Source organism: Fringilla coelebs, assembly GCF_963513975.1.
Source record: "Fringilla coelebs genome assembly, chromosome: 8".
NCBI classification, from domain to species: Eukaryota; Metazoa; Chordata; class Aves; order Passeriformes; family Fringillidae; genus Fringilla; species Fringilla coelebs.
In genome coordinates this window covers 19549946-19694124 of record NC_140066.1, presented here as the reverse complement: position 1 = coordinate 19694124, position 144179 = coordinate 19549946, and positions in this window count along the sequence as shown.

The window sequence follows — 144179 nt, the reverse complement described above, 5'->3', positions numbered from 1 at the left end:
GGAATAAGTCCTATTATGCACAATATCTCCTAATCTTTACCCTAGAAGTTGCCTTGAAAAGCCAAATCTTGCATTGCAATAATTAAAGGAAAACATAAGTGAAACAAGATGCTTATTTCTTGTCCGGGCTTTCATCAGCCCATCCAGTATAAAACGTCCCTGTGTCTCCAGTCAGCCCAGATCAACTTCCCTCTGCACACCCCCAGGTGGAAAATGGCTTTGAGCATTTCATAGACACAGGATTTCCATGGCACTTAATTTTGGTTGTGCAACCTGGTCTCGCCCTTCAGTATTCATTCACTTATGCATTTAACCTACTTGGTATGGAGTCCCACTAACTTCTCTGAGAGACTCTGTTCAAGCTGTTCCCAAAGTGGTTGAACCATATTTCTTGGCATGTTATTTTTTAACAGAGCCCAAAAGTTTTGAAAAATGGTAACCAAAGAATGAGTTCTCTAGTTCCTGACTTGGAACCTTATTAAATCAAGACTGGGTGTGTAATACATTTGGACATTATGCTGCTAATATAATGTGTCCACCTCGTCATCAAAGCTAAATTAGCTTTGAAAAATTATTAATAAGTATAAATGGTAAAAAACCCCAAACCCAAACAACTTGTTGCACTACATTTATGTCTTTCCGGGGTAAAAGTTTGCCATACCCTGGGTAATTTCTGTTTGACATTAATAAACATTTTATTGCAACACACTTAAGTCATGTTGTATATCCCTGCTCAGCAATATTGACACCCAGAGGTCAGGACTGTGTGAAATGGCCCAGATCCTGTGAAAATACAAATCAGATTTGTGGTCAACCCAGGCTGGAGTTTCAGACTGACACAGACCTAGCTGGCCATTGGAGTTTCCCAAGCATTTTCTTCCCGATGTATTCTTTGCTGCGCTGCTGCTGGTTGCAAAACTTTGTCCTTTGCAGGATGGAAATTGGTTATAGTGAGGTCACAAATGCCCAGTGTGTGACAGGTAAGGCTGTGCTGGTCACAGCCTCAGCAGGACAGGCTCTGGCTGGGCACAGCCCCACTGGCAGCAGCCAGCACAGGGTCACCTGTGCCACCTCCATCGGCCAGAGCAGGGAGTCAGCTCCCCAGAAAACTCACCCTGCTCCTCTTGCCCAAGCTGAAAACGCCATAAAAAGAAACTGAAGGTCAGAACCATTTCCAATCGTGGCCCAACACCTTCCTGAGGGGATTTCAAACCACAGGAAAGGGCTGAATGACACAGGTTGAAACAGAGGCAGAGCTGGGGAAGTTCTGAGTTCAGCTGGCAGCTCTTTGGACAGAGGCCCTTTCTGTTTATGCTCAGATATCTCCTCATCACAGCTGACATTTTGATCTGCAAAGGCAGGTTTCATTAAAGGGTGGGAACTATGCTGAAATTAACACTCAGACAGGCTCACTCTTTTAATAATTATTTTTTTCAAAATACTGTAAAATCACTAAGCTTGTATGGATAGTCTGGATAACTGTTAGATCTTACACAGAGAAGAATTTTATTCCAAAACCAGAACTATTTTGGAAAATATTAGTGAGATATGTACCTAACTTCATGCTTCAAACTGTGCACCATGCTTCAAACTGTGATGTGATATTGAGACATTTTGGTTCATATTCTTTTTAGTTCACCTCAGTTCCTCAAAAGGTAAGGCTGTATTTCCAAAGTTACTCAGGATGAAGGTTGAAATTTAAAAATAGATCAGTCCCCAAAAGGGAATGGGAAGTGTTCAGCAGAGCCACACTTGCTCTCTAAGGCAGGGTGTTTGCAGGCAGTCTGTGTCAGGAGAAAAGGGTTGCATCCAGATGCTGTGCCATAACTACTGACCCTGAATCATCCCTCAGTCCCTTGCTAAAAATGTGTACTGTGTGTATTTATTGCTCTCCAACTGCTTTCCTTTGAGTATCCTTAGAGCAGTCTGGCCCTGGAGCAAAGCTTTAATTGCTTGTGGTTTTAAGTGCTCTAAATCCACCTGTGTATTTCACAAATATGTTCAGAGGAAAACCAAAAGTAGTTAAATGGTTTTAACACATTTGAAACCACTGAAGAAATAAGGGATAGACAGAAAGATGGGTAAATGTAGCTATGGAATAATGTACTCAGGGCAAGAACTGTAACAACCACTTCTTTTTTCTTCACAAGTGAGAACTTTAATATAAAAGTAATATAAAAAATTCCTTATTTTGTTGAATTCACTGTGTGTCATTTGAAATGTTCCCTGAAATCAAGTTTAAATTCAAGGTTCTGTTTCCCCCATTTTCAATGGAAACAAACTATAGTGCTCTTGAAAAAAAATTTAGTATTTTATGGAAAATTATAAAATAAAGCTGCTGGATCTTATAAATTTTTTCCCTATTTTTATTTTTTGATTGAATTTGGCAGATAATTTTATTTTATGAAAATCACAACACTGGTGGAGATTTAGCCAGGGAGGCACTAATGTTCCTCATACCATTGTTGCTCCACCTTAGCCCCAATGACATCCTTAGTCCTGCTTCCTGGGGTTGTTTGCTCAGGAGGTTCCTCAGGCCTCTCTTATAGCAAGAAGCTGATTTTAATAATCAGACTTCTCTCTAGGCATGTGGCTGGGGAAATTGTCTTCAAAGTTGGTAGGGCCTGGGGCAGACCTGGGAATGGAAACTGAGGATAATGTGATTAAGGGCTTGCAGGGATACAACAATCCCTCAAACAAACTGAGGTTTCATGTTAAAAAAAGAGCTAAAATTCTTTGGCCTAAGTAGGCTGCTTCAAAAGCAATTATGCTGGGAAATGAGCTAGAATAAATCTTGCAGAAGTACAGGCCCACAGCCACTGTGTGAACCATATTTCAAGGCAGAGCCTCTTTCTTGCTCAGCACAAGGAAAGACAGCTCGTGTGATTACTTACCTCCACTGATCATCCTGACAGGGCTGAGCATCATTTCCCTTTCCCTGCTCTGTGAACTATCAGGGAGTACAGTCAGAGAAAACCTTCCACAGTCACTGCTCACGCACCTGGAGTCCAGCAGAGGCTGAGGATGCCCAGCAAAGTGGCTGAGTCAATATCCCTGGAGGTGCTGGGAAGATGTGTAGATGTGGCACTTGAGGACATGGTTCAGTGGTGAACTTAGCAGTGTTAGGTCGATGATCTCGAAAGTCTTTTTCAGCCTAAACAATTTCATGATGCTATGACGATAGGAGAGCTACACTTTGCTCAATTCCTATCTGACTTACATCCAATCAAATTCTCTATCCTGCCAAAACATCCCTCAACCCTGTTGATGTTGGTCAAAAATAGATACCTGGAAAAGTTTAATCTGTTCTAATATTTGCAGGAAAGATGCTGACCAAATGTGCTTTGTCTTTTTATTATTTTTTTGAAACTCTTGCAGGTGCCAGAGTTTCAATTGACAGGAGCAGCAAAAAATGTATCTGTTCAACTAATGTGTTGGTGCAAGAAAAACCTCCAAGCCTCCAGCAGACAAAATCTCCTAGGAGCAATCCTGCTCTGTACTGTGGAGGGTGCTGAGCTCCTTGCACTCCCACAGGATAATTTGAACTTCAAGTACCTCCCAAGAAGAGGCAAGGAAATGGTGCTGCAGCCCTGAAACCCAATGCATTCTGCTTATGTTCCCCTCTATTTAGTTAGAAAAGTGGTAAACATTGCAGAGATTAACCTTGTAACCCCAGTCAATTCACATTAAGTTAGTAAAATGGAGCAGAATCTAGAAACAATCAGCATTTGTGGCTTTCTAGGCCTTTTAAGCTCATTTCTCTGCAATGCAAACCTCCCTCTCCAATGATTTGTTCAGCTTTAAGTCCTCTGAATTCCAAGCTTTTATGTTATTACAAGCTTCCTTTTACTGGCTGTGTCTGTGCCAGCAGGTGCATGAACTGGGAGGCCCGTGGCAATGTGCATTTTATTACTTCCAAACAGACCATATTTTCTGATTCTTACAAGTTCTGGAGCTATTACTCAATATTTGGCTATTAGGGTTACAAGAGCAGAGACGCCTCACTTCTGAGCCTGTAGCTGCGACTATCAAAAATGCTACTGTGTAATTGCTGTTTGAAATGTGTGTGCCAGCTGGGAAACCTGCACATGTGGAAAAACACCAGAATCAGGAATAAAGAGACATCATAAATTCTGCTAAGAAGCAGCAAGACACTTCAGCCAGGATTTCTGATTGTGTCAGAAGGAAACCATTCTACTGTAATAAAGTTGCAGGGTGGTGCTCCTACCAGACCCTGCTTGGGAGGGCTCCTGGGGAGCTCCAGAACAGGGGTGAGGAAGCTGGAGGCAGCATCCTGGGGCTGTCATTCAGGAGGGAGCACACTTCTCTCCATCACTTCCAAACGAGCATCCTGCCCTGCTTACAAGCTGTTTGCTGCCTGTGATGCTGCCTGCTGTTTCTGCCTGGTTCTGGTTACATGCTCTGATTTTTCTCTGGTAGGAAATGTAAAAGAGTATATATACTGTAACAACTCAGCAAAGGTCTTTGAGAGGAAAAAATCAGCTCTGGTAACTTCACGAAAAAAAGATGATTTTGGTGGGTTGCCATTAAACTGTGTGTATGCAGCTCTGCTCAGAGCTATTTCTGGTTTCTATTTAAACGTTCCAACAGCAGTGGAAGCCCATGTACAGGAAATCAAATAGCAGACAATAGGGAAATACCTCAGCAGGAAAAAGCATAGGCTTTTATTTACAAGAAATGAATTCTTCCAAGCAGGGGAGAGCAGCAGACACAGTGTCAGACTCCCTTTCCCTTCCCAAGTGACTGCTAAAAGGGACAGACACTGCATTTTGATAAAGTGTTTACATGTGGCCTCCCCAACAGCCAAACTGAGTGTTGCTGAGAGCCAGGAGTGAGCAATAAATAATGCCACTGATTTTCACCTTGCTGCAAAATTTTTCATCTTGACAGACAGTAAACCCTTTTGGACTCTCTTCACACCATGAAAAAAAGAGGCTTTAGTACAGGAAAATTGAAATGACCTTCAAGAAAGGTGTGATGCACAATGGAACCTAGGCTATTGATCATTTATTTGCACCCTTGCTCTGTTCAAGAGACTTGAGGAACATGTTCCTGTATTACAGGCAAAAAGCAAAGCTTTTGCTTTTGTCTTTTGCAAAAGGAGACTCTCAGGAAGAGGGTTGTGATTCATTTTGTGCCTGCTTTGAAGAGACTGTTTTGGGGAAAAATGCATTTCTATTTTTCTGCAACTTGTTAAAATGGGGCAATTGTAAGTGATGGCCTTGCTGACAGTCATGTGGATTTTGTAGCCTGTCAGTGCTCTTAGCTGGCTGAGAGATTCCTGGTTATTTTCTGCAGGCACTTGTCCTTGACCAAACCTTTAAATAAAAGCATTCCTACACCCACTTGTTCTTTGGAGTCCCTTTTCAACAGCTCTTGCCTGCAGGCTTTTATAGACTGTGGTCTGTTTATGGGTTTAACTTTATAGCCAGTCTAATTAGTTGCTGTGATAAGGATAATTAGGTAATTAGGATAATTTGGATAGCACACTGTGAAGCTTTTCAAACCTCTTTTCTGGAGAGCTTTGTCTGCCAGAGTGTAGTCAGTGACACTTGTCTGATCTAATGGAAAACAAAAAACCCAAATATCTCTGAACATGATTGATGGCAGAGAGTTAACATCCAAGCCAGAAGGCTGGGAATGAGTAACTTGGAGCCACGCTCTGGGGGCTGAACTCACACAGCCACAGCTGAAAGACACACGACATGACAGCTCTGGGTATCTTGTAGGTTCCAAAATGAGCACTCAGATCCCTCTGTTCCTCACCTGCCAAGTTTTGATAGAGACAATGGTAAAGCACTCTAAAAAATGGTAAAGAAAGCAGGGAATTCCCTCTCCCTTAATATCCTCAAAGCTAAATGGAAGGATTTCCTGAATGATGTGCTCCAGCCAAACACAGGTATAAGCCAACTAGTAGGAATGATTAGAGACTTTGGTGTTTCTCAGAGGGTGAGACTGCAAGCTCCTGAGCCTCTCTTCTCTGAGTGCCTGTGACTCGACGGATTTCCTCCTGTAACCCCTTTTTCTCATTCCCTTTTTTCTTTAGTTCCTAATTTATCTGTTTTGACCATGGAAGTAGGAATGCCAGTGGGATCATACTTGCAAAGAGAGAGCCTTAGGTAGAAAGGTTTGGAAGCATTTCCCTGTTCCTAATTGCTACTGGTGATCAGTTTGCAATATCCCAAATTGTTTCAAGAGCTGAAGTGTTGTCCAAAGATCATGGAGGACTGAAATTTGCAGTGAACAAAGCAGGGGAGAATGGACATTAAACACCCAGTTTAATTTCCAGCATTTATAGGAACGAAACCACTGATCAACCATTGCAATCTAAGCTGAGGAGGAAGAAGATACAGTATCTATTAAACATTCTGCAAGTTCACGGAGAAAGAAATGTGAAGGCTGATAACTTATGAAATTCCTAGCTCATGACAACAAATTATTCAGCATAGAGAAGAGCTTCCCTGAGTTCTCCCAGAAGCTTCCCCCTCTGTGTCCATGCTGGAAACAAGGAAAAGCCGACCAAGGGGAGCTGAAGGGAATCCGAGGCACAGCACCACATGGGCACTCCACTCCCAGGGACAGGTACAGATGCAGGACACTTCCCTTCTCAGCACTGGGATGTTCAGGTGACATCTGGAGACAAAGCAGTGTCAAAGAGATCACAGCTGGCAGCTAAGACTGTGCAGCTCCTCCAGCAGCTGGCCAGAGATCAGTCCCAAGAGCTGAGCTAGAGAAAAGATCTGAGGTGAAGCTGAAACACCAGGAAGTGTCATGAGAGCAGGCTATTCGTGTAATCCCAGGGCACAGAGAGAAACAGATTTGCTGAGAAATTGGTTTAGCAAAGTTTTAAACTGGAGACAGGCAAGGGTCCAATCTATACAGGGAAAACATGCACGATTCCTGCCAAGCACAAGCTGAATTACAAGAAACTGTGGGCTGGAGCTCCTCTAACCTGCAAGGCATTAGACTGCTGTGGTTCAGGCAACACTGGGGGGATAGAAGTCTCCTGACTTGTGCATGAGGGCTGCTCTTACACAAGGATCATTCCTGGTGGAGAAAAGCCTGCATTCCCCCTCACGTCTGCAAAGCAGATGAACCAGGGATTTCCTGGTCAGGGAAGACCAGGCACTCTTGAATACAAACAGAAATCTTAGAGCAAGGCTAAAAGCCAAATTGGTTCTTAACTTCTTCCAGTAGTCTCCTGGGTTCTTCAGAGTTATTAGTCTTTGTAAATATATGCTACAATTAGCTGGATTGATTGCCCAAACATATATTGACCAGAGCTGCTCAGGACATTTTTGCTGAGGCGATTGAGTAAATATTTTTTCCACAATAATCTGTAGTGATGATGACTCCTCATCAATATTTATAACTTTTTTTAACATTTAAAAAATGTTTATTTACTTTTTGCTGTTTTAGCTATTTGTTGACATTTCTGTGTCATTCAGTCTTCCAACTAGCATACCATAAGCTATTGTAGAGGAGTTGTGGGCACTTATATTTTGGGATGAAAAAGAAGGATGTGTGTAGCAAAGGGGAAAGTGGCCACAGGCACACCGTGTGTTTACCAAGTGAGATGATATATGACATAAGAGACAGCACAGGATGTGATAGTTACATTATAATACCTGCTGTAATAATCATTATTAATTTTTTTTCTCTAATAAATACAGGCAGCTGCTGCTTTACAATGACAGAAACATCCTGTCTTTTCTGGATTGTATCTCCTACCAGTGTTAGTGTATCCTAGCACTCAGAACAAAGAAGAGTTCATAAATTGGATGAGCAGCTATTGTTTAAAATACTTTAACATGATTCCCAGCGAAGACTGGAATGGCTATGTCTCAAGAAATGATGTAAAACTAAAAAAAGTAACAGAAGAATAAATACATATGAGATCTTTTCCCCAAAAAGGACTTTTTTTCTGACTGTTTGGAATAAAATATTCAGTGGGTTTTTTTTGTTCTGGCTCAGAATGAAAGGAGATTTTCAATTTTTGCAGTAATAGCAGTACCCATACATAGAAATGCCATGTTCATAGAGAAGTGCAATCTTTTGTTGCTGCTGTTTGACTGTTGTCCTCTTTATGCATCCAGGGGTATTGCAGCTCCCTGACTGAAGCAGACCTGTTGTACTCAAGCTTTGTGTCCCCAGCAACAGCCAGGACCTACTTCTCCTGCTTCTCCTTAGCAGTTAGGGTTATTTAACCATTTTTCTTTCAGGCTGGATGTTCCTTTCAAAAAATATGTTATCAATACTCATGATGGATTTAAGTATTAGTGTTATCTCTATAAATGTCCATTCTGTTTCTGAGTTCTCTCCCTCAGTGACATTGTCTGGCAGCAAATTACACTATGAAAAATGCAATTAAATTGAGTAATATTTCCTTTTGCTGGCTTTGAATTTGTTTCACTGAATTGTCATTTTTTTGGTTGAGGGTTTTTATGTTATGAGCCAAGGAGAGCTATATTTCCCTATCTCTGTTCCCTGACACTTTTATCGTTCATACAGTTTATGATGTATATTCTATTTCTCTCCTGCTTGAAAAAAATGACATTTAGCAATCTCTTCTCAGAGATTTCTCTTCTAGGTTCTTTGTTATGTTCATTGCCATTCTCCAAAGTATGTGTAGAGAGGATGCATTTTGAGACAAGTAATTGGAAATGCATACTAGAACTGGCTGGAAATTTGCTGTGTATTCATCAGAACAAGAAAAAGTATTTATGCTTGAACAACTTTTGGTGAAAGACAGACATACATTGTGTGTCTTCTGTTAAAGATAAATTTGTAACACCTGAAAAAATCAATAGAGCAAAATTTTTTCCCTTGAAAAAAAAAGTTGAAAAAGACTTTTTTTTCATGTATTAACTACATTATATCCATGTTTGAAAAAAAATTTAAATATTCGGGATGACCAAAAATACTTTTGGGAATTTGCATGCAGAGGTTTCTGGACAATACTTTTGGGATAAAGGTTATACACTAAAATTGCTTGTCCATATCACATTCATCTCAGCAAGTCCTGCAAACACCATGGTATTGAGATAGTCCACCTTACAGCAACTAAATGCTATTAACTTATAGGGGAAAAAATGAGAGATCTTGGTCTGTCAGACATTTCAGACAATGCAACTGATGTGTGGATAAAGGTATCAGGAAATACATCAAAAAATCAAGGCCCTAAAGCTGTGAAGCATCTTGTATTCGAAGCTCCTATGACTTTTTGAAGGAGGTAGTTTTGTCCGGAGCACAGCAAAATTTGACCAAAATGGGCTATTTTAGGAGGTCAGACAGCCTTTGCCAAGCTGTTCCCCTTGAGCTGTCAGACCAGTGGGGTTCTCCAGGTGTTATTAATGCTGAAAGCTTTTTGCTTGGACTAGCATGGAGAGATAGGGCTGTCTCCTGGGAAGTTAAAAGGCTGCTTTGCACATAATAAAAGATGCTTTAATACCATCCCATGGAGATTCATCTTGTTTCTAATCTATCAAAACTAACTTGTGCCTCAGGGGCCTTTGGACTATTGCCCAATTTGCCTTGCCCATTTCTCATAAAAAAACCCAGGAAAGTTTGGCAGCATCATCATTTCATGAATGAAGCAGATTTATGTAAACAACGCTGTGATTTTAATGGGGTCTATACTTACAAGCATTAGTCCCACTCTGACCCCATACTCTAGACTCCTGCTGACCTGGGGGTGAGGCTCGTCTGAAGATAACATGAGCTTCTACACCAGTCCCCAGATTTATTCAAGCTTGTGTTGACTTTCAGCCTGTCTGCCTAAAATATACATGGGGAAGGACAGATTGCTCTCTGCACCAAGTGCTGTCTAAGGGAAGTGTCTGCTGAGTTTTTGGTTCTGGGCCAAGTTTCCTGCTGTCTAGCATTAGGGCTTTGGCAAGGCAGTCTAGGCCCTGTCACAAAGAGAATCTATAAAAAAGGTTTTTCTCTGTCATCACACATAATTAAGGACAACGTTTTAATCAGGCTGCTCCCACTTAATTACGGTGTTTTGCGTAGCTACCCCGGACCTGCTGTTTTAAATAGATCTAGTGCATTTGTCAGACTGGGTCAGGCTGGGAAGATGAAACCTCATCGGAGGTACAGAGAAGTCAATTATTTTATAAGGAAGGAATGTGCTCATGTCATGGTGTGTTACAAAATACCCATGGCCGTGGGAATTGATTGCTGTGGTACTCTGAGCAGTCAGCTCTCAACTCTGTAGCTTGCTGTGGTTTAAGAGACCAGATGGAGAGTTGAATCCTTCAGAATCAAACCTCGGGGCTGGACAGGCAATTTTGATTGACTGATAATTTTCCTTTTATTTAAATAATAGACCGAAAAATTAGAAGAATTATTAAGTGCCTTGCACATGGAAAAATATTCCTAAAAGCTCAAAACCTGTTTTTATTTTTAAAAGAAACCAAAGAAGAACTCAACCAGGAAGCCTTGACTGGTAACATTTTGACCATTCACAGCCCAATTGCTCCAAAACCTCTTTGCCAAAAGTTGTTTTTATTCTGCAGCATGCCTAGGAAGTCACCATTTTAGACCCTATCAACTCAAAGTATAGGAGAGAAGAACATGTGCCAGACTTGTGGAGGCTTAAAAACTGTTTGGTACATAGCCAGAAGCATCCCACAGGAGCACTCAAGGAAAGGAAACTCATGAAAGGAGACAATTCTTTCATTGCTGGGCCCTGATGATCTCTTGTTGGAAGTGCTGCAGAGAAGGCAACAGGCAGACCTCATATCCTGACTTCACAGTGCCATGATCCACCCAATCCTTCATGCATTTTGCTCCAGGTTCAGCTTGTGAACTGCAGCTCAGTATGGGCAAAACAAAGCCAATGTTGCCTTGTTTTCAAAGGAGGACACAGGGAACTATAAGCCAGTCAGCTTCAGGTCAGTCTCTGAAAAGATGATGGAGTACCTTGTACTGTAAAAGATCTCCATCCAAATGGATGACAAGAAGGTGATCAGGAACACAGCATGAATGAACTGAAGGAAAATCATGCTTGCCTTCTGCAACCTGATTGCCTTCTGCAATGAAACCTGCGCTCCAGCATGAGTGCATGTGCTGTAAGATTTATGGAGCAGCTCCTGAAGACAGCTGGAGCCACAGCTCCAGGTTTGACCCCAGCACTCCCAGAGAATCTGATGCACAGATGGGTTGAAGGCACTGCTAGAGGTAGAGCACAGACATCCTAAGAGTCTGGACCATCAGCTTTACATCCTAATGATAATCAACTGGATTTTCTACTGTGTGAATGAATGGCTGCCCCAAAGGCTCTGTGACAGTCCCCACAGGTCCCATGCAGGACCATAGGATCTGCTGCTGCTGCTGGCATGTCTGTGTGAACACGTACAGCTGCAAAGTCTGGGCCAAACCCAACACACAGGTAACTTAATTTAACAAATCAGCATCAGTAAACAGGAGGCAAGAGATAAGTCCTTTCACCTACAGCTGTTGTTTTGTCTCCCTTCCTATAAAATGGGATGGGCTGTGCTCTGCACATGTACAGGTCTCCAGCAAAGGACTGGCCCTAGCAGTGATCTTTCCCATATGACCTATTCAGGCCTCAGCAACTTTTTGAGAGTCAGAGAGCTGGTGAGGAAGAGAAGCTAAGCTGGCCTCTGTGCTGCCTGGCTTGGCTGATGGTCCCCAGTGCAGTTCCAGGCCACAGACCTGTGTGTCTCATAAGAGCTTATCCAGAAGAGGCATACAGTGTCCAACATGATGGGACCTGCAGGAGTTTCAGAAATGCCCTGTCCTGGGATTCTTCATTCTCCCCTTTGTGGTCAGTTTAGGTTACCAAAAAGTCAGCCCTGCCAGCATTGTAGGTTTCCTGTCGATGATTTTAGCCATCACCCACTAAAAATCTCTTTCCTAATTCCTACTCCAACCACAGATATTCACAGCAGGGGAATAAATAACTGGATTGACCAGAAATAGGAGATTGGGAAGTCAGAGGTGGAAATCCCCTTTTGGCAACTGCTCCATCTGTGGATAAATGCTGAAGGAGAATTGTGCAAAGGGGACATCACTGTTGCCAGCACTGGCCTCCCCTGAACAGTCTGTACTGGATCATATTTCAAGGACATCTGTAAACATCATCCTCTTTCCATCATGTCAGGTGCTTTACAGGACTAGAGAGGATTTACAGCTAGGCAGCATGGGAAGGATCAGCTGAGGAGATGGTCCTCTTATTCCAGGATGGCTTTCCAGCAGGTTAGCAGTCTTACAGCCCTAGCCTTCACAATCCCACATTTTCCTAATCTTTTACAGCACAAAATCACCTCATGCACACATTTGTCTTTGCAATGGGACACAATGGAAACACTTGCAAGAGCTGTTATGGTATCTCAACAGCCATGAAAACATCTCCCTGTAGTATTTCCTTGGTGGAAAGAAGGAACAGGTGGGCCAGCAACTTCATCTGCCATGCCAGCTGTATCCTCAGAAGGACCTGACTTGGCTAAAAGTTTTGGATCTCAGCAGAAGCAGCCTGCAAAAAATGCAGATGAACATCCAGAATCCCAGGCATCAAAATCACAATTACAAAGGACATTTGACTGTCTCACTGATCACTGAACATATCTTGTTGCCATGGAGTTTTTGAGCTCAGCTGACAATCAGCTGTTCTGAAAGTAAACATCTGACTGCAGTGAGGGAAGGGCAGTGACAAGATCAGAGAGCAGCAGGCTTCAGGTGTTGGCAATCTGGTAATTTAAATTAGTCACCAGAACATGGGGTGGAACTCCCAAGGTCTGTATTCTCTTTCTGCCTTTACTTTTACGTGCTCTATAATCTATGGCAAGCCACTTATTTGTTCATATCTCAGTTTCCTTTCATCTTCCCTAAGATTTTAAATTTTCCCAGCCACGGACCTGTAGCTTATTCAGGGCCTTTAGGTGCTACTAAAATACAAAAATACAGCAATAATAATAAAACTCCTTTGAGACCTTGTTCTTACTCCATTAGCAGGCAGTCACACCTCATCATAGCCATGTGGATAAAGTTTGGATAATGTGACACATCTTACATACTTCCTTTTGAGCAGGGTGTTTAAGAGGCCCAGTATATTTATTTAATGAGATGCTAATTTACTGTACACAAGGTTTATGGCCCTGGATAAAAGTGTCTTTTGCATTTCCTAACTTCTTAAATAAGGAAAGCTTCCTCAGGGCTGCCTCAGTTCCAGCCCCTGGTAGGAGATGACCATAGACACAAGTGGTGCAATGAGTCATGTTCTAGTGAGGAACAGCTGCTCCATCAGATCCCCCCCTCTTGTGTACAAAATTCACAGAATTCACAGAATGACCAGGTTGGAAGAGACCTTAAAGACCATTGAGTCCAACTTGTGACCTAACACCTCAACTAAACCATGGCACTGAATGCCATACCCAGTCCCTTTTTAAACACATCCAGGGATGGTGACTCCACCACCTCCCTGGGCAGGCTGTTTGAGAACTTCATCACTCTTTCTGTAAAAATCTTCTTCCTAATATCCAACCTATATTTCCCTTGATGCAGTTTGAGACTGTCCTCTGGTTCTGTCAGCTGCTGCCTGGTGATAGAGACCACCCCCACCTGGCTACAACCACCTTTCAGGAAGTTGCAGAGAGTGATAGAATGAATTTACCACCACTTCTTCCTGGTTGGGTGGACAATAACAGACTCCCAGTAGGGTCTCAGCCTTTTTGGCCTTCCCCCTAATCTTTTACCCACAGGCATTCAACTTTGTCATCATTAGTTTCAATACCTACGGCATCCAAAGCCATGTGAGTCATCCCACCACGTTTCCTTGATGTCAATTACATCATAGCTCTGCTGCTGCACCATGGCCTCCAGCTCTTCTGGCTTGTTACCCATGCTGAGTGCATCGGTATCCATGCACCTCAGCTGGGCTACTGACCTCTCTCCTAACTCAGGCTTATCAGCCTTGAGCCTTCTTCCAGAGAGCACAGCTACATCCCCTTCCCCCTTCAAACCTAGTGTAAAGCCCTCTCAACAAGATCTGCCTGTTCCTGAGCTAAAAACCTTCTGCCCTTAACAGAGAGACGCAGCCCATCCAGTCCCACCAGGCCAGGTGCCGTAATAGTAGCCCCATGATCAAAGAATCCAAAATTCTGCCGATGACACCAAACCTTGAGCCATTTATTGACAATGTGACCTCTCCTATTCCTTTCACTCTTTTCCTCAGCCACCAAAGGGACTGAGGAAGAAACAACCTGTACCCCTGTCCTATCAGCTACTTGTCCCAGTGCCCTAAAGTCCCTTTTAATTGCCCTGACACTCCTCTTTTCAATCTCATCCCTACCAGCCTGGAGTATCAGCAGTGGGTAATAATCAGAGGGCAGCCCAGAAAGTCTTTCAGTAATATCCCACAGCCAGGCCCCAGGGAGGCAGCAAACCTGCCTGTGGGGAAGGTCTGGTTGGCATATGGGGCTCTCTGTTCTCCTGAGAAGGGCAGCACCCACCACGATTACCCTTCTTTCCTTTTTGATGTTAGAGGTGGTATTCCTTCTCACAGATGAGTCATAATTGGGAGGCTTTCTGTGCAGATAATTACACTGCAGATAGAACTGCAGTGTGCCTGCAGCTCTGGGCTTTGTGGTTTTCAGAACCCTAACCCTAGGCCTAACCCTAACCCTAGGGAGACCAGGAAAAGCAGCCTTGGGCTAAGGCTGGTTCAAAGGAGAAAGCTGTGGAGGAAGCCATGTGTAAGGGTTAGTGTTCCTGTTAGGGCCATTAGGGTTAGGGTAAGGGTTACCTTTAGGCTTGGGGTTTGGGTTAGACCATTAGGATTGGGCTGTTAGGGTTAAAGTTGGGGTTAGGGTTCAGGTTAGGGTTAGGGTTAGTCTGTTAGGCTTAGGGTTATGATTAGGGTTAGGCTTAGGCTTAGGTTTACCCTTAGGGCCATTCAGATTAGGGTTAGTGTTAGGGTTAGGATTACATCCTTGGCATTGTGCTCAGAATTAGTTTTTGCCTACCCCTGAACTATAAACAGAAATTACATCCTTGGAGAGAAGCACACAGCTCACACCATCAGTTTTGCTCCTGGTTACGCTAAAATGTGTACACCACAGGTCCATGCTTATCTGCTGCTCCTATGCCACCAGTCTCCTGCCACTATTTGAAGGCTTGCCTGTGTGTCACTTGGACTGTGCTGTCAACATTTCCTGGGAATTCTACTTTTGTTTGACAAAAACTTTTGAGGATATATTAGTAGTTTTATACCTGCTGGTCCCAAGAGGTCTTCAGTGGTAGTTATGGAGAGCACACACAACATGAATGTGCTGCTAAGCCACAGAACACCAAGGATTTGGCTTGGGTCAGCATGTTTCACGTTGCCATCCAACTCTTCAAGCCAGCAGCTGATTTCTTGGCTCTGAAAACTCTAAGGTTATTCAATGTATAACTATCTCTTCAGATTTGTTTTTCTAGCTAGGAGTCAAAATATGGTTTCAATTTCATCAAAAAAGTGCTGTTTATACAAGTGTTTGCAGTGGAGTTTTATGGTCTTTTCCCAGTTGGATCAGACCGTTACATCGCTCTCAGCCGAAGTTCATGCTGGGTGTGCTGCAGCCAATGCTGATGGGGGTGAATGCACCTTACATTCTGCACATCACTCTTCCTTTTTCTTCTTCATTATCACTGAGGGAAATAATTGAGGAAAAGCCAGGAAGACTCCTTAAGGCATGTTTCCAAGTCAGGACCTGGGATGTGGCCAGGTGGTTTTCAATAACATAACAGGGCGCCAGTTTCCCACAAAGCATTTCAAGAACGCACCCTCCATCTTCACAGTCCAGTTTCATCATAAATACTGAGGATTCACACACAAAGAACAAAGCAGAAGAACACATGGCAAAGCAATCAAATATAAAATACTGGCATTCTTGAATTTCATTTTACCTCAGTGTTTTGGGCTCTTCCCTTTGGAGAATTCACTTGGTCAGATGCATACAGTTGTTGAGTTACTATCCTGGACAGACTCAGCCTGTGATCAACACATTGCTGTCTGCCTCTTCTTTCTCTTTTTCCTCCTTTCTTTTTTTTTTTTTTTTTCCCTTTTTGCCTTTTCCCACCACTCACTAGGATGGGTTTTTATTTACCTACCAGCTTGTGAGATGGGAATTTGCACTGGAGCTCATCAATTACTCCCTTCACTTCTCCAATTCCCTTATCAGCAAACAAAAACAATTCCGTGGAATTAAGCACAGTGAGAGAGTCACTGATTGTGCAAACACTATTTTTGCTCCCAGACTTGTGCACAGGACATTAAAAACAACATTTCTACAAATGGAAAAACCTTTCATCAAAGCAGTCTCCGTAACTTCAGCACTACTCTGGTGCCCAGGTAAATAGCTGCTGGATGAAAATGCACAGCTCCAAGAAAATCAAAGAAAATATTTCAAATTGATATTGAAAAATGCATTATGAGTGTTTATTTGATTAGGAAATAGTCTCCAAAAATGGACCAAAATTCCCTTCACAGTCTAGTCACAAATGGTAAATTGCCCATCTCTCCTTCTCAGCAGAATGTCAACACAAACTGCACAGAAGACTGTAAAACTGATCCAAAATTCAACAGGTTAGTTCCTTGGCACACACTCCAATCCAAATGGTGCTTTAAATCCTTTCAGCATGCCCCTTATGAAAATAAGAATGTCAGTTTCTTAGTTGGCTGGCCAAAGAGAAACAATATGTTTTCAAATCACATTGAAGTGCTTATGATTATTTTTAGCTTTTCCACTATAAGATGTAAAATAATTTATCTTCTTTCTCTTTTTCCCCTGAATTTTTATTTTATAATAGTTTATAATAATTTATTAAAAATCATTAACCAATTTTATTGGTTAGGGACCAGTAACAATTTTTAAAAGTAAATATTTTTATTTTAGACTATGTTACTGAAAAATTTTATTCTTTCTCAAGTTTTTTTTCCTTAAAATTTAGTTAATATATAAATTTGTACAGTTTTTGTCATCTCAAGCACAGATTTTTCAGTAGAAATTGGTTTGCCTGAGATGACATACATTGCTCAGCATCCATGATACAGAGGAAGCAGAGAGAATATTTTGAGCACTTAAAGATTTTCATATCAAAAATACTGTTTCATTTAAAGTTTTTCTAATAGTGTATTTTTGCTCCTCAAATTAATTTCAGGAGTCAGTTCAGGGCAGCTATCAAAGATGAGTTTAACCATGATTTAATAATGACTCTACTCACAAATCCAATCCATTGCTGTGCCAAAATAGACACAAAGCTCAGCAGCACAACTTTGGTATTCACATTTCTCTGAGCCACAGCCCTCACTAGAATATATTACTCCCAACATAAATGGTAACTGTTAGAATTTTTTAACCTCAGTTATAAAGCAAAAACAAAGCAGGAATGCCTTTTCCAGTCCTTACCCTGTTAGATTTATGATCAAAAATACGATGTGTCCCTCAACAGGGGAAGGTCACAGAATGGTTTCAGCTAATATTGGAGCCTGTGAAAAAAAGCATTGTTGTTTGGTTAACCAGTGTCAGACAATTAGGCAATGCTCAAAAATCAATTAGTTTTACACTATAGCCAAAATGACATGTTTTCCTAACTGTGGTATATTTTATTTCCTCTTGAAGCCCTGATAACAGCTCTAACCAAGAAATTTTTAAGTTCTGTATCACTTGAAAATGATGATTTCTTAGAAAAAAAAGTTTTTTAAATCTGGAAATTATAGAGTTCCAAAAACATCCAGAACAGCTTTAGAACAATTACTTTTGTCTGCCCTGGTGTGCATTTTCAAAAGCTTTTAGGTCAGTTTGTCTTTCTTCTTTTTTGTCTTTTTTTTTTTTTTCTTTTTAATTTAACTAAGATGCAGCTGTGAAAACTGGATTCTTCTTTTGAACTCCTGTATTTACGTTTGCTTCTGGCAGCCCTGAGGAAATGTGATTGTTTTAAAGCTTGCTGCAGAGTTTAAAAGGTTTTAATATGGGAGGCCAAAAGCGACGTGTTCCGCGGTTCAGTGGATTTAGAGGTTCACACTGCCTCAGCCTCTCTCTGTGGTGATCAGGTGAAGCTGGGGCAAAACTGCAGCATAGGTATGCTGGTGACTTCTAGTGATTAAGGCAGCTAATAAAAAGATTAAGGAGTGAAATGGCTCTGAGCTTGACCAGACTTTCCCCAAGGTCAGGACCATTTGTGCACAAGGCAATGCGTCTGATCTGTCTCAAAGGAAAACATGCAAGGGTCTGGTAGGTATTGCCTCTACATAATTAGCTGACATTTGAAGAAAAATGGAAACCAAGACTGTTTTGCTCAAGATACACCAACTAATACCACTGGTCAGCACAGTGCACAGAATGGGATTCCTGACACAGATAATCCTTTCTGCAGAGCTGTCATTGCCACAAAGCAAACTGGTCACACTTGTGGCATTAAATCCAGCAGCTGCTGGTCCCAGGTAAGTGTGTGTCACCCCAGGAACAGTGACTGCCAGCCTGCCAGCTGGTTTCCTCTGGGGACTGGAGTGACCCTGTGGGTTTTTGTGTGTATCATGCATGGTGGTGGAGCTAAAAGTCAAACCTTAAATCTCTGAGCAAAAATTAGACTCATACATGATCTCAATCCTAATTAAAGAAATGTTTAAATTGAGTTTTAGCCTGCTAGTTAATGAGAGTTGCCATTGATTCATTTAAACACTATCACCATATCAAAATGAGAAGAACTAAAGGCCTTCAGTTTGCTTCAGAGAAATACTTAGGCAGACCTCTTTATATACATGTGTAAGCAGTCCTGCTAAAATCAGTGGGACTGCTCATCCAGCAGGAATGTCCCTTTGGTACACTGCTGGATCAAGATAACGAGTGATGTATGGCTGGTGATAAGCTTTATGTTTCAGCCAACACAGATGGTGTCACAGGCAAACTCCTATTGTATTTTGATCACCTAAGCTTTGATCCTGCTTCAACTGCATCTGGAAATCAGCATTACTTGGCTTCACGTGTGTGAGTGCAGGGGCTGCTCTGCTGGGAGGTGGTGGGAAACTTTGCTGCAGAATCTACAGCTGCTGCCTCCAGAAGAGGACCCTGGGACCAACCAACGTTCAAAAAGCACTAGGCTGGTAATACCAGCGAAGAAGGGCAGGAAAATGTTATAAACATCTCTTCTGTAACATTCAATTAATTAAATTACCGTCTGTATCCAGATCAGTTTTCTCAAACACTTTGCTTTAATTCTAATGGGAAGAGATTGCATGACAAGCTCTCTTTTTTAATTCTTTAGCTTGGGGGTACAAACAAAATCTGATGGCCAAAACAAAATTGTGTTGGCCATTGTGTTGCAGACCAGGCAAGGGACTACTCTAAATAGGCTTCTTTAATACTACTTACAAGTGGTCCCCAAAGCATGGAAAGTCATGAGGAGGAGCTCTGTCCTAATTAATCCCAACATTATGTCCTCAGGTTCAACTCCATGTGCTAGAAAGTAATAAGGACCATGTCACCAATCAGGGTAAGATGCTATCACTTAAATACAGTTTCTTCTATATATTGATGTAAATTATGTAAATCAACTATATCCAGTGGAGACTTCCCAGCCTCTTCAGAAGCTGTGTAAATTGTACACAGAAGAGTTTCTCTGGTGAAATATCCATGCAATAATTTTCTTTTTACTTAGAGTTAAAATGGCTTCTTTGCCTAAATTTTGATGCTGGGAGTGGGAAAAGTGCCCAGTTATGTCAGGATCCATGTTAAGTCTCCTCAGTACAGTATGTGCCTGGCTCTGCTGCCTTGAGTGTCACTGAAGAGGAATGTGTGTGGGCCATGGACTGCTTTCATCAGCAATATTTGCTGATCACTGCAGTGCTTACAGTGGCAGGAGATCACAGCCCTGTTGCTTCTGGGGATATGTCAAGGAGAATTTGGGAGGTAACTGTCCAGAACGACCTGCTCTGGTGTGTGGAAGGTCAGGGGAGGAAGCTGAGTTACTACCAGCCCCCTTTTGTAAAAGCAAAATCAGGTTTTCATAAAAAATACAGTAGTTGTCCCAGGGAGGAAAGCATGATGAGAAGCCATGGTCTCTTTCTGAGGAGGACCATTCTACTGAGATGGTTGTGCCAAACAGTAAGCATCGCCCTGGCACCATGAGATCTTGATCTGGAAGGACTCAGGCCGCGTATTTCAGAGGTTAAAATGAAATTTCTTAATCCAGTGATGGTTGAGAAAGGGCTGAGAAAAATCTCTGTAACATTCAATAGAAAATGGGCAGAGCAATATCATGCATGAAGTATGATAGAACTGAGTCCACAGTCGGCATTCATGCTTGAGAACTTGAGAATATGAAATAGAAATATTAGGTTTATTTTCAAAATATTTGTTCTTCAGAGACCTTTGTTTGTTTAAAATTTCCTAAACCTAAAAGGAACTAAGGACACTAATCAGATGGGACACCACCTCCACCCCACAACTCCACTGTGTATCCCTCTCTACCCGCAAGGAGATCTGTAATCACACAGCAATGACAAGGAGCCCACACCTGGGGCAGAGAAGTTCTGGCTCAGACAGCTGCCTGGAGATGTACATTTTCCTCACAAAGGGTGGCTGTGCAGAGGTCATTGATATCCCAATCCTCCTCCAAAAGTGGGGTTACTAAACCTTTGCCTTCTGGCCAGTATGCAAGAGGCCTGTTTGATCTCTTGTTTGTACATGATTTCTACTCATCCCCTTCCAGAGGAACTCGCTGTCCTGTTGAAGAAAGCCCTCCCTCCTGAGACACAGCACAGACCCTTGGTGGGTGATCCTCTGCACACATGTTTCCAGATAGCAAGTTTGCCAAAGAGAAGTGCATGTCCCTTCCCACTGTGTGCTGTGCTGGAGGCTTTGACAGCTGCGCTGCAAGTTTCTGTCATTGGTGGGGAGGAGGGATTGACAGAGAACAGAAGTCCCCATCTTGGATGTATAATTTCTCTTCCCTTTAAAAAATGCAAAACAGTCACCTTAAACTAGACATGAGTCAGAGATGGATGCTTAAGATCCTGATTTTGGCTGTCCTCTGGAGTTTGGACCATTAGTTCAGGCTGGTTTGAGAGCAAGGCTTGACCTGGAGTCAGGACACCCAAGGAGTATGCAGCCCAGCCCTGGCCAAACTCTCCTGTCTCTGGGTCAGTGGCTGGGACACAACTTGTGGGTCTCTTCCAAATCACTCATCACTTTTCATCACCTCCCTACTGGTTCTTGATTCCCTTTCCTTTCTACAGTGAAGGATCTCTTGAGTCCTCCAGAGGACATTCAGAGACTCTGGGACATTATTCATTGTCAATCTCTCCTTATTTCTCTTAATTTCTCCTTTTCTCCTCATTAGCCTTTAATGTTTTACCCACTACTTATTTTCAGTCTTGTGAGATATATTTTCACCAGCTGATCTCAGGGAGATAACAAAGAATCAAGACTTCCTTGATTTTCTGCCTGAACTGCCAGTTCCTTGACTCTTTCTAATGATCCTAACTTGACAGCCTAAGAGAACTCCAAATAATTTACTTTCCTCCTGCACTATCTCCTCTCCAGACACCCAGTGATGCTCTTATGACTCCACAGATCATCCTTTCTCCTTTGCATTTTGGCCAAAACAGAGCTCACAATTCTTTTGATATAACCCCACATAAATCAGTCTCTCTAGCCACTCCATCATTTTGCTGTGCTTCTCTGAATTCCTTCCAATTTGTTCTCACTACTGTTACTGAGCTGTTCAGAACTGAATGCAATATTAATATTCCACAGAATGTATATAGTGCCTGTCAGGCAAAGATTAGGAGTTTTATGAAGATTGATTATTTAAACCTTCCAATACCACCAGTGATCATGGAGTCACTGACTATTATTACCCCAAACCTGAAAAATTCCATTCATCCACTTATCAAGGTCAATTCATGTTTCTGATGGTTGAGTGAAATGTTAGCTTTTCTTATCCTCACTCCAGCGAGGGGTAAGCCAGTAGAATTTGGCATCCAGCCACAAAAAGCCTCATATCATAACAACTTTATGGTGTTTGCAGGCTGGAGCTGGCAGCCCCAGGTTCAGTGAGAGCTCTGCCTGTTCACTGCATGGGAGGGTTCAGTGCTTCAGGAGTCAGCCTCAGGCCAGCATGCCGGGGGAAGAGGAACTCAATGAGCACACAAAAAATGCTGAGGGGAAAGATGGGCTTCAAATCCAATAGACTGGAATCTGTGTCCACTCTTTACTCCCTGGAACAGAAATGGGACAGGGGGAAAAGGGCATTTCACACAACCTTTCTGAGGTCAGCAATCATTTTTTTGTCCTCATCAAACATCTTAAGACATCTTTTCTGCCTTTCCAGGCCAATGCTCGGGTTTAAGGACCTGCAGTACTTCTGTTTCCAGATTGTTGATTTACATTGAGTAAAGTACTCTGTAAGGAGGGAAACTAAAATGTTTCAAATTTGGATGTCAAAACCTGTGTATAAAACTGATTGCATTAAGATCAGCATTTTATTGTTGAACATGCTGCATTAGTAGAGATGAAAAGTTTTTCATAGATCCTGCAAACATGTAGAGGAGAGAGATACGTTTCAGGTTTTGTTTATATGAAACCTTGAAACATTCCGGAATAAAAGAGCATACATATGTGTGGTGTGTGTTGCTAAGATTTCCAGGAGCCATAGTTATGTTATCTCCTTTTTCCAAATGCCTTCCAAGTACTGGGCTTCTGAGGGCTATGTCCCTTGGCCATGGCCTCAGGAGGGGGCTCCCATGAAGGACCAGCCAGCCCTTTGTGCAGTAACACAGGAATGCATCATCATCTTGACACAGAAAATGCTGGATGTGTGTCCTATTCCATACACCCTTGTCTTCTGCATGACTGCAGCAGAGATGGGATGGGAATTGGCAGTGTTCTGTTTCCATAAAAGTAAATTACCAAAAAATAACTAAACATACCACTTTTGTAGAGAGAATTTTAAGAAAAACATGTGTTTCTTCAGTTTTGCAGAAAGTGCAGTTTATATTTTAATGAAAAAACCTGTCCTACCTGTAGGTTTGCTTGGACAAAAGTCTGATTCCACCACACACTCTGTAATAGTTCCCCAGACATTTTCAATAAGGGGTCAGCAGTATCTAAAGCTGTTTTTTTCCTTGTCATTGGCAGATGAATGAGACTTTTTGGACATGGCTATGCTTGGGATCTTTTCCTGCTGCTCTCTGCCTTAGACTTAGGCACCATCCCAAACTGCCAGATAACATTGCCGCACAGTCTGATGAGCTGGTGAATCCCACTGTGGAATCAGTCAGATATATTTAAGTCTGACCCAGTACTTGAGCTTATCAGACGCTGTAGTGTAGAAGGGGGAATGACCAAAAAAAAATGTAGATGATTTTCTGGAAATTAACAGAAAAATGTAGATTTGCCATGACAGCAAAAAGCAAAAAGCAGCTTAACCATTTCCCAGTTTTCCTCAGCATCTTTGTGGTGATGGGTAAAAGTAATGAGAGACCAAGTAGTGTGAAGCCATTTCCTTCATTACTAATGTCCACTTGCTGATACTCAAGACAGCAACTTGTAATACTTAAATGTTTGCACTTGGATGTGGAGTCACTCATGGCTGTGGCAGGAGGCTGTAAATTAGGATGGTGGCTCAAGAGTGTCTGCTCTGAGGTTCTAGTGGTGCTGGAGGATGTGTGCTACACTGGGGGGAACAGGACTTTTCTGAAGAAAGTCCAAGTTCAAAATCAAGTCTCTGTTCTGAAGGAAGTAATAAGTGATAAGTGTGAGATATGAGACTGAAATTATGGGCTGCTAATAACTCTCAAAGGCTTCTAGATTGAGTTCCTGGAGCTATCCTGGGCCAGAGTTTCATGCCAACAAGTTTCCTGAGGAAAATATATCTGTTCTACTCACACTGATGAGAGAGCACTGCAGAGTTGCCATGGAAAGCCAATCCATACAGGGTCCTTCCCAATAGTTTTTGAAGTTAGTGGAATGGGTCCAGTGGTTTAATTGTGCACAGTACATCACCCCTCTCTGAAAGGTTGTCTGCTCTGCTAAGCTCATGAAAAGGACTAAATCAAATTCTCCTAAACTTCCAATTCTTAATGTGGAACAGGAAATTCCCAGTTAACCTCTGGTCTATTTCCAGCTGCTTTTAATCACAATTCTATCACTAATTTGCTGATCTAATGACTTCTTCAGAACATCTTTTAGCATGTTGCTGTGCATGCTGGAAGGTAACATTGGCTTTGTGCAGCCTGTGTAGGCTGTTTTAGATGTGAACAGTGGTACCAACTTACTTCAGATTCACAAATTGCAGAAAGAGAAATTGTTGACAGAACTTCTTCATCACTAACATTTTAGAGACATATCAACACTAATTTGATTTTTCCTACATTTCTCATGGTATGAGGGCTAAGTAACTTTTTCCCATAGGAACAATTTTTGAGACTACCCGAGGGAAAGTTTGGGACTTCATTTTTAACCAAATTGCCTCACAGTTACACCGATGGCAGTAGTCCATTCTTGTGTGCAATTTTGGCATTTTTAGAGGATTTAATCTGTACACTATCTGTACCAGCTAAGGATTTTGGCATTTTCACACAGCTGCTGCCAAAATGCAGCTGCCTGCATATGATATTTTGCAGGCACAACAGAATTTACATGCATTGGCCTTTAAGCATCAGCTGGGATATTAAAGAGCAATAGTGGCTAGAAAAGGTAACAACAGCAGTGTGAAGAGATCTGCCTTCAGGATATTATTTCTGTACACAGAGCATTAGTGTTTGGAGCACTATGCAATCCATGACTGAGGAACTCTCACCTCACTGGTTAGTTTTTGATGCCTCAATGAGGCATGAAGACAGCAAATCCCTTGGTGGTTGGCAGGAGACATTGATTCATTTCACGGGTCTCAAGAGGGCAAAGACCAAACTTAATAACCTGAGAAGTGAACGTTTTGAGAAGTCTGATGTGGAGTCAGGCCTCCTATTTGAGCTCCTGACGCTTACTCAGCTGAAAGTTGTTCTCTGTGGAAATTTCTGAGAAGGCCAAAAATAACAGCATTCTGTTCCTCTTAGGGATTCCCCACCCCTGTCCTTCCATTCAGGAGTTCAAGGTGCTAAATGAAGGGCTCAACTTCTGCTCCTTCCCTTCCCCCCTTGACTGCTTGCAAGGATGCCAGGGGAGGGGAATCACAGGCACAGCAGGGAGCTAGCCTGTGTTTCCTCACGGGAAAGGGTCACTCCATGAACCAGGTGCACTGTGGCATCTCCTTGTTTAGCTCCTGCTCCTGGCAAAGGCCACTGGCTCTCCCTTCCCCACGGCCAGTGGCACACAACTTTCGGGATGTTGAGGACTACTGCTCCCATCAGGTCATCCTCCCTTTTCCAGGGAAAGCAGTAAACAGAAAGAGAAAGCAGGATCAGAGTTTTTATGGCAACCTTCAATAAATTAACCTGAAGTTTTGGTAGAAAATAGCAATTATTTTTCAAAAAGAACTGCAAGTATCTTCCAAACAGGAGTAGGGTGTTTCAGATTTCTAGCTTAGCAGGAGGAATCAGAAAGAAAGAAAACAGAGGAAAGTAGATATTCTAAAGAAATCTTTAATAAAAGATTTCTCTCCAAATTCCACCCAAGCTTTTCAGCCTGCAGGTTTCTATATACAAGAAGGACCAGAGAAAGCTGGTAGGAAAACCACTAAAACCTGAGAAATCAGATGGAATACGGGCCATGTGAATCTGAGCTATAGCAGCTTAAAGTAAGACTGTCAAAGTGAGCAGAGATTTTCTGCTTGCAAAGCTCTTAAAGGTAGCCCTAGAAGTCAGGAAATGGTCATTCTTTGATGTCTAAACTTTCCCTCACTTCCCATACTTTTTAAATTGGTGACTTCAGTTTGTATTTGTCCAACTGAACCAGCTTATTTTGGTTTGATACGCACTTTTGTGGTGCAGGTAGGAATGCAACAGATGTGTAGAAAAAGTAAGTGCACTAAAAGAGAAAAAAAGAGCATTTTGAATAGAGGTTTAAGAAGGTGTTTAAAGCTATGCTTGGGGTGGTTCAATGAAATTTACGGCCGTGGAGTGACTGACAGTAAAGGGTACAGAAAAATATAATGTCCTTCCCATGGGAAAAATGTAATTTCATCACTAAGGACAAACAAACATTTGGGACAAGCAGTTGAAATAAAATTTAACTGCGTTTATTTTTTAAAGAAAACCATGGGTTTAGAAATGCTGAAAAGCTGCCTTCAGCTTTTGGTTTGACCTTACTCTTGGCATGCCCTTTTCCCACAAGTGCCTGCGGTGCCCCAGGCCACCCTGTGCCACCCCGTGCCACCACGGGTCACCATGCAGGGCAGGACTGCACAGCCCTGTGGCCAGTGCAGGCACCAGGCATCGTGTCAGCTCTGCACAGAGTCCTGAGGGTCCTCTGCTCCTCCTTTAGTGACTTCTGTGGAAAATTCCACTGGAAGAGATCCATTCAAATGGAAAATGTTTATAATATTGAAACAGACCCATTTTTGATAAGAGAAAGTGTGGGGGTGGAGGGATGCTCTGCTCAAAATACTTCAACTAACTTTGCTTAACAGAATAACTACTCATCTGTTTGTCTAAAAAAACCAGATTTACTATATTTGTTGTTAAATAGAGTTCCAGGGAAATATACCCAATAATGAAGCAGGAACAAAACTCAGCTTGCTTTTGTGTTTCATCCAAAAATAGCAAGTAAGTTTTAAAACAATGAGCTATACTGCTGGAAAGCTCTAATTTTTCTTTATTTTGTCTCAAAATCGTATGTTGCCAGGTAGTAAAAGGACCTGCATCAGAAGAACTCAACACAGCTTCTTAAATGCTTCAAGGTGATCAAAGTGTTTAAGGTTAATCCACAGTAATTCTTTCACTATGTCTTGCTTTTCTGAAAAATCCAGAAATGTTTTTTGGCAAAGCCCTGTTAATATAGCTCTAATGATTGTAATTTATTGCAATTTGTAATGTACTTAAGAAAACAGAGCTTATCAGTTTTATTGAGACTTCACACTCTGTGGAATGAAATATCCAAAGTCATACCTGGAAACATGATTCCCAAATCTCTTGGATAGCTCCAAAAATCTTACATTTCTAAATATATTTCCTGCAAAGCAGGCTGAGGATTGTGCACACCCTGTTAGCACGATCAGAGCCACACAGCTCAGCAATGGCCTATTGACTTCTCCTGGAAGACCAAATGAGATCTGCTATTCCTGATCACATCAGGCCACGGTGTGTGGGTCGTTCATACTCACCCAGTGACTGACTGAGCAAATGATGTGAAATGATCCATTCCCGCAGCTCTGACCTCACGGCGCTGTGAGGGGCCCAAAAGAAGACAGAGCTCATTGAGACATCTTTTCAAAGTTTATTTCAGATTTGGTGGAGCATGAGTTCTTCTGTTTAGAATGTTATTATCTAATCTGGTCTCTAACATGTTGTGTTATAAACAACAACTCGTCTTCTGTTTCCAGACACAGAAATGTCCTCTATTCCCTCCACCTTTGTACAATGCATTCCAGGCACAAACATTGTTTTTTCACTATCCCTGACATCCTGTTTGGAATGAAGAATGACTCTGTTTGGCCAGGGTATGGTTTTTTACAAGTGTTTGTAAAATGTCTAGGACCTAGAAGGAAAGGGGATAGAAAAGGCCAAAGGGACTGAAAGCGGGGAAGGACCATTAGCAATTGTTTGTTTTATTAAAACTGAAAGTTCATAATGGTGCTGTTTAAAAAATAAACCCACACATTTTATTGCGTGTGCTTGGGCCCTGCACAGGCTGTTTTAGCCGGAGGGCTGCAGTGAAAGGTGGGATATCATGCCGGGTCCAATTGAGCGAGTGATGTTTATAGGATTCATCACAGCTCAGCAATACATGGGCTGGCATTAACCTGTCATGTTTCATTTGTCTTTCTTTCAGTGAAATCTGAAAACGATGGAGTTTGTGCATTTGCCCGCCCCAGTTATTCCTGTGCCAGAGATTTTGATCTGGACAGTGAGACTTGGGCAGCAGAGCCAGGCTGAAAGTCTGTGTCCTTCCCTCACTGCTCCCCATTAACATCCTGAGCAAAAATCCCCTCTTGAAGTACTCCATCTTTCAAATTTCTTCAGCTTTCTCACAGAAATGTGAACTTGTTTTTCACTTTAGAAGGTGGTCTGAAAATAAACAACTTCTAGGTCCTCTTAATCAAGTCCATGGCGTTTATTTATTTACCCAATTTTGTGATCAGACCATTCATGAAATTCTCTTTTTTTCTGTGACTTTAGGGGCCTCTAGCCTTTCTATAACATTTCAGCTGCTTAGGTGTCTCTGCTTGCTGTCTAGTACTGCTAATTGTTCAGACACTTCCCCGTCTTCTGAGTCTCTCATTCCAGGAAACAGCAGGTATATTTACTCATGAATTTTTCCCATCTTCACTCTTTCGTGCTCTTTGTCCTCTTTGGGTGGCAGAGAAGGCAGGGAAGAGACCAAAAGTGTGGGGAAGGAGGAAAAGTGAGACTCTTCCTGCTCTAAACTTTTGCTCCAGTTAAAGCTCAAGTTCCAGATATGGGGCCAGAAGCACATATGTCTCAGTCAAAAATTAGCACTAACCTGGTTTTTCAACATACAGTTTCTCTTCTCAGTTTCCATCTGGAAAATTTAACTTTCCTAACATTTGATATCTTCAGAAAGCTTCTGGTTTTGATAAGGCTGTGTTTTCTGTCAGGAGAATTTTTCAGTTTCACACTTTTGATCAGATGCAGCATTGCACATTCTCCATTCTGCTCCTACACCTCAGGCAGCTTACATCCTTACATCTTACAAAAAGAGTCTTTTGTAGCTTTCAGCTAATTGAAAGGTAATTTTTTTTTTTTTTTGACAGGAGGAGGATACCAGAACACAGTGACCCTTTCCTTGTTTTTGTTAGGCTTTTTTTACTGAGTGCTGGTATCTTCTAATGAGTCAAGAAAATATTTCTGTTCATGGTACAGTCCTGCACAGCCACTCTCAGTCTTATCTTGCAGCCTCATCCCACTGTTGCCTACAAATGTGTGTGTGTGTGTGTGTGTGTGTGTGGTATTTCTGCTTCATTATTCCTGTTATTCCTTTGAGGCAGAGGATCCATGATCAAAGTACCAAATGGGATTTATTGAGTAAAAAGCAGAACTAATGCTACTACAGAAAGCCATATCAGTTATTTAAGAAGGACAAGCTATGGAATTTACTGAGCCATACCTGTTATAAATGTGCTGCAGTCTGACCATGGAGATTGCTGGTAGGCTTCCAGATATTATATAGGCCAAATGCACTTAATTTGCAAGACAAAATGAAAAAGCCAAGAGTTTTGTGTGTGTGGTCTGATTGAGAAGCACTGTTTTCCGTGTTATTTAATTTGGAGAGAGGAAAGCATATTATGGGTCAGTTTATTTTATTTTATAATTTACTACTCAGCAGAGAAAAAAAATGCCTTCAGGGCCCTGTTTGTGTGTAGCAGCATCACTTGGAGACTACAATGTGCAGGACAGAAGCAAAAACTTTCCACTCTAGCAATAAGAAGTTTCCATCAGAGAGGAGCACCTGAGCTGGGGCTACCAAATATCACCCCAGGAGCTATGCAGGGCCTTGGTTTAATTATTCACTAGGTGGTGTTCAGAGAGTCTTAGTTTAGGCTCATAACGCTGCATGTTGAATCAACAAACAACGCTTGATAAGTGAGAAGAAGATTGATAGTATTGACATATTGTTTGGGACAAATCCACTTCCACTGACTTCCTGCAGTCCTGTGGGTCTGTGTAGAACATATGTCTCCTGCAGTGGGCTACAGATGTCTTTGGCCAAAAAAAAAAAAAGAAAAAAAGAGAATTGGAATTGTTCATCACCTGCTTAGCAGTTTCCCCAGACACACAGGGGTACATGGGTCACATAAATGACCAGGGTACTGAATTTAACATTGACCTTTCCCTTGCCTGGAGCTGATGCACAGAGGGCATTAATCCTGGTTTTGTTGTTACTTGTCAGTGAACTGGGTTTTCACTGAACCAATATTTTGCATCTGGTCCTCTAAATTCTTTTATGATATTTTGTTTCCAAAATTGCTCTTGGAGGTCTTATGGTATTGCTTCCTTATTGCGCCACAGCCCCAGTGTGAATGCGGTGAGAGGACAGAAAGAACCAGTAATAAAGGATAAAGGGAGGCAAAGGAAATGTCACTTGGGTTCTTGGAGTTCCTCATGGATTACAGAGTCCCCAGGAGAGCTGGAGGCAGCTCGGTCACTCTCTGTGGGGCAGCCACAGCCAGTCCTGTCCCTTGGGTCTGCCCAAGGCAACTTCAGCCACAGGCATCAAGCCACAGCTGGCAGTAAGTCTGGGATGAGAATTCTTTGAATATAAGCAAGCAGGGTTGTTGCCAAGGCTGAAAAACCTCATCTGTTTGACTCAGAAACAAGAGGAACCACAAACATTTATAGACATTTTGTACAAACACTTGTAGACACTCAAACAGTACATGGCACCCTGGTGTTAGCTCAGACACCACTCAAGAGAAGAGTTACTCAACATGGGCATAAAATTACTCTTGCTTCTGCAGCAGAAAGATTTAATCAAACCTAACATCCAGCAAAATCCTTGTGCTCGCAGTGGGGACTTTTTGGTGGCTGAGTTTCCCAGCAGATGTAGAGTGCTGGGAGGGGACAGTGGCCCAGCAGTGTGATGGCCAGGTAGGGAGCAGGTGATGGACCTGCCTGAGACAGCTCTGCTCTCAGCCCCTGCTAGTGAACTCTACTGTTTGCTTTATTGTTGCACATGGTACTGCAGGCTCAGGCCAGCAAGTGTGTGCTACTTTCATGCCATGCTTTCAGGGCTTAAAACCACCTGAGGGAAGATGCAGTTGGCATAGGAGGGGTTCCCATCCAAGGGGGGACACTTCTCTGGAATGCCTCATTCTTTATGGGGTTTTGGGCTCTCTGGACTCAGGCACCTACAGAGAGAAAGGGAATACAAGTGATCCTTGCAAAGGGCTGCACTGACTTCCTATGGTCTGGTAAAGCCTGGCTTTGCAGGGCCCCTAGGGTCCTGAGCATGGCTGGGGCTTGATGTGCAGCCTCAGGAGCACTGCTGGAGGGGAGAGGTGCTACTGAGAGCAGGAGAGTGAAGGAGCAGGGAGGGTGAAGTGCTGTAAGCTGGAATCTGGCCACGGTGTTACAATGAGCATTTCTGCACTTGCAGAAGTTGCCATGGTATTTTAATAACTGCAGGTGATTTAATGGCTCATCTAGAAGACAGCAGCACTGGTACAGCTGGGTTTGTGCCACACATCACTGCTCACAGTTTTGTAGTGATGTAGTTTTATTTCAGAAACCAAGGGGAGCCTGTTTCATGCCTCCTTGTATATCAGCATGTTCACATGTGTTGCCAGGTCTGTCCTTTTGTGTTCCCTGGTTACAGATGTGCTGTGTCTCCAGCTTGCAATGATCTTCTCTTCACCTATAGCAGTGGACCAGGGCAGATGTAGAGAGAAAGCTAATTGAGTACACTTGCAGAACATGGACAAATCCTTTTCTGCCCTTCTGTTTGTCATTCAGCTCAGAGGGAGCCAGAGGCATTGACTTCCATTCAGCAAAAGCATCTGTTCTGCTCAGCTTTCTGTGAACAGTGCAGAAAATAAGTGCTGTTCCCACTCTTCACTTTGTAATGGCTTATAGGAGTCTTCAAAAAGTTCTGTCTGATGCCCAAAGTCCACTGCCCGATGCCTCTTGGTGAATGTGGTTTTTCTGGTATATTTCAAAACTTTTCCACTTCAGGCTGGTACGGACTGTACTGAACAGTCCGGTTTCAAAATGCTGCCCTTGCAACTGCTATGCAGTTATTTTCTAGTCCTTTTCTCCAATTCTTCTTGTCTTTTGATAGGGACTATCAAGAGACTCAGGAAACAATAAATAGAAATGTTTAAGTTTATCTTAGGAGAATATGGGATATTGGCTCAAGGAACTTTGCTGATTATCTTGGCTAGCCTCGGACATTTCCTTTGGCATGTCTATAATTGCTTTAAGAAACATGTTCATGCTGAGCCAACTTCTAATACTGTAGATCCAACTACTTGATTTTAGATATATGGCCAAGTTCTGCCCCCTGCCTTACTGGGATTGCCCCAGCATAACAAAAGCCTAATTTGTTCCATGGGTCTCAGGTATGTGATTTCTTCATTGTTACTCACTTATTGCTTTCAGGATATTTGTGTCTTGAATGAAATTTTAAACTTCTGGGAGAGGTAGTTAATAGCTGGGAGAGGGAGAAAAGCAAACTACACAATATATCTAACAAATATGTGACATCTAATTTAAAAATCTGTTGTTTTCTTTCAACAGAAGGGGAAGAAAGCAATGCAGCCATATTCCCTCTTTCCCCAGGATATTGGCACAAGTCCTGGATCCACTGACATTTATAGGGAGATGTAATTAATTAACTTCAAATACCAGATTAGCTCATGGATTCAATATATCTCCATTCTTATGTGGACATAAAAAAGCTTTTGATTAATGATCACAGCCTTTCTCAGGAATTTGAGGGCTTTTACTTACTAGTGACAGCTTTTTCTGGGGTTCTATATCACCAGTGCACAAAGCAGCCTCAAAGTCAGTGCCTGGTATTCATTACTGGTACTGCAAATGAAGCCTACAGGCTGCAGCCTGGCCCTGTCAAGTCACCTGCAGTTTAACCACTGACTTCAGTTGCACCCAGATCTCATTGTGATGCTTCTCTTGATAAACTTTTTCACAAATAAACCAGAAAACCCTACGTGGCCAAAGGCTATTGCCTGCTCGAAGGGCAAGTGAAGTGAGGCAGTGTCGAGTCTGAAACATCAATACAAGCCCAAAGCTTAAGGAAAGGAGCAGGTGAGGCTGGACACAGAGAGAGGGCAGATGTGGATGCAGGAGATTGTCACCATGCATAAACTATCACTGCCACTCTCCAGGCTTCAGGTAGTAGGTATAGAACTTTGCTGTCTTTCAAATAAAGTTTATTTCAGGATGTTCCTACAGTTTCAAATACACCTGTGGTCCTACTTTCACAGACATTGCAGTGGAACAGGTGTGGAGTCCATTTATGCTGCTGTGAATCCAGTGTTTCTGCAATTAAATACCCTGCAGATGCAGATGCAGTTCTTCAAAATCACACCTCCAAGATGAGGGGCACGTTCTAGCCCTAAGACCAGAAGCACAGCTTCTCCATCTATTTACAGGCATGGCAGAGCGCAGTCCTGCCCAGCCTAGTCAGTCACAAGGCCTGAGCTAGGACTGCCCACAGATGCCCTGACTCTGCTTTCTGCCCAGGGTCACAGGCCATTTGAAGATAAGCCATTTTCTGTGCAACTGGATCACACTGTCTTGCCCAGTTAGAAGTCCTCCTTCATCTGCAGGCCAGGGAATGTCCAGCAGGAGATCAGAGCCTCCTCTGAGGCCAGATGCACAGACTTCCCTGATTTGTGCTCTTCAGGAATGAGGTGTTAATGTTTTGTCTGCTGGCAAAATGTGCCTGAGGAGCTCCTGGTTCAGGCAGACCTGCTTCATTCCCCTGCCACTGCACATGGGCAGGTTTGGCTGCAGCCCAAGTGACACCTGATTTATTTTGGCAGCTTGGGCCATTTCACTGAGACCAGCTGTGAGGTGGCCCTAGCTGAGCACCCCTGGGAAAGAGACAAGGCTCAGAACCCCTTTACCTCGGTTTTGCAGTCATACCATCAGAAAGGCAGACCTCACGTACAGCAGATGTGGTTCAGTAAAATGACACAGCTTTGGCAGTCAGTAGCTTAGACATGTACAAAAATCTTGTGCTGGTTTCCCTCCTGACCCGAGTTTCATTCACAGAATAAAATTCGCTGCTTGTGTTCCTGGCTTGTTTTGGCCACAGTGATGTTTTTCATGGGGTTTCCACTGATTAAACCTAATTAATTTCCATTGCCATCAGTTGAGTCCAGACAGGCTCTTCCAGGCTGGTGGGAATGAGTTAGGGAGCAGTGCATATAGAATCTTGCATGTTGGCAAAGACATATTTAAATTAACCCTGTGGTGCTGATTCCCTGCCCACCGAACATGGCATTAATTGTGAGATATCCTATAGAAATAACAGCGTTTCTGTAAAACAGAGAAGGGAGGTGCCTGCTTAGATTTCTCTTTAAATATTGCATCAGGCTTCCAATGCAATATACATTTTTACATATGTTAGAAAGGAGAACGGACACTTCCTTAGGAAGCCCTTTATTTGGCTAATTGTATCTGAAATAATGCATTCCTTATGGAAAAACCACAGTCTGATCCACTGTAAAGCATGAGGGACAGGTTCCCATTCTGGGTCCGAATGAAATAGATTAATAGGCTGTTATAGACAGACAGGTGAAAGTGTGTGGGGTTTTCACTTCAGGCTGCAGTACTTGGGAGAACCATGACTCAAAATGAGGACTATTGCAAAAGGAGGACAATTGCATAATCCCAGGCCTGAGTTTTCTTGCACTGATGCTGGTTTTTAGCTTTGTAATTGCTCCATTCACTTCTGCCAGGATTTTAAGTAAGCCAAGCTTTAGGGCCGAAGATGGTGTCAGGTATCCTGCCTGCTCTGAGGAAGGAGCTGTGTGATCTTTTTGTGGGTGTAAATCAGTGGAGTGTTGTGGGAGAGGACCCATCAGCAAAATGTGAAGTCTTTTTATGTCACCATGTCCTGTCCTGCCCTGATGAATTCCCCCGCTTCAAAGCCTGACAGCACCATAGGGTTTTACAAAGCTTTTGGCAAAGGTCAGGGACAGGTCCTTGCATCCTTCCAGGTGAGAACCTGGTTCTGTAAACATATTTTGGGGAACACTTGCAGGAACATTTGTTCTGAAATTTGGAGTAACTTGGCGCTTAAACCCATTCTTAAATTGTTTCCATCTTCCAGTCCCCTTGCACCAATCACTTAGATCTACTTAATTTTTAAGGATGATTCAATTTTAAAAATAAAATATAGCATATGAGTAGCTTCCAGCATGTGTCAGGAAGAGATAAGTCACCCAAAGCTGTGATGGGCCACCAGGGTGCCTTCAAGGGACTCAGACTACTGTCTGCACAGTCCTTATTAGGATCTTTCTCTCCCTCTCCCTCTCTCTCTCACTTCCTTTTGGCACTTGCTCTGTAAACTGAACAGCACCTGAGCCGGCATCATGAACCTCACCAGGCTTTGTGGAGTTCAAACTGAGTTCAAATGTTTTAATTAAAATGTCCCCTTCCTCTCTATCATTAGATAGCAGCAAACAGATGACTGAAGCTTCCTGACTGGAAAGGGTTGGTCAATGGCCTTATATCCGAGGGGTGAAACCTCTCTACTGGGAAAAAATCGTGACTTAAATGGTCTGTGTAAGGACATTTATTAAGTCAGAACAGTGGCAGCTGGGTTAAGACTTGAAATCTTCTCACCATGGTCATGTGGGAAAGAGTTTTGTCCTCAAAAGTTTGGTATATGGGTTTCTGACTCTGTGTTCAGAGCTGCTATGTGTGATTGGCTCTTTGCCTCCAGGCACCCAGGATGTTGAGCACACATTAACTGTGGTCTTTTCTTGGAGTCAGATTTGGTCTGTCCATTGGAATAGCACTGGGAGCTGAAGGCAAAGAAGAAGGAAGACGGTCTTTGTGAATAACTGACTTTCTGCTACAGCTGCTAAAGGACTTGGTGTCACCCCAAATTGAATAATATGCCTTCTGTTTATAAATGTGCTGACCTCCAGTCATATTGCACTTTCTCTGCCCAGAAGAGATGATTCATTAAATTTCTAGAACTTTTCTTTCCTTAAAGAAATGAAACACTATTCTCCACGGTCCAAAGTTTACTTTAGAATGGAGAATGAAAACATATTTGCCCTTAATATTTTGAAACCTTCTCAGTTCATTTCTTTAAGCCAAACCCAATACAGCCCTGCCACTCACAGTGCTTGCCCTAGCACAGCATTTTCCAGGAAATGATGGTTGCAGCTGAACCTTTGAGACATTCAGAATCTACTTCAGCTTGAGTTTGTGCTGTTTGTATTTCCTAATTACTTCCTTTATCAGGGGAAAGATGGATTCAAACTTGCCCCATGGATGGGCAAATTCTGGCTCAGGCCCTTTTCCAACTTTAAACTAGCAAAGAAAGTGCTGTGGTGTCAGTAGAAAGCACAGAGGAGTTGTGCCCCATCTAACTCCAGAGGTGTTTGAAAGGCTCTGATGTTAGGCCTGGAGCTCCTGTTGGCTGCTTAAACCACACAACACGATCCCCATCACAGCTAACCTGCCAAGGCTGGTCAGAGCTCCAAACCTGTGCAGGTACAAGTTGGGCCACCAGCTACAGCTGTAATGGCCTCTTCTGACTGAGGGGAAGGACAACTCCCCAGGGTGCCCAGCAGCAAGCCACTGAGGATGTCCCCTTCCCAAGGGTTGCTGTACCCTTTGCAGAACCCTGTCATTCCCTGACAGTCCATGCTCAGACACCTGGTTGGGCTGTGCCTCCGTGAGCAGCCCCCGTACAGACCCAGCAGGCAGGGGATGGGGCTAACACTGAAAGTTCCCCGAGCTCCCCTCTGCCCCTCAGCTCCTTCTTCCTTTCTTATGACCCCACAAGAGGTGCAACAGCAGGAAGCAGAACCACAACATCACTAACGTTGCTTCACTAACCCAGCGTACAGCAGACTGGCTGTGTTTCCTTTGGGAATAGGGCTGCCTGAAAGGGCTGTGGAAGAATATTTCCCTGGGGAGGTTTGCCTTCCAGTTGCTGATGCAACCCCTTACTAAAGAATCAGAGGCACTTTTTTGCCTGCAAATATTTTTATTGCAGTAGTAACATTGTTGAAGCCGTGATGAAAGGATATAGGCCAGTCAAGGTTTGTGGGGAGAGATAACATCTTTTATTAGAGTAGCTAATACTGTAGGAAAAACCAGACACACTTTTGGAAGCAATATTATCCTTTATTATCTCACTGCTCCCCCTCCCCTGTGACCCCCTACCATCCTTCATCTGAAACAATAAATACTTATGAAGTGGAAGGAAACTTGACCCTCTGGGGCAGGTAAGAGACAAAGGCTTGTGTCTGACTCCTGATCCCTGTACCTCTCCCACTGGTATGGGTAAGGAATCGCCCAATGCTCAAGGGCATTGCATGGCCCCCGCCTGCCCTGCTGCTCTGTGCCAGAAACAACAACAAAGAGAAAACCCTCTCACAGTGGCGTCAGTAATGAGCCTTTCTGATTAGGGTCCCTAGCCTGGCCTCTTTGTGCCCCTCTGTCAGCACCTTGTGGGTCAGCAAGGGCCCACGGCGGCCCAAAGTTAGAGGATTGTAATGTTCTTAGCATGCAGCAAAGGGATTTTAGGTTTGCTATTTGGAAATCTTTGGGGGGCATGGTTACTGGCACAGCAAGAAGGATTTGTCTGGGGTCATTGCAGGATCTCCTTTGCTGAAGAGTCTCAAGAGTTTAGAGGAATATTTGTAAAAAAATGACATTACATTAAAGTACCTTGTGCTGCCTGAGGGCAGGGAGAGAGACCAGGTGAAGGTAATGTTGGCACCTTTCCTGAGAGCCCATTTTCATTTTGGGGTTTTCCCTTTCCCTCCCACATCTTTGGAGGCCAGTCTCAGCTCTGCAGTCTTGGTCTGTTGATCTGGCACAGGGACCATGGGGCAGATTACAGCGCTCTGTGAATTTGGGGCTGCATGGATGTCCTGTAGGGAAAATCATCACTGAGAAGGACAGCCACGTGTACCATGGCCAGAGCTTTTTTTTTGCCTTCCTATGGCTGTCACCCAGGGAGGCATGTCTAGCTGAAGGTTATGTAGGCACCAAGCCTTTTCTCTGACAAGTACAGAAGGAGATTTCTCCATAGACCATGGTCCCCTCACTCTCCATGAATGGCCAAGAGATTTTCAGAAGCAGGTCCCAGAGCAGCACCTTGTCAGAGGCAGCAATTGGCAGAGGAGGAAGGAGAGAATCATAATGTGGGTCTCAATAACACTTTTCAACACAACAGAAGAGTAAAATAAAGACCAGGCCTTGAGTAATTTGCTTAGACTAGGAATAGCATCTACAGGGGATGTTGCAGAATCTGGAGCGACAGTTGGATGTCAATGGGAATACATCTGGTTTAAATTACATTTATACAAGGATTTTGAGAATGGGGAGGACTTTTGTCTTGTGCTGATGGGAACAGAGGGGCAGCCAAACCTATTCAGATTGGATTCTCAGCTGCTTGAATGACCACATGCCATGTTATCTCCATGTTATTTCATACCATAGTAATCACCTACACACTCTGCTGCCCAGGGCAGAAATGACCTGGGAAGGCTGCTCAAATTAGGGAATATCGCCTTATTTCAGGAGCCAGGGACAGAAAATGTACATGAGGACAGGCTACCCAGCTCTTGTTTGTAAATGAAGCTGGCTGCCACTAAAACATTTTCCTTCTCTAGAGAATATGACTGTCTTCAAAATGCTTAGCAGAAAAATTTCTGGTTGGTTCAGAGAAAGGAGGAAGGGGAGGAAGAAGGGAGGCAGTGATGGAGGGGTTGTGAAAACATGTCAATTTAAACAGAAACTTGTTTGCAATGGTGTCAGAGTTTCTTTTAGCTCTTGTTCTGATTCGTATCAGCTTTTTTATTACATTACAATTCTAGATTAATTTCATATTAGTGTTTTAGTTTAAGTTGGTGTTATTTAATCTGTGCAATGTTTTAAAAGAATAAAAACCCAACAGCTACTTACCCTCTCTTGGGATGTTATTGTTACCCTAAATATTTGCAGTTACTGGTTTCAATTCCTTTCAGGTTAACTAAAATGTTCAACTTTCCAGGACAATGAGTATAGAACAGCTTGTTTTCCTGCCAGTTCCCTCTTACAGACTCTGTAAAAGTCATTCCTATCTGATCCTTCACTTGTGAATTTTCACAGCGCTTTTCACAAAGAAGATGGTTTTCACTAGGGCCTGTCATCTTGTCCTGCAGGCCCCTGGGGTTGAGCAGATGTTGCTTGTGAAAGGATTTTGAAAGGCTTTTGAATAAGAAGCTAATCCATAAGATAAAATAAGGAAATAAAAATTCTAAATGGATCAGAGGAAACACTTTTTTAGACAATGTGTGATCAAGCTACAAAACTAATTTCCCATAATATTGTTAGACATAAATAATAAGAAGAAACTTGGCAAGATCCTAAAAGGAATGTATTTCTCTATAGATAACAAGCTTATCCAATGTTGTAAATAATGAGATATTTAAGAGTTTATTAAAACCTCTGTTTCAACATTGAGATTAATCTTTAATAGAACATGTAAGGAGACCTTAGAGCAGATTCTTTCATTGTCTCCTGCTTTGGAGTCTTTCCCAAAAGGACTGGTGCTTATTGTCAGAAAATGAGGAGCCACATTATATGAACTTTCTTCTTGTGCTGCCTTGTTCATGCTCTCTAAAACCAAATAGACATTGAGATAAAACATTTGGCAGTATTTAAGAAGCAGTGGAAATCTGTAGATAACAAAAATATCTTGAACCTCACTGAGGGTAAAGCTAAGACCTCTCTTCTCAGGGCTGTGATTCTGCACTAGATAAACTAAGATCTCTGTGTGTCTATATATATTTATTTATTTTTCCCTAGAGAACAAGACTCCTTAAGAAGCTCAAGGATGGTCTGTGAGCTTGCAGAGCCATGTGAAAGTCTATCTTTCCAGCATATATGAAAAGCAATTGCAGCAAGAACAGTTTGAGATTAAGATGTAAGCCTGAAAGAGGATTTAATTTTTTGCACAATGTATCCCAAACATCAGAAAAACTGAAAGAAAGACCGATTTCTTTTCATGGGTTTTGACCCAGTAAAATCTAGGGATCAAAATGACCTGCAGGATGTTCCAGCCCATTCTTCCGAATGCTGCATGTCTCCTCTGGCAGAGCTGCTATTCTGAGAGGCCTTATATTATTTTATGTTATCTCTAATGTCATCTAACTGGTGTAATTGGAGCTGACTGGGTCTCTGATCTATTGAACCTACACATCTCTGTCTTCACACCTCTCTTGGCCACAGTAGCTGCTAAAAAGAGCCCTGGGGACAACTGACATTCTTGACTGCCAGCCCAAATGTGTCAGCTGGAAGGAAGACTATTTCCCAAATGACATCCCCTCTCCCACGGAGTTTTGGCAGTCACCCCAGTGCCATCTCCAGTCAGGAATATCTGGCTGTCAGACCACAGAGCAGAGGCAGAGCTCTCTGTGGCCCCTTATCCTGGCTGCCCTGTCCCTACCCCTAAAGGGGAGCTGCCATTGTCTGCCAAGGTGGTCAGTGCCTCAGGCTGGTTCCCATGACTGTCCTTCCACTTGGTGCTGCCCTCTGAGAGGGCCACAGAGCCACCCATGGGGCAGCATCTCCTCCAGGATTCTCTCTGTCCCCATCCCTGTTTGTTGGTGGGAGCTGTACCCAGCCGATGCAGCAGCCAGCTGGTCCCAGGGGATCTTGTCCTGGCTGAAACCTCAGTGGCCACTTAGCACCTTACAGGGGAAACTGGGTTAAACTGGGCTGGTGGTGGTGCTGGCAAAAAGCCAGAGCGACTGCACTGAGGGCACAGGAGTCCGTTCCTGTATGACTGAGAAGCAGGGTTTATATGCCTGGACTTATGTTCATATCACTGAGAAATTTTTGGCTTTGCTTTCCCACCCAGGAATATAAGAGACAAAGGAATTAATGTCACTTTCCAGGTGGCTAACAGAAAGCAAAAACCCCAAGTACATCCCAGCTTGCAGCCAGGCTGCACTTAAGCAGTTATGCAACAGCAAAAAGAAGTCTGCTTAGAGTCCACAGCCACAAAGATTCCCTCAGAGCCCTTTCCATTGTGTGTTGGGAGCTCTACACCTCCCCCATCTCCTTGCCTTCATTGAAACTGGAGTTCATCCTGCTGCAGCTTGGGGAATTCCACGTCACTCCTGTCTCAGCTAGTGAAGAGCCTGAGCTACACATTTTTGGATGAAAATGCCTGTGCTTGTTCCAATTGTAGATTTATGGGAAAAGTGAGGGTAGTGTTCTCAACCTTTCCCTAGTTCCTCAAAAACAAAAAGCTAGTAGGATAGCCAGCTGTGCTTGAGGATTGGGCACCATCCTGGCTCTCTGTGGCCGTGGGCAGCTGTGTCACTCCCAGGGAGCTGTGACATTGCAATAGGTAAATGGGGAATGAGGCTTTCCTCACAAAACGTCAGCTCACAGTGGAGGCATCAGCTCTCCTCAATTTCAGTCCTTCTGCTGCCTCTCCTGCCTGCAGTACCTGGCGCTGAGGAGACCAGGAGAGAGCCAGCTGCCCTAGCCAACACCCAGAAAAGCCAGGGTGAGAATGGATGGGTGGATGGATGGATGGATGGATGGATGGATGGATGGATGGATGGATGGATGGATGGATGACTCAAGATCCCATCACAAAGGTTGGAGACAGGCCAGGGAGTCAGTGCCCTCCTTAGTTCCACCAGAAATGGGATGCCTGGGGTTCCCTCCAGACCCCTGTTTCTGATAGTGAACCTTCTGCTCACTCCCCTGGCCCCTGTCTTCAGAAGGGCATAAAACAGAGGGCAAAAGCATTCCAAAGAGTGAATCAGTCCAAGAAACTGCTGCAAAGTAGATGTCTGGGAATCATTAGGAGAACACTCTCAATCTTCCCAGAGCAGCTGAAAGCTTTACTGCCAACAGCACTTGGCTGCCAGTCTCCCATTGCTGTATAAATGATGATAATGGTCTTTGCTACTTCTTCTCCACACATTCTACTCCTCTCTCGGGGGGGTGGGCTCTCCTTGGCAACCACAAAGCTCTTGTTATATGCAAGGAGCTGTTGGCAGGGAGGACTGGAATTGAACAGGAGGGAGAGGGGGTAAGGTCCCTCCTCAAGTTAATAAACACCAGCAATGGGCCCCTGCTGTAGCACTTGGTGCACATTCCATGGCTACTCTGGTCACCTTTGATAGACAGCACTTGCCTATTAACAGGCACTGAATTTTGATAGGGACTGAAGAGTCAGAAGCCTCCAGGACTTACAGGAGAAAAGAAAAGCACTCTTTCCTTGTGGTAGCACTGACAAAATCCACGTACTCACCTAGCATGGTCCAGCGCTTACCTTTCAAGGACCACATCCCTACAGTCCTCTGGTTACTCAAGACCTGTCTCAACTTTTGCAATGGGTCCCTGCCCCTGGACTTAAATCCATCACTTTCCTCATTTTGGTGGTAAATACTTAGCTGAAGCTCAAGTATTTACTCTGAACAGCTCCAAAGAGCCCTTTCCATGTGGTACTGTGCTGATGAAGGGCTGTCTGCCCAGTGCTGAGATCCCTGCAGCACACTGAGCTGTATTAACACCAACCTACCAAGTCAAGCCTTTGCTGCCTACAAAACAATAAAGCAGAGCTCCTTGTCCTTCAGTGCCTCATTCTCTGAGAGTGTGTAGAATTAAAAAGACACACCAAGCTTCCTAGGGGTGAATCTCTCCCTGCAGCAATAGTGTTCCCATACTTGCCTGATGTATGACAACACATCAGTGACAATAGACAGCTTTTCCACCTACAGGATTTCATGCTGCAATGCTTCTATTTCCGACCTGAAGATTGACAAATAATACCGAGAAATAAAAGCAATATATAATCGAATGCACAGAGATTTGTGAGCATGTTTATACTGTGTGCCTGGAAGACCTGGACCAGTCCAGAGGAACCCATATGACATCTCTTAAGTTGAGTTTTCTGTGTCTAGAGACTGTATAGACACGCAGTTACCTTCCTTTGAAGTGGATAGGGTAATTTTCCGACGTCCAGATACAAACTCGAAAAATGGATGTGCCATTTTCTTGGAATAAAAAATTCCAGGCTTCTCCAGAAACTTTCAATGCTCATACACGTCTGTTGAGCACATGTGATAGCTCTAGCATCAGCCCTACTGAATATATAGAAATTAGTATCAGAGCTGCTGAACAGAAACCTGGCAGATCCAGTCAACTCACTGGCAAATCACAAGATAGGGACAAACCAGCAAGCCCTAAAACATCTTTCACAGTAGCCCTCTCCCTGGTTTGCTGGTGGGGCTTTCTGCATGAGGTTTCCTCTATCAGCTACCTAGGCTTGAACACTGGTCCCTGGCTCCCTGTGGGATGCAGGAATGTTGGATTTCAGTAGACTATGACGTGAATAAAAGAGAAGTGATCCCCCCTTTGACTTACTCAGAAATGAGAAGCAGGCACATGTAGGTTTGCACCGGCCAAGAAACATTTCTCTGTAAATCTCTGTGCCTTTTTGTTGGGATTACTGACAGCACAGAACTGTTTTGCAACACAAGTGCTCGTGAACTTGTGTTGGCCTCTTCCAAACACCAAAAATGTGCAGGCGGCTCTGTGAGCTGCAGAGAAAAACAGATTTTATACATTTACTGGTCTTCTTTAGGATCAAAACGGTGCAGTGCAGCAAACAGATCAACTTCATGCCAAAGCATTTCCTAAAGAAAGCTTTACTATAGCAAGACTCCATTCTCAGAGGCCTTTCTTGTTATTTATATTACAAAGTCTTGGGCTGACTTACCCAAAATGACTTGCATTCTAAAACTGCACTGCTTCTCTTTTGCTCTTTCATTCCAAAAATTTGAGTTTCCTAAATCTCTTTAATGAGAATTGCAAAGGAGTTGACTGGAGAGGATGGGAGAAGCCAACCAAAGGCAGCATTCCAGGACCAGCTCTCCATGCAGGGAAAGACTTGGAAACTGAAGTCAGTGGTCTGACTTGGATCAGTTAGAGAGCTGTATGACCAAAGGTCTGCTACACCTCGTGCTCCTGTCTCCTCACACCCTCTGCTCAACCCCCATACCAAGTCCATCCTTAGTAAGTGCTGATTTGGTTCTGAGCTGAGCATCTTTTCTCTAAAGGCCAAAAAAATGTAGTTTTTACTGAAGCCATGGGAGGAACTCATTAATTCAGCTTGCATGGGAAATTTTTCTTTAATGATAAACAGGTAAATTAATTACCCAAAAGCAAGACCACTGCTCATCTGAGAAGCTATCATTCATCCTCTTAGGAACAGCTGGTAAAATGCTTCAGCTGCTCCTCTCCTCTTCTTCATGGACTAAGACACGTGGGTAGGTCACATCCCTGAGGGTCCAAGGTACATGAGCTCCCAACCTCACTGGGGAAGCTGCACAACCAAACATGAGCAGTGGCACTTGGGCTAATTTCTGAAGACTGAAAGGTCAATAAAATGCAGGGGTGTCAAAGGAAAGGCAGGTGGGTCACAAGCAGTGGTGATGCTACACCCGTCGTTTTGGCTTTGCTTGAAACTCCACAACTTTTGCTGGAACCTGGAATGGCACAGTCCAGCCCAGGAGTAGGAAATAATCTGTTTTTAGATGTCTATGTTTTTCTATTGTTTATCGAGCCTCATTTCCCTTCTCTGGCTGCCTGGACCTAAATAAAGCACATTAAACTCCAGACAATGCATGTTGCACATGTTGAGGCTGTATTAGATCATCCCATGTGGCTTCACTACAGAAGAAATGAGGCTGCCTGTCCTGGGGGGTCAGCCCTCCCCTCCACTGCCTCTCCTCACACCAGCAGTGATGCAGCCTCACTGCACAGTCCTGTGGGTGCCCAGAAAGGCAGATAAATGCACACAAAGAACAGGAAAGGAGAAAGAAAGCCAGGGGAATATGTTGGAACACAGAGCTGCCTGACAATCCTTCTGGGGGCTTTAAGTCTTTTGTTTCAAATAGAGGCTTCCTTTGAACGACAATGTCTAAGCCAGTTATCTAATACACAGGTGTAAAAACCTCAGCAGGAACATATAAGGTATGAAAAACAAGTCCTGGGTCCCTCAGGACTGTGAGTAAGCCTATGACCATGTAAGTCTAAGGCTTTTGTGCTTAGAAACACTAGGGAAAGTCTCCTGTTTTGTTCAGTGAGGGGAATGCTGGAGGGATGGTTTCCTCACACATCCAACACACTTTCAGATTTAAGGTGGAGCTCACTGACTGGTCTCACCTGCCATGTGAAAAATGCAGCCCCAGAAGTGGAGCCCTGAGCTGAAAGGTGACAACCAGAGGGACAGCAAAGGGAGAGGGAGAAGTTTGGCCATGCACATGTGCACATGGTATGGCTCCTGATATTGCAGGGTAGCACTGCTTTACAGCACTCGTGGGAGCAGCAGGGGTGTGGGAGGGTGCAGTGGGATGCTGGCTTTCCATTTGAGGTTTTAGAGGTTTGCATGCTTTAACTTTTCTGGTGGTGGTGAGTAGTCAGTTTTGGCCTGATCTTTAATGAAACAGTGTCCAAAATATTTAACAAACTGAAGAATGAAGCCTGTTTTAAAGGATACTTTCAATCACTTTTTAAAAGGAATCAGGGCTGTTTCAACATGAAAAATCCTTACAGATTATTTCCTGTTTTGAAAATGAAAACAATTACTGGCATCTTTATGAGTCACCTTTTAGAACTGACCAATTCTGTAAAAATTTTCTTGAAATATTTTGGTACTTCTGAGCATATGTGTTTTGCCTCATGCAGAAATGAGCCAAAAACATTCCCACTACATGGCTAATCTGTGCATATTTCATAAACAGATCATTCATTTGCTGAAAGTACTGAGAAAACTGAGCAGTCTCCACATAGACTTAAATGGATATTGCAGAAAACATAAGGTGTTCCAGGATTGACAGCTCTCACATTAGAACAGCCACTCCAGCCCTCAAGTGTTCAATAGCAGCACCTCACTGCACCATAACAGAAAACAATTGTGCTCTTTTCCACACATTGCCCATAGCTTTTTTCAAACTAGAACAGCATTTGTTGCACTCAAGACATGAACATTTTGATTCATTGCTTCATATTTATATCTCATTTAACCCTGTTTTTCCCAGCTGACTCCCACACTCAGGTGCTGCAATAGAGGCACTATTAAAAATTCATAGCCAGAGAAGGCTGTCAACAAGTCTCAATTCTTTGTGTCCTCAGAAAGCAGCATCCTGCTCCCTGCACTGGCCTCTTACTAGCCTTTATCACTGTTTCAGCACTCCTATATGGTATCTACACTTACCTCCACTTCCAATATTTCTGATCTGATCCCAAATTTTTTACTGCAATCAATTGATCTGCCAAGCTCATTCTGAAGTGCTGAGAATCTTTAAAATGTTTCTAGGCCAAAAAGGCCTGCATTGTCTCTCATTTAAGTTATCAATGTTCTGTTGTTAAGAGTTTTCATTTGGGGGTCTTTTGACCCTTTTTTTGGTTTTATTTATCCTTAGTGCAATTTTTGGTTTCCGGTGAGATTTTAAAGTTTTCTTGGCAGTGATAGCTAGAAATTTTTCAGTTACCCGCCCACACTAAAACTCTTGTGACCCAGACACTGATTGGATAGACAATGGCTTTTATTTTGTATTTCAGTGCTCCATTTGTGTAGTGTCAAGAAAACCAATTCTCTGGCTGATGGAGAATAATCTGAAAAGCATATTAAGTGTATATAGCCCTAGGTCTGCTTTCTTGTACACACACTCTGTCCTCCCAATTTACATGTGGTCTCATTAACAACCTTTGCTCAAAATCATACTGTGTGATATTTTCTTGAGCTGGATCCGGGCCAGATTCATGCTGAACTCAAAGTGTGTTAAGTCCAGCCCTGTTTTTCCTCTTGCCTTGTTCCTCTGCTGCAGGTTTTGCAGGTCAGGCTTTTACTCAAGTGTTTCACTGTGCAGTGCTCACGCCTGGGTCACTAATGCATCATTAGCACAGACGTCTTGCTGCCTAATGACAGATCTAATGCTGGAGCACTTGGCATGAGAAGCATTGTCTGGGGAAGGGGACCACACTGGGACTAGGAAAAACTGCATTCAATTCCTTATGGAGCAGTCACAAACTTCCTTCCTTCAGCTAAATCACTTCAACTGGCGCGTGCTTCAGTTCCCCATCTGCGCAGGGTGGATAATGTTTCCTCCTGCCTCCAAAGAATAGAATCATCAAAAACTTTGCAAACCAGAGGTATTTTGATATCAGAAGAATGAGGACAAGGACCAGGGGCCTACAGACCCACACTGTTTTCAATGACATGCCCTAGTAACCTGTAAAATACAGAGCTGATAAATAGCACAAAAGGAAGATGCAGCTGAGAACTTGGTGCATATGACCACTGTGCACAAGACAGTATTTCTTAAGTGTGAGAAATTACTAAATATTGCAAAGGGGAGGAATCTCTTCATCAGAAAGCATGGTCTTTATTGAATTTCATATCTTCGCTTTCCTGGGGAAACATTTAGCTTAAACAATTGGGTCTGGAGGCATGCAAAAGCAAGAAAAAACCCACATTAATGCTTGGGACTTAATTTTCATAGTTACTTCTCCCCCTTCTAGGGACACCCAGCCCTTCTGGTTTGTATACATCATAAACACACCTGTACTCATCACAGCACTCAGTGCTGTGACTGTTTCTCTGGAGGGCCTGTTTCAGTGCTCAACCAGGCCCTAGATGAAAAACCTTTTCCCCATTTCTAACCTAAACCTCCCCGACATTGCTTCCTGTCATTCTCTCAGGTCCTGCCACTGGTCCCTGGAGAGAAGGGATCAGTGCCTGACCCCTATGCCAGTCTAGGATTTTGATGATTCCTGTGGGTCACTTCCATCTTAGGAAGTTAAGTTCTATTCTATTCTATTCTATTCTATTCTATTCTATTCTATTCTATTCTATTCTATAATTATCATTCTATCACCATTAATTACCACATGCTGTTGAATTTCCAGTGCTGTGTGAAATATGGAATTTTCTAAGAATGAGACCTGCTGTAGATCCCACTGGGATCAGGAGGATTCAGCTGTTACCTTACACTGTGGGGGATAATTTACTGGGAAGAGATGGTGACATGCTCAGTAGATGGAAGATGGGGGCCCTAGGAGCTCCCTTCCTAACGAACACGATCATGTAATCTCTAAATTATTGTTAGGGCTAGTTTTCCCTCGTTTCACATCAATAAATATCTCACAACTTCAGACTTTTTCCATAAAGTATAGCAAATCCTTCACAGCTTCCTTTGGAGTGATTTGTGATTTTCCTCATAGTGAAATTTCTCCCTTTATTGTGCCTGTCATGGCTTTGCCTGAACTGGCTGTCAATTAACCATGGTGCCTGCAAAGAAGGAGTTTTATACATGGGGTTAAAACAGAGCCATCAGGATTGGGTTATTGAATCTCTTCTTGGGTTTCTGTGCAAGCAACATGAGGTGAAAGTGGAAGGAAAGGATGCCCTCATGACAGGGGGGGTGGGGTGGGCAGCCAAGAGAAAAGCCTTCATTTAACACCATTTAAATGTAAATTGTAGTAAAACCTGTTAGTGACAGAAGGGAGGTTATGACTGATCAGATAGGAGGCTTTGAATCTTTGCCAAACAAAACTTCTAGGTATTTTGCTTCTTTCTTTCTTGCATCCTTCTCCTCTCACCACTTTTGATCAGTGACATATACAGAGATGGCTGCTGTCAGGGAGTCAAGTAACGAGACTGTCCAGAGCAGGAGCAGGAATATGGCATTCAAAAGGAAACTTCGGCATATCAAAGATAGCCAAGGACAGGGAGAACATCAAGGGTTTCCTTCCAGAGATAATGAGCAGACTAATGCAAAGTGAAACTGAAGATGAGGAAAGAACATGAGAAAGAGATCTGAGAATATTTTGGCAGGGGAGGAAAAGAGTTTTGTTGAATGAAAAAAGGATCAAATAACAAAACTCTCACAGCAGAAAGACTAAACCCAGGATATAATGCCATTTTCTTCTATTCACTTCTGATGTAGGCTTGGAGCTTGGATGAGATTTTGAGTTAAATTCTGACAGAAAGACATCCAGGGGGTTCATGCAGTAGAGAAGTTCTGTTCCACAAAATGAGCTGATGTGCTGATGACAGCACAGTGAGTAAAATCATTCAGATTCAGAATGAAAAACTCAGAAAATGGGGTTAGAAATGTCAAGTTCTGAAGAACCTATGGATTCTTTTTTCTTTGCTGTGCCATCATAAATCCTATCGATGTTAGTAATTCCTTTTGAGATTCCAGAACCTGCCCTTGTTTAAAATAGAGGATTTTTCAAAATGAAAAGTTTGAAGGGCTTTACACATAACAAGTGAGATCACCTTCCAAATTTGCACAAGTCACCCTGTCACTGTCCTGGTGTGGAGAGCAAGGACTAAGCTAAAATCATCTGTATGTAAGTAATGTTTTTCATGTCATTCACATAAGACAGATAATCTGAAGAAAAAATGTCAGCTTAGGAGGTACATATAGATACAAGGTTAAAGAGGAGGCTTGGATCTGTATGAATGTAAACACTACTTTGTAAAGTTTTTATTCCTTTATTTACTTGCATAATGGAAAAGAGATCTAGGACTTTCCCATCATCTAGTCTGAAAAAGAGAAGTTAAAGAAAACCTAAATGGCAGCTCTAATTCGGTGTTCTGGTGAACTGGGTGAAGGGCTGTCCAGATCATTTTGTCAGCAGAAAACTGAAATCTCTCTTACAAAATGGAATCATCCTGTAGACACAACTGATCTGAAAGTGAAGTCTCCGAGGTGTGTCCATCTGTCTGTCCTGTTGAGCTACCTGGGGCTCAGGTGGTACCTCATGGGGTGTCCATGAATTTTCAAAGCCAGGACGTAAATTCAGGCCCCCAGATGACTCCCTGGAGAACCTGGCTTATTTCATCGTTAACAAAAGATTCAGGATCTAGAAGTCCTGAATAATAAGCATTCACTTGCTGCTTCCTTGAACAGAGATACCTCTGTGGGAGGTGTCAGGACACTGATCTGATGTTATGCACAGATTGATCTGAAAGGCATTTGCTTTTCTCACTCAGTAAATAATAAATTCCAGCAACAAAATCCAAGAGTCATGGGGTGAATGAGGAGTCACTAAAATCCATGGAATTTTTCCATATTTGTGTGTGTACATAAGATCAGGTCTTACATCTTGAGTGCTCTTGGCTATGCCCTTAAAGTTACTGGCACATTTATCTGCCACAAGTTCAATTCAGTTGCCCAGCTGCTGATTCATTGCCAGGTTCCTAAATCTCACAGTCACATACTTTTCTGATGGTTTCAAATTACAAAGCCACCAGACTCCTGTTACTGAACTGTGCCTTGTGCTCAAATCATGGCTCTAAATCATTTAAAAATTCTAATTGTGATCACACATAAGCTTTTGGGATATTCAGTTAAATGGAACTGTCCCTGAAGAAAACTGATTCTCAACTACATTTGTTATTTCTGAGTTGTGAAAATTTTCAAACTGCCATTGATCAGTTGTAATAAAATTCAGTATAAGGCAATGTTTTGCAGTCAAAACATGGAACCTGGCACAGAACAATGTAAACCCTACCTATCCCATGAAATAATGCTAAAAACACCTTATCAAATTTTGACCCAGAAACACACATGTAGCAAGATAACAAATACCTTGTTCTTGGAGGAAGGCCAGTACTGATTTATATCTTGCAACCCAAATAAATATAAAAAGCCTGCCAGAGCTGACCATGTAAATTTTAACCACCTCATATGGTTTCATTCTATGAAGTGAAAAATATGAGGAAGAAGGTGTTTTTGCACTGTGAATGAGCTATTCAGGAAAAGTGTTATTTATTGAACTCTATGGGAGGGAAGTTAATTTCAGAAGTTATAAATGTGATGAGTTATAGGCAATATCTTGGAGGAATTAAATGGAAATGAAAGGAAAGAAAATCTCTATTTTCATTTAAATAACAATTGGGACTGGGTAATGTTAAATATAGGCTTTCACCTGCCAGCAACTGGCTGACTAAAAATCTCTGAAGCCATCCCTGACTAATCAGAGTGGATACTGTCCCACAAAACAGTGGCACTCGTGTTTGTGTGCTCAGTCCTCATGGTGATCCATGGGACAGTGCTGGGTAACAATTTCAGCCTAGAGTTGGCTTGTGACTTATTTGCTTTCACTCCTTGCTATTCCTACAGTGTCGAGGATTGCCTAGAAACCCAGCAGAGTCCTTGCTCCCACAGTGAATACTTTCAGGCTGGGAGCTGGAGGGAGCTGGGAGAGGAGAACCATGGTTGCTGTCAGCCTCAGAGCAGTGCAGTTTGGTGCCCTGAATTTGCAAACACAGGTCCCAAGGCCATTAGCTTGGGCCACCCCATTTCTGAAATTCCCCTCAGCTTTGGGGACTGCTTTCAAGGGGACTGAGTACTTGTAAGTCCCCACACACATCATTCTCACAGATTGAGGAGGGCAAATGGAGAGATTGACTATCGTGAGTAAGGACTTCACATTAGGAAAAAGAGACATGGAAAAGCAAAGGAAAAGAACTAGAGGAGGAAGGTAGGGTAGTAGGGGCTGTGCAGCAGGACAAGGTAAAAGACATGGAGGATGGTGATGTGTGGGGGTAAAACACTGCAGCAGAAAGGTACAGGATAGCTTGGTGTTGAAAAGTCACTGAAAACCCACCCACTCACTGCTTTTGTGAGCTGCTGGTCTTGTATTCAGGCTGGACAGTGTTAGCGTCTCAAATTTAACTTCCTTTGTCCTTTCAAATCACCTCATCCGTGCCCACCACTGGGCACATGCACAGGTACCTCCCTATTCGGGCATCCCACACGCACCCTGCCCACATCACCCATGATTCCATCAGCAGGCACCACTGTGCAGGTGTTCGTTGTAACTTTATAGCCTTAAACATCAGCTTTCTGTGGCTCCTGACACACAAAGATGTCTCAGCCTCACATAACCTTGATGTTGTGAGCCTGTGCTAATAAATCTGAATAAGTAATAGACAGATACAAATCTGGGTAATAGAGTTAAATATCCCTTCTTAACTCAAACACAAACCAGATGTTTTCCATCTACCAGCAGGCCTCCACAATTATGCACACTGCCCATGCTGTCCCCACGGCTCCCTGCTGGCCCCTTTCTCCTGGGTGGTGAATAAGATGCATCACCACAGCTAACTCAGGCATCGGGTTGCTTTAATTCAACAGTACTTTATCAGGCAGGTTTGTTGTGTGTCTTTATTCAGCTGCTTTCAAGCAGCCCCTGTTTTGCTCAGCTCTGTTTTATTTTGCTGCCCACAATCACAACCTCTGCCTGGAGTCAGGGCTTTGCTGGGGAGCTCAGCCCAGTCACAGGCACAGAGGCTGATAAAATATTCTTTCCCAGGGCAGGGAGTGATGCTTGAGCGTGGTGTAGGAGCAGTAATTAACACTTGGCCCGTGCTGTGAGGGAGGGCTGGGCCAGCAGGATGCAGGCTGGGGCGGCTGTGGGCAGAGGGGGGATCTGGCCCTGTGCTCCCTCGCACAGCCCTTCCTGCCATGCCAGCAGCTCAGAGAGCTGCCCAGCAGGTGAAAACTGACAGGCAGGGGCTTGCATGTAGGGCAGGATCAAAGGCCCCCTGTTTTTACTGTATAACTGGGTTATAATCAACAGTGGGTTCTCATAGTGCTCTATAAGCTCCTGTGCCGAGACCCAGCGCCGAGCAGCAGCAAGCAGCACTCAGGGAGCTTTGGAGCTTTGGCTGCCCACGGGGGCTGGTGGGAGTCTTTCCAGTCAGCTCATGCCTGAGGCTCACTGTACCTGCTGAAGAGGAGGAAATGTATTGATCTACCTACCCAGGATTACCAAGATGCAGATGAAAAGGTAATGCTGAGCTAAGCAATAATCAGGATGCTCCTCAAATTCGTCTGACTTATTTGTTTTTAATTAAAAAAACACTTTTTCTCCTTCTTTTTCCTTATATGGAGCAAAAAATTGAGAGCAGTCCAATCTTGTAATTGCATTTCCACCACGGTGTGCCATGGCAATCAGAACTGTCAGGACTAAGCTGTCTTCTTTAAGAGTTAAATTTTATTAACAAGCTTGCCTGCAAGTCAGCTACATGAACTCCAGTTTGTCCCTTGGATCTGCACAGCAGAGCCCCAGCATGAACCTCTTAGTTTTTCTATAGAGAGCCCTCCCAGCAGTCTGATTAGAATAATGTGTGCAAAGACAGCACCAAAATTCAATTAAAAACGGCAATTTTTGTTGGAAACAGACTAGGGAGAGCATTTCACATCTCAAAAGCCAGCTTGTATCACTGAGCCAGAAAGTATGGGTTTACAGGAAAGGCCTGTTAAGGGGATTGCATGACTTGGACATTTGACACTGGCAGATATGGGCTCTAAAATCTGGTATACACAGAACATTTGCTACCAAACTAGTTTTTGACTTTCCAATGCTGTCATTGCCTTCTTCCCCACTTCCCCCCTGAAATTCTTTGGAACTAAAGGAGTAATCTGAATTGACCTTTAAGCATGAAATGTTGGCTGGCAGTACAGCCAATGCCTTCACAAGGTCAAAGTTGGTTGGATACAAACCAGATCCTAGAGCTCTGACCTCGTCATACTTAACAATCTCTAACGGGAGTCCAAGAAAAAGTGAAGAGTGAACATGCTCTTCTCCAAATAGAAATTCACTCCAGGGCAGGATTAGGAGAAAATTTTCCATTGCTGCAGCCTGAGTTGGACTTGATCAGTGAATATTTAAGAATTCAAGGAAGCTTTCTGACTTCAGTTTGACTGAAGTTTGATCAAGGTTTCTATCCTGGGGATTTCGGAGATATCTTTCCTAGCACCAAGTCCAAAGAAATGGATAGCACTCACATTAAAAAAAGAAAGAAAAACAAACAAAATAACATGAACATCTGGAAATCAGACCTCAAAAATGGCTGTGTATAATCAAGATTAAGCCATTACATGTCTTGCTTCTTAAATGATGGAAAATTGAATTGTTCTGAATTACAGTTCTCTCTGCTAAGAACCTGTTACAGGCAGAAAAGAAAAGCAACCATTGCTTAATAGCAGCAGCAGAATTCCAGCTTCAGGCTTCCCCTTCACAAACCATTCCAACACTGGAATGTAAAGTAGTGATGAAAAATGAAAACCATGTCAGCCCAGTAAGCGATATATTAAAAGCAAAGTGTTTGGGAGTCAAAGGCCCTTAAATAAATCCAAAATACATACTTTATTTTAAGCCCTAAATCTGCTGCTGCTAATCCTCATATTTAAAGCCAGAAATCTATTTTCCTGGAAAGCAGCTGAAGCGAGATGGAATTTGACGTGGCTAGCACCACACTGCTATTGTCTTCAATATTTGTTGTGTCCATCATTACCAGCAATATCTCTCTGTTGTATTTCAAAATTACTCTTGCACTTAATGTACTCCAATGAGTAGAAAATAGCCAAAACTCAAAAGCCCAATTCCCTGTTCTCTGCTGCAATAAATACAGAAGTTGTAGGTGGTATCCTAACCTGCTAAACCGCCCCATTTCCTTCGCTGACAGCAGCCAGCATTCACACCTTGTCTTTTCATCAAGCTGTGCACACGTTTAATCCTGAGCCAACTGTGGGGCTGGCAAGAATTTTTGTCACCCTTTTAGAGTGCAAGGAACTGGAAAAGGGAGGTTCAAAGAGCTGCCATGGGGCCTAGAGGTTTGTGATGCTATAATAAGAGTTAGAAACTGGAGGTGATGTGGTCCCATGGCTATGGCACGTGCTGCTGGGAGCCAGGAAATCTGCACTTGGTGCTCTCTGCAGCAGAGAGGTGGAAGGGACCCTCTGTGATCTCTTCTCCCTCTGAACATCAGTGTTCACATTGGCACCTGCTTCTTGCAAGAGTCCTTGGACAGTAGGGGTCATAGCACAATGACACTTTTCTCCACGTGCTTCTGGGTATTTCTGTGTGCAAAGATGGATGGATGGAGAAGTGACAATAGATGCAGTGAGAAAGATTTATAAATTATTACTATAATTTAATAATGTTTTAAACAAACTATTACTCAAAGATTTATAAATTATCTTCTCTAATGTGTGAGAAGCAAGCAGAAAAAAACTGACATGTTGCTGTGAGATTCTCGTACCTGAATTTTGGGCTCTTCTGTGCCAATGGATAAGAGCATTAGCCTTGGGCAGAGTTGCCCATGGCTCTGTGGAGCCCATGGCCAGTGAGGGCAGTGAGAACCCCTCCAGTCCTCAGTGCAAAATAAATACTTGTCTGCCACGTGAACCTCTGAATAGCATCCAGCAAGCAAAATCAATAATAATGAATAGCTTGCTCCCAGCAGAGAGGGAGCTTCTAAATTTCTGCTGGCAGGAGCTTTGTGAGGAAGAAGAGCTCAGTCCTTCTGCAAGCACTGCAGGCACTCCTCCTGCCAGGGCTAATGCCTCTAGCTCCAGACCACAGGCTTCAGCCTTGCCAGATCTTTCAACCCCTGTTTCTCCCTTTTTAAAATATAAAATCCTATAGTTTTCGGTTAAAATCAGAAAACCCCAAGAGGTTCAGTGGGATGGGACTAATTAGGCAGCATGGACATAATCTGGCCTACACAAGCAGTGACTAACTCCTAACATACTGCTAATGAACAGACCTGACAAATAAATGAAACAGGGCAGAGTTTTCTCCTGCCAAGTAACACATTTTTCTGCCAGATATATTAGAAACAAAAAAATCCAAGTAATTCTGTTGATTTTTAATCCAAGGTTTTGATTGTCACTTTGTTTTTAAACTTCTCTGATCTTTGTGAAGGGGAGGTGGAGGGACAAAGGCTCATATTTCTATACTTTTTTTCCACAGACAAAGGAAATGGAGAGGAGATGAATGGGAGAAAAATGTTAGTGTTCAGTCTCTCTCCATATCTCCTCAGATGTTTTTATTTCTCCCACTTTTCTGGCTGGGGACTACAGTAAGAGAAAAAGAGGAGGCAACATATGAAATCAAGAAGGAGCAAAGGTTTATTTCTTTTATTTCTTCTTGTTTGTTTTTTTCTCTCTTTTTTTATGAGAAGTTAAGAGATTGATGAAATTGTACTAAAAATTCACCAATTCAAATACTGAAAAGTTAAATCCAGTCAAAGACTGTTGAGCAACACTGAATTAAAAACCTGAATTTTGATTTACTGAAAATTTTTACTGGAATTAAATACTTATAAAAAGTTGCTTCATAATAAAGTTCATATTTCAATGGTAGGAGAATATAACTGATAAAGGAAGGGTACAAATAGAAAATAAATAGGGAAACATAAAATGAAGAAACAAATTATTTCAGGTCATGATTCTGGAATCTGTGATATTTCCCATAATACAGAGGACATTCTAGGAATACCACTCAGCCTTAACCTTTAAGGCACTGAGTTTTCTCAGCACCTTGTCATTTCCACTGAAGTGTAACATCTTCAGTATCTCACAGTATCTGCCCGCCACTCCCATATGTCTGGTGTGAAATTTCCCCAGACTGCCTCCATATGGGACTGCTCTGGCCATGGAAAAGCTGCTCCCTGTCTCCAGCCTTGCTGTGTCACTTGCTGTAATCATGACTTATGGATGAGTGTTATCACTGCATGAGAAACCCAGCCATCCCCAGCCAAGTAGTGAAAACCACAACCCTTGGAATAAAATAAACCAACATACAGTTATTGCCACTGTTGCTTTTGCTATAGTCAAGGGAGCCTTCAAAATATGTTTCCAAGTACATTTCCCAACATCTCACCTCCAGAGCTTTGTTTCACAGGCCTCAGCTACGAATCACAGCCCCCCACCCAGGGATGCTGATGGTCTGTTCTATACTGAGCCTTCATCACTGTGTGACTGAGTCTCCGTCACACACGCTCTGCCAGCAATGCTCTACAGAGTTGGAGAAGTCTGGGCTGTCCTTTCATATGACCTTGGTCTGATAAAAATGACTCCTTTGTGCTTGAGCCATCCAGATGATATTCTTCATGCTGAGGAGATAAATGTAAGATCAGGATGGGTTTTTTCCTGGTGTTTTTTTTTTTTTTTTAATAATAGAGGAGTCTGAAATCTGTCAATATCTAATTATTAAAATGTGAGGAAAGGGGAAGAAATGGATGGTTTAGACACTCCTCCTGGAAGACAACTTTGTCACACAGCATCACCCTATTTGGAGGCAAGGTCTTGAAACTGCTTACTTCACATACTGGGAAGGATCTTTTGGTGCTCTCAGGAAGCTTTTTCCTATATTGGGCAAGCTAACTTTAACTTCCTAACATTACATCCTTTCCCCAGAGGTTTTGCCTGCACTGAGCACCTGTCAGTCCTTCTGGGGCAAGAGGAGAGGAGCCAGACTTTCTTCACACTCACTCCCCAGCTCCCCACCATTCCCTCCCTCATGTTGGACCAAGCACAGAGGCTTTCTGTCCACTTCCCAAAGGAGTCTTTTACTGCCAGTTTGGACTGAGCTGTTTCTTTTTGGGAGGTCTTCATAATCAAGCACCACTAGACGACTTGAAACAAACCAGGGAGATTCCATGGTCTCCTTTCAAAGGACTCCTGTGCCAGGACTCAGCTGCTGTTTTCACAGGGGACTGGGGAAGCCAAGCCCAGGGTGGCAGCCTGGGGACGTGATGTGAGTTTTGTGGACTCTCAGTGGGTATCTGTGCTGCATGCAAAGTGCCACTGAGTAAAGGACATACCTTCCTGTGTGCTGCCAGCAGCAGGAGATGCTGTGTGATGTACAGACAGCTTCTCTATCCCAGGGCTGCATGGCTTGCAGCCTGAGAGGTACCTCTCCAGCACTCCCCATTTCTGCTGATCTATCACCTGGGATGCTCCCACGGGGGCCAAGGTTCTGTAATGCCAACACAGAAACTATGGAAGAAGTATCCCCCAGTGCTCTGTGCACCAAGGAGAGGGGCTGCCTCCCTGTAGCTCTCCTGGCAGCGGTGCCAGCTCCTGTGAGCAGAAATCACCCTCTGTTCTCTGCTTATACAGCTGCTGAGCTGCCGAGGTGATGCAAGGACTAGCAACTGAGGCACACTAATGTGCTTTACCACCCCATTTAGCTTCCCCAAAATTCAGTTTCCAAAAGATGCTGCTATCTTCTTCACTTGCCTAGAAGGCCATTTCAGAGACCAGCAGGCCTGTGCCAGCCTCCCTCCATCAGGAGCCTCTCAGGAGAGCCTCTATGGCAGTGCTTGTCACACTCAATCTACAGGGGACAAAAGGGAGGGAGGCCTACTTAGATTTTGTGGGGTTTTTAACAGTAGAAACAGGAAAAAATACATATTCTTGGTGAAAACAATGGGAGAAATAAAATGAATGCATATTACTTCATCCCCTTTCCTACCTCCATGCATTCCTGGTCTGAGCCAGGGTACTGAGAGAACATGAACTTAAAGTCCCCCATTTAATTTTACTACTTTTAGATATTTTTGGAGGGAGATGTTGCAGGTGGCCTTCTCAAATACCTGTACTGACTGTAAGGGGGAAAAGTGGGAAAAGCCATGACTAGACTTTCAGCAAGAAATCAGTAATGCTCTGGAGGCCTGTGAATGCTGCAGGGCTCCAATCAAGGCAGAAACAGCCGTGTGTGGCTCAGACACCTCCATCCTCAGCAGCCGAGGAGGACCTCATGAGGTGTGCAGCACAGCCCCATGAGAAATGCAGGGTGCTGGCAGCCAGCAGGGTCAGCTCACAAACAGCAAAGGGGCAGGGAAGAAATGGTGACATTGAGGCCTCAGACTGTGCTGTCACTTCCACCTGCCCTTGTGGCCATGCACCCGGTGATACAAACACCATGGGTGCCAGTGCTCTCCCTGAGCAGCGTGGCCATTTCAGGCAGCCCTGCACAGCCCAGAGCGTATGCTGAAGGTGTGTAACACTGCACAACTGCTGAAGGTGTGTATCACTGCACGACTGCTGAAGGTGTGCAACACTGCACGACTGCTGAAGGTGTGTAACACTGCACAACTGCTGAAAGTGTGCAACACTGCACAACTGCTGAAGGTGTGCAGCACTGCACAACTGCTGAAGGTGTGTAACACTGCACAACTGCTGAAGGTGCGCAACACTGCACAACTGCTGGTGTGCAACACTGCACGACTGCTGAAGGTGTGCAGCACTGCTCAACTGCTGAAGGTGTGCAACACTGCACAACTGCTGAAGGTGTGTAACACTGCACAACTGCTGAAGGTGTGCAGCACTGCACAACTGCTGAAGGTGTGTAACACTGCACAACTGCTGAAGGTGTGCAACACTGCACAACTGCTGAAGGTGTGCAACACTGCACGACTGCTGAAGGTGTGCAGCACTGCTCAACTGCTGAAGGTGTGCAACACTGCACGACTGCTGAAGGTGTGCAGCACTGCTCAACTGCTGAAGGTGTGTAACACTGCACGACTGCTGAAGGTGTGTAGCTGCACAACTGCTGAAGGTGTGCAACACTGCACGACCGCTGAAGGTGTGCAACACTGCACAACTGCTCAGCACTGGCAGGCAGAGCCAGGAACATCATGTCTTTTCCAGCTGCAGCTCTTGCAATCCATGGGAAACTTTTCCTCTCAAATATCTCCTTTAGTTTGCTATATTCATTCTTGTTGTCTGGCTTGTGTTCCTGGGTGCAGATAATTCCAATGCAGTTGCATAAAGCTAGCCTCCATTTTGGTAGCAAGCCACATATTTTCAAACCTATAATATTTGTCATTAATATAAGTATATATTTACATGTGTTAAATGCCAAATTGGCACATGATCTCTTGGCTAAGCCAGGGCCTGGAGACTTCTCCACATGGCATCCCTCCAGGCTGCAGGGATTGCTTCCACTTCAAATAACAACTTTTCCTTGAAAGCTTCTGTGGCACCTGTGTTAACAGCAGCAAGAGACCCTCAGGACCATGTCAAAGCACACTTGGCAGCTGCATAGCAGGGAGGGAGCACTGACTTTTGTCCCCTTGTCCCTGTAACCTCCCTGTGCTGTGAAAGCAGAGCCATGTGTGCAGCCCATTGGCAAAGCCTTCCTGTGCCACAGGCTCCTTTTCAGCACAGCTGAGCCCCCAAACCCCCATCACCTCCCATCTGCAAGGTACTCTCACTTCCAGACCCAGAAAAGCTCTGCCTGTGCTGGGATACTGCTTCAGTACTCAAAACAGACTCATCTTTTCTATCTCCCTCTCTTTCTTTATCAGCCCTGCTCTGGCTTCCCCAGTCAAGCTGCCCAAGCAGCTCTCAAACCAAAAACTGCCTGAAAAGTCTCCTCCTTGGGACTGCCTTGGCTGCTGTGGGTCCACTTTCTCATTCTGTATTGCTTCTCACACATCATCTCATAGTAGCAGGCTCTCTGAATCCAGCACTGCAGCAGTAAGTGACAAAGAAGTTGATTGCAAACAGATATTTTTGGTATGTGTACATGTGAATGCATACTTATGTTCAAGACTGGAAATATTAAAGTTGTTTTATTTCCTTGTATTTTTCCCCGCTCATTTCATGTTCCATTTTTAGCTGTGCTTGCAATTTACTTGGAACCTGCCCTCTTAAGTCAGATGGATGAATTATTGCTTTGCTTTCTCTGGGAAAATAATACTATAGAACGGCCACTCCAGCATACACAAGTTTTACTGGCAAGGAATATGTAGGTAGTTTAGATTTATATGGCTGTAAGTGAAAGCAGAACTTGGCTCTGTTCTGCCTGACTGTCATGAAAAGAGATAGTCACCATGGGCTTTAGTATGAACCTGGCTCCTAGAAATTACAGCAATAAAAATAGCAATGCCATCATTTGTTAATTCTAATTATTCCAAAGCTCAGACATTCAATCCTGTTCTTAAAGGGATGTGCTGAACAGAAATTCCTAAAAAGAAAGTAGTAATTCTTTAACCAGAACAATACAGACAACATAGAGCTCTCCAGGAATTTATACCATGACCATCAGCAGATGGTTTGAATACTACAGGTTCTTCTAGACAGAAAAAAAGATCTTTTCCATCATTTGCAACATCCTTTTTTTCCCCATATTTGCAGTTTCTGAAGCAAGTTTCTGTTACTGAGGTGAATTGTATGCAAATGTGGAGAGAAAATATGGTAGCTGACCCAAGCTTTGAACACCTGCATGCAGAAATGCCACCACTGTGATCTTCATATCTTAGCAAAAGATGGTCAGGAGACCACAACCAACAGGAGTCAGAAGCAAGAAAGCAGTTATATATATTTTTTTTTAATTTAGAATTTTCCACAAGGTTTTGGGACTACTCTCAAAGCTCTGATGATTGCCCAAGCCTTGCCCATCTTCTGTTCTTATTGTCTTACAGATGGTAATGGTACTGATTTACCTTTTTGTGTCTGTCAATGTCCAATTAACATGTTTGGGTAGTATTTTTCTGAAGATGTGAAATTTTGCAGCCAGTTGTGCTGCACAGCTGTCACACTGCATATGCTGTTAGTTCCTTCCTCCCTCACTTGCGAACTTCCCTACAGTTTCTGAATCCACTGGCCACTTTCAGTCACACTGGATAAAATGGAAGAGATATCAAAGATAAGAAGTTCCTGTAAAGCAGTGAAAACCAGGACTTGGATAGAGCATGGAGACTGCAGTGAGCATTCTGAGTGAGGGAAGGATTGCATGGTGAAAGAAGTTTGAACCTATCCTGTTTGATTGCCAGCTGGCAAGGAACAAACATATCTGAGAACCAGGCAGTAAGTGCCTCAAAACAGGCAGTGGCACATGCTGCTTTTGGTTTCCCTGGAGTCAGAGGATCTCTGGAGCAGGGATGAGAGTCTGTGACGTATTTCAGGTAGTGCATGGAAAAGTGAGGTCATGGGAAATGCTTGCATTGGTTGTCATTATGCTGATGATATCCAGAAATCCCATAGAAAAACAGGCTGCATCAATTTGCACGATTGGGAAATAACTTGTTTTAATATTTGCCTGCTCATTGTTCCCTGCAGAAGAGATGGGTTATGCCAAATGCCTGGCACTGTGACACAGAAAATTCTGAGCTGCAGGATGTCCCCAGAGGCTGGTGGAGAACAGTTTGTCCTCTGTGCCAATGGGTTTCCACGTGCAGAGCTGTCACAAACCTCAGATTCCCCTGCAGATACAGGCAACTGAAATTAGTTTAGCACCTAAGACAGAAAACTTGCTCAAATTACATGTGCAAACAGAGCACATGTCCACAAGCTGCAGGCAAAGTTTTGTTAACCTGCAGTCAGTGAGTTACTCTAACTTCACTGTGATGCTGCAAGACAGAGATGAGATTAATTAGAATGGAAGTTTAGCAAAAAGCACACATCTGCAGGACCATTAGTAACAATACCATTGCATTTTTTCTTCTTGTTTTGTACAAAATTAGCTATTCCCAGGAATGACACATCCTTTTCCTGATGTGCTTAGCTTGTTTTTCCTTACATTTCCCCATGCAAAGAGTGGCAGTTGCAATGAAATGGAGAATCAGAAGAGGAGGATGAGGGTACCAATAGACACCATAGATAGATATGTACTGTGACAGTATGCGTTTCATCAAATCAAAAAAAGCTTGCCCTTAAGCAATCTTGCTGTGCTCAGGAACACATGGTGCCCCATCATGGAGTCCTTCTGACTGATCATTTGTCAAAATCAGAGCTCTTTCCTTCCCTGCCCGTGCTTCTACACAGAGCAGACGTGTTGGTAATGAAGATGACTGCCTGCATGGGTTCTGCCTGTGACCTTTCTCCAAAAGCAATTCTTTCACATCAGTTTTCCATCAAAATCCTCCTGTCCAGCTAATTCCTATGAGGCATCCTTAGGCCTCCCAGCTGGATGGACCTACTCCCTGACCTTGGCATACATTTTATAATTAAACAAGCAATTTTTCAGACCGCCAGTCCAGGCAAGAAAGCCGGGTTCTAAGCAGCCACACACTATGCACATGTTTTGTTTTACTGAGATCACTGGATTTGGCCAGCTGGTGACTCCTGGATTAATGACCAATACCTCCTCCCCTCAGGTGTCCCACTTAGGTTTTCCCTGGAGAAATGGGGCATCCATCAGACCTGCTGGGATTTGAATCCCAAATTACTTTGGACATTGACCTTTCTAATACTGCATGAATTTTTTTAAACAGTTACTGAAATCTCAATTAATGATTTATTTATTTTATAATTAATCAGCCCAATGGAGGAAAAAGGGATAGACTCTGACAGCTCCTTAGTCCCAGGGCTGCTTATCAGCATGTACAGTAAACAGGGAGAAAAATCATAAATATTTCATTAATCCTCAAGATAAGGGATTTCAGACTGAAGAATTGCTTCCCAATGGCAGACTTCAGGGCAATGTAACGAAAATGGGTCACAGATTCCCAGAATGCAAAGTCTGTTATGGGTCTTCCCTGGAGCAAAGGCTTCTGTCCTGCTCCCACACAGCTCCCTTAGGGGTCCCAGGCAGCTCCACCTCCGCATGGAAAGTCGGGGCTGCACCTGAAGGTGTCTGTATTATCACCTGCATTCCCGACCTTGAGGAATGGACTGGAACCCCATTTGGTTTTTCATTTCAGAGGAACATAGACTTTTCCAGCACCCTAACTGCTGTTTAGGTGTTTTGCCTGTGGAGAGATGAGGTATTTTTGCTTGCTTTGGGAACATTGCAGGCTGAAGGAACCATGCTCCCCACAGCCCATGCAGCCTCTGACTCTGCCAGGGGCTTGCTCCAGCAGCGGCCACTGCAGTGGGAACTCAGCAGAGCCTGGGCTGACCCCATGAACTCAGCCAGCTGGGAGAGAGGAGCCTCCAAGGCCCATCCCTCCATGGGGCCCTCTGGGCAGGGATCCTGGAGCTGACAACAGGAGGTGGGTGATGGACTCCTTCTGAGAGAGAAATGATGCTCCCCCATCCCTGCAGGAAGCTGCTCTGGTTCCTGGCTCTATTTAGCATTCACAGCGATGACTTGGCATGTTCTCTACATAAATCCTGATAAACTCCTAACCTCAAAAACATCCTGTAACTAGGGATTGCCGTGTCTAGTTGCCATATGGTGTGAAAAAGTGCTTCCCTTTATCACTATTACATTTGCTCATGCTGCTGAGTTTCACTAAACCTCTTACTTTAAAGACAATGTGAATATTAATTCTTCCCTCTCTTATCTATCCCACCCACCCTCTACATACATTTCTCATGTCCACTCTTCTTATGATATCTCCTCTTCAATGTGAATTCCTCCAACTGTTTTCAGTTTCTGGGGAAGAAAGTTTTCCTTGTCCACCTCAGTGATGTCAGCAGTCATTACCTGCCTCTCTTGAATACAGACCAAAAGAATAGCAGCCAAAAATCAAGGCAACTGTTACCCATTATTCAAAAATTAGGTCAAGCACCACTTCTTTTAATATAGCTACAGAAATTACTTAAGGCCTTACAATAACATCTTTTGTCTCTGTTTGTGGCATTATTTTACTATTATTATATTCTGATACAGTAGAGCATATGTTTTATTAATTTCCAAAAGCACAAACAGCTTTTTAAGCTTCTATTTAAAGAGCTCTTGGCAAACTGCATAAGGGCTAAAAGTACACAATCTTGTTTTACATGCTTTTAATCCCTTCCCTAAACAAATCCTCTGACCTGAATATTTTACATTTTGAATGCACTCGATTTTTGATTTTCTATGTGATGCTCAGTTAATGGTACACATCACACCTTTGTGGTATGTACATTATCTGTCTTCTATAAGTGTGCCATCATAATTCAAAACATTAGCTTTCAAATATATTTTGCCTCTGCCCAAAAATATTTTGCCTCTGCCTCAGAGGAATCTGAGGAAATTGTTACTGTTCTTCTCTCTTCATTATGAAAGAGTCCCCTTTCCTCCTCCACCCCTTCCAGTCCCTTCCCAGCATAAACATCTCTTCCACTATAAAGACATGACGTAGGGCAGAAGAGCCTCAGTTTATGTGTGAGCATCAACTGCAATGAGACAGTGTAGTTTAATGACGAAAAGGGAAATTAAATATTTATAGGTTTTTGCAGAATGCTCAATGTTAGTTCTGCAGTGAGGGAGAACCCTTGAATATCTTAGTTGTCCTCTCAAAAATAACCTTCTTCCCTCAAAATAATGGTCCTTGTGAATTCCTGATAAGGGCATTTCATTCCCAGAAGTCACACCAGGACTACAGCTGTTAATCAAAAAGTTTCTAGCAAAGCTGTCGCCTTGAAATCCATGTTTGTATCCATACTGAAACTAAAGCAGTCCCTTGACCTGATTGTGTTGATCCACATTTTAAGACCCAAGGGAGTTTATTTTTATTGTTTCTCTAAAATATAAAAAAGCACAATTAAAAATAATTCTATATGAAAACACAAGCAAAGAGGAAATGAATAAGCGCTACGCTCAGAACAATGGGATGGGTCACAAACAATGTGCCAGGCCAAATGAGAACTGTAGCCTCAGCTCCAGCCCTTCAAGGGCTTCCAAATGTCCTTAACTCTATTTCCCCTGGACTGGTCCTGCACTGATTTTGTCATTAGGGCCCCAAGTTCAGTAAGAACAAGGGCAAGCCCTAAAGAAACCCTCTAGCCCAGGCATGTCTGGAACTGGAGGAGAGGAACAGTACCTCTGAAGTCATGCTGGTGTTGTGCTGAGGGAGAATTTGTTTCTCTGTGGGCTCAGTGATGACTTGGGAGAGAAAGGGTCTGAGAAAGGGTCCAGGAAGGCTCTGGTGGAGGTGAGGTGGTCACTTGTTTCTCTCTGGCATCAAAAACGGTTAATGTTCCAGCAGAGCATCAGTGCATATCTCGATGGGTGTCAGATCTTCCTGCATCATGGTGTCTCTGCATGTTTTTGTTTAAAGTGAGACTACTCTGTGCTGCAGTGGGGCGCTCCTTGGCTTATCAGCAGACACGTTACATCCCTCTCTAGGAGTCTGTTTATCTTGTTAAATTTTCAGAAGGCATTTGTCCAAACTACCATCCACTCATTCAGGCTGAACTTCATGTTGAATCAAAATGTCCCCACAGAGGTGTGGAGGAATGCCTGTGGCTGAGATTGTACCAAACTTGGGTCAAGCCATCCCGAGCTATTAAATAATCTGGCAGTGGCCTCTTAAGCAGACCCAGAGCAGTGTGGTTAAAGCAGCCTGCAGCTCACTGAGAAAGGTGTTGCTCTTAGCTGCAGCCTGAGAATTGGAAACATTAGTTATGAAGTAGACAAAAATGTAAATAGAGGAGCGATGTGTTGACCACTGCAGGCAAACACAAGGAGCCAGGGGAACAGGAAGAACTGTAAGTCTTTGTTCTGATGCTGTGACACAGCTGACCCCAGGGTGGCTCAGGACAGAGATCTGCTACAGGCCATCCAATAACTCATTGGAAGTAGAAGAAACTTCAGCAAGCATTTGTACAAGATATCCAAAGAAGGAGATACGGTGGCAATAGGAGATTTTAGTTACTGAAAACCGTGTCAAAAAAACAATAGGGTAACTTAAAAGCTCTAGTATATGACCAAGGTTTCCAGCAGGAGTAGAAGAGTGAAAAGATCCTGAAATGCTAGAATATTATAGCAATTTACCCTTATGCAGAAGAACACCAGGCACATGGAGGTACTATTCCAGAGGCAGCAACTTCCTAAGCACTTTGAAATGTGCAACACAAACCCTTAGCTAAGGATAAGTACAAGAGAATGAGACAAACAACAGAGTACAGAAGCAAAGCTGCTACAGCACAGAAGCATTTCAGCTTAGGAAAGACATCAACGGGAACTGGGAAAGGTTCTATAAATACACCTTAATTAGAGGAAGAAAAAGGAAAGTCTTGATCCATTGCTAAACAGGAAGAGAGAGCAAGTAACAAATTTTGCAGAGAAGCCTGGCATGTCTCTTTATCCAGCCCTTATTAAAAAAAAAAACAAAACCGAAAAAACTGTTTGTGCTCTTCGTGACCAGCTAATTAACAAAATTATTTTTAAAATGAGTAGAACTGCAGGTCAAAACAGGAAAAGACCAAGTTTAAGAATACTTCAATGAGCTAACTGCACACAAGTCAGCAGGGCTTCATAGAGTTCACCTGAAATTATTCAAGAAATAAGATGAAGTAATCTGTGAAAAGCTAAAAATTATTGTAAAGAAATTATTGCAAAGAATTCTTATTGAACAGAATGATCCCTGGAGCACACGAGAAGGGTGACTATAATGCTGAACTTAAAAAAGGAATAATGAGACCCCAGGAAGCTATAAACCACTCATCCTGGTTTCCCAAAAATCTGGAATGAGTTATTAAACAATCAGTGTTAAACACCCAGAATTACGGTATGGTGATAAAAAGCAGTCCACCTGACTTTGTCAAGAACAAATCATGTCAAACCTGTCTATTTCCTCCCTTTCCACCTGAGAATCTGACTTTGTGAATAAGGAAGAGCAAGTGGATGTGGTTTATCTTATCTCCTGATATGGTGGCCTTAGGTATGAGCTACAATGTAGTCACAACAAGACGGGTGCACAACCGGCTGAACTTTACTCCAAAACAACAGTTATCAATTGTTCTATCAAATAGGAAGTTGTTCAAGTGGGATTCCTCTGGGATCTTTTCAAGGCCTGTTTCCATTCTTTTCACTAATGATGCAGAGGATGAAATCTGTGGTTATCATTAAACTTGAAGAGGCTACAAAAGGATCAAAGTCAGAGGATCAAAGCACAGAAATTATCTGGAAAGATGGTCCACAGCCAACCTGATTAAGTAACCACTAGGATAAAGTGTTACTTTCAGGGAGAGGAAATCAAATTCCCAACTAAAAAGTTAGAAGAAATTTTTAAGCAGTGGCATGGCAAAAGAAGGTCTGAGGCATGCAACAAATGGGAAGCTGAATTTGAGCTGGCAATGCAGAGTCCAGACAAAAAAAAATATAGGTACCTGAGTTGTATATATGAAGCACCATGCATAAGACAACTAAAGCAATTATTCTGCTCTGAACTTTGGTGTGCAATTCAGTAAAAATTTTTTTGTGACATTTGGGGCATTTTACTTTAGTAAAGACATACTGGAGAAAATCCAGAGGAGATCAACAAGTATGGTCACAGATTTGGAAAACGCAGCCAGTGAGATAGAAAGAATTACACTTGTTTAGTCTATAGAAGATTGTTTAGTTTAGAGAAAATGAAGGTGAGGCAAGACTAATTCCTAAATGCACAAAAATCTCCAATAAAAATGACAGTAAGCAATCCTTTTTTTTTTTGAAAGTTAGGACAAGAAGAGATCACCTAAACACTCAGCAAAGGCTGCTAGGAGTGGAGCTTGGGGAAAGCTTTCCTTCCATGGGTGCAGCAGAGCAGATGATTGTCCAAGCTCCTCCACTGGAGAGGCTTAGGTGCAGGTTAGGGAAATGCCTGCTAGAAATAGAGAAAATACACTAGCTTGAGCCCCAAGAAATCTCTCTCATTGGACACCCTTCCCTGCCTGAGGTTCTTGAAGCTTTGGGGCTTAGTAGCTGAGAGTGCAGGTGTGTAATTTCTGGTATTATAATGCAGTGACTTTGTTAGTGCTTTAATAGCAATGATTTTATATATAGTAATGATCAGCCTTAACAGCCCTGGTCCAACTGCTAAATGCTCTTGCCCATCAAATTTCTTCTGCTGCTGTGGAGGTAAGACAGATACAATGAAATAAGTTAATGTCCACTGTTTTTTTTTTAGATTAGCACAAAGAGGTCTTGGCATAAATAAAATTGGTGTTGATCACTGTATAAGCACTGAGTGTGTGTCCATTTTTATGGTCCCAGGTAGTCCCTGTCAGTGTGCCAGATCTGTGCACAGCCCAGGTACACTTCTGCCTCCACTTTTCCCAAATGCAATAAGACAGATTTGGCAGCATCCTGGCCAAGATTCACAGGATGCTCAGCCAGGGCACCCATCTGCTCCAGCAGGACCACAGGGGGAATTGAGGGTAGCACTTGAGTCACATCTGGATCCAGGGCTCATGTTGCAGCCTCTCACATCAGGGTCACTCCTCTGATCCTCTGAGAGGAAGGGAGACTCCCTGGGATTCCATTCCTCCCAGGGGCTGCACTGCTCAGGCCCCACCACTTGGAGAGGGCTCAGTGCTCCCCAGCCACACATTATACTTTACAGGATGGCACCTTTCCTGACCAATTAATTGCACCCAGGAGGGTCTAGAAATGAATGCCAGCTTCCAGGTACTGCAAAAGGGGAAGGGGGATGAAGAGAAGCCCCGTGAGATTTATCCACCTTCAAGAATCTTTAATTAATGCACACAGACAGGCACAATTTGTCTCCATCAACTGTTATTCCCTATATCAGAAAAACAGTGTTCAGAAAACCTGGGCTAAATTAAATCAATTAGCTGAAGCTGTGTTCCAATTTCTTTTTCAATATGTTTGTATGTATCTCTTTAAAATTTATAACCTAATAAATTTTTTTATTTTTTAAATTTTAAAATTTCAGAGGTGGAATTCTGTGGCTCATTTATTTCAGTGTCACATTTTGTTTTCTTAACTGCTCGGGCCTTGCACATCTGGTGAACAAGCAATGTTTTGTGGGGGCCCAGCTATTTCCTGTGAGGCTCTGATGTGTTTTGTACTATCACTGCACTGGTCTGCAAGTGACACCAAGTAAAGGTACTCAGGCTGCTTTCCTGTCTTGAATGCTGTAAATCAGTGCCAAAAAGTAAGGGCGTCAGGAAACTAATGAAGAGGAGAAATGGCAGCAGTCATCAGAACAGATGCCTCCAGGTGATGGCCAAAGATAGTATTAGGGAAATGATGGAAATCACTGCAAGGAACTCAAATGGGACAGTATCATCAGCAGATAATTGAATTTTATAGTTAAATTAGAGCTGGTCTAATATAGACACAATTTTGGATTTCGCAGTTAAAGCACAGTTCCGTTTTGCAATGAAAACAGGAATTCTGCTTCTTTGTTGTGTTTGAAAAATACAATCTCCCCCTCAAATTGGCAGCACTTATCCCTCTGGGTACAAGATGAGTGGTCTGGTAATTTGTTAGTGTGTGATTTGCAATTAATTAGAAACTCGGTCCTTAAAGAGATCTGTTCAAATTGTTCCTTTGTTTGAAACATCTCAACAATGAAATAAGGCAGACCAGAAAAATGCTCCATCTAGTCAAAATTCCCTGAAATTGCATACAGGCAATAGCTGAATAAATAATTTGCAATTAAAAATTTTTTAAATCAATTGCAGACAGGGAATACTGTGACTTCAGTGAAAGCTCATCCAATCATCTGGTTTCCTCCAGAGAGAACCTACACATGCTAATCCCATTGGCTTTAAGGATTTATGTTCATTAATCCCAATGACTTGGTCAAGAAGGCATTACTTGGACCGTTCTTATAAATTTTTGCATTGTGATTTGGTGTACAAAAGGCTCCCCTCAGCATTGCTGAAGAACCTGAGGCAATAGAATTTTGGAGAATATTGAAGTTGTGGGACCCTGTGCCCCTATCACTGAAACATCACCCTCAGTTCCATCACTAATGCAGGACAATAAACTGCTGGTTTCAACCTGTGGCCTAGAAATCTCTAAGATGCCTAAGAAACAAAATTTCAAAGGAGTCCCCAAGTAGTAATGAAGAATTAACCTGTTGCAGAAAACCCAGATTTCCCACACAGGAGTATATGCTTCCTTTGGAATTTCTGCAGTGGTTCCCAATGTGAAAAGCAAAATGAAATCAACCAGCAGCACATTTGATTCATGTGTCCTCATTATCTGTTGTGTGCAGCTCTGGTTGTCTACATTGACTGTAAAATCCTGGCACAGAGCTAGATAAAGAAAACAGGACTAAAAACCAGGGTATATTAAAAAAAATAAAATAAAATAGAGGTGTACTGGGGATATCAGCAGAAATAAAAAAGCAAAACAAAAGAAAACAACAAGAAAAATCCCATCATATTATTCCTGGAGAAAAAATTAAATGAGTTCCTTTTATACCAGCTGTGGCTGAAATATCTTCAGTGAGGGACAGGAGTGTCTTTGGAAGCAGGACCCTTCCAGGCCAGTGCAGCCATGAAGACTTTCCCTCTGTCACAAACTTGATGCCAGGGCTAAGACAACTGCTGTGGCAAGTGCAGGAACACCTCTTCACACCACAGCGATTCATAAATCCCAGAACCAAGCGCTTGCTTGAGTTCTGGTAAGAAACCTTAACAAAAATTTTAGATAATCACAAAGATTCTGACTAAACCAAAAAAATGGCTCATTTGGGTAGTTTTATGAAAGCTGTTAACAATATTTCTATGACTGTTGCCAATTTATAAATGAAAATGTAATTCAGAAGCAAAAGAATGCTTCTGTTTAGAAGAAGATGAAGCCAAATATTGTTTAACATTTAAACAGACTAATTTTTTCTTTAAAGAAAACAATCTTTTCTGTTTATCCCAAATTCATAAATATCTCTGATTGTCCTTCATTTGAACAGTGGGATGATATCATATGCCAAAAAAACTTATCTTACTAAATCTTAAAATGACTAACCTCCAAAAACATCAAACCAAATGGTCACTCAGACATGAACTACATCCAAAGATTTAACAAAGACCCAATAGAGGAATGACCCAAAGCCTGGGAAAGAAAGCAGTTGCTGGAACAGGGAGGATCCCTGCCAATCCCAAAGCACAGGCGCCCGACAGAGACCCTCACCTCAAGCAACCTGCACAGCCTGGAAACTCCAGCCAGGAGGGGGAATCAGGAGGGAAATGAACATCCTGTGAGAGAGGGAAGAATCCCAGAGCTGCTGAAGCTGGTGGGGCAGGGGGGCATTGCCACTGTCAGGAGAGCTGTTTGGGGTGTCCTACACATGGGTGCAGGGATGCAGGAGCGGGTTGGGAACCTCAGGAGCCCTACTTTTCTTCCGGTTTAACATTGTTCTGGAAATGTTTATCCTGGGGACTAAAACAAAGAGGTTTGTTTTTTCTCCAGGCTTCTGTTAGAAATTCCTCTGGATTTCCTATCCAAAAATAATAAGAGGTTACAGAGGACAAGACATGAATGCTCTTTCTGCTCTGAGGCAGAGGTGGAGTGAGCTGACTGAGAGCTGGCAAGAGGTGCGAGTCCCCCCAGGGCTTCCTCCCAGCACCTCCTTGATCAGACTCTCCCAGCTGATCTTCCCACTTTTTGGAGGACAGGGTGGCCAAGGCAGGTGTTCCTCAGGTTGTCCCCATGGGAACATGAAGCTGCATCCAAGAATTGGAGGAGTGATCTAGGCAGTCAGTTCCTGTGTGTACGGTTCTGGCAGCAATTCTGCACAGAATTCAAGGTTACGGTACTGAGCAAGGCACTATAAAGGCTTGCATACAAGACCACTTGAACCCAGGAGATTATAAAACAATGTAATAATATAAAATAATCTCCTGGAAGCAAACTACGGGCTGATGTGACTCTGTATTTGGATCTGGCAGCTGGACCAGTGTTGAGGAATTGTGCAATAAAGTAGGTCACAGGCATCCAAAAGACCTTTTTTTTCCTATAAGCTTATGAGAAAATGATGATTTATGAAAATCATCTTGAAGCAAGGGAGTCATTCTGATAATAAAACCTCGAAAGAATATGGAGGGCTCTGTCATTACAGTAATGGGCCCCAGATAAGTGCTTCATCAAGAAGACCATACATCACTACTACTTACAATGCGCTGAAAAGATGGGGCAGGGGGAGAATGAATGGCATCTGCTACAAAAATAAACTAGAGCAGAAATGGTGTTTTTATATTTTATATCACAAAATACTCCATTTAGGAATTCAATTAAGCCAAGCATGCATTTTTCACCTCCTCTCATCACCTCAGAGTGCAACTAAACCGCAAAGACCTGAGTGCACCCTGCAGGTCAAGCCTCCCGCTGGCGGGGTGGCACGCAGCCCCGGTGAGTGCCATGGCCATCCCTCAGGAGCGTGCCCAAGGCACCCTGCAGCCCCCTGCAGTGCTGGAGGTCTTGCTACCACGAGCTGCAGAGAGGAGAAATTTCCTGTCTTGTCTAAAAGTGCTGAGGAGGCCGGTGAGATGCTGAAGAAAAGCAAACACAGCCTTGCCTGGCACAGTACAAACAGAGTCTGGTCCCTCGTTTTTTCCCCTCTGCCCATGCTTGCAGCTCAGCCATGCTGGAGGAGAGGTCAGGGTGTAACAAACTGCTGCAGAGCTTTGCTTTGCTCGGGTGTTTTGCTCAATTTATGCAAAGGAAAACACTTTTTCTTGGATTTTTGCGCAGCTGCCTCATTTGCTGCAAGCTCCTCAATAAGTGAAAAATTTCTCTCAACTTAACCATGGAAAGTTGCTCAGTCATGAAAGTGGAGAAGCAAAACCTGAACAGAGGGAAGGTGCTGGGGAGTGCAGGCTGCTGAGAAGCTCAGCTGAGAGGTAAAGGGGAACAGTCCTCCTGGGACCTCCAACCCCCCTGGGAGACAAGCAGGACATGGAAGAGCCAGTGGCTCCAGCCCTGCCTGAAACCCTGAGCACTTCTTGCTCATGGGGCAACAGTGATGGACTCAAGTAAGTGGCTTAAGACAAACGAGGCATGAGCTCAGGCTCTGGGCCAGACTTTCAGTGCTGCTTTGTGGCCTGGCAGCAAGGAAGGGGAAAGCCTGGAGTGTGAATCACAGTGGGTGTTCATTCTGCTATCAGGTACCACGTAAATGAGGCACAGGTTCTCTTGCTGGGCTGCACACTCATTTGTATGTACAACTGCTTCTGGTTTGTGGCTGTCTAAAATGTTTCTTACAAGTGGTCATCTTCACTAACAGCAAATTTTTATTCAGAATTTATGCAGTGCTTTTGCAACTTTCATCCAAAGTAAAATAAATGTTACAGCTGGTGCCTCTGTAGCTGAAGAGGGTGATAAAAAGAGGAATAAAGTATCTCTGAAATGAAATTTCCTTTCCAGCACATGCACTTGGTCCAGCATAAAAGACACAGCAGAAAGTTTAATTTAAAACTAATTTATTGGTGAAATGTTATCAGAAGCCCAACAAAGACAAATAAATCAACGTGACACTAGGAAAAAGATCAGCTGGTGAGGATGAAAGCTACCAACATAACAATCCACAGATGGAGGAAGAGCTACACAAACTGGAGTACATCAGCAAAGCCAGAATTAAATGCTCCCTCCACAACTTTGTAATCCAAAATTAAATCATTTGAGGTTTAAATGCTGATGTGTGCAAATATTTGTTCCTTTCATGAGAAGAAAATCCTTAATTTTTGACGATGAAACTCTCCCTTGGCCCAATGCTTCTCTTTCCACCCCTCAACACCCCCACAACACCCCCCAACCCTCCCCAAATCATTCTGCAAAAAATCCAAGTTACAAGCAAGGAACAGAGACATTAGAAGTGACACTTTTGGGGTACGTTGACTGAACTTCACTAATGCCAGGTTTATGGACTTCTTCTTATTACAGCAAGGGAGATGGAAACTGGATGGCTCCTTGGCTGCTCTGAATCAGAAGGCTGAGAATATTGTTTTGCTTTTCTGGAAGGAAGGTCTGGATAAAAAAAGAGGGTGACTTCTGGCTCAAAGTTTGTCTGGATACTGTCTCAAAAGAAGAGATGGGCTTTTGGCTGGGGACTTCACCAGAAGTCCAGGGACTGTACACAGAGACCTTTCCTCCCGTGGTCTGATTCCTCTTGCACTCAAGGCAGCAGGATTTGTGTGCTCTTTTACAAATGTGCCTGAATCCATTGCTGATCTCTGCTTGAAACATCCAGTGAGGTCCTATATTTGGGGTGGCTGTTTTACATTACAAGTTTTGCTCACTCTTTGTGGATGTTTCATTGGAGAAAAGTCAGTGTCCAAGAAAACAATTTACTCACTATTCTCTTTGGGACCAGAGGCATGAGATGCTGGACCTCTTAGAGGATCTCCTGCTGTCCCAAAGTCTACAGCCTACACTTGAGAGAAGGTTTTAATTTTGCATGAGTCACTTAGTGAAGCATTGCACAGCCTGCATTTTGAAGGATGTATCTTGTTTTAATGACCATAGAGTTATGAACAGCAGCTCCAACTCAGCTCATACACGATCAGACACAATTGTATTTAATCAATGATTTCACTCTGGTCTGAACCAGAGCTCCAATCTGCCCTCATTTTCTTTCCTATACTGTAACAAATTATTCCTATTGACTAAACAGAGTGTGCCAAAACTCCTTATGCCCTGATTTATGTGAAAGAATTAGCACAATATTGTCTGGTTTGAGGTCACTCAGCTTATTCTTGTACTTCAGCATCTGCATTTATTCCTATTCTGTACCAATTAGCACAGAGGAAGCAGAATCCAGCCATGAAAGACAGCCCCTCTGCTTCATGCACTTCACCCAGGCTATTCATACACAGCTTCTTACCTTTCCAGAAAGGACACTCGACCCCTCCTGAAAACAACTAACAAACAAGCAAAAAGCCAAACCTCCCACTTGATATATTGGTTTCAGAATAGCAAAAACATGTAACAAAAAGAATTCTGCAGACTTACAATTAAAGCAGGAGGAATGGTTTGTTCTAAAAACAAACTGCCCAACCCTATTGAAAAAAAAACAAAAGGACCTGAAGAAAAGGCTCTACTACCTATTTCTTGAAAAATTATTTAATCAGTCCTAAGGGGGAGTAACTGTCCAGGGCAGCTGTTCAGCCAGGGTAGATCAGCAGCTCCCTAATGTTGATTTGTGCCAACTGAACTATTTGTGGAGCTCATTGGTGAATGAGGGGAAGTTGCCTTTGACAGGCGTGTGAGATGAAGGAGCTGCAGATTGAAAAGGGACAGAGGTTTAACCTCCCTTGAGGTTTCTTGGGTTTTATTTCTGGGGATTTTTTTTTGATGAAGCATCTCTTCTCCAGATAGACTGAATTACTATTGCTCTGTAATAAGAGCTCATGATGAGTTTTCAACAACAAACAGTACTCTAGGATAAAAAGAGTTATATGGTGTTCTCTGCAAGAGCTCCTTGGCCCTCTACCCTTTCCTTGTCACCATGCATCCTGTCTGGTGGCCCTTGGAATCTCATGGCAAATCCTGCTTGTGTAGCTAGATTTACACAGGGGTTGTTGTTTGTGAATGAGGAAAAGCTAAAAAATGCTGCAATTGAAGCTCTGGTTTGGCATGGTGAGTGGCACATACAGCGAGGTGTCTGCACCAGCTCCCTCTCCTTCTGCCAGGGAGATGCACCCTTCAGGACACATTGAAGAGTTTCTTGGAGCCAGAGGAGTAAAGACATGTCCAGACCTGGGAGGCCGAGTTGGGATCTGTAGTAGGGCAGATTTCACTCCAGGAGAGAAATGGCACCCTTTGTGACTGGGATCCACCACGCCAGGAGAAGATGGTGTTCAGCATAGCTCATGTACATGCAAAAGTACAAGTGAAAGAGGCTTTCCCTCCAAATTCCTATTTTTGTGAGAATGCAGTCAGTAGCAAAAATAAGCCTGGGAAAAACTCTGTTTTTCTTCCCAAAACCAATAAATCTTAAAGCTAAGAGCTGTAATTTATCTAGATCTGTGGTTGTAGTTGGGTTTATTTCATTAAGTAAACAGCACCAGCCACCTTTCACTGTAATTCTAGTGTACCACCCTGCTGGAACACAAAGTCTGACCAAAGCAATCTTTTGTCTGCTTCTTTTATAAACATAATCTTGCATCAAAGTGAAAAGAAAAAAAAATGTGCAAGATAAGCTAATGCCAGACTGTGCTGCAACTATTGAGCCGGAACAGGTCCTAGAAGCTCGAGTTTACTAGAAATAGCCACATGAAATATTTCATTTCAAGGTACCAGCTTCAAAATCTCTCCCCAGTTATTAGGATCAATGTCTTCATCAAACCTTTTCAGTAAAATTACTGCATAGTTGTAAAAATGTTGCGTACCTACTTCTGGATCTGAGAAATTATGTACCTGAACAAAGATACCTGTGTTTTTTCAACTGCTTTGTACAAAAGTCAGCCAAAGGGTGATGCTGAGGTAAGAGGAGCAGGTATGAATCGCAGATATTAAAGACACAATGTTATTAGCTGTCCACATCTAGCCTCACCATCCTTGATTAAATTTCATTCTTACCTCTGGAGTAATTTCCAGATTTCACTGACTGTCTGGTCAGTGCTTTCCAAATTCATTTCAGTATCGAAGTGTCCCAGGAGCATGGACAGGCTTTTCATCTCTTGTGATGGAAAATGTGGTGTAATTGCAAGCAATTAAGGAAAGACATTCCCTAAGTGGGGCTGAGGGGCTCGCATCCTACTTTTAGACATTTATCTCTCAATTTTCACATCTTTTGTGACACCATAGCTACAAGGAAGATTGATGGATCACAGACAGCTTCTCTGGCCGCTTCCTCTATACTGGCATTTTCCCAAGGAGGAGCAGGTGGCACTTTTGATGTTACAATAATTCACAGTGAAAAAGAGAAGCCTGCAGATGGACCTGTCGAAGCACTAGTAAATTGCCTGCTAACAGATTCATGTTCTCCAAGCATTGCCTGGACACACGATAAACAGAAATGCCGGATCAGGTTGCAAAGCAACCTCTTATCAGGTGATGTCTCCTACTGATATCACACAAGACCCCAGCTTATGAGTCTTCAGCTAATTTGTGTGTGGTGTTTTATATCTGATGAAGTTTAAACACTGCATTCCTAGGTGAGCTGCTCTACACACCTGACACAAGCTGGACACGCTGTGGTGGGAGGAGAGCTGCCCATTGTGTTTGGTCTCCTGATACGTAGCATGTTAGGGAACACATACAGGGGCCATAAGTCTCTTTAATTTCAGAGTTTTCCATCATACTTAAAGAGACAAACATATTTTATTTCAAGCAAAAATGAGCCTCAAGAGGATTTCATGTCTAGATGTTGCTGTGGCAAAAATTAAATGCTTAAATCTAAGTCTGGGCTCTTCAGAGTACATTAAAAAGTACTCACACACTGTGGAGCCATGGAGTTCAACCCAGGAATCAGATCTTTCCCTCCAGACAGGATTTCTACACTGGTGTAATTTCATTTCATTGGCCGACTGCTGTTCTATTTTGTGAAATGCAGATTATTAGGCAAAAAAGGTCCTGATTCTGAACGCCATATTTTGGATGGGTCTTAATCCCCAGCCTTTTTCTCAGGGATTTCTTTAAGATCTCTCTGGCCATTGTGCCACCAGTAGAAAATTTATACACATATCCATGGGCAAAGTTTGGTCTTACTGGTTTTTCAAGACTGTGATAACAATAGGAGTTTATTTTAAATCCTAGAGCCAGACTGAGAAAGAGCAGTCTTATCATGCTGCTTATGATAGCAAATCTCCATACACACAAGGCTTAGATGAGGGACCAAAATTCTACTCTGTTTCACAGACTCTCCAACAAAAATAAGGAAAGGCAGAGAGCCGTGCCCAGAGCCTGGCAGCTCTGCACTACTTTCTGTCATTGGAAGTCTCAAGTGGCCCTACCATAACCCTTTAATGCTCTGCAAAAACCACCATGTAGTGCTCTGGAATGACTGCTCTAGCTGGGAGAATGGGAAGACAGCAACAGGAACAAATAATTGTTAATGCACTACTAATGAAGTCAGGGATGCAAGACAATGGAAACAACCAGTTCTCTCTTTCAGGACTTGCATATACTTACAGAAAGCAGAAAAATGTGTTGTGCTCACAAGGTCGATCATATGTTGCTTCACAGTCCTCCAATATATCTGTCATGGGAAAGCAGGGAAGCCCATCTTCAACAATTGAAGGCCCAGAGGTCTCCTCCTCTGCTAGCTTAATGCTGACCCATGGCCCAGCAGCCCAGAGACATCACCCACCCCTGCTCAGTGTGAATGAACTGGCTGTGAAGAAATCAGTGACTTTAGCTCCAACAGGCTGTGGGACATTTCTGTGGAATGTAAGTAGGTCCTAACACTGGCAGAAAATGTCTGCCCAATACAATCTGCATGAGGTAGCTGTGTCTCATATTCTGTCCAGTACCTGCCCTGGATTCTGTGCCTGGATTCTTCTGGATAGCCCAGGAGGGCACTCTCCTTCCCCTCAAGGCACAGGATGCCCCCACATTCCCTGGTTGTCGTTTCCCACACTGCCCAGTTTCTCTGTGCACACTCTGCTTTCACTGCCAAGCAGCAAACTCAGCTTCTGCAGAGCCCAGGTTCCCACACACGTGATGCCAATTTGTCTCTGTCACTGGTACCCCACCACCTACTCCCTTCAGGCTTCCTCCATCTGTCCCTGGTGATTTACTGCACCACAGCATCTCAGGAGGTCCCATGACTCCTTTCCCTGCAATTCTCTTAAGGTCATGGAGTCACAACATCCCAAAAAAACAGAGGAGGGGGATTTTCCCTTTGATTGTGAGACAGTTCCAGCACTGACCCAGCTCACTTGTACCTCACAGGCATTAGCTCTAGGACTGTCCAGGACCAGTCATGTGGGGAAAGGTACCAAAGGCACAAAAAACCCTTCCTCATTTGCAGATGAGCCACTTGCAGAGCTTGGCCATTGTAAGGGTTAGGATTGGAAAAGTGCCCCACAGATGTGCACCATCCAAGTACAGCACCAGGAACCAGTTTCTAACTGGTCTCTTCAAAGTGTCCCTGTAACCTTGTTACTGGCCAGGGCCACTGGGGATCCTGCGCTGGGGGAATTGAGTGGGGCGGCGTTTTCCTGCCTGACAATAAAATCTATTCTAATTATAATTCTCTGCACATATACTCTCTGAAGGACAGGAAAAAGCTTCTGCTGCTTGAGGTCAGGACTGAAAAATTATCTGGTGGGCTCTGTGAACACCTGCTATAGGAGGTTTTCACAAGAGCAGAGACGGCAGGAAGATTGATGACAACCTTGCCGCACACGCCTAGAGGAGGAAAATAAGGATAAACCCATGGTCTGGGTTTGGAGCTTGCAGAATGTGCAGCAAGTCCAGCATCATGTCTCCAACAAGCCTCAGTGGTGTACAAAGAGGCAAGAGTCCCCTGGCTCCATGGGAGGAATCGTCTCATCAGGATGGACCTCCACAGAGCTCTGCACAACCAAAACCACCGCAGGGGCAGGTCCCAACCCCCAGTGCTGGGGCTCCTTCTCCCTCTTACTGCTACAGGGGGTCCCAAGGGAACAGAACATTTTTCTATTCTACACACCGAAAGACTTTTAAAATCAGAATTTTTCATTTTCCTTTTAAAGTAAGAATTTTTCATTTTCCTTTTAAAATTCTAATGGGAAACCCAGAGGTTACATTCATATTTTTTTCTAAACCATTACAAACCCCCTAAATTTTAGGGTTTTTTTAAAAACATTTTTACTTTGACAAATTTCTATTTTGGAATATATAGAATGGAGAAAATAGTGGAAATTAAATAAAAGCTCTTCAATCGTATTTATTCAATTCCAACTAATGTTAAGGAAATGAAAGAATAGGAAAAAACTAATTTTGAAATATAAAAACTTTTAAATTTTTTTTAAAAAGAGGGATAAAACTACATCTAGTATGATGTAGATTTACATCAAAGTCAAGATATTGTCACCAGATTGGAAAAAATATTTAAGAAATTTTCTCAATTAAAGAGGTTGTAAATTTGCAATATCTGTTACTACTCAGATATGCATCTGCTTGGCCATATGATTTACTCTTCAAGCAAGGAAAGGAGGCACACACCTTATTAGCAGTTCTCACAGCAGCCCCAGAAGTCATTTTCAGCTGAACAAACCTGCAGCTTCTGCAAACATTTAAAGATATTTTTACAGAAAATGTGTCTAAGTATTTATTATCCTAGACCAAGGTAAACAGAAATTCTATATAAATGATCACTACACAGGGAAAAACCCTGAAATATCTCTAGTTTCTCTTCTTATGCCGTGTATCATTCCCAGACTGGAAGCCAGTTGTGCTGTGCCTTTCTAGTGGTGAGAGCAGGATATTGGGTTTCAGGACTCTTGGGTTAAATTATTGAATCTGCTATTGATTTGCAGTGTGACCTTGGGCAAGTAATTTAAAGGGAGATATGTAATTATTAGTTTCATTTGGCCAGCCTGACTTACTGTCTATGGCTTTAGAGCAATTGCTACTTTCTATTAGACTGAATGGGAGGGAGTAGGTCTCCTTTTTGCAGATGCTTTTTCCTGTTTCAAATGGTTTGAGGGTTTTTAATTTCTCTGTTTATGTATGGAATACCCAAACAATCCAACAAAGAAAACAAATAATCTGGGTCCTACAAGCAGTCTTGCATGCGCTGCGAGCTGCGTTCTTGGGCACTCGATTTAAATAGCATCCCTTTGGTGACTGTAGTGCACAACTGTCTGTGTGCATTGCTGGGAGATCAGTGCTCAGAGGAACAGCAAAGGAGGAGCAAGCCACACAAACACATGACAAGATGAAGAACTTTGCCCTGTGTAACAGTGTAAACAGATATAGTACAAAACAACCCTCGGGGATTTGCGGGTGAGAGGAGTTAAGTGGGAAAGGATTTGTTTTAACAGTCGTCTTTGTCCAAAATGAAGGGGTTAAGCAGAAATCATCTTCAGATTTTTAAAAAACAAACTTTCCAATAGTTCTAAATAGAAGTGTTTTCTGAATTAAAAGATTTGACCACATGTGGGTTCGAGTATTTTGTTATTTTGCTTACCACAGTAGCACTGTTTCAAAAATAAGAAAGTTGCCACTTTTTCCACCTTCAAGTAGTTATGTTGAGAGCAACACAAGGGTTGAGAGGGCTTCCAACATATTCTCGTATTTTCTGACTCAGCTTTAGACTTTTACAGAATATTTCAAGATGAAAATTTTAATTCTGAAAAGTGTTGAGAGGATGACTACTCCATTTTTAAACAACATGGTTAAAAGGAAGTTTAAAGTTAAGGTAGTCCATAAGTTAGTATTTGTTCTATCTTTTCTGTAGCCTAATGGGACCATGCAAAATACAATATAGTACTACACATGTCCTGCAGGATTATTTATTTTGAAGCTTAGCTGTAGTTTATAAAGTGCTCAGAGATCCTCTGATGAAAATGTAATAACTATGTCATCATCATCATCATTGTTATTATTACGAATATCATTATTTTTATTCCCCTGGTGAAATAAGAAATCAGTTTGTAAAGATTACAACAGCTGCAGGGAATGTGCTTCAATAACTTCTCTGTGTTTTGTACCACTGCCAAGAGAGGTTTGTAAAATGCTGCAGGAGTAACCGTGTTCTGAGTTAACAGAAGGAATTTGCTTGGACTGTCAAATGTTTGCTCAATATGACAAATAAAACTAACAAGTACAGCGTGCACCATTTTTCTTTCAAGGCATGCATAAAAGTCATTATGTAAATGCCCTTTTTAACCTCAAACAAGCATTTATACTTTTTAGGGGCGGGCAAGGTGCATCATTACAGGTAACGTGTGAGCTGTTAAGGGTGAGATCTGGCAAATGCCATAATGAAGAGGTCCCATAATGACAGCACCAGCTCATGGTTTTAGGATTACTAACCCTAAACCTGGGCACGGGGAGTGACTGAAGCCATGGCTGCCCCAATAAATCTGGCTCACCAACAACCTGAGGGGGTGTGTTTTTTGTCTCACACTAGGGTAGACACAGCTGTCCTTGGCAGGAGAAGGGGTCTCAAGTACTCTTGTAGGAATGAAGAGAGCACATGATTTCCCAGGAAATTTTCCCATAAACTCTTCATGGTTTAAGTGTCACATCCTGAATTTCTCACTCACAATTAACTGCTACTTGAGTAGACATTTATCTGACAAGTTAATCCAGTCACTGTTATATGGGAGGAAAAGGCAGCAATGACTGAGGATATGAAGAAAGTGACCAGAAGTGAGGGCAGTAACCTGAATCTCAAAAAGCAACCTCTGCTCTGCCACAGACTCACCATATCACCTTGGTCAAGTTCCTTAATCGCTGGGTGCACCAGTGGTCCAAGCATAAATCGGAGCTAAAAGTCCTGCCTGGCTTCCCTTCCAAATGAGGATCACCGCAAGACATTTTGGGAGGAGTTCAAAGAAACTGTTTTGCATGGAGAGAGTTTTGCTCTCCAGGTATCTGAATCAGAGGACAGTCCTGAGAAGAGGCCAGTGGGATTCATTCAGGTGAAGGAATGTTTAAGTGTCAGCAGATGGAAAATTCTCCTTCTCTTTCTAAATTAGATGTCACAAACAACGGGAAAATTAAATCCACTTCCCAGGATATGTCCCTGCACAGGAAACTCATTGGAGGGGTGTTTCCCTGATAAGAGCTTTCCCTGGGAAGAAACTCAGTCTGCCTTTTGTAAGTGGCTCTGAAAAATAACTCTCAGAATACAGATCCTGTCAAAATTATGTGAGAACACGAGACATTTTACTATCAAAATATTTGGCTTCAGAAACTAGCAAGTCTTTCTGCCTCGCTATGAGAAGAAGCAGGGAAATGAAGCAGTTTTCCCAGTGCCACAGGCTGCTGTGGCAGTGAGCAATCACTTCATTTCCCTCTGTCACTGAGACCTCACAAGCTCCTGGCACCTTGCCCTCACTCCCACCACTGCCTCCTGCCTGCTGCTGGAAGACTCTCTGCTCACTGCCCAGCTCACAGATGATTGGTACAGCATTCACCTTTTATGCCTAAATTTCTCCTGGCAAATTATGCCCTACTGGCTCCATAAAAAAAAATAAAATGTTATTCTACACTTGAATGTCCCCTCCTGGGTTCAGTGGCCCTGACAGGACGTGTGATGAGCACGTGGTGATGTGCTGACATCTCACCTAAGCAGGCCCACAGGTGTTTATCTGATATTTATTCCTGCAGCTCTGTTTTCCACCCAGACGTAGCATTAGCTTGTTCCTGGCTGAGCTTACTCGTGATGTGGTCTTCCCTGCATTGCCTTATAAATAATGTACACATGTCAGATTTGTTTTGACACACTAATTTTCTGGTTTAAACGGGAGGTTTCTTAATTTCTTGCTAGCGTTTGAAAGTCTTTCTTCATTAACTGAAAGTCACAGCTATAGTTTCTCCCAAATCCTTCTGTTTTACATAGCACAGCCAGATGTTTTCTTCTAAGTTTTGTTTCAAGAAGTTCCAGTGGTCTTTCCATGACAAAATTGTTCCCAGCACCTTGCAATGGGTGAGCTCAGTGGAAGAAGGGAGCACAGCATTGTGTTTCTCTCCTCTGTGACCACCACCCTCCCCAGACCCAGGAAAGTGGCTCAGGCCCCACTCTGCAGCTGCCCTGGACGCCTCCCCGTGCTGCTCTGGGGGCCATAGCAGGCACAGGCTTGCTCCAGGGTCTGGAGGGTGGGAGGGGAGTGAGCCGCTGTTTGTGCAGCCCACAAGAGGATGTGCTCTCATCCAGGTGGCACAGGGCAGCAGCAAAACCCACAGAGCTAAATCCAGGCTTTTGCAAACCCCTCAAACTTCTGTCCCTAAGACCTTTGAAACCCCCAGCTTCAATTCCCCCAGCTGCTAATAGAACTGCTGTTTCCCAGAGCCAGCAGGCAGCTGGAGAGGCTTCCTGAGGCTGCAGCCTGTGCCTTAGCCCCGAGGGGTCCCTGTGCCCCCTCAGGAGGAGCTGGGATGGTGGCCCTGCCCATGCAGCCCCAGGACTGAGACCACCTCTGCCTGCCCAAACATGCTCAGTGCCCCGATTCTTTTTGGGGTGAGCACGTGAGGGAGGGTCTCCCACTCAGGTCTGCTTCCAATCACGGGGCTGTGCTGAATGAAAGGCTGCTCAGATCGGAGCAGGGCGGGTCAGGGGTGGCCAGGGCAGAGTGCATGAGAACTTCCCTCCATCCGGGAAAACACTTTTAATAGAACAAATCTGTCTCCTCACAGCAAGCAACTAGCCCACGGCAGAGGGGAGGGAGGCAAAAGCAGAGGCTTCTCCAGCAGCTGTCAGCCCCTGCAGCAGCAGCTATTTCAGCTGCCTCAGAGGAGCCACCCTCCCACGCGACACTCTGTGCTCTCCAGCAGGTTGGACACCATGCCAGCCAGGAGCACAGTCCAGCAACTCTGCACACTGGTGTGAATGGGGAAACAGGTTTGTGTCACTAGGGGCCACAGTTTTGCCCTCTGCCAGACAAGGGCAGACCTGTACTGGCACTCTCTGCAAAGATATGGCAGGGCTAAGAGCCTAGAGAATTTATGGGATGACAGAGTCCAGGCTCAGATTTGCTCTGATTGGAGTTAAATCCCCAGCCCTATATTAAAAATCATGTGGTCTGCAGAGCAAATCCTGCCTGGCAGGATGTGAGTGAGCTCCAAGCTCCACTTCCCAGGCTGAATTCCACGAAGCCAACAGCTGCTCTAGCTCTGGGCCCCCCTCTCTGCTGCCAGCCTGCAGCCAGGCAGAGCCAATGCCAATGGACCATCTCCTGCACAGGGCAGGAGGCTGAATAAAGGCCACAGATTCTCTCTGAGAAGTGAAAACTAGAAGAAAAAGTGTGGCCAGCTACAGAGGATGCTGGTATCTAATTTACTGCCTCTGTCACAATTTTTTCCCTTGCTTTTCGGAAGGTCAGCCTTTGTTGGCTCTGGGACTCAGCCCAGAGGTGGGTATTTTCTCTGTAATCAACTGTTCATTCTTAGGCAGTGCTGCTTCTCACACACCAGGCACAAGCTGTCACCTGAAGCTTAGGGGACAGTAGGATTTTTTTGATCCATCAGAAGGTAGGGAGGTATCATAGCCAAAGGGAGTGGAACAAAACCAGGACATGGATTTTCCACGGCCCAATCAAGTGGTGCAATTACATTTTCAATTTGTTCCTAATGAAATATTCACCTGGGGTCTCTTGAACCTTTAAGTTATGGGTGGTGATTTGCTTGGACCTACCCTGGTCAGCAAGTCACTCCAAGCTACTTACACCCCACCAGTGTGGAAGTCCAGCAGTTGGTCCGGGACATGTGAAATCAAAGGGTAAATGCACTCCGTGGGACTTTTCATCTCAGCTCTAGAGGCACATTGGGCATGTTGTATCATCTGGCTATTGAGGGCACCAAGGTGTTGAGATAAAGTAAAGGACTAACACTTCAGTGGCGAAATCTGGGTGAGCTCTGGCCATCTCTAAAAGCATTGCTAGTTCTGTTTTAAAAGACTTGTTCTCATCAGCTGAAGTAAAATGATGAAGAACACGCCATCTGAGCCAAATTCCTACTGGATACCCTGTTTTATCTAGGTTTGGGGAATTTTTCATTTTAGATAAACAAATATTTTGTGGCTTCTTATTCACAGCAGCTGGACTTTATCAGCAGGTCACCACAGTGAGAAGATAAGGTCTCCTTCACTTGGCGCCCTAGTAGGAGTCTCACAATCCCAGGTTAGCTTATATGGCCATTAAAAAACCCTCTAAAGTGATTTTGTCTATGGTTCAGAGAGCTCCTGTGCTAACAGAGGAAATGGGACTTTTGTGGCTCTATCATGGATTAAAGTTCAGCCATACAGATACACCCTTAAAACTGCTTTTATTGTCCTTCACATAAATTTACAAGGTGGAACCTCATAAATTTGTTGTCACTTACTCCTGTTCCCACCTTTCTTGCACCACCTTGCAGCATGCAGTCCATCTCCAGCAAAGGGCTTCTTGTTCCAGTCAAAATGGAAACTTAGGTCAGAGAAGCATTTCAAGAACCCTCAGTGATTTAGGCAAATTGTTTCTGTAAAAAGAAAGAAAGTCAAAGTAGAAGGGAAAAGGGAAAATGAGAAGGGGAAGGAGGAGAAGGAAAAAGTAGAAAAACGGAAAAGGAAAGATTTCCCTTTCTGCCCCAACTGTAAGACTTGAAATACATTTGAAATCAAATCATAAGGAAATTTCATCCTCAATTGAAAACATGGGGATTTTTAGAACTGTACTTCTGAGAGACAATATTTCAAACTAATATAGGGGCTTTTGAAAACACAAACAAGATGTATATTGCTGGATATTGATTGATTATATTGCCGGATATTTTTAACACTGCGCAGTTCGAGCTCCCAAAACATTTCAGAAATGTTTCTGCGCACAGCGTTTTTTACCCTGGTGAGCTCTTTGTGTGTGGCTGGGGATGTGAAAATCCCCGTCCTCTCTCGGTGTGGCGAGGAGGGGCGGTGGGGCAGTCCTGCCCGCCGTGGTTACCGTGACCAGCGCCGGGAGCAGCGGAGCGGTCCCTGCGCGCTGGGAGCGGCTGGAGGGGGCAGCGGCTGCAGGGCTGCGGCCCCGCACTGCTCCCTGCTGCCGGCAGAGGGGAATCAGCCCAAAATCATGGGCTCGTCCCCGTGAAATCAATGCTACAGCTGCCACAGCCCTTTAGCAGGGGACCTGCGCGCAAGGTTTTTCCTAAGGTAAGATAAAATACAGTTGGGCTTAGGTTTCCTGGTGTTTCTCTCCTTCCCTCTCTTTTTTTCACAGGTAACATTCCGAAAATTAGCACTCCATGCTCAGGTGTGGAACTGAGGGTATTAGGAAGCAAGTTCCTTCTTGTAGAAGAAATACTGATTTTGTACTAAAAAATTTAAATGTAACTCAACAGCCTTTGGACAAGGAGAGGAAATTACTGAATCCTCTCTACTCTCTCACACCTCGGGGAAAAAAAAGAAAGGAAAAAAGAAAGTGCTATTGTACTGGAGAAATTTGGGACAGACATTTTGAGGGTTTATAGTTTTCTGACCAAAAATAGTACATCTCCTAAGAAAGCATGTGCTCTCCTCAAAATATCAGTGCCAGCAAATGCCAAAACTCGGTTCCTTTTCTCATAAAGCAGGCAGAGGGGCACAACCCAGCACCAGCATGCAGGCAGCAGGCAGGGAGCCAGGCAGAGCCCAGCCCAGGGGCAGGGGAGCTGCCATCAGGGCCAGCTGCAGGCTGCCTGGCAGAACATCCAACAGCCTTGCTGCTCTCTGCAGCCTTGAGAATGTGGGTGAGCAAGACTTGGCCTGCTGTGGGCCCGCTGGGATTGCAAAACTGTGTGGGACAAAGCTGCAGCCTTATTGGTACCACTTCTGCTGGCTAAAACACCATCTGCATTCTCTGCACATGTGTACAGACAGTCCCTCCATACCTGTGCTCCTCTGTGGAAAACACTGCTCCTAGGAAAAGTTCATCTTGACTGTTGCCTGTCAAAATACTTCCTCACTCCATTAATTACAACTATAAGCATGTTTACATAGCAGCTAGCATTTCAAAATGTTTTACCCATTAATATATACCCTAATTATTCACAGAGAATTGTTTCTTTACCCAAAATTAGCCCTTTTTGTTTCCCTGACCTGCTTCCAATCAGATCATGATTACAGCACACTTAATGAATGCTCTGCACAGGCACACTCCATCCTATGGCTGGCTGGTAATTGTGTGATTGCTGTGAGTTTCACAGCTTTCCAAAATCAAAGCACTTTTGACAGGACAAATAAATCACCGGTATATCTCTGTTATGTCATGATAATTTTTTTTAAAAGGCAGATAATTTGGAATTGAAAATTAACTTTCCATAACAGTCATGTAATCTTTGGGTGTTAAATAATTAATAAATATTTCTTGGCCAGTTTTCCTTACTCTAAAACCTTGTTTTTTCCCTCAACGGCCTAATATAATTTCAACCACATATACACTCACTTTATATATACTTAGAACTGTCACAAGATGAATAAAGCAGCACAAAGCTCATCGTGGGGTAAAGACCATACTGGTGTCTGCTCACTTGCTAGAGTGAAAGGCAACATGTTTAATACCAAGCAGCCCTGAAAATACTCCAGTCAAAGGACAAGAGCACTTGGTGAAGTAGAGCACTGCTGCCAGCTTAGGCTGAAATTTGCTTCACATTGTGAATGCTTCAAGCCCAACAGGAGCAGCACAAAGACTCATGTGCAGCCACTCTGTATAAATGCCACAGCTGCCAGCTCTCAAAGTCCGTTTGTGCACATGAGGATGCTGCTGCCAGCGAAGGGAGAAAGAAGAAGTAAAAGAGCCATCCCTCAAAACCCATCATGCAAGGAAAAGGGGCAACAAGCATGTCACACTGTACCTGGAGGGAATCCAAGCCTGCCACCTCCTAAATGAAGCTGGAGAGGACCAGGCTCGCTCCAGTGAGAGCAGCTCTCAAGGGACAGCAGGCGCAGGACAAAGCATATTGTTTAGCTGTTTGACTGGCCTTGCACCATCTATTCTTCTGTCCCTGAGACACAAAGGCACAGGCAGCCTGTGGAACAGAGCCCCACCAAGCCTGGTGGGACCCACACAGGGCGGAGTGGGGAGCAGCCCCTCGGCACATCTCCAGCCGTGGGGGCACGAGGGGACGAGGAGCCGCGATGTGCGCGCTCCCGTGCCCGGCCCTCCGGAAGAGAAGGAAACCAGCAGAGACAGGCAGCTAGGGGACAGGCAGGAGACAGGAACAGGGTCAGCACAAATGCAGGAACCCCGGTCTGAGCTGCAGACAAAGGTAATTCGACAAGCAGCTCTAAACTCCCGAGCGGGCAAGGGTTTTATTGGGAGAGCTCCCAGCGGGAAGTCAGCAGAGGCTCCGGGTCTGGCACCACTCAGGCCATCAAGGCTGGGTGGTGTCCAGACTTGCAGAGGGAGATCCCAAGCGCAGGCTTCGGGTGGCCAGGTGGAGCCAAGCCTTGGGAAAACGGCGACACCGTCATTGAGATGTCTGGTGTGTCCCAAAGTGATTTAGATGCTTGTCAGCAGGAAAAAATAGACTTTCCTTGAACTGGACAAACACGCCTTTCATCTGGACGCTGGCTGCTAAAAACAGGCAGCTTTTGGAGCAGTAAGGGTTGGATTTACTGTAAAGCTGTCCCCTCCCTGCTCCCCATAAAGGCAAACACCCACAGCTGTACGGGACCAGCATATATGGTGCCAGAGCAGCTGCACAGCTGCGCAGCCCCCGGGCTGCGCCAGACAGCGCTGGGATTAAACCCCCACTCTCCCACCTAGGATTAAGCCCACCATTTATCAGTGGTTAATTAACAGATTACTGGGAGGCTGAGAGTCTCTTTAGATAGATTGCACGCTGGCCTGTTTGGCCTACAAACATAAAGCCATTGGATTCACTCTGGGTCCAGTGCTATTTTGCAGGGCGGTGGGAAGTGCACATAATCACCGAAACTTGACAATTGCACCATTTTTCACAGATTTTTCCCACCAGAAAACATTATATGAGCTTTAAAGGTCTCGTCCCTTGAAAGGCTTAGAGCAGAACAGACACAAAACTGTTGATATGGAGGTTTTACTGGAAACGTGGTTTGCAATTAATTGAAATTTTTCATGAAAACTGTTTACTTTCTTTTGAAAAGTCTGGCTTTCGGTCAAAAGCGAATGGAAAGTTTTCCCCTCTTTCTTTTTTTTTTACCCTCCCGAACAGAAAAGATTATTTGCATGTGTTCTGGTATTCCAGTGCCTCCTGGGAGATGGAGCTGAACATCTCTGGTGGAGAGGTGGCTGAGGAGCAGCACAGCAGGCATTGTCCTGGTTGGAGGTCACAGAGAAGGTCAACAGAAAGGCTCCTGCAACACCAGCATGACTCTGGGTGACATCAGAAAAAGGAACCAGCTGGGATACAGCCTAAAATGGTGTTTCACAATTTTCTCTGGAAAGGGGAGGAAAACTGGCCAAAGTATCTATGAAAAATAAAAGTGAGCCACACCTTCCCCTGATTTTCTTAATGTGGACCAAAAATTTCTGTCACTGGAAAATATTATAGGAAGTAAGATGTCTTCTCCTTTCCTTGCTTTGTCCAATCTGTCCACCTGAGGAGCTGGAGGGACAGGGCCAAGTAGGCCACCCAGAAACCTGGTGTTCCAACACTTCTGTGCCTCCAGGCACACTTACCCAGTTTTCATTTTGCATCCTGTACAAAGAAGAACAAGCCAGCCTGGAAACAGATATTCTTCAAACACCATAGGAAAACAAGATCTGGACCCCATTAAAAGACAAGAGGAGAAGTTGCTCTGATTTTGAGAGCGCTAGCACTCAGCTCAGAATGAGCACAGACTTCACAGGAGCTGCAAAGAGTCACAGGCAAGATCTACCTGAATTCTGAACCAGGGATTAGAGCTATCCAGCTTTGTAAAGGATCAATCTCCTTCTTACTTACATGAAGTGACATCTTGCAGGACCCCACGGGGACATAGCTGTAAAATACAAGCCATAGCTCCCCGGGTGAAAGGGAAACCCTCAGGCCCTGCAAACATTGAATTTCTCATAGCAGAAGGACTGTGAGGGGCATCCCCAGGGACCCTGAAGCCCTGGCAGTGATGCCTGAGCACCTGAGGTGGGGTGGGAGCCACAGGGTGGGTTTGCAGCTGGGCCAGCCCTTCCCTGCAGCCCACTCCCTTCAGGAAAGGCTCCATGAAGAAGGAGGCCCTTTGGGCAAGGGGAAAAATTCTGCACTGCTCTCTGAGGAAGAAACCTGGCCCAGGACAGGATTACTTCACATTTGAAATCATATTTTCATTAAAGTGGGAACAAGATCCTCTCTGAACTCCAGTCTGCCCTTCTCCCTCTCCTTCTCCCCCTCTCTTTTTTCTTCTGTTTTTTGATCCCACATTCCTGTTTTCTGAAATTTTTCCCGCTGCAAAGCCACACAGCAAATGCAGGAGGCTCCTGCAGACTTGGTTTCATGCTCAAGAGTGGTCCTGTGTTCCCTCTGGGCCAGCTGTCATTGCTGCAGGGCTGTGCAGGCTGAATCCAGCTCCTGGGGCCAGTGGGCTTAAAGCATCCTTTGCTCCCTCCAGCCCCCTCCAGCCAGCCTGGCTGTGCACAAGACACATCCTAGCAGCTCCAAGGACTTGCTTTACAACCACAGGCCAAGGACATCCTGTTGCTACCAAACCACTAGAGCTGTGAGCTGAAGAAATCAGCATTTGGAGATTTACCTACACACACGGAGCACCCTCAGCCATGAGGCAGGCAGGGAGCAGGGAATGGGGGGAGAGTCACAGGGAACCAGCAGGCTCATTCCACAGACACAGAGAGACCTCTCACTGCTCCCAGGAGACAGCACCAACATTTTGCAGAGTGTGGACAGAGGTTCAGGTAACAAAGGTGACTTGAAGTAGCTGAGTAAGACTGTCAGTCCGGAAGCATTTCAGGAGCTGGCTGTACAGAAATGTCAGTCATTCCTCATGCAGGCAGAGCTTGTGTGTAGAATTCTATAAAGTAGGTTGAATCCTCTTTTACAGAAAAAATGTAGATTTGGAATCCACAAACTGCTATGCAAACTCACGTTAATTCTGTTCCAACAGTCATTTAGGCAAGAGTGCTACAGAGTAAAATAGAAGCACTCCAATTAATTCCTTTCTATAGAAGCCATTTGGACTTCTGGAGCAAAATGGCTTGACATTTTCAAAATTCTATTAGTAATTTTATGACACTGTATTTTTATAATTTCAAAATGATGACGTGTTGCACAAAGTCGCTGCAGAAATGCTCTATTTCATCCTCCAAAATTCTTACTTCTCTGTTTCATGACTTCAAGAGACTGATCTGCTCTTCTCTAGACACAAATTGTGTGTTTTAATGCATGAAACTCACTGCATCCCCATTTCTCCTGCACTGGCTTCCCTCAAGTGATGTTTGATAATGCACCCATGGGTTTCCCAGAGAAACTCTCCCTGCATTTGGCACCATGCTAGCTAAACTTGAGCAGCATTGGAGTTTGGTGTTAACAGGCAACCCAGCATGAAACAGGACTGTTGACAAAAAAAAAAAACCAATCTATTTTATACAGTCAAATTTTGGAAATGCTGTCCTGGTTTCCCCTGGCTATTCCTTAAAAAGAACAAAAAGGAGGGTGGAGGTAGAGCCAGGGGGAAGAATGTATCAGCTATGGAGTAAACAGTTTGGAAGCCAAACATAATTGGCTGGTGACTGCATATTGTGATTCACAGAGGGAAGGCTTTTTTTAAACTCCAGGAGCCACGGAGCAAGGACAGCCATGCAGTCATCTTCCTGTGCAAAACAAAGGCTCCAGGCCAGCGAGGTGCAGCACAGTGTGCTGGGACAATGGGGACACACAGCATTACCTCAGGCCTGCAGTGTGCCACACCGTGACTGGCCTGATATTTCTACAGCCAGGCAATTCCTTTTGATATCAGGATTTGGTGATTCAAGCCCTGCTCCTTCTCAGGGGCTCTGAGCACTACAGATCATTCCTATTTGGGGATCATACCTTATCTAAGTCCATTATTGCCTCTGCCTAATATAAACAGTGTCTCATTCCCTACAAGGTCTGTGCATTCAAAGTTTTCTTAAACCAAGGAAACCTGAAATAAATACCTCATTGTCTTGAGGACTTTATCACAGTGGTATGAAAGAAAACCAATGTGTAACTGTTTTCCAGCACTAAAGTTCTTTTAGTCTCAGGAAGGATAGTTTTGATTTGCAAATTCATTGCACTCACAGTCAGGACTTCACACTTGACCAGAGTAGCTGATATACTGTGAAGACTCTGATCTGGCATGCAGTCTGCAAACAGTCTGTCTGACATGAAAGGAAGAGAGAGGGACTTCACCCACGTTTTTAACTATATTTTTAACTTAGAAAGATCTAAAAGTTTTAAACTTTGTCTTTTAAAACAGGGGAAAAAAATAAAAAGACGCAGATTAAACCAGTAAGTCTCACAAACTTTTCTCCAAACTTCCATAGTGCTGCTGTCAGAGGAAATTAATTCTGTTCTTGAAAAAGTGAAGCACTAGGTTTTGAATGAGAAATTGCTCTTTGCAAGAAGCTCTCTGTTGCTTTCTTTTATAAAAAGTCTTTCAAAATTGACTGAATCTGAACAGAATGCTCGATTCATTCAAAACTTTCGTCTTTCTCATTTTACTTTGTGGCTTGCAATTTTGGAAGTGATGACAGTCTCAGAGCTGTAGCAGTGGAGAGCTGCAGAATTTCCTTTCACTCTGGCAGCACATATTATTGTGTTAAATCCCAGCTAAGCCCACTGCCTGCTTCTCCGTGCTGCTAAGGGGCAGGATACCAGGCAAGGTGGGCCTCTGGCTTTTATCTCCCACTCACATCCCTCCCCCTCTGCCTTGCTGACAGCTAAATCCAGATTTTCATCCCTGCTCAGGAGTGTGGTCAAGTAGGGTTCACTATCCGCCAGGAACCCCTGAGCTCCCGCATGGTGGAACACGTGGGAACATCCAGACCATGCCAGCTTCCCCTCCTTCCCACACTGACAAATGGGTCTCCTGGCCCAAACTCTGTTCAAGTGAACTGAGCAGACGAGGGCATTAAGCACCATTAAGCTCTGGCATTACTTAGGAGAGTTTCTGAGCAGCCCTAACCACTGCAGGGACTGTGCTGGTCTGCACTCTCTCTTGGGCTACAAACCAAGAAACCTCTGCTGACTGCTGGGTGGAGAAAATGGCCCACCAGGTCTCTAGGTGAAAGACTCCCAGGTTCTTGCCTGAAGACCACTGCACTCCAAAATGCCCAGGCCAGAAGCTCGTCCTGATTCAGACCACAAGCCATCTGCTGGAGATAGAGCCAAAGGGATTTCTGAGCAGCTTGCCCATCAGCCATGCTAGGATATGTGCCAGGCATAACTAACATTTTGCATACTTCACATTTTGCCATGGCCTGACTGTCTCCAGCAAGAGCAGTGTCTCCAGCTCCTCACCCCTGGGGCAAAGTGCAAATAGCCAAAGATCCTCAGTTGTGTCTGGGCTGGGAGCAGTAAAATCCCACCCAAGCAGGATCCATCTGTCATGTTTCCAGCCCCTGCAGGAATGCTGGCTGGCCAGATTGGGCTGTGGCTGAAAGATGTATCTCGGCAGTGGGGACAAACATCAGCAGCCCCCGGAGCAGGCGGGCGGAAAGGCTCGGGAGCGCTGGTCCTGCTGAGGATGGACTGGTGACACGAAACAACAAACAGGGTGTCTGGTGAGCTTGGCATAACAACCCAGGCACATGTGAAGGAAGAATCACTCTAAACACAAGAATAGGACCAGATGAGTTGATTTCAATGGTTTATTGTAAGAAAGCTCCTTAGATTACGCAGATTAAAATCTTCATGGAAACACTTGTGGAGACTGTGTTGCTCAGCTTCCTGCGCAAATCACTGTTTGGTCATGACTACATGGAATAGCAAACTTAGAGCAGGGGATTTATTAGTTTATTATTATTACAAGAATAAAGAGCTCACGTATCTCTATATTGGTTTCCTCTTACACTGGAGGAAAGCAAACCTCTGCTTCAGAGTAACCCACAAGTGAAGGAAAAGACAGAGTAAAGAAAGGAGTAGGCACTGAGTGGAGCTTTTCCCCTTAGTCCCTGCAAAACACAGCCTAGGACTATCAGGCTGGAGTAGGGGAACAGCCAGGCTGCAGTTTTTCCTGGCTCTGGAGCTCCACAATATAACTGAATAACCTGAATTATTCAGCTGTGGGATCAGGTAAGGAGTTAAGACTTCATGTGTTAGCCTGATCATTAGTGCAATTCCTTCACCCCAGCACTGCAGAAGCCAGAAGATGAATGGCAGGTGCTGAGGTTGCGTGTGATGGCAGAAGTTCCCAGTGTGTGCTTGAAGCCCTTCTATGATTCCCCTGAGATTCTTCTAGGGAAGAGGAGCTCTGCTAACTGTGATCTGCTTGGTGAAAGAGCTTTAATATTTTGTGGCTATAATGTGCCCAGTGAGTGTAATTTTGTTGAATTCCACCGCTCCTTTCACCCGGAGCAAGATTTCAGATTGAGCAATGAACGTGAGAAGTAAAAACCCAGTGCCTCATACTTGATGTACTCACTGCACTGAGCTGCCCTCCGTGGGCCACTGGGACACAAGGGCATGTCCTCCCACTGCAGCTGGGACAGGGAAGAGGAAACCATCCTCTGGAGAAGCTTCTCTCTCCTCAGTGGCTATGGAAGAAGCCAAGAGCCACCAGTTCACACAAGATGTTTCATTTTTAGAGGGCCAAGGTCAGACATGGAGCATGCTGGGCATGCTGGCTTGTGACCACTGCTCCTGCTGGATGTAGTGTCCACAGCTGAACTGTGCTAAACTGAGCTGAGAGGCCACAGAGAGCTGAGGGAGGGGTCAGCTGCCGAGCAACTGGGAAATCATGGGCAGGGAAACAAGACTGGAGGAGTGGACCAAAACAAAAAGCAAAAAAATGTGATGAATGGATGGGGGAAATAATTTTTTCTATATCTTAAATTCAGAGTTTCCTTTTGCTTTTATGTTCTTTAACTCTGCAAGTATGGTTTTTTGTCATGCTTCTTTCTAAATGAAAATGAAAAATCTCCTTTCAAAGTGAAAAGCCAAAAACCTTCAGTTTGCAGCTATCCAGGGGAAAAGGTCTGGTGCATTAAAATCCCACTCTGTTGTTTGTCTTCCAAACTGCTTATCAAATTCTGCATGACTCTCGAAATCAGTCCAGCCACTATGAAACTTCCTGTTTCATTTATCTTTGTCACCCTACCATATTCCACATTTCTGTCATCCTTTTGTCCTGCTTTTCAGAAATGCAGCTCCATGGGGCTGCAATTCACACTCCCTAGGTATCCCCCAGCAAGTTGAGGGCTCAGCCTCAACAAAGCCTTTAGGTACTCCCTGGTCTAAATGCTCTCTAATAACACAATTATTTTGCAAAGTGCTGCTGGCAGCAGGAGTTGGCTTCAGTTATATAACTTTTATAATTAGCAGTCCCACAACCTTGAACCTATAAATGGTTATTTACTCCTTCATGTCCTCCTGAGGCAGCATTATTCTCCCACTGAATGTACACGTAAAACTGCTGTCTTGGGATGAAGTATGCATTTGAGGAAATACGAGAAACAAGAATCTGCAGTGTCAAAACTGCAAATAAAACACCGAACTCACTGCCTATCAGGCAAAACTCATTTTTCAATGTTTTTGCCCCCCCCTTTACCAGGGACAGTGGGGATAAGACTGTCTTTAAAAACATGAGGTCAGAAAATGGCACGTCTATCAAAGCTGTCATTTGAGGGTTGGTGTTTAAGTATTCAAGCTCCTGCATGCAATCAGATGGGACATGAAAGGTTTGGAGGGTGCTAACGACAGCTGTGATGGCATCACCCAACCCTGCAGGAGATGGGGCTCTGCATGCATGTGCTGGTGGCCAGCCCTGTCACCTTCATGCCATGATGGCCATTGCCTCCTTCTTCGGCAATTTGGACACAGGAGCGCAGGGACAGCAAGACATTCAGCCAGTTCTGTAGGAATTATGAGGAACCCTGTAATGTGAGGGTAATTTTTACCATCAAGCAGCAATTATGTTTTCTTTCAAGCCCCTTCTCCCAGACAACTAAAAGGACAAAGATTTATACACATGAGCTGATACTGCAAACTTCCAACTAAAGCCTTGTCATCACAGCAAATGTCATTTCACATGCTTCACCTGCCAGAAGACCAAAACACTGGTGAAATACTACATTTAAAAACACTAGTAATTATGTCATGCATAATTATTACAACCACTTTTGAGTGGTTTCCAGGAGCTACATGGCTTATGTAGTCACTGGAAACAGGAAAAAAATTCTAACATAATTATGGTTAGGGATTTAGGTTGGGAGGGGAGTGAGCAATTAATTTTTATTAAGTTTATCAACATCTTTGGTCACAATGGAATTTTGACTTTTTTTTTTTTTTTTTTTTTTGTGACCCAGGAAATTGAAAAGCCATTTGTGGCAGCATGTGTGAGTAACACAAGTAATTATGTATTTATGTAACTACATTATTACTACATTATCCTAGCATGTTACTTATATATTCTTGTTATTGTCCTATTAGGCCAGTTTGAGTTTCCAATAGCACCTATGTTGCAGTTCTTAAGATGTTTGCTTTGGAAGGAACTATGAGACACAAAAACATATGGATCACTTTATCATATATAGAAAGCATACTAAAAAGTTGGCTTTCATTACTGCATTAGCATGGATCCAGATATGAGACTTGGTCATTCACGTGTTTATGACATTGAGAGCTGCTTTGTGTTATTGTGGATACATTCACTCTCCTGGACATGCAACTCAACTCTCCACTGAATATTCTTTCTGGCAAATACTGTGAGACCCAGGATAAGTGAAACCAGGGCTTGTTACTGGTGAAATAAATTTGCTTCCAGCCAGCTAGTTCCCCACCATCTCTCTACTTCTCATGCCTCCTCCATCCCACAGTTCCGCACTGTGGTGACAAAAAACCTTCTTGGAAGACTGCTGTTTTTCACAAATGGAAAATCTCCAGCACTGTCTGTGGGATTTAGGTAGTGCTAGCAAGTGTTTTCTCACATGAAAAGGACATGTGACATTGTGGGTGCACAGTAGGGGTAAATGCAAGCTCTGCATGGGTGAGTGCAGCTGGTGTGGGTGAGGAATGCTTGTCTCATAGCCAGGGCACCTCGCTGCAGTGGAGAGCTGGTAGAATCATGCCTAGGGCACAAAACAGATAGTCTGACTGCAAGCAAAATGTATGAACTTCATCATTCCCTCTTGTGGTTAAATCCTCATAACGCTGAAAAAGTTTAAGCATTAACCTTCATCTCTGCTCTCAAACAAGGCAGACTCACTGTTTCTGCACTATGTCATGGTTCCAATCCCAGTGATAGTTCAAGTAGCGTCATTTACAGGAACACGCTGCCCTAAGAAATCTATTCAGTACTTTTAGGTTCCTGATAATATTCAGGAATTGAATGCCATACATGGCACTATGACACCCAGCCTTTGTGACAGCCTAGAAAGATTCTTCCTGGGATGCTTCCATGTGACATGGGATTTTGCAGAGAAGGCAAAAAGCTCATCAAGTAAGAGTTTGTTTGGTGCTAAACACACCTCCATAGCCAGAAGAAAGCAGCAGTATTTCTGGACACCAGCAGCTCAAGGAAAGTCTGCTACAGCTGTGTGGCAAAGCCCTACGCTGATCATCCCCCTTTCTGCTGCAAATGCCTTCACCAGCCAAACCCACTGCAGCAAAGACTGTGTTTGAAGAGCTGCAGCTGCCTCGATTTCCCAGCACACTCACATGATGGTGACAACAGCTTATGTCACCTGCACTGAGAGCACCTCACACTGGTGACTGCTGGCAGGGAGGCACCACAACTTGTGGCCTCCGTGTGAGCAAAGCAGTCAGCATGGAGAGATGCTGAGCTCTAAATTTGTCCCTGAAGGCACAGTGGCAACTTCCTCCTGAGCTGCTGACATTACCCTTCCCATAGCTCTTTCACCCACAACAAAAAGAAACAGTTTCTGTTGAGTATTATTACATTTGGATGTTTCCAAACACAGTATGTTGACAAGACCCCATAATATTGATTTTTTGAGAGTTGGGCATCTTTACATTATCAGCAACATCTAGGAGAAACAAAATTTGTAGGTACTACACATTTAATGGAACCAAATTTTAATTACTTCCATCTTATAAACTATTCAACAGATTTACTTGTAAATTCTTAGGAAGAACATGCTTTGCCTCTAGGAATAATGCTGAATTTGCAGAGGATGTGATATATTTCTCTAGAGGGCTCAGGTCATAATTTTAGGTACAAAGTGAAACTCTCTATGTGGAGGCCCAGCTAGGACCTCTGTGACTCTCCTATTACCAATGGTGCATAATGATGGTTTCAGCCCTGCCAACACTATGGGCCACCAGTGGTGTCTGTAAATCACAGGTATTTACCTGGTGCCCAGCAGAACATGTCTAATAAAACCCCACAGCTATATTTAGAAATCAAATTACCTGCATAGACTCCAGTCAAGGAGTGAGGACAATATCACACTGAGTGGGTACGCCATCAACACAAACCAGCGGCACCTGATGGGATTTGTTCTGTTGGTAAAGCCAGGCTTATTTTCACCCCATCAGATGCTGTTTGGTTGATTTGGGGAGAAGTTTTTATTCCCAACAGAGCCTTTCTAGTGGCAGTATATCTCCTCAGAGCGCTTCAGTGCGCAGATCTGCTTCCTCCTTTAATCACAAAGTAAATTTCTTTTTGGAGAGCTTTGAAAGCAAGATAAAGTGAGCTTACTGTCAGACCCTTTGCAGCCCTGGGGAATTGCGTGGGACCATTTCTCCTGTGCAATTTCTAGAAACACCAGAGGTTGTGACCTCAGAAGAATTGTCTTCTTTCCTTACTTCGGTTGCCTTTATTGAAACAAAATTAAAAGCTTTAACCCCCTGAGAATTCAGTGATTTCACACGGTTTGGCCCACTCTGATTTATACCTTTGCTAATGCAATAAACATTTTTCCTGCTGTATGACTCTTTTGGCTTGATTTTCATCTCCCACTTAGCTGTCCCAGAGTAACCAGCAATGAAAAATGCTTTGAAAATTGGCCCTAAATTCCCCTCTGCCTCTTTCCTCAAGGGCAGATTTGTTCTGTTTGGTAAAATGGGAAAGACATGATGTACAATTGGACTTGTACCACTTTCTTGTGTCATTTGAACTAATTCTGAGAAGACTTTGCACAAAATCAGTAAATAACAGACTTTTAGTTCATTTGTTGTTCTAGTAGATAATTAACTAATTTTTTGAACATGATGGGAATCCACGTGATAAAAAATATTTCCATTTATTTTTTGATGAAATGAAAATTAAAAATAAAGAAAATATGTTGAAATTGACCCCAAATCAATTTTTTTTAATTATTCATGGGCTTTTTTAGAGCACTTGTTTTAAAGAAAGCTAAATTAAACATTTACGTAGAATACTATTGAAGGAAAAAAATTATTTTTCTCAGAAAATGCGAAAAGGAGACGTTTTCCATTTTTTTATGAAGAGAGGGACTTGGGCAAAGGAAGTTTGTAAATCTGATACCAATTTATATGTTTCAGTCAGTCCAAGCCAGTGAAAAAATGCAACTGTTTGAAAAGTTCACATGGGTCTATTTACACATCCATTCTGGTGACAATTTTACCCCCCATCCTGGGCTTCTGTTATTGAAGAGATCTTAGCCATGACAGAAGAAACAATGACCCTGAAGTTCACCACAAAGACCCACAGTCTTTGCTACTCTGAAATCTCTCCCCATTCATAATTTATCTTACCCTCAAGTCCACTAATTTGTAAACTGCAAAAACAAAGACGGTGCCCAAGAACTGTGCAAAGATTCCAGCTCTCCGGCATGCAGGAGTTCACAGAGTCCCCTGAGACAGCCTGTGAACTCAGCAGCACAAGTTTAATGTTGCCCAATAGCTTTTACAACTTATTTTCATGATCTTTTTTCAATGGCAATATAATAAATAATGTCAGTTTGGGACTTTTTCTTTTTTTTTTCTTTTTTTTTTTTCTTTTTTTTTTTTTTTGTTGCAACAGACATAGAGAAAATCCCTGATAAGCATCTGTTGTGGAGAAAAAATTAAGCTCACTATGTATACACAGAACACATATTAGTTTCCCAAATCTTCTTAATGATGGGCTATAAATATGGTTTTGGCCTGCCTGCAGGCATATTACCTTTGGCCGTGATCGTGTCAGCTTCCATTAACAGAGCCGGATCCGTATTTTTAATGGACAAGTAACATAAAAGTAGCCACAGAACAAGAGCTCTTTTTCCTGTGCACTGATCATAACCTCCACCATATTTCATAAGGGTGGTGTATTACTGAAGAGTCACCTGTCTGACAGGGGTATAAAGCAGATGTCTTAATTGCTCTGAGAATCTTGTGGCATTATCTTGTGAGTGCTGCAGGAACGGGATGTTCTACACTGAGTATAACTCAAGATGTTTAATGTCTGTACTCTGACTCCTTAAAGTCTCTGTTATGGCTTGGTTAGATCCATATCCTGCATTTCCAAAGACTGACTGCCAAATACATTTATCCAGCCGCTGTGCTCCTCACCAGAAGTGTGGAGCACACATTGCTGCACCACAGTGAATAACCTCTAACCCATCACAAAGTACTGCTATGAAGCTTATGTAGGTAAAACTCTTTGGGGTAATCAGATGAAATGTACAGAGCAGGAATTATCTGCAATAGTCAGAGTTAATTTTATCATTAAATATTTGACCACAGCTGGATTAAGCAGTTGGACAGATTCTAGAAAAAGGGGAACTCCAGAAAAGTATTGTAAACATTTTGTTCCAACAACAGCATTTCTTCAAATTCCCAGCTCCCAAGCAAGCCTAAACTAACTACATTTAATCGCCCAAAATGCAGATGCTGCTAATTCTTGAACCAAAGATGAACTACAGGGAGCAGAGCTGGAATTGCAGAGGGTTGAAAGTGGAAGAGGAATGAAATGTGGAGGAGAGGAATTAAGTCCATGCAGCAAGGCAGCACTAGAAATTAATGGATACCCCAGAGCAATAAGAGCAAGAGCAAATAAAGAAAATTAACTCTTCAAAGGAAACAGAGACAGACACAAGAAACAAATTCAATACATTGAATAAGTTATTCACTTGACAAGACTGGGTTTGGATTTCAGTTTGGCAAAAATATGCTTGAAGTACAGGGCATACACCTTCAAGTCCTACTAATTTCAGTAGAACTATGCTTGCATTTCAATGTAGTAGGTAATTATTCCTCTGCTGAGAAAAAGGCACAATGCACAGTCCAAGTCAATGGCAAACTCTTGCTAACTGTCACAAATTTGGTATCAGGCAAACAAACCCAGTTAAAGCAAAGATTCAACCTTGAACTTTACAGAAAGTCAGGATTATAAGAATCCAGGTTCATAGTTTATTAATAAACTTTGTAACTTTCAAACAATCTTTACTGGTTAATTAAAAGTCCTATGATCACAGTATAGGTAATTATGTGATGGTTTGGGGCAGGGGAAGAAGAAAGCAAGTTTGGGTTAGCCAATCCCACCTAGTGACCTTAGCTGGAGGCACCTTCCTTGCCTGCAGGGCCTGGATTAAGCTGATCTGAGCAAGGGCCCAAGTTCCCTTTTCCCACACTGAAGGGGAATCTGAAATATGTCAACAATATCTGAGGGAAATAGGGGAAGAGAAATGAGGAAAACTGTCAGTCTGGAAGGGCTGCCTCCAGGGCTGGGGCAGAAAGCACCAGGGGCTGCTGATGTGACCAGCCCAGCACTGAGCCTGGGCTGCTCCATCCCTTCTCAGACAATTCCACTCCAAAGGACACCCCAGAACGATTTCCACAAAAACCCATCCAACTCCAGCTCAGTGTCAGTGTGCTGGTATCCACAAGAAAATACTTGTAAACAGGGCTAAGTTATGAAACAGCATTAGAGACAAATTCAGCTTTGTTTGTCCACATATTTACTGGGAGATAGTGGCAACTTTTACCAGGACAGTTATAGTTTCAGACAAATTTCTCCTCAGAAGCAGGATGTGATAATTACAGTCAAGGGCTGTTTCATATGGGCTCATATGCCATGTGCAGAGTTCCTTGAGAAAGAAGTTCAAAATAGCTGTTGCTGCTGGCAGTGTGGGAAGCAGAAAAAACCCAGCCCCAGTCTGAAATACCGGGCTGAGGTGCCAGAGCTGGGAAGAATTTTATCAAACTCCAGAATCCTGTTTTCCCCTTTAGTGGCAGACTCAAATAACAGGCTGTGCCTGTCTTGAGTGAGAGACAGAGGTGGAGCAACGCATTTTCCAGTGCATGGGAGAAAAAGGGTTTTCATGCCAACATCCAGGTACAAGCCCTAGTAAAGAGCTTTGAGGGGAATTAAACTGTAAGGAGGGAGAGAAAGGCAGTGAACAAATTGTCTGTGGGTGTTTGAATATAAAGCAGTGCTCTGGGCAGGGGGTAAATCAAGTCCAGGGTAGGGAGTGACCCTGTTTTCCTGCAAGCACAGCCCATGCCTGCAGTGGCCAGGAGGGTGTGTAGACCCTGTGCAGAGGTGTGAATGCTGGAGGCAGCCAAGAGCCAGCCCTGTCCCCAGGGCTTTGACTGGCATGGGGACAAGCACTTAGAAGAAACCGACTCCCTCACACCCTCAAAGTTCTGAATGGGTTGAAAGGCAGCAGGAAATCCTGCCCAATTCCTATGCTGGAAGGCTCTCAGGAAGGGAGAGGTGATGGGGGATGCCATGGCCACAACAAAGGCAGAGGAGCACTGTGGGCAGATACCAAGGACCACCCAGGAAAAAGCTGCCCACATCTGGAAACCATGCAGATGCCAGTGATGGACACCCCAGAGGAGTGTGAGACATACAGATGTGCTGTGGTTTTTGAAAGGTGCTAACCCAGTTACATAGGAGGCAATGTTTTGATGCCTAAAATTTAGCTGGATGCTGTGTTAGCAGCATCGCTGTGCTCTGACAGCTGGACATGCTGTTAAGGTGCTCTGAGAACTAATGCTGAGAGCCAAGGGTATTGGAAACCCAGCAAGGACCTCAGGGCCAAAGTCTTGATCCTGGTGGAAAATGCTAAGTGCAGCAAAGATTTGGCCCTAGCTGGAATGACCCAAAGTAATTCTGGCTCCAAGTCAAACCTGATAAAGCTGACTATTGCTACAGACAGTGGATCTGAAGTGATTTCCCAGTGAATTCTTACCTCCCCGCCCATAAAAATGGGACAGTATCCATACAAGGCTGAGGGGCAGGAGAGGGCTGCCAGCCTCCTAGAAGGCCAGAGCATGCCACATTAAGATGAACAAGCATAGGTTTTATTCCCTTTTTCCTTCAGGAGTTTTCCCAATCATAGCAGGTGTGTACATCCATCTATGTCTGGACCCTATGCAGGAGTTGCCCAGAGGACAAGCTCTGGAGGGGAGCCCAGAGAGGCCCTGGAATCACTATCCCTGGAGTTCTTCAAGACTCACCTGCTTTAGCAGGGGTTTGGACTAGATGATCTCCAGAGGTCCTTTATGACTCTAATAATCACCATTCTGACAAATATTAAATGAGTCTCCTCACTTAAGCCAAGCCCAAAGACAACACACAACCTGGAGCACCAAGGTTTCTTCTAAAACCTTGGACACCTGAGTTTAAAGAATCTGCTTGAACTGCTGGAAGGGTGGAGGAGCCCAGCTAGATGCTGTGGAAGGCTGCTGCTCAGCCTTGCCTCCCTTCCCCAGCAGCTGCTAATGACTCACTCACCTCAGAAAGCTGCCAAGAGCCACAGGAGCCATAGGGACTGGGGGAGAATTCCTTTCTTTTCTGCATCCAATAGTATTTGTTGAATAACAATGCTACCAGCTCTGAATGGCATTCCTGTCAGCAGGCAGGGGGTGCACAGATGTGCTCCTCCACTGCTTCCAAACCCACCTCCTTGGCACAATGCTGGTGCCATAGGGCTTGGTGACTGAAGCCTCCTAGTCAAAAACCCATCCAGAGATTAAATCTAGAGATGAGTGATGGTCTTATTTCAGATCCTGAGCACATGAGGAACTTGGCAAGGTTGAGGCTTGAACAGAAGCAAAGCTGTCTGAACTGTGAAAAGAGGCCCTTTGTCAGAAGGCATTTTGCTGAGGCTTTGAAGAGCAAAATGTTGTACATGTGATGGCTTTTATGATAGAGCCACACTAGCACAGGAAAACAATCATCTGTTTTGGTAAATGACTCCAAGATAAATCACAAGTAGTGTACTATTATTGATTTATTTTTATCTCAATGGAATATTTGAGCTATAAATTACAGTTGGATAAACACAAACTGTGCAGAATTTTGCATTGTTTGAACTTGTCAATGGCAGGCCTTTCTTATGTTTTCATTTTAATGTAAATCAAACTGTGAAATGTATGGATGCAATTTATTTCCAGTTATGTTTATTGGACTTGGGAAAGACTTATTAACCAGGGGCTTTACTCAAATTCTCCTTTGATTTCCGTGGATTTGACTGCCCAGCCTCTGTGGAGCTTTCATGGCTTGAGCACTGCAGACTCTAAATCTGATGTAAGAGACAACAGTGGTTTTCTCACAGTGCCCTTGTGGAGCCCTGGAGTGAGGCTGTAATAGAAAGAATACACCCTGCAGAGCAGAGAGCTCAGAAGAAAGGGCTGTGTCTGGGTGAAATCCCAGCTTGGCTGCCAAGTCTTCCCTTCATTGCAAGAGGAACAGGAGCTCAGTTTCTATGTGTAATTTAACTCTGTGGGGACACTCATCCTCCACAATATACATAGATCCCTCTGGTGTCAAGGAAAAGACTGCAAGGATTCAAGAGAAGATGGTAGTTATGCAATTTTGAAATAAGGGGAAAAAACCCAAATAATGCTAACCAAATCCAGATTAATAAGGACAAAAAAAGATCAGTTCCTGGTTTGCAAATGCAGCAGAGGTGTTATCAGCCAAGGTAGCCCAAGCCTGACACAGACCTGTTCCTAAAGGGGAACACACCGAGCAGCAGAGGTGGAAAAGCAAAAAGGACACAGGTTTTTCAGTCCTCCTTGAAATCCAACCAAAAAATCCTGACCTGACACCTTGACAGTAGCTGCCCTGATGATTCCTCCCCAGCTCAGCCCTTCCCTGAGACCTCTATGGACCTTTGGGAAGCCTTGGCCATGGTGAAATCAGTAAGAGTTTTACCCTCACCCTACAACAGGCTGCCTTTGGTGACTCTGAGGAGGTCTCTCATCACCACGTACCCCAGTTTCTCCAGAGAATAGAATGATTTCCTGTTTGACTGAGGTGTCACCAGGACAAACTCCTGCTGCCTGGGGACCACGAGCTGTGATGCTGATAACAGGCACAGGAAAGTCTGCTGGGTCACTGGACACATTCCATTCTTATGACACGTGGATCCAAAAGAGCATTTAAATCAAAACATCACTGGTTAAACTCAATCCTTAGTGAATGTCAGCCTGTAAATTTCTTAGTTTAAATTATTAAGAGAACATTGCATACTTTATAACTGCACATTTGAAAATACTCATGGGGTCAGGCCCTCCTTTTAGCCCCAGCAACATAAAGTTGGAGTCATTGCCTGACTCCAAGGCAGTTACTCCAGATTTATTTCAGGGTAACTCTGAGCAGGATCCTGGGTTCTGTTTATGACTTTTCATTTGTATTTTGTGAAAACTTAATAAAAATCTTTTAAAACTGAAAAACATGGTTCCATAAACCCCACATATGGGATCTTTAAACTCAACCAGCTTATGAACTTAACCCTGACTTGTCTTTGTCCTCTTGGCCTTTTCAGCAACGAGCACTCTTTAGTCATGTCTGTATTTACAGAGGTCAGAAAACCCTTAGACAGCCAACTCTTGAATTTGCCTAAAACAATAACACAAACACATGACAAAACTGAACCACAACGTCCTGAAATGTGATAAAAAACTAGCCGAAAATGAGGATAGACAGCTGAGAGAATCCAACTTTATGCCTACAAAGCAGAGCCTTCCCAGGCTGGTAGAACATGACTTTAGGTAACACTGGATGTTATTGAGATGTGCTGGTGCAACTAGCACCTTTTTTTTTTTAGAGATTCTATTACCACAGTGGAAAAATTACACATCCTGTCCTAGAGGTCTTTAATTTAAAATTCTGCTTGTGACTAGCTCTATCCATGATGCTGACTGTTATCAAGAGATTCTTAAGGCATAGGATTTTATAATTGTCTGTTCCCTGCTTGAGGCTGGCCATGGGTTTTTCCATGGCAATTTCCACGCTCAACTCACCTGCCTGTGGCTGATGCAGGGCACGTGTAATGCAAGGTACCTGCTTTCAATTCAAACACTTTGAGGGACTGAGAGTTCACAAGTTCCTACATCAACTAGCAAATTTTTCCTATATTTGATAATCCTCCCAGCTAGAAATCATTGTGGTTTTGAATATCCCAGTGCAATTCCATTGATTTCTGTGACGTCCCTCCTAGGCAAAAGAATCTTTGAAGAATGGGAGGGGAAAAAGATTGGTTTAGATTCAGCCCTGGCATAAGACCCTCTGGTTTAGACTCAATATATGTGTGACACTTCTTATCTCCTGAGGATCTGCCTCCTAGCTTTGCTTCTGAGGAAAAAATGTGCTTCAGACTGAAATGTCAAAACTGCCTAGGAAAAATTTAATTAGTTGAGAAATAAGCAAACAGATCTCTCCAGGGGCTTTGAAAATCTTCACTTCAGCTGTAGAAGAGTCAAGAATGAAAGAAGTAATTAAGAGCCTGATCTACATCCCTGGAAGCCCTGATCTACATCCCAAGGAAATCATCACCAGATTTGGAAATTAAGGAGAAAAAATTATATGAAAAAGAGTAGCTAGAGATACTAGTTAAATGCAGAGGTGGTGTGCACTGAGTTATTCCTCAGTCAGCATCAATGGAAAAGCATTGCTCTAGCCCACAGGGAAAGGCCCCCCAGCAGCACTGGGCCATGGGAGAGCTGCCTCCCTTCTGCAGGCTCACCTCAGTGCTCCTGGGCAGGCTCCCACAACACCACAGTCCCACCAGGGCTGGCAGCATTTCTGGTGCTGTTTGGGGATGCTCTGAGCCATGCAGGCTGCCCAGTGAAACTCTTGGACAGCTGCAGCCAAAGTCAGACAAATAGAAGGAGTCATCTCCTCAGTGTTGGAGATGGCAGTGTCTGCCTGGGAAACCAGGGTCTGAAATCTCTGGGTAATGTAGGCAAGAGCTTTCCTGACTCCTGCACATCTTATTGCAAGCTCCTTGGGGACCAGCCTTTTCTTAAAGGAAGGTCTGGCACAATGGGAACCTCATGTACTTTAGCACCACAAAAGCACATTTTAAATGGTTGGAGAAATGGAGAAATGCTTCTTTCAGAAAGTAGTTAATGTCAGAGAAACACCAGCTGAGGTATGGCAGGGGACAGGGGGGTAGCTGCACCACTGATATTGGCCTGGACATTACTAAGCACTTTCCTTAATATAGCACTTTCCTGAAAATAAAGACATGAAAGACTGGATCAATTGTTAAGATGGGGCCATTTTAACAAAACAGACATGAATAGAAATAACAAAGATACCTAGGGAAAATGTAATTATTTAAGAACTGAGTGACAGGCATTTAGTGAGACCCTGGAAATCTTAGACTTGTTCCACAGCTTGGAAGAAGGCAGACAAGCAGAGCAATAACAAAATGCAAGAGGAAAACAGGGACTTTACCGGAGAACTGTACAGTCAGAACAGACAACAGAGCCTAAGTTCCAAGTGTACTCCTCTGGCAAAACAGAGAAAATGTCATGGCTCAAAATGCAACTGGAGGAGATGTGAGATAGAAATTATTTTATCTTCTATCTATTTCATATCTGCAATAGTTGCATGATACAAATTTGCATGCCTTTCAGAAAGTATCGATAAATTTAGGAAGGAAACAGAAAGGAACCACAGAAATGGCTTAAGAGCTGGAGAAAACAGGTCTTGAGAGACATCAAGAGAAGGAGAAGTCCACAGGCTGCAGCCATCAATGTGTCATCAGTAAATATTCTCCTGTAGCAAGGCATGTAAAGGTGTCCACTCAGATGGATACTCAGCTTCTCAAAAAGAACATTTAGTGGTGATTTGGTTTTGGTGCCTGAATATCCTCAAATACAGGATATATTAGGATCTATTAGTCACTGACAGGTGACTTTTAATCACCTTTTTAATCTAGAAAATATAACTGTAACACAGACCAATAGCTGACAAATCAAAGACATAAAAATTCCAGTTAGAAGTGCACCTTTTTTTTAAAATATAATCCAAGTCTGCCCTTAGATGTTGAAGAAAATTACCTGCAAAACTGGAGGATGTCTCCATGTCTCGGAGTACTCAGATCATTGCTGAAGCACAGCCTGAAGGAGACACTTTTTGCCACCACAACTTATTGAACTCTGCTCAGGAGTAGCTTTGCAAAATAGAGTGGTCTTGATATAAAAGTCAAACTCAATGTCTCCCTTGCAAGTCCAGCAGTGTTGCAGTAATACCAGTGTGCTGAGGACAACTGGTTTAGTCTTTGGCAGGCAATAGTTGGCAATCAAGCACTCCCCTGCTGCTTGGTTGGTGGGGTCATGATTTCCCCCAAGGATAATCTTCACAATAACTACCCCAATGCTACCAAAATGCTCCTCCTGGGCCTTCTGGAAAGTCAGTTTTAAGCTACAGTAGACTGGTTTTGAGACACAAGTAATTGCTTCTCCAGGCTGTGGTCGGCGGTCTGGTTTTCAGTCAATGAGTGCAGCACACAGGTGGGGCAGGGACAGTTCTAGCCCACAGCAGGAGGATTTGGTGAGTGCAGCCAAAACAAGCTTTTATGTCCCAGCTGACATCTGTGGGAATGGGCCTGTGTGGAACATGCATGATTTATACAAAGGGATCCCTAAACACTTTAGTATTCATTGTTTTTAAAAGAGGTTGGATTCTGCAAAGGGGAGGGGATGTGTTTTCATACCTTGAGAACATTACCCCCTTGCATGACACCAATGTTTTGATGACTCGTTTATTTTCTCCCATCTAGTGGAACAGAAAAAAGGAGAGTGAAGCATTTATTTGCCAGAAAATTCTTACTACTTTTCTAGGGAAACAGAGAAGACTAACATTTCTTACTCTTGCTGATTTTGTGAGATGCTCTGTGCATGCTATCTTTTGACAAGTACAAATAATTCTTTTACAAACAGCGGTTCATGGGCACCAGATCCTCAGCAGAATCTGTAATGGTCTCATAGAACTGCTGGGTGACATGGTCCAGACCTTAAGCACTCAGACCCATTGCTGATTGAATGTCTCTAGCTGCAATTTATTTTGTACATGCAAATTAAGGATACAAGAAGAACGTTTAAAATTATGAGGTTGGAACACCATTTTTACAGATGGCTGGTTCTGCCAGCAGGCAATTTGTTCTCCTCATATAAACATTAGGAAAATTTAAGCATCTGCTCCTAATTAGTTCCCTTGCATAAGGTACTGATGTGCATAACTCACACTTCCCCACGCTCATTGCTAAGATCTCAGATGATTAGTTTGTTTGCACACTGCTCCTTCGAATTAGACAAAGATGAAGACCTGGAATCCCAGCTGTTCTCTCTGCACCAGAAATCAAACCCAGTTTTATTGGAATGATGAAAATTGCTAAGATCAGATGACCCTGGGAAGCATGCACAAGTTAATTGGGCCCCAGTTGACCTTAGTGTAACCAAGTGAATTTGGGGGGAATCTGGCCAGTATTTGATTAATTGTTTAAAGAGCATGCTAGAATGATTTCCCTATACTAAAAAAAGTAAATTTTCTTACCCAGAAAATTGCATGTTTTATACTTGAAGCCACTGTGGCCTCCTCAGCAGAGCTGGGGCAAAGCCCTGGTACATCTTTCAGGATATATTCAGCCCTAACCCTCCTATGCCATATAACATCTGAGCTTTAGGTCAGAGAAAATTAGTTTTGGATTCTGGCTATGGTTTAAAACTTTTCATATTTAAGTGACATGGAGAATCAACAGAGCCATCCAGCAACTCTTGCTCTACAGCTGAACAGAGCATTGCATGGCTTAAACCTTTCCAGAAACCCTTACTCAAACACAACTTCAATGTTCTTAATGACGTCATCAAAGCTTTATGTGTTCCTTAAAAGCTTCCAGAAATATTAGCTCTGGAAAAAATTTTCCTTAAACTTTTCATTCAAACAAAAGAAATTATTAGACTGATTTGGAGAGACATAAAACACAGAGCCTCAAGCCTCCCTATATTTTAATATCTGACAGAAATATTTCATATGCCTTTTACCAATATGTATCCAGTTAGCAGAAGTGTAGCAAAGCTCAAAACCCCTCCTGTATATAAGATCATACAGCCACAGACATCCACTGTACAGGATCACATAGATCACATCCAAACTTCACTTGCTTAACAGCTAGACCAAAAGGTTTCCTATGCTGCATGAGGTATTTATGGTATCTTTTGAGTTTATAGTTCATAAATTAGTACAACGGGGAGCATTACAAGAAGCTCACTCTTTTTGTGACTACTCAGGTTTTAACATTCAATTAAAGTGACCACTCTGTATATATTAAGAAAATGTGTAACTCAAAGATCTTACAGTCTAATGCCACAGTAGTTAGAAACAAGAGTTTCAAGTATATTTAATTACACTTACACCTCTCTCAAGAATAATTTCTTTGCAGTGGTCAAAACACATTCCAAGCCACTTAAATATAATTAACCCCATTTTTAGGAAAGGTAATGGTCCAAAGAATGGAAGAACAGAAGATACCAATTACCCAGTATCCCTAACACACCATTATTGGATACCAATTATTCAGAACCTGTTTCAGTTCTCTGTTAATAGAGAACACTGCTCTTTTTAAAAGGATCCATACTCACTAATACATTGAAGTTGTTTAGTTTTATTCCAGAGAAGAGGCTTTTCTTATCCTTATCCCAATTCTTGAATGCAAAACTAGGTGTGCTGCAGAAACAAAAGCACCAGGATCAATGAAATCAGTTTCCTTTAGATTTGTGGCTCATGGATGAGTGATTTTGATATCTAAAATTTTTTTTTTTGCAACTGAGACATCTGTAAGGGTTTTGCCCCATATGGATTCTCTCATTTCTAATAAAGTGAACTCTGGTTCTGCTCTTTTCCCTACTGCCAGGTCTTCCCAACAAAATTTTCTTTCACCTAGCCATCTGCTTTCAGAGGCTTACTTATCTTAGACATCTATACTTCTCTGACAAATCTGCTGGAAGTCAGCCAGTGAAATCAAAATGTGTCAGGGACACACACAGACATACACACGTACACAAAATCCTCTTATCTGCAAGAAATCAGGGCTCACTTCCCTAGACCCAACTGAAAAATCTAAAAAATTATCCATAAATAAACATGCCTTCTACAATTATTAAATCACTGTAATAATAAAGTATTTCAATTTTGAAGACTCCAACATCTTCCAAGTGTTTATAGCATCCAGACATAAGTCCATTAACACACCAGCTTAATACTGATACGAATTTCACTGACATCACAGCAGGCACATATGGTACATGAACACGAAATCAGCCCTGTTTGCTTCAATTAATATAGACAGTAGGACAGTGACTGCAGTGTGCAGAGATTGCTAAATATTTGGAATAGGAAAGAAAATGTACTATTCTTCCTCTTCAGCAGACCAGGGCAGAGACCACCGAGTTTGTTTTTCAAGGATCTAAATAGTCATGTGTGCTATTTATTTTCTCAGCAATGAGCTTCATCCTTACTGTGTGGTCAAGTCTGCCTAGTTGTGGAAAAGTTCTGGTTCTGAGAGTAACCTGGTTCTATGGCAGCTCCTAAAGTGTTCTTTGATTGCGAAATCCAAGGGACACCACTGCAAACACCTTCACAAAGGATCAGAATTTCAAAGTTCATATTCAGCTTTGTATGATATGGCAAGTGAAAATGTTGGGATACGATCAGGACTGTGTCTGTTAGAGACTAGTGGATGTTTCTCTTACAAGATCTTAATTTTAAAACACCAATTAACTGTGCACAAAGACCTGTGTATTACATCCTTCCAGCTTAAAGGCTTCAGCCCAAACATGTATTCTTGATTTTTTTGGGGTCAGTTTTCCACAACTGCTCAGAGAAATGGATTCTCTCACCAATTGCACAGCTAGATTGTCAGCAAAAATAACAGAAGTTGTCAGTTTTGGTGAGCAGATTCTACAAATCACTGGAGATACCACTGAATTTGGGTTTTAGTTTGGTTTAAACTGAAATCAACTTTAAAAAAATGAACATGTTGCCAAACTGGAGAAGAGTGTTCAGCTCTAGAGCCCACTTTTGCCATGGTCTGGGCAAGCCTTGTCTTAAAAATATCTCGTCAAAGGCAACAGCAGTGTACCCATTTACCTCTTTCAGAGAAAATAAAATATTTGCTGCTGCAAGCTATTATTCTGCAGCCAAGAAATGCCCCCCACCTTCACACTTGGTTTTGACACAGTGCTTACTCAGTCAAAGGTCCCACTGACTTTCGGTGGGTGACCGGTACACAAGTAGGAACTTCAGAATTTGGCTGACATATGTTTTGCAAGTGAATGTGGAGGGAAAAGCAATTTGATCCCATTTCAAAGCCTGGCAGAACACAATATAGCATAATCACTAAAAAATCTAAGACAGAATTTCATCAAGCAAAAACAAACACTGTTCAGAAACTCTGCAGGAGACAGCCAGCCCTGAGCCTACAGTAATTGCAACACTGAGAATAGGAGTGAATTCCCTGAAGATGCTCCATACAGTAGCAAACCATCTGTCTAAACACTTGCAGAAAAGGCTCATGTTTGAAAACCCTGGATCTCGCCAAGGTCTTTGCCATTGGCTTGGGAAGTGTAATGACATGGGATACACACAGATGTTCTTTCTGAATGTCCCCCACTCCCGTAAGCAGACGGATCTTGGAGGCTGCAGAATGAACTACCAGGAAAGACAACAAAACCTTTTTCCACCTCCTGTTGCCTTTCTCTACAGCAGGGACTGAGGCTTCAAAAATCAATTAGCATTTTTCTGCTGATGGGCAACTGTAAGGAAAATGCTTCCTTCTAACACTGGGCACCACTGAAACTGACCCCCGTGTAGAATTTCATCAAGGTGCCCTTACACATGGCCCTGGACCACCAACCCTATCCTTCAGAACAAACATCTGTGCTTCACAGCAACTCCACAGAACATTTTCAAGTACCTTGGGAAAAAGATGACAGCTGTTCAGACCTCAAAAACACTTGAGTCCTGGGATTTTGCAGAACAAGTACAATTTGTCACTAATATATATGAAAATCCAGTCCATGGCAGGGTGAATGACATAAGCTTGTAAAGCAGAAAATAATTCATATTGCAGCATAAAAAAGCAATGACTTTTGAAGTTAAGGGTCAGCTGCCAATTCTCTTGTGAGGTCTATTTTTCAGGGCGTCAGAACTTGAATAACTACACACAACATGAAATTGACAGTCTCAATGATTTTTCAAACAATGGATTAACTTTCTTAAACTGATTTCAATACTGACAGTAATGTTTAATTGGAATTTTAAGAGTTGTGAAAAGAAAGCCCACTGAGAGGCATATAAATTAGAATCTGCTTACCCCTACACTCAGGGCAGCATTCAGCACAAGATGAGGCTTCCTCTGCTGCTGCACCACTGGGCTTCACCCCACCAAAGAAAAAGCTAAGAACTGTTTCTTCCCTATGGCATTCTGCAAGTGGCTCTAACAAGCAGATAGATGAAGACTGACACTACAGGAACTTCATGCTGTGGAAAATCTAAACAGAATAATTCACTTGCATTCAGCTTTCTTCTCAGCTTCTGGCAAAACTCCTTGTGTTGGAATTTTAAGCCCCACCTGCACTGCACTGGCCTTCCTAAGATGCTGCATCATGCTCTATCCCTCTGGTTCAGTTGCTAATTTTCAAGATCTTCCAATCCATGTTTTGCCCCATCAACAAAACAAAGCTGCTGACAAACAGAGGCTTGGCTCAGGAAGAAATTCCAAACATATTTTTGCAATTCATCACAAGCATGTGAGGAAAGGAAGTAGGGGCTACCTCCTATTGTCTTTTGGCTCCTGTCTGGCAAAACGTGCCCTGCAAGACCCACCTCCACCTCTGCTTGCTGCAGTGCAGTTGTTTGGTTCAGGATATATGGCACCTGTGTGTCAGTGACTGGTGGAGACAAATGTTCCAAGCATCAGCATCTGCATTTCATAAAGGAACATAAGGATTTGATGAAGCCAGCCTGCAGGACCTCCCAGAAACCTGTCAAGAAGCATCTCAGCTCCCTGTGGGCCTCTAGGTAATGGCAGCACAGCATTTCCCCCACCTTGACAACAGGGAGCTGTCATAGTTGCTTTGTGGTCCTTCTCAGTGTAGTACCTCACTGCATCCCAGGTTTTACTTACTGTTTCTTCAAAATAGTGCTTTGAGGCAAGGAAATCTTACATCCCTATTCACACACCAGGACAGAGAGGCCCAAGTCTGATGGAGAGAAAACATCAGGACCCCAAGGGGTACATCCACACATCTGTCACTCAGCTGCCTGAGCCAGCACCAGCTGTGACCTGGAGGGAGCATCTGTCCCACCAGTGCCGTGTGGTGCCCGTAGGAAGGCTGAAAGGGATCTGACAAATGGTGGGAACCTTGGCCAAGACACTGTGTCTCCTCTAAAGGCTTGCTTGAGCTTCTTCCCAGCTTTACTCAGGAGCTCTCTTAAACCTCTTCCCAGACAATTTGGACACTGGATAAGTCTGGGTTTAAATGCATGTTCAAATTTGTGCTTAAAATCTAAGCCAGAGAATCATTCAATAATATTGTCTTGGAAGATGTGTAGCAGAGCAGGGATCTGGACCCAAGCTTCGCTCCTGTAACTGGTCTTTCTCCCTTTATACTTTTTTACTCTTAGAGATCTTTTCCACAATTACTTGAGGTTTTACAGCCATGAGGAAAAAAATGAGCAGAGGAGGATGGAGGAAGAAAACTGGGCTAGAAAGTAGGAGAAGAAAGGAAAAAAATATTTCAATCTATATTGTTCCTTAATAATGTTAACTGAAGAATTATAGAAAATCAAGACACATAAAAATCTTGAAGACAATAACAGCAGTACCCTCATATTTTCATTATAAATTAAATTAAAAAAAAAAAGTGGAAAAGAAAACTGTGACCAGTTCCCACCAAGAACCTTTAAAAACACCTCATGTCAAGGATTACACCACATTTATGAGGTGGCCATTCCATGTGCAATCAAGCCAACTGGCTTTTCATGTTCCCAAATATGAAAAAGCGGTGCTGTAACACTGGTGCATTATTACTGATGAGAGTGTTGAGATAAGTTTCCTTGCAGTCAGGTCCTTCTCAAATATATTTTATAAGCTGTGCTTGCCTCATTTATACCAAATGGCATGATCTGCTTTATGTCTGCAATGAAAAACATGGTTATAAAACGTCTTCTTTACTCTTGCTTTTATGGAACATAATGTCAGAATCAGTAGCATGGAAATGAAGGGCCCAGGTTATGTGCCAGGAGCCTTGGAACATAAAACCTTGCTGTGGGCTGATAATATCTCACTGATTCTTACCAGTCTCCAAGACTCTGTCCACGACCCTTCTGCAAAATAAACTTTATGAAATCAAAACTTGCACCTTCTCAGAAGTCCAGTCCCTTCCTGTGGTGAACACTGCTTTTGTGATAACCAAAGGAATTTTATATTTAGGGACAGCACTTGTTCTTGACCTCCAGAGGACTGTTTCCATTGACACATGCTGAAAAGAAAAGGGATAAAAATTCCCTTTGGGATTTCAGTTCAGATCCTACAGTTCTAATATGAAATTTAAACTGCCCCAAGCTGCTAGTGTTAGAATACCGCCTGCTAAGTATAAAGCAGAAAGGGAAAAGTCCAGAAGACAATACTTCATTACATAGAAATTCTTTGAATCCTAAAGCCATATGGAACATTAAAAGCTTTCCCCAAATCCCTCTCAGACTAGCAGAATTCAATTGTTGTAAAAAACTGATATTTAGAAGAAGAAGAAGAAGAAGAAAAGTCTGATTTTCTGACTCTCTGGGAGCTGGCTGAAACTCAGCTGTGACTAGAAAAATAGCTTCAGCACAAGTATTAGAACCAGGAAACAAAACCTCTTTTAATCATTCAATCAGCAGCTTTCTCAGTGAATTAGGCTGTGTGCCTCCCCCAGTTCAGAGATCAGTGCTTCCCAGTCAGGTCTGTTTTGTGAGCATTGTAGGGATCTACAGTAGCACATTATGGGCAGCCATGCCCACAGTGCCTTGTGGTTTTTGCCTTCTGAAGAAGAGTGGCTCTAACAACCCTATCAAAAAAGTCACACAACTCACCAGATGAAAGGTGCAAATTCCTTCATGAACATACACAGGAGGTAGTTCATACACAAATGAATTTGCATAAGTTTTTAGTCAACCCCTAATGAGAAATTACCAAATCTACAAACATAATGGCCTTGATCTTGGAAAAGTCATAGTCAGAAAAAGTGACTGTCCTTGAGAAATACACTGTTGTTTTCCTACTACCACCCTGAGTTCAAAAGCCTGTTCTGCTGGGCTGGGAAAAGGATGTGATCCCAAGTTCCCAGATCAGCACCTGATCCACAGGACAGGATCACACAACTGCGTCTCACAGGGCACACAACGCAGCTTTAGGGCTCTCTTGAAGAACAAGTTTGAGAAAAAAAATTGTCCCATACTATCCTCAAAATTGGTGGGCTTTTAACATTAATTTTTCACAGAATACACAGGCTGTTTTCCACCAAGGCAGCAGAAACCAGGATTTGGTAAAATACTATAGCAACATACTAACTTCCCTGGCAATATGAGTGACCCACTCTTCACTATAAAAGATATTGAAATGGCATGACATTTTAATGGAACTCTTAGAGCACCTCTCAAGCAGCTCAGGGGAGAGCATGCTGCAATTTTTTCTTCCACTTTGCTGGAACAGCTCCCTCAGAGGATTTGCACGCTGTGCCTGTTGGCGTCCCTCCACTCGAGGCTATGAATCAGAACTGTGTTAACCAACCCAGAGAAGCCTCCTCCATTCTGAGTGCAGCAGGAGGACAACCAAGTTTTAATTGCCCTTACTATAGCTCTCCTTTGCTAGGCTCAAGGCTGAGCCTTCAAGCCCCTGGGAGCATGGCTATTCCCACAGCAGAGTTCCACGGAGCCCCTGCCCAGCACAAAGGCACAATGGAGTAGGACCAACAAGTGTGGAGCAAGATCTTTGCTTGCCATCACCTTGACTTTGCAATGTACCACAGAGAGATGTTTTATTCATCCATCCTATTGCACCCTGTGGGTCTGCATACACCTACTGTCACTGTGCCATCTGGTAATGATTTTCTGCAAACAGCAACATCATATATTCTTGCTGGGAGTTTGTATGAACTACATGGCTCTTGCTGCTCCCCATTCAGGAAATGCCTTCTCTTTGGGAAGATCAGTGGGCCAAACTTTGATGTCAACTCTTGATTCAGCTCTTTTTTATTGTCCAGAGCTCTGGCTAGCCATGTAAGCATCTGCCTCAGCCAAGATGAAAATTCAATCACAAGACCCTCTCAAGTTGAACAATAAAGCACTCTTATTTTATGTCAAACTTCTGTCTAGGAGTTTTCCCTTAAAAATCAAAGGATGAAATGCAAATAGCTGTATGCATGAAATGTTCCCTGTGCAAAACTGCAAATTTTGGGAGACGAGGCTGTGTAAGTATGCTCCAGTTTTGTGGTCCTTTCCCAGCAGGGGGTATCAGGCTTGGTTTCCCATCATCTCTGGCTGGACACTGAGTGAGCAGGAAGCACTGTGGCTGTCCAAAGCTTTCACTCTGTTTGATCACCTCAGATACAAAAGCAGCATTCGCCTTGCAACAGCACAGCTGGCAGGACAGCAAGTGAGGCTGAGGAGAGACAGGCACACCAAACCCACTTCATGCCATGGGGGCAGAGGCCAAGCATGAGGAGCAGCGAGCAGAATGATGTATGTTCTGGCAGATAAAGGTAATTAACCCTTGGCTAGTCTAACCCAAGGACTTGTGTGTCCTCTGTATCCTGAAAACTTTGAATCAACGCATGATATCTCTCTTGTAAAGAAAATGAACTTTGACTCTGCCACAGCTCAGACCTCATAGATGAATCACAGGTTATGCAAGATGTGTGCTAAACAAAGAGTCCATCCAGACAACCACACAAATCCCTATGGACTGAAATGCAATGAATCAGGCCTTGTTTAACCCGTACCTGTGTTATTTCTATGGCCAAAGCCAAACCTCTTACACAGCTCCAATGCATTTGAGCAGAGTTGTGCCTGCTTTCGTTATAGGCCTGCACCCCATGCCCACACAAATATCAGCTGTCCTTTTAACTTTTTCCAAGTTTCTTAAAAACCTACAGGCACCACAAAACTCGCTTCTTCCAGCTGCATCAGTCACTAATGAATCCTGTCCAGAATCTCTCTGTTAAACCCTCCGATTTTTTTGATTGTGCTGACCTATTTACACCCAAGAGTTTGTTTTAACACAGGATTTTTCCCTCCTTCTCAAATTTCTTTTTTTAACAGAATTTGAGAAAATGCAAGAAAGTCTTTGCTGATATTTGGTTACTCACCACATGCTGAGTTGAGTTTCCTGTTTAAAGGAGAGAGAGGCTGAGTGTGTGTGTGTGTGTGTGTGTGAGCCAACAGGCTTAGAAGCACCAATACCCAGTCATGAGATTTTTCTGAGTTGTCTTGACCCAACTAGCACCAAACACAGCTTGTACATTGCAAGCAGCACTGGGCAGAGGTCCCAACAAATGCAAAGCAATATTTTTAATTCATCTGGGGGATTTCCTGAGGAAAACCTTGGCATGGAAAGAGCAAATTACATTCAGCAAGAGTGGCAATGTTCTAGAAGGATTTAGCTGGCGATAGATGCTTTTAGTGGGGTGCAAGTTCCTCTCAAAGTTTGTCCCTGAAGCAGGGGTGTGTGAGGGGCAGTGAGGGAGTTAGAGAGCATGAGAGCGAGGCAATTAGTAGCAGATGGGGAATAAAGAACTGCTTTCAACAGGCCTCCAAAACTGTATGGAAAGAGGTGGGAAAGAAGGGCTACAGAGAAAGTTGTCCTGCTCCTTGTAAGAGCTGCAGAAAAAGGAGCAGGGGAGAGTGGTGTGCCCTGAAAAAGTAGATTTCATAATATCTAATACATACAAGACCCTGAAAACGAGGGTCATATGTGGAAGGGAAGGGAAGGAAAATACCCAAACTAAGAGTCAACAGAGACAGTCCCGAAAAAATCCTTTCTGATCCAAAGGGTCACCAACCCTCACATTCTGACTGTGGGTATTGTGAAATCTGGTGTTTTTTTGAAAAGTCCAGCTTGTGAAATCTCAGGAGTTAAGTGTGAACCTCATCCAGCATTCTCTCTCCCTTCCATGGACATTTCTTACCCCTGTGCATAGAAACATAACTTGCAGTTTTACCGAAAGGATCAGAAATTAGCTGCAAGAAACAGAAATGTCTCCACTCATAAAATCTGTTTTAAGCCAAGCTCAGTACTTTGCAAGGATCATTTTTTGGTTCATGGAAAATTCGAAGCTGAACTTTGTTTCCTTTTGACAGTCAGGGACTTGCATATCACTTCAGCAAAACAAAACAAGCCTGCAAACAATATGATTAGGTAAAGCCTTTTCTATTAATGTCCTAGCAAGAAATCCTTTACAGCACAAACAATGTACTAATCTCTGACCTGCTCCAAACTCTATAATATCAGGCACTCCAGGCACTATATTAAGCCTTATTGTTCCCTTCAGTAAAAGGCAGCTCTGAGGCTGCGTTTCTGGGGACAGCTTCACACAATTAGAGACTGAATAGCTGTAAGCATGACTCCTACAACTGAGAGGAATGAGCATTTAATATGACCCTTCCTAAAGGACAGATGATATGAGGATAAGAGTCAAGTGCTTTGAACCAAAGGCTGGGAAAGAAAACCAGCTTCTTGCTATTCTAAGCAACGAAACCGAATGTCTGTTTAATTGATCTGCTGAGCCCTCCCATAAGTGAATGCACAGTGCATGTGAGACCTTGCATTCCATTTCCTTATGAGGTTCCAGCTTGCTTTCTGCTGTGCTTAAGATTGCAGCTGTAGTCCAGGGAGTTAGAGAACCACAGACCCTAAAGTTTCCTTCCACATTTTGAAATGTGCACTTCTAGTGAAGTGCAGGAGAAAGAGCATTATGAATACAAAACGAGGGGCTAGCACACAGTTCCAGAGCCTTGCTCTGCCTTTCACAGCTGCCTGCAGTAAGGCATATCACTCCCTTGGTACCTTAGTTTCCTCGAGAATAATTGTGCTTCAATGGTAGGAAGAACATTGAATTTGGCTATTGCTTGCAACCTGCCAAGTACATGTGAGGTGCTTTAGTAAGTGATGTTTACTGTTCATTATATTTGAAAATACAAACTAATTTTCAGAAACATGCAAGGTGATGATAAAACCATCATTTTATCCAGACTCCTCTGAAGTCACCTGAAGTATTCCATTATGATGTGAGTATCAGCAGGATTTGGTCAAACACCCTTCCCCACAAGACACCAATCCTTTCCTGGTGCTAACTGCCAATCTGGTCTTGGTTCAGGGCATTCACATTCAGTCTAGCTGCAGACTTCTTTAATCACAACACTACTGGATTTTGCACATGTATTTTCAAAGGAAAAAAAGATTAATTTCTCTTCACTCTTTCAAGGTGCACTTGCCTTGGAGGAAGCACATACAGGAAGCAGCTCACAGGTTTAAGGTTCACCCTTTTTACAGAATCATGAATGGTTTGGGTGGGAAGGGTCCTTTAAAGCCTGTCCAGTCCAAATGCTCTGCAATGGGCAGGGACACCTTCAGCTAGATCAGGTTGCTGAAAGCTCTGTGCAATGTTTCTAGGGATGTTTCTAGAGATGGGGTATTCTCAGGGCAACCTGTGCCAGTGTTCTAGCACCCTCACTGTAAAAAGCTTCTCTCTTTTGTCCAATCTAAAACTACCCTTTTTTAATTTAAAAGCATTAGTCCTTGTCCTAACACAATAGGCTAAAAAGTCTGTCCTCATCTTTCCAGTAATGAATTCTAGTTTGGATCCCCTCTGGAGATGTTAGACTCTGGATAAGGAGATTTGGCAGGTAACATGAGATTACAGTTATTTCCCTGGCTGGCAAGAGCTAACTCTTTGTTCTATGGGAGTAAGCAGAAAGGTGGCAAAGAGCCTCAAAACTTGCTGAAATTAACTAGAATTGGGGACCATTGCAAAGTTCCTCAGGTTCTTAATTTTCAATGCAAATTGGTCCAGTGTCGCCCCTTCAGCTGAAGGGATTTCCTATTTCTAATCAAATGGAAATATCCTGAACTAAAGCACAGCAAAAAGCTGCCAATCCACAGCTGCCTTTTTCCTGTAGGTTCATCCAAGTCTCCCATGGAGTAATTGAAATATCACTGTGTAATGAAACTCATAAAACTTTAATATAGGATTTATACTTTTTCATGTCTATTATTCCCAAAGCTTGCCTCCATACCCTGTCAATAGGTTTCCTCAGGGGCATGGGTAAAGATCTCAGCTGCATCTGGTTTGACTGCATCATAATGAAAATGGTGAGTTGATCAGTATCGGATATATCTGAACATTCTCCCAAAATTGCATCTGACGTTTACAAGGAAATAAGACTGTAAATTCAGCCTTAGGATCTAGTAGTTGCTTGTAAAGCAAGAATTGGCACTGGCAGGCTCATGTTGATCTAGAAATTTCAGGTAATATAAGAATTCCTTCATCAGAATAAAACCTGTGCCTGCATAAAGTAAATGTTAAGCATCCAGTGTCAATCAGAAATGAAATGCAATGCAATTCAATATTCCCCGTTGAGATGTGGCCAAAAAGGAAAACTTTCACAAGCTGAAGGAAAGATAGTAACCCATCCTCCCATATTGCATAATGCAAGCCAGCTCACATATGGTTTTGCTCAGTGTTTATCAGACAACACAAACACTTCCACAAGTGGGAAGGAAAAGTCCTAGGGACAGACTGGGGCAGGAACAGGGACATCTGAGACCAGCTACATTGCCTCAAGGTGAACTCTTGGAAGTACAGGGCTCAGCACCACCCCTGTCCAGAGACAGCTGTTGGGCAGGGAAGATCAGGTTTTGGGGGGTTTCATAATGCAATGGCATTCCACTATTACCATTTTCTCCCTGGGAAAAAGGTTTTTTTTGTAAAGTTTCCAGTTTGAAGTTTCTTCTTCCTCTAAATTGCTCAAACTTCTACTTTTCAAAGTATCTTTTATTTTCCAAATTTAAGATAATTGTAGGGGCTAGAAACCATTTAGAAATATTCAGAACTAAACCAAAACATTTGAAAATCATCTAAACAAAGTGCTGCACTTGACCCCTAACCTTACTGCTCTTTTCCAGATTTTCAGTTCACCAATATGTTTCACATTTTGACTTTCCAGCCTTTGTCAGAACAAAAAATGTTTTTCCAGTGCTTTGAAAACCCTCATAAAATAGGAAAAGAATTCCCAGCCTAGATCTAGTGTCACTCCCATACCCTGCTTCTTATATAATGCTTGCTTTTTCTCCCCTGGCACTTGCAGGATGTTTAAAAAAGAAGTTTTGGATTCAAAAGTGTACAAAGACTGTCGCTGCAGTAGAGATAAAGAAGACAGAAGGGAGATACTGAAAGAGTGCATCTTCTGTGATCTTCAGCCTTACCTGTTTCAGTTCCCTCTCTACCCTCAGTAAGTTTTTGCTAGAGCCAGTATGAAAAATCTCCCAAGGCACTGTTGCTCCAGCCCACACGAGGTCCTGGCTGGCAGTTCCCTTTGTTTTTGCACTTGATCCCATGTGTATCAGTCATGAAGTGCAGATCTCAGTTAGGGTCAGCCTCACCCACAGACTCATTACTTGCTCTGGGTCAGATCCAGAACTTTAATGCCAATTCTTACTCAACCAAAACTCCCCACTGACTCCCAGAAGTCTTGACTGCAAAGTATGTCTCTGCCATCACTCATAGCTCTTGCAAAACATCCATGAGCTTAGAAAATGTATTGGGTATCCTTTTGGATTTAGAGAAATCCCTCTTCAGAAGAAAGTTCTCATTCACATCACCCTTGCCTCTCCAGCTGCAGCAGAACACCATGCCGGTCTCTCCAGCTGCCTCAGGCCTGAGTGAGAGCAGGAGAGGGTCACACAGACACAAAAGTTGGAAGTACTTCTCAGGCCAGTTGCGTGCTGTCTGCTCCCCTCTCACTCTGCTGCACTGCCTAGTATTACAGGATGGAGAGCAATCTTCCAGGTAGGCACACAAAGCAAGGAAATCATTCAGAGGCTGCTGTTCATGCACACCTCTCTGCTCAGGGGACGGCTGCCCCTTGAAATTGGTCATGGACAAAGCTGGCAGAGGCAAGGATTCAACTGGCCTGGCTACTGCCATTTAGAAAAAAGCAAATAACATAGGCTGTATTAGAAACAACATCTTCTTCTCCACATCTAGGCATGTCTGGGAGACGAATGGAGTCAGGGCAACCCCCTGACACCACAGTCTGGTGGGAACAGAGAAGACACCAAAGGCTCCTTGCCCCTAGGCATGCCAAGAGACATCAGCATGGGAAACAAACCTAACTCCAAAGTGTTGTGCCTTGGCACAAAAGCAGCCAGGCTCAGGGGCTGGGGTGGGCTGTGCTCTGGGAAGGCACACAAGGCACCTGCACATACTACAGGCTGCACAGCCCAGGGCAGCCACCATGGCTTGCATACCAGAGCTCATCTCTGAGCTGTCAAGAGGAAGATCTGCCACATCCACCTCCGCACTGGGCACAAAAAGTCATGCTTACAAGCTCAGAGCTGAAAGCCCCACATGCAGTGAGATGGGGTACAATGCAGCAAGGATGAGCTCTGGAAACCTTCTCAAGTGAGCAGCTGCTCCAAGGCAGGACACGCTGTTTCAGCAGCTAAATGTGAGGGGGGACAGCCTGTTTGCTCTGGCATCTCATACACTTAGTTAAGCCAAACAAGCAGCAGACACTGGAAGTGATCTTAGCAGCTCCCTAGTGCCTTCACTTCTTATCCTCCTTAGTGCCTCCAGCTCTCACCCTGATCTCTGTAGTGACTGGAGCTGAGTTGTGTGCAAGCTGAATCTAAACAGACTGAGATTCACCCCAGACCACAGCACATCTCGAGGCAGTGAGTGCCCAAGAGTGCTATGAAGCACCTTTGTGAGGTTTAGAAGGAAAGTGTTCTATGAGACCTGAAATGCAGAATTATGTGTTTCTCACAAGTGTGGCCAAGCATGCCCTCCCCAAACCATACAAGAGATCCCTGAAGAAGACAGCTTAAAAATCACTGGATTTATCAGCATAACAGTAATGTTTCTGGGATTATTTTTATTTGCCTTCTGGTTTGGGGGCTTTTAGATCATATTTATGCGTGCATTTTTTTCTGCAACCATGAAACCTAAAAACTGTGTTGAAATTTTTATTGTTCCCATGAATGCAGGAGCTGGAAGTTCACAGAATGTTCATGGGAGTTATGGTTAAACTCATGAGCTAAGAACACATAGACTTGAATGCAAGAGGCTGTTGTGTTGTGCTAAGCATGTTTAGTCTGTGTAACTATATGTGAAGGGAATTACGTTAGGAGGATGTTGTAAGTTAGTATGACATGTCTGTTGGGGAGGTGATGTGCATATAGGGGATTCTTGCACTTTAGGATCATAAGTACATCTCTGGCAATTGTGTTTTCTGAAATGTGCCTGGTATTTTATTTTTCTCATAGTGCAGGAGTGCATCAACACAATTTGATAGTTACTTGCTGGCTGCATACAGGAGGTTTTAGGGAACACAGAAAAAGGTATTTGAGGACTACAGGGTCCAGGCTGTGACCAAGAATAGACACAGCTGGACTTGGCTTTTGGGTTAATCCAGACACAGACTTTCTCCTGTGTGCTCTCTGAATTCAAATTACAGAAAGGATTAAATCTAGTTGAATCACAAAGTGCTGGCTGGTGGCAGATTAACTCGAGAGCTAGAAAGTAAAATACCAGAATCAGATATTTTTTATTATTCTGTACCTTTCTAGTCCTCAATTCTGGCAAGCTCATGGCCTCCTCTAGTAGGCCTGCCTACTGATAAGGACTCTGTTGTGGATGTGACAGCCTGGTCAGAGAGCAAGAAAATGGGATTCATTTTCGCACAGTGGACTTGTGAGACTTGTTAGGGAGTTGTAGAGAAATGATGGTAACTTGTTTGTATAAACAGCCTGCGGGTGGTGTTTGTGTTTTCCTACTTGTTTTTCTGTTCTTCTCAAAGACTGTTTGTGAAAAAGATGCTTTTATTAATTAACCAATCAAGTAGAATGCGTTAAACCTATCTATAAAAGAAGACAATTTCCATATTAAAGTTACTGTTGTGCAAACCAGCCTTAGTAAATTTGTGTAATTTCTTTCTCAACAGTAACACCCCGTGATGTTAATTCAAGGCACCTAGAGTCCTACAATGAATGAGTTCAAGAGTTGCCAGCGTGCAAATCACCCCTGTCCCCAGTGCCCTCCTCATTTCACGAGCTTGCACGAGCTGTGTCCCACACAGGCACAGCCCTCAGAGCAGCACAGCATTTATCTGCAGAGGCAAATCCTGTCCCAGCCCCTCTGAGCTCACAGAGCCGCTGCTGCCAGACAGCTGAGACCACTGTGCCAGGCTTCCCTGTGAGCCTGAGGAGATGTGGTGCCGCTGGGGCAGGGCTGGAGTGGATGCTCTGCATCCCTGCACGGGATCAGCAGTGCTGTCACAAAGGGAAACACAGCAGTCACAACATGTTGGAATTCTCTAGAGACCGCTCCATCTCTCAAGTGAAACTGTCCAAGTGTTCAAGCCCCAGAGTCAGGTATCTGGTTACCCTTATCTCAGGGACACAACTGCCATGATATTAGCAAGCATTAAATTGTCCAATCATTTTTAAATATGCCTCCAATACAATTGACCTGGTGACCTATCTGCTGCACCAAATAACACAGGCAAAAAGCTCCAGGAAACCCTTGAGAAACCCAGCACTCAGTAAACTGTCCCACTCTGATTTTCTGGGCTCACTCTACAGTTTAAACCATGCAGCTGTGTCAGGGCTTAGCTCTTTGAAAAACGTGTTCAAAAATGCCTGGCTTGTCTTCCTATCAAGATAGAATACGTGGTCATTTATCATTTGTCTTCTCATGCTTTTCTGCCTGAGGGCCAGCAGCTCACTTGGAAGTTAAGTCTAATTGTTTTCCATCTCAGGTTTCTCAGCTAGCTATCTTGGGGATTTTCACAGGAGCATATAGAAGTGACCACCAGGAACATAAAACACTGCAGACCTTCCCATTACCCACCCAAGATTTAGTACTCTGCTAGGCACATAATAAAAAGGACTCTGTTGCTAATTAATCACCTGATTAAGGTTCCAGGCTTGCAGGTCTCATTTTTTTTCTACTGAGACGTGCTTTCTTTCACAGCTGTCAACCCAGCTGTGCCTGAACCCTTGCCTGCATTAGCACAAAAAGATTCTCTTCATGGGCATTGCTCTAGTGATCATCAGTGAAATGGTGGCTTCAGATCCTGCTGACCTGGAGGATCATGTGGGGAACACTATCCTCTGTGGTGAACAGAAAGCAAGAACTTGGAAATGTTGTAACAGCTAGAGTAAGATAAATATTAGAAGAAATTAGACTTCTTCATATGGGCTACATTCCCCGAAGCTTCATCAAGATTTTACATAGAGCTTGCAGGGCTGGATATGAAAAATAACTTGGGTTTTTTTTAGGCCTAATGCTCACTTTTAACCTTAAATCAGGAGCTGAAGCAGAAATGACAGAGCATGAAATTCTGCTTCAGAGATGGGCATCTAGGTGGTGCAGGGACAGCTGAGTAGCTAGGGCTCTGCAGAGCTGGGGGGAGAGTTGTTCTGGTCCACTTCAGCTTATTTCATCAGGTTCAGAGATCAGTTTGCACCTTAATTACAGGGTGGCAGTGCCAAAGATAGGGCGGAAGAGCTACATGCAGAAACAATTTTCCAGTGAGTTACTGTTTTAGTTGTTCAATCATTTTACTGGTCAGTTTGGAGTGGCTCTCAAATGATCCACTTAAACTGATGGGCAGCTGTTTCTCAGCATCAAAAAATTACAATTACAGCAAAATTCCAGGCATGACCCTTTCCACATGTATTTTAGCTCCTATATAAATCCTTTTGGCAGCATCAGACAGGAGGAAAAGGCTCTTTGGTCTAACAGTTTAAAACTTATTGTTTTTTTTAAGTAAATACTTGATAACATCTATTTAACACAAGCTCTCAGTGAATACGTGTATAAGGAAAAAAATCTGTGTGTGAGAGATATAAAACTATAACTAAATCTGGTTTGCAAATTTCCGACTAAACAAAGTTTCATCAGTAAACACTGCTTCCTTCAATATTTCATCTGAAGCATCTCACGTTTGGTCAAGTCTCGCTGAAGTTGAAACAAAGCTAAGTTTTAACAGATTGACATTGAAATAGTTCTGCATTGCTAACCAGTTCAGATGAGTTTCATTTTTTAGACTTGCTTTCAGAATTTCCATTGCGCAGCAGTAAAGAACAAATTAGAAACTGAAAATAGTGTATCTCAGAAAACTTTCCCAAAAGCCAGAAATGCTGGCTTTTGGTCTCACTTACTGATCTCATGTTCAGTTGTGATTTGAGAAGTTCCGTTCCATGTTCTTGACCCCTTAGAAGGGGGAGATTTGATATTACTAGACAAAGACCAATTACAATAATCTTAAAAAATAATGGTAAATTATGCCAGAAAAAAAAAGGTGGAAAGAAGCAATGGGGGGAGGGGGGGGAGGGGAGGGAGGAGAAGAGACAAAAAAAATCCCACCAGTAGTTTCAATTTTCACCTCTTCAGTATCACTGTGCAGAACCAGCACAGGCTCTGGTGTATTAAACGGAAATAGCTGCAAGCTCTTTGTTTATTTGTGTTTCTTATTTGTGACCTCTGACAAAGTGGTCACCAATCCCAAAGACGCCAAAGATCCCAAACAAGACACTGTAGCTGCTTCTTTTAACAGTGACTGGGAATTTAGAGGGGCGTAGAGTTTAGAGTTTAGGACATATCCGAGGTGCCAACTTTCAGAAAGGGCTGAGAAGCGATGTCCCGGAAATTAGCCTGATTGCAGTTTTACCATTCAGAAACTCAAACACCAAGGCATTCAAAATCACCACCACATGGATTCTTTGTAGTCCTAACAACACAATCCCTAATTAGGCTGATGCATAAAAAAGTGGCAAGTTTTTGCTATTTTTAGAAACCATTTTCTAAATACTAATTCAATTAATTGCCTAACCAGGTTGTGGGAAAACACTTTCCTCTTAGTTACTCAACTAAAACACTGATAAAAACAACTCTGCAGGAACTTGCTTCAATCATTCTGGGAACTTTCAACACTATTTCATGGAAATCAGCCCCAGTGCTGTCATTGTCACCCTGCATCATATAGACAAGTGTGTGAGCGTGTTCATGCACACACATATACACATTCATGGTGATTGAAAGAGCCAAAATATGCCAAAAAGCCATGCTGGCATTACAAAAGGTCTTATAGATATATGGAATAACTGCAAAACATGAGAATTTTTCCTCTCAACAAGTCTCAGTACCTATATCTGCACTTAAATACTATTTCAAGCACTGACGATGCCTGTTGGTGTGTGCATATATTGTGCTTTGTTTTCTTGTCTATCTGGATCATTAACTGAAATAAGTCAGCTCATGTGCAAAACATCTGGTTTTCAGTAAAGTCCTGCTTTTCCTCAGCTTAACAGCTGCATTGATTGAGGCATAAAGCTGTTGCTGAATTGTTCGCAAGCGGTGTGACACATGCAGAACAGCAACCTACTCTCCTTCCCAAATTTAGTTGCTTTTTTTCTGATGCCAACTCCAAAAAATTAGCCTTATGAATGATTGATAGCGTACAATCAACTGCTTCCAGAACTATTACCATCTCTAATTTTCAGTGAGGGAGGAGGTGACTCAGTCTTGTTTATACTATTGGAATCTGGCTGGAGGGCTTTGGCTACGCTGCGAAGGCTCAGTTCAGTTCATCTGGGGGTTTATGTCAGCGTTTCACACGTTCTGGGAAACTTCACTCACCCTGTAGACAGTGCCTCTAGCTCTAGAAGTTAACCTGGGCAGATCTATGACAATCATACCATTATCCAAGGTGGCTTCCACCTCCACTCTAGAGTATGTCTAGGGTTTATTATTTCTAGTGCACAGCAGGTTTTATGCACGACATGGAAGCTAGGGCCCAACTCCTGCTCTCAGATCCACTGCTAGGAGCTCTAGTGGCCAAGCTTTGGCTGGAAGGGCTCTGTTGGAGCATCAGCATGTATGTCTGTATATCCAGAGGCAGAATCAGGGAGAGTGCTGATGGTGATATACAGAGAAGCATGACTCATGGTACAGGGAGGCTGGGATGTGAAATCTTTGGTTAACACTTTGGTTACAGATAGTGTCAGATATTATTCCTCACTTTATTAGGTTTTAGTTGCACTAGTGCCATTTGGGCCAACCAACACTTTGTGTATACCTGTCTCCCACCACGAATGAAAAAAGAGCAAAGGCAACAGAGATCCTAATTTCGGTGTCTCAGTTAAATATCTTCATTTGGGCTGAATGGATGTGGAATGTAGTATTGAGGAGCCTGGAGAAAGACTTGTTTCCTTCCAGAAAAATCAGTATAATTACAAATGATCCCAGTGTAAATAGAAAGATGGAGTCTGGCACAGACAGGGAACTCGCAGGACCTGTATCATACAGAGATGTCATCACACCAACATTTATTCTTGCCATTATGTCAACTCACATCAACCAAAGCTGGTCACTGCAATCAATGGCTTCTTGATGCAATGACATTATTGCAGAGGTTTTTTGCTCAGATGAACCAGACTAACCAGCCGCTCTGTTTAGGCTGAATTTAAACCATACTGTTCCCTTCAATGCAAATATGAGCTGGCTGTCCCCTAGCAGCAGAGCCTTTAACCTTTCAGGAAGTGTGAGGAAGCTGCCATCTGGCTGGCCATCTGTCTTTCCAAAGGTGAGGAAGCAGGAAGGCTGGGTGACGTATGACAATGCTGAATTCCCAAAGTATTGGTGACCTCAGTGCTTTACGGTCTGGTTTTGCCCCACACGGATTCTGTCACTCTCCCTTGCTCATGGGGTTAGCAGCCACAAACACAATTACTGCTGGGCTGGGGGTCCTCCCCCTCTTCCTTTGACATTAATGAAATTGCAAGCAGCTATCACTGTACTTGCTGCCCTCCTTTGGCAATGTTTGCAAAGCTGTTACCTTGCTGGGCTCCCCTTTCAGTGCCAAGTGCAAGAAAAGCCTTTGAGGTTGCATTTACTATTTTACCCCCTTGGATGTTGTTATGTCTTCTGGCTGGGAGCTGGATACCAGCGCAGACAGAACCAATTATCCAAGCCCCTCCACATCTGACACACAAGGATCTGCATGCTGCCATAGCTAAATGGCATTTGACCTGGGAGCCTGATCTTCCATAGACAGCAACTTTATTAACAACAGCTCGAGGAAATCCCCCATCCCCTCCGCCCTAATCTGTGCTGTGCTAAGTTGCCCTCTGCTCAGTCACTCCTGAAAAATACTGGATTGCTTACGAGGCCTTGGGGCACACACACAAAGGGTTTCACTGGTGCACCCAGCCTATTCTGCTGCTGCCTACTGCCATCTTTCATCACAGTGTCATGGAATGTTTGTGTAGAGGGCTTAAATACTCATTTCTCTGGAGGTTACTTTGCACTGCAATGTCTCAGACTTGGACTCTACCTCTTTTAATAGATTCTGTGGGATTTGTAGTGTATAAACCAACACAGAGTGGTTTATGAGAACTTTCCTCCTGCAGCATGTACAGCCAAAGTTTCTTGGACCATGGGAGTTTGTGCAGAGGGTGTGAGTTTTGCTTCTTGAAGAGGTTTTTGTTGTTCATAGGCTGCTTGGCCTAGATGTACATGGCTTTTTACATCTGAATGAAATGAAATATCCAAGATGAAACATGACAGCTTTGTGGGGGGTGAGGAAAAACCCAACTATGTAGTTTTGATGTGATTGCTAAGAATGACATTAGCAGAAGTCTCAGGAACTACGCACCCAAGTCCTGTTTAAAAAGACCTAAATACACATGGCTATGCTCTGGAGGACTAACCACCGTGATCTTCTCAGCTAAGACACCTTTCCAGATTACCCAACCACAAATGGCACACAGAAAACATGATCTGTTCAGGGATGGTCCATTCCAATCACTTATAAAACTCTACTGTAACACATGGAAGTCTATCATGTTATAATTCCAGCCTGTTCTGCTCAGATGACAAGGGCAAACTGGGACATATGAAAAGAAAAATGACGCAGCCAAAGCCTCACAGATTGCTCAGGACAGAGAATTGAACTTCGAGGCTTTAACCTCCTTTGCACGGGACTGGATGGTGTCTCGAGGAGCTCACCTGCAGATAAGGACATGCATTCTCTCTCTTTGTGTACAACAGATGGTAACATTGCTGTGTCACAATAAAGAACAAGAGAGACACTGTTAAAAGTCACTTGGGGCTGGATGCTAAAGGATTCAAGTTCTGGTGCTAAATCTCAACTGCAAGGCCTGAAGTGAAACACCACCTGTCTTTCAGGTGTTGCTTGTTCTACTAGACTGCTCCAATCCAATCAGTCACCCATTTCCAAGGACCTCTTTGTCTGCAAGTTCATGTAATTCTCCCCCAAAAAAAGTGAATTGACTTTCTAAGAGAGGAGAAGGTGTAGCACCCTACAAACAATCCTGTTTCAGTTGTTTCCTGCTCTGGGTAGACTAACTTAGAAATACAGCAGTGAGAACTATTCATCATAACAGTCATGCAGCTGAACTTTAGATTCATGATTTATAGTAAGTTCCTCAAAATTTGTGGGCATTTTCAAGGGACACCCCTTTCCCCTAAAACAGAGCTGAGTAAAACTGGTTCAATTTATAGCTCCAGGTCAGAACCAGAAGAAATTCTCTCTTTTGACCTCAAAGCAGTTGATTTTGTGTACACTGAACCCTCAGACCATGGATACGCAGACCAAAACCAAAGAAAGGCCTTACAACAGAAACCCTTTCACCATGAATCTGCATAGCTTTCCCTGGGAACTGAAGGAAGGAAAGCTGCTGTTCCTTCAGCTTTGAAGGATGAGCACAAATTGGTTGGGATCAACAGTGTAAGAGGAGCAGGGTGATGCAGTGGTTTATTAATCACCCTGGGATCCCTGACATGTGCCTTCACTTCCCACTTGTAAAACTACACAATGGGATTTTCAAATAGTTCTTTAGATAAGAAGGATTATAACTGTGGTGTACTTAGGATACAAAATTTGCTACTGGTGAAGGAACATTTTAACATTGCTTAAAATCTGTAAGTGCTACAAGAGCAGAAAGGGAAAAAAGAAAAAAGGAATACTGCATGAAAGTGTCATAACCTGTGTCTTCATTCATTCAAATTTTTCAATTTAGAATAGGAAGCCTATGAAAAAAGAAGATGCAGAGGCTAATAAAAAGACTAGGGACATGTATCTGGTGCTCAGAAGAAAGAAAACCACAACAGACAGGTTTTTTTTCCCACATTTATATGACTTTGATTGTTTTGTACTCTGCTGTCTGTTGCTAATTGATTACAATATTTACATCAGCTAGAAAGTCAAAATGCAGGTACATTTACTGAGCTCACCTTTCAACCAGATATAAAAATAACAAAATTAAACTGGCAGAGAAGGAGCAGCATCCAGAGACATTCAGACATCCACCCTGGGGTTACTCTAACCTTACCTGGCATTGTCTACTCTGGTTCAGGACAGAGTGAGAGGACTGAGAGAGGGGCTCAGGCATCATTTTGACAGTCACCTTTGGAATTCAAGTCTCACACATCTCAGTTTTAATTTCCCAGAAGGACTTTAAAGTTCTTAGGACATTTAGGATCAAATATTCAGGAGAAGATGAGCCTAAGTCACAACAGAAAAACTTCATTAGGAAGGTTTTCTGCCTTCAGACCTAAGAACTGCAAATCCTGGGGATCTCTGTCCCACCAGGTTTTCATCAGCTCTCAGAAGACTAGGAACAGAAGATCTCTCTAGCCACCACCCCAGACAGAAAAATCTTCTCCTTTCAAGCCTACAGCTTCCATGTGAGAGAAATAGTTTGAAGTGGGACCCACAACTTGAAGAATCCTCAGCCTTCAGACAGCTCTCTTAGGTCAATAGAAACATGGATGCAAGCAGTGGGAACCTGACCCTGTGTCATGGGAGCATCCTGTTATCCCTGGCAACTTTGGTAGAGAAATCAGGCTGCCCTGGGTATCTGAGAGCCCACAGAGGGAGCCTGCTTACTTTGTGGGCTGCCTAACATCCTCTGAAAACCCGGTACCTGTGGTCCTAGGAATCAGCCTTCCATCCAGCCTCTGCTGTGTGGGAGAGAGGTCACCTCCAGATCTCATACCCCTGACAGACTAAACAAAGGGAGATGGAAGACTCAATAGGTTTGAATATATTTAAATTAAAATAAAAAACAAAAACCAACCCAGTTACAAAATTCAAATGTTGGATTTGAAAAGTAGGTAAAACTCTATTTTACCCAATCCACAACTGTATGAAACCTCTGGCAGCTTCTTTCAAGGGAGAGAGGCTATTCACTGGCATTTTCTGCAATTTCTGCTCCTAGGAAATAGAAAAGATCACTGGGCTTCTCTAGCTATCCAGCTCCCTTTGAACTGTAAGACAACTGTAAGAACTAAGCTCTTTCTCTTCCTGAAAACCATGCATTTATCTGTGCTTTTTAACTGCTGCTGACTAAACGACTGGGAATGATGAAATATTGAGTGGGTTAAAGCTGTTTCCCCAGCTTGATTGAAAGGGCATTATTGTAAATGTTAATGACTGCAGGAAAACAACCTGGCTTGATTAGCTGTGATTGGGCAGAGAGGTCACCTGGGTCCTCTGACTGGTGGATACAAATTCTGCATATGCTGATTATTAATGGAGAGCAATATATTCATTTGCAGGTGGTTTGCACAAGCCAATGCCAGTGAAAATTGTCCTATTAAAAACTCCTTGAAAGCTGAAAGCAGCCAGCTGCTATCAGATGTCAAATAATATTTAGCAAAGGCCTGTAAAATGACTGGTACAATCAACATCCCCATCATCACAATTGCCTAGCAGCATCCAGTTTGGGGATCCATTCATGCCAAGCATGCTCAATACAGTAAGAAAAGAAACAGTTTCTGACTCAGAAATGTTATCTTCAGTTGTGCTTTCAGTCCTCCTCTTGCCCTGCTGTGGCTCTTAAACCTCCTTGATTGAAAGAGCTGATTGAATTCTGTTTCTCAATGAAAACCAGCTAGTATTGGATGGAAATTTAAGATACATTGCTCTTCCTTTTATTTTTTCATAACAGGACACCATTCAGAATCACAGTGTTAATATCTAAAGACTTAAATATTCAAACCCAGAGTGGTTTGTGTGGGAACACCATAACATTTGTGTGGCATTTCCCATAAAAGGTTGCTTTAAAATGTGAGATCAAAAAGCCAAGTTAAAATCAGGCAAGTTGTCTGAGAATGATGGCAAAAAAATCTCCTCCGAACCACACTTTTTGGCTACTTTGCCCTAGTGTTGTGTCACCCCCACAGCTCCACACTCCTGTAAAATCCACCAGTTGTCACTGAAGCCAGCAGGGTCTTCTGCAGCCCCTCACAGCCAGGATGTGGCCATCACCCATCCCTCCCTGCAGTCCACTGGGTGCACCATGCAGAGCACCCCTTGAAGGGAACAGGAGTTTTGCCAAATTAGGATCTGCAGGTTCAAGCCCTGCATGCTGTAAATAATTAGCCTTGAAAACATCCCCACAAAAAAATTCCCTGCCTGAGGACTTGTAAATGCACGCAGTAAAAACAATTCTCTTGCTGTCTGTAAAATGTGTTCCTTATTAGAGAACACTCCTGACCCCAAGAGTGCCCACACTGTATTTCTCCCTCTGCCTCTCACTCTTACACGCATGCGCCCATGTGTGCATGTACTTTGTTCTTTTTTAAAGCTGGCAGCTGCAGCAGTAACAGCAGTTGTAGACATTTTGAGTATTTATTCATCCCCCATATGTTGGGTAAGCCTTTGGGAATTCAAAATAAGATCCTTTGCCCTCGTAGGAAGAAGAATAAATATATTGAAAAGAATGTTACAAATTTGGCAAACATCACATCTCAACATCAATCCAGACCCTCATCAGAGCGAAGCAAATAACAATGTGCAGATTTTATTAAAAGTAAAGGAATGAAAAAACCGTTTCCCACAACTGAGGAACTTGAAGTCAAAAATAAGCGAGCCTGAATTCTATCTTTGCCTGCTGTAACGAGCTGTTTCCCCCCCAGCAGAGTGCAGATGAGTGTTTGTGTCACCCTGCACTGCACTCCTTTCTCTGAGAGTTGTCAGTTAAAAAATAGATTGTGCCGAACAAAAAACGAAAACATTTCCTTCAGTAGCCAAGAATCCTGATCCTCCTTCTGCCCTGGCTTTACATGTTCTCTAAAGCAAAAACAACATTTTTCTGGATGAATGCTTTTCCATGCAAGGTGCCTTCTGTTCAGTCTCCCACCACACAATGGCTGCTCAGTCTCCACGAAGATGCAACATGGCTTGATTGTAATGATTCCTGATCAGAACTAAAGGCAATTTATCAGCACAATTGGACACATAACAAACATATGTAAGTGACCGTGTTCTGGGTGCAGTGGGAGCCACAGACATCAGCACCACAGCTCAAAGCATCTTCTGAGAGGAAAGCAAATTGGGATATTTCGGTGTCATTGGGATTGTAATCACTGAGATCAGGCATAAGAGGGAGACGTGGTCACGTAACAGAGCAATCCAGAGTTTAGTTCCATTCTTTCTGCTCTTAAATTTCCCCAAATGAAAATATGGACTAACTACTGGTTCCACTGAGGCTGCTCTGATTTATGCTGAAGGAAACAAAACACTGTCTGGCCTTAGGGGCTTTAACTTTTAAAAGGGGCTTATTAGAATTCAGCCACGAGAGATTAAAAAAATAGAGTCAAATTCCAAAAGCAAGGAATGCTCTTCCAAAAACAAGGAATTCTTCAATGGGTATTGAATGCACAGCATGAACTTTAGGACTGAGAGAGTCAGATTAGGTGATAACAGTGATTTCTTTTTGTCTTAAAACTTCTAACATATATGACAAAAGTAGAGAAACCAAGGGAAACATTTTATGAATTATCCTTTTCATACTTCCTCAGTATTCCTCTCTATTTTCTATTTGTTCACTTCATCACTGCTATACTTTGAATGGAATTAAATTTTCTGCATCTCATGAAAGAAATACCACTAAAGCACGGCTCTTGCTAATAATTACCAGGAGAGCCCTAGGTAGATGATGCTTATTTATCAAATTTGACATTGATTTGCATTTTCAACACTTGCAGTAATCTGATCTATGCAGAAACTGGCACCTCTACATTGTCTTTTGAGATGGAGAGTGTTCAGAATCATTCTTCAGACCCTATAAACCAAGATCCTTATCCCACAAGAGAATTTCACACAGAACTTTGACTGCACATTTGAATCAGTTTTATTAAATCTGAACACTTTTCAAGCAGTCAGACAAGTTCAAATTCCAGTGGAGCCAAAACATTTTCAGCCATATAACAGCCAGGTTTTAGCACTAATAAATGTCCTTTTCTCCTGCCTACAGGATGTCACTATGAAATGAAACTGCTCCTAAAGAATGTTAACAGAGACACACAATACATTTTACCTCCTTGGACTCCTACAGCTGTGCAGCAAGGGTAATTCAGGGCTACAGGGCAACATTCCAGTCCCTGGGCTTACAAAGTAATTTTCCTTTGTCCTGAAGACCACACTAGTCTCTAATGAGGTCAAAGACATGACTGGGATGGAGGGACTTATGAGAGCAGATCTCATTTCCACCATAGAGGGAACTAGTAATTCTAGGCAGGTTTTATCTCCTGAGGGCCAAAATCAAAGTGAGAGTCTACAACATTTTAGCAGCTATATTCCATAGCTTCTTTCAACCCCTTCTGTCATTCCAAGCACAGTTCCTCCAACTTTATTTAAACTTGGGCACAATTCCTACCATGGAAACACAATTCACCTTTACAGAAGGTTGTTTGCTTGCACCCTTTCCCCTACATCTGTCTATGGGCTTCCACAAGCCAACAGCTCTCACGACTCGCAGGGCAACAACCAAGATGATGTAGAAAGTTGTAAATTAGGATGCCTGTTCAGATCAACTTGCACCAAATTAGATTTTCATCTGTATTCATTGGGGATAAACAGATGTACGAGCAAGAAACTAAACCAGAATGTGTCACTTACCTACCAAATGTTGCCAAAATTTATTTCCCAGTTTGCTGCCTGTAGCCTAATGTAGTAAGAGAATATTACCTCAGAGTGAATTAATTAGTTTGGCTGAGCTTGGTGAGCTGTCAAGGATGCTGCCCCAGATGTATTACTCTTTGTAACCCTACATATGGAGAGCAAAGAGAGACTAATTGTATTGTCTCTTAACAAGGCTCTAAATGCAAATGAAAAATCTCCTTGCACCTACCAAAAGCAAGCAAATTCTACTGATAAGACTTTATACGCTTCCAGGTGTAAATTCCTAGCAAAATATACCACAGGTTTGAAACGTTGCTTTTAATGATTGAAATCTTTCAGGCTCAGTTATTATCCCAAAATCATTTGAAAGTTTGACCAAGATGGTTAAACACCTTCTAGAGAAATAGGATAGTGAAAACTTTATACAAATGTATTTTCATTATTGAAATAGGGGAGGAAGAGGAGATTTATTTTTTTTATTAAATCCAAATGCAGTAACAGTTTGCATCAAAATAACAAATGGAAATAATTAAAACTCCTCATTGGACATGTGTGTTACAGATCCTACATTTGTTGTACTCCCTTACAGTCAGGCCTTGAGACATATGGGGAAAACAAAGTTAAACCAGTCATATTAACAAAGCCATGAAGTATAATTGTTTATAGGCATGTAGCCAATATCCACCTGCCGTAACCTAGAACTGCGTTATGCTCCCAGATAAGAATGTGAACCTTGATCAAGTACAATGAAGGTCACAGACAGCTTTGGGGGGAAAAGGAAATCCAGCATTTTTCCTCCTGTTTGAATCTTCTAATTAAATAAAACCATCATAAACTGGGAAGGTGGCTCTTTTGTCTGGCAATGAGAGGGATGGCTGAGATCACTGTGGAATTCATGACCATGTGAGGGTAATGGATAGCATGAACAATCCTGGGACTCTGGCTGGATGCAGATCCCTCAGCAAGGATTGTCCACAGAGCCTACAAACAGCAGGGAAGCAGAGGGAGCAATACAAATAGAATTACAAAACACTCAAACATTCTGCATAGTTAGCCAGAGGATGGAAGCTATATTGGTCTTGATGCCATGAAGTTCTAATTAGCTAATTCACATGTCACAGTGAGAGCTGCAGATTCAGGCAGACACACATTCTCAGCAATATTTTTTTACTCATCTTATGATTTTGCCCTCAAGGGGGAAAGAACTTGACAGCAACTTCAGGCTCTGAATTTACAGTGCTTGCATGCATACTGAATTTACAGTGCTTGCATGCATAACAGAAATCTGCCTTTGTGTCATCTCCTGTCCTGTTGTATCACCTTGCTGCTGATGGGGGCAAGCTCCTTTTAAGGACCACAGGAGCCACACTAAAACATAGGCAAGAGTTAAGATGAACATGTGCTGGGAGCAATTAGACAGTGCAATCAAAAGTGGTTCTTAAAGGTGGTCCATGGGCCATTTTAGCCCTTGTCCAAAAACTTCTAAGTATGGAGAAATCTCAAACCATTTCCTACTAAATTTATATATCAGATTTCTCCAAGTACTTTAATGGTCTTGCTGTTGAGACTGGAGTAAGCAGAGGCTAAAATTCCAGTCCAGATTTATAGCATGTGAAATATGAGACAGTTTGCAACACTGAGACACAGACAGATCTTCAATTCGAGAGTTCTGCATCCTGCTCCTCTAAACTTGTCTCATTTTCTTTCTGACATTCCCTTAAGGAAGAGAGCTGTAAACAAGCATAGCACGACAGCTGTTACTGTGGGTTATTTACATTAAAACGTTTTCCTTAGAAAACAAACAACGTGCTTAGAAAATGTCTATATTTTAATTTTTTTTCTTCAAAACTTTGTAATTTAAAAAATTTTAAGTATTTGCCAAAGGGTGTTGTTTGAAGAAGCTGGTAGAAAGTGGCATGTATGAGGGAGGCACATAGTAATTCACCAGTTCAGTTGTGTGTTACATGAACCAGCAGCCTGAAGTTCACTGTGCTATTAATTAGCCAGAGTAAGGGGGGAAGGCTATACCTATTGTATAACAATATATTTGTGAAAGCCAGATCACTGTATATGGGCAGGTTGTAATAGCAAAAGGAAAGGTCATTGAGAAGTGATCTTCCACTTGGCAGAATAACAAGGTATTATCAGACAGGGCTAATGGCAGTGGATTGGGTAGAGAGGTAACTCACCAGAAGCTCATGCAGCATCCACACAAGCCAGTAAATCCTGCCAACAGTTTGTACTGTTATTATGAGCTCAGGGGCAGCCCCTAAAGGCACTTTGCCTGCTTACAGTGCAGAGCTGGACAGACTGGACAGTATCTGTGAGCCTGCTGAAATCACCCCAGTGTTAGCCAAAGTACATTCCCATTCTTTGGAAGCACCTAACTTTCCCTGTCTTCCCTTTTTGTCAAGGTGAAAAATCTTCCTTAGCATTTTCTGATCCCCTGGATAAACAAGCAGCTAACACAAGCATGTTTGACTGAAATTCTTGCTGGTCACTTTTGAGTCAATTGAATGAAAGAATTTCAGTGGGAAAAGGTACCTTTGTCAGGTCTGGAATGAAACATATCCTAAGAGGAGATGGGGTCCATAATCTCAATCTGAATCTCTGAGATCCTACAAACAAAATTCTATTCTCTAGGAAAAAGATAATTTCCAAGAAAACTGCATTCCAGATTTCCCCATCAAGAAATAATGGCTTCCCTGTAGGAAAATTAGAAAAAAAAAATGGGCACAGGCAGGGGGAAGGGTGAGAAAACAAAGACTTGCTTTGTTCCCCATCCTCTAACTGTCCTTAAACTCTAGTCAGTTGGAAACCAGATAATTTTTTTTTATCCTAACTTTGCCAATTGGAACAAAGTAGTGGGACTATGTGCAAGTATTACTTTCTGAGCAGAAGTAACACTTCCACATGGAAATGAAATTATTTTTTAAAAAGCTGTTTGAGACAAACAAAACCTGCAATTACACCCTATTTCATTCTGGTGAAAAAACTTCATTTTTGACAGAAAGCTTTTACTTTCATTTAAAAGGTTTTCTAACCAGCTCTGCCTACAAAAGATAATTTAAAGATCTTTTTCACAAATCAGCATGAGCCTTTCTAGGGCTCATCAGTGAGGCACACATCATTTTGTCCAAAGCTATTACCCTTGTCCAAAGCGATTACCCTTATCCAGAGCTTTCTGCCTCAGCTCTCAAGCTGATCAGCTTGCAACTGCCTCATTTTATACTTGAATGCCTCATTTACACCAATGAAAACATGTGAGAGCCATTTGTGTTGGCTCACATCATATTCTGCTCAGCACAAAAGGACCAAGGGCAATCTCACTACAGGCACAACAATGGCCACTGTGCCTGTGAGCCCCACGGCAGCTCCAGCCTGCTTTATTTACAGCCCCACACACACTCCACCACTGCTCTGCCAGGGAAAACCAGCCCTCCCAGCGGGGCTGTTTTGGTCTCTCCAGCAGGAGAGCAGCAGCAAATCAAACACACAGGACCTTCCTGCTAAAGAGAGAAAGGGCAGCAATCACCACAAAGTCACTCTTCTGCTATGTCTGGGATGGGAAATAGGCTCTGGGTGTTTTCTCTGCAGTTATAAAAAGTTGTGAGCACAAGACATAAGGATATAAATGGAGCATTTCATGTGACAACAGACAGAGTTTAAGTGACAAATTCCCAGGGCAGCAAAAATATCAGTCTTTTACTTCCCTAGCCTAGGACCAGATGCCACCCAAAGAAAGTTATGGCAGCCCTCTAGCAGTGCAAAGCTGGCCCCAAAGTGTTAAATGTGTTAACCACCAAGGAGTCAATAGCAGGGCTGGGAGGTCCTGCCTCCCATCCCTGAGTTAATCCACCTATACCCACAGGCTATGCAAAAAGCTTAGCTTTAAAGATCTCAGTTTCAAGCCATGTTGGAGAAGAGCCATGGGCTCGAAGCAGGGGATAGGAAGAATGTGAAAGCAGATGGAGTTTCCTAGGAATAGCTGCTATTCATATCTCTGGGTGAATGGATGGATCAATAGAATTTATTTTTGACTGAAAAAAATTGTTCCTCAGCCAAGACAGGGATTGTAAACTTTGCTTAATGACCTTTGCTTAATGCTCCTGTGCAAGGTCATGCCACGATTCACTACTTTCCTACTCTCTCTGCTCTGACATTTGCAAGCCCTCAAGCCTTCCTCCATGGCAGGGCTGGAAAGGAGGACACTATACTGTAGCCTGAAACAGCTCCACACACCAGCCTTTGTCCTTCTTGGTTTGCTCTTTGGTACAAGAAGTCGTGTTACAAATGTCTTCTAGTTGTGAGAAATACACTGGAAACGCCTAAGGAAAATATTTGATTCCTTCCCTTCCCTTCCCTTCCCTTCCCTTCCCTTCCCTTCCCTTCCCTTCCCTTCCCTTCCCTTCCCTTCCCTTCCCTTCCCTTCCCTTCCCTTCCCTTCCCTTCCCTTCCCTTCGAGGAGGAGGAGGATTATGAAATTGCCCATTTGCAGTGAATATATTATTTATAATCTACCTCCTTTCATAGCTGATCTGCCAAGAAACTCTCTCAGGAATGCACATTCCTGAGCTCAAGAATCTGCAGTTGATACCTGTGTTGAGACTTATTTTTGGAGGAAACTAAATGGCAGGAACATCCTGGATGGATGCGCCAGTGACCTGATTTCATTTCTTCCCTGTGGTGTAAGTCTCATTACTAAACACATCATTACCCTCTGGAACTAATTTCCACAGGAGCCTCAGGAGTGGAAGTCAGGAGTAACTACACACACATTCAAATGATGGGAACCACCACAGTCAGACTAGTTGGAAATCACTTCAAAATGCAGAAAATGTATGACTGACACCACTCTGGGGAATTAGTCAAGCACCATGTAATAGAAATTAGGAAAATAATGTATCCTCTGGTAAAACAGGATCATTTTTATGACAGGAATCCATATGCACAGAGCAATGAAATGAACAGCATATCAGCTGATTCCAGAGCTGATGTAGAATGGGATGTCATCTTTGTGGGGGTGTTGAGGGTGAACTAAGGAGGCAAAGACAAGCAAGATCTCTGGTATTTGACAGGAGTCAGGAAAAGCTAGAAGAGCAAAGGATGTCTCCACAGAGGGAAGACAGTGGTGACATCCAATTGAACTGACCATTCACTCTCATGCCTGAATGAAGCCTCCAGACCTAAATATTGCCAAGTTCTGGAGGGTACCTCCCAAAATCTGTGCTTCACAAACACCCACACTTAAGATGGTGAACCAAAACTTAGATCTGACTTTCCCATGCTATGGGGTGGCCATATAGAAATGCCAGACTTGAATTCTAAGCTTGATCCTCTTTCACAGATTAGATCCCTTTGGGAAAACCAAAGTTTCAGCTTTGTTACTTATCCCAGCATCTATACTTTGCACAGAGGCCTAGAAATAACAGCCAGCTTGGCTCCCCCTTGGCACTGCAAGATTTCTGCTAGAGCTAACACTGGAATGCACCCAGAAATGGCCACAAACCAAAACCACTAAAGGGCTGCCGCAAGACTCACAAATCCTGGGTCTGCACCGAGCTAATAGCATCAACATCACTAAAGTTATGCATGATTTGTAGTCTGTAAGTGAGAACAGAAGCTGGCTGTCTGTGCAGAGAAGCTAAATCCCTTTAATTATTAAAACATATCCTACTGCTGTTGAAAATCCCATTGCCGTTGGAAAAAATACACTAGTAATAAATGTATGCTATACATCAAAGGCCTCTTTTGTAAATACAGCATTCATTTTTTTTCTTTTTT